This window comes from Rattus norvegicus, chromosome 1 (assembly GCF_036323735.1).
Source record: "Rattus norvegicus strain BN/NHsdMcwi chromosome 1, GRCr8, whole genome shotgun sequence".
Classification (NCBI taxonomy): Eukaryota; Metazoa; Chordata; class Mammalia; order Rodentia; family Muridae; genus Rattus; species Rattus norvegicus.
In genome coordinates, this window is record NC_086019.1 from 181,862,009 (window position 1) to 182,006,187 (window position 144,179).

At 41.3% G+C, this 144,179-nt stretch overlaps 2 protein-coding genes across 4 annotated transcripts; both read right to left on the reverse strand.

The window, feature by feature from the left end:
• Positions 1–2,708: 2,708 nt before the first annotated feature.
• On the reverse strand, positions 2,709–12,224 carry Arl6ip1 (ADP-ribosylation factor like GTPase 6 interacting protein 1). The gene is made up of 6 exons (NM_198737.2): positions 12,134–12,224; positions 9,502–9,635; positions 8,936–9,055; positions 5,575–5,692; positions 5,024–5,108; positions 2,709–4,276 (listed from the first exon to the last, which is right to left on the reverse strand). Exons 1-6 carry the CDS (start codon positions 12,167–12,169, stop codon positions 4,158–4,160), a joined length of 612 nt encoding a protein of 203 aa, NP_942032.1. The 5' UTR covers positions 12,170–12,224; the 3' UTR covers positions 2,709–4,157.
• A 1,901-nt stretch (positions 12,225–14,125) lies between these two features.
• On the reverse strand, positions 14,126–115,886 carry Smg1 (SMG1, nonsense mediated mRNA decay associated PI3K related kinase). 3 transcript variants are annotated; one of them, XM_039101163.2, is made up of 64 exons: positions 115,468–115,607; positions 92,354–92,411; positions 87,595–87,758; positions 87,128–87,283; positions 85,980–86,116; positions 84,568–84,626; positions 83,544–83,757; positions 81,300–81,425; positions 80,818–80,890; positions 79,858–79,955; positions 77,855–78,028; positions 75,601–75,825; positions 74,703–74,804; positions 73,312–73,581; positions 70,459–70,589; positions 70,188–70,349; positions 69,511–69,629; positions 68,832–68,919; positions 68,645–68,746; positions 67,358–67,498; positions 66,563–66,762; positions 65,722–65,918; positions 65,387–65,551; positions 64,600–64,754; positions 63,559–63,701; positions 63,213–63,414; positions 61,328–61,437; positions 59,723–59,870; positions 59,323–59,482; positions 57,939–58,059; positions 53,848–54,096; positions 52,418–52,702; positions 50,799–50,943; positions 50,549–50,687; positions 49,115–49,345; positions 48,789–48,966; positions 48,144–48,305; positions 47,373–47,590; positions 46,857–47,011; positions 44,335–44,557; positions 41,645–41,891; positions 41,043–41,272; positions 39,409–39,657; positions 38,480–38,618; positions 38,284–38,393; positions 37,941–38,159; positions 37,359–37,549; positions 36,327–36,499; positions 35,915–36,194; positions 34,613–34,885; positions 34,212–34,446; positions 32,511–32,737; positions 29,841–29,991; positions 29,556–29,745; positions 28,905–29,374; positions 26,810–26,944; positions 24,981–25,133; positions 24,573–24,752; positions 23,708–23,935; positions 22,506–22,717; positions 22,246–22,352; positions 19,799–19,978; positions 19,611–19,717; positions 14,126–18,406 (listed from the first exon to the last, which is right to left on the reverse strand). In XM_039101163.2, exons 2-64 carry the CDS (start codon positions 92,365–92,367, stop codon positions 18,329–18,331), a joined length of 10,905 nt encoding a protein of 3,634 aa, XP_038957091.1. In that variant the 5' UTR covers positions 92,368–92,411; positions 115,468–115,607; the 3' UTR covers positions 14,126–18,328. The 3 variants fall into 3 exon arrangements, 2 of the variants coding, with proteins under 2 accessions (XP_038957091.1, NP_001414224.1); NM_001427295.1 differs by lacking the exon at positions 92,354–92,411 and having other exon boundaries at positions 115,468–115,886; XR_005499398.2 differs by lacking the exons at positions 14,126–18,406; positions 19,611–19,717; positions 19,799–19,978; ... (20 more) ...; positions 46,857–47,011; positions 92,354–92,411 and having other exon boundaries at positions 41,754–41,891; positions 115,468–115,604.
• Positions 115,887–144,179: the final 28,293 nt, after the last annotated feature.

Genomic DNA, 144,179 nt, shown 5'->3' on the forward strand with positions numbered 1-144,179 from the left:
ACAAATCAGTTTCTCCACCTCTAAAATGGGGATGATACAACACTCAGAGTAGCTTTGGGGATGGGAGACCACGCGAATGTGCCAATGGTCACCAGTATTTGGCACAAGACCAAGTTCTCAGCACAAAGATTTATTTCCCCCAGAGGAACAAAGGACCAGAAATAAAATACAAAGACAAGAGGTAGAGGGTGAGGGAGAAGAAGGGAACCAAGAAAAGGGAGGGAGTGGATATAGGTCCTGAAGAACAAAAGACTGCCTCTGCAAAGAGAGGAGCAGATGTAGCCCTCAGGCAAATGACAGTTTATAACGGTAAAAGGGGAAACTTCATGCTAGGATGAGGTGATTAATTTTGATTGGACAGGTTAATTGGGGCAGCTGCAAGGGGGCTTTTGATTGCTGGACTTCAATCCTTTGAAAGCTGGACCTTGGTAGTCAGCCTCAGAAGGAAGTGACCAGGTTGTCTTCTAGTCACTCGCCTCGAGGACTAACTGAAGGTTAGTCAACCAACAGGCAGAAAATAAACCTCTTGCTTGAAGGGGGGGGGGGGGGGGAGTGACCAAATAAGGGACCTTGGTGGCTCGCTTTAGGGATGTAACCTAATGGTTTTTAGCAAAGCAGAAGGAATGGAGAAGAGAAAGGCCTGTCAGAGTCATCTTTGTGGTGTTCAGGCCAGCTAGAGTCCTCTCCACCTCCTCTCACCTCAGGGGAGTCTTCAGCCCAGTCGTAACACACCCCACACATTGACCACTGACTTTCCCAAGGTTTATAAGGATTTTGAGCACAGGTCTGACTGTATTTCAGACTGACCTCGAACTCACCATCCTGTCTCAGTCTTCTAATTCTCCTTACATAGTAGCGTCATGTTCCCTTACCTTGTTCTGCTTCCTGAGTACGTGCAGCATATTTCCCCTTAACATCTATTAATTTGGGGGCTGGGGGTGTATTTTTTTGTTTTTTTTTTTATAGATTTATTCATTTATATGAGTACACTGTAACTCCCTTCAGACACACCAGAAGAGGGCATCGGATCCCACTACAGAAGGTTGTGAGCCAGAAAGTTGTTACTAGGATTTGAACTGAGTGTTTTTGTTTTCATTTTTTTCTCCAAGAGCCCTGGCTCTATGTAGCCCTGGCTATCCTGGATCTGAAGACCAAGCTAGACTTGAATTCAGAGATTCGCCTGCCTTTGACTTCAAAGAGTGTGAGTGCCAGGATTAAAGGCATGCACCACCACCCCAAAAAGTTTTATGCATATATTTTATATTTGAGTGTATGTTTCCTGCAGGCTAGAAGAGGGTATCAGATCCCATCATAGATGGTTGTGAGCTGCCATGTAGTTTGAGGAATTGACCTCTGGAAGAGCTGCTCCATCTCTCCAGTCCCAACATCTCTCATTTCCAAGGGCTATCCATAGGAGGGACATAGAATGTTCACCATCTTGGACCAGATACCAGGAGTCAAGGAGCAAAATGAGTAGCCAGAGAGATAGACAGCTAATCAACATAGGGCCTCAGTCACACTGGGTAGCAATGGGATGTGCTCTGGGGATGTAGGTTACCTGGAAAGTTGCTATAGCTTCTCTTAAAGGACTTCCATAAGCTTAGCTCTTAACAAATGGTGAGAACTGATATTTGTCTCCATTTCACAGATAAACGTGGACCCAATAGGAAGGCTTCAGGAACTCAGATCACAGAAGCAGTGAGGAGGGTGGTAGTTAACTGAGATGCAAGTTAGGTTTTGTGGGGATTTGGCTACCTGATCCCAGTGTCCTCTTATGTGGCCTTGGTGTGCCACAGCATCTAGATGGCCCCACGCTCAGAGGACGGGTGTGTGTGTGGGGTGGGGGAGGCATTTGTGTAGAAATTGGTAAAGAATGTGAGGTGGCTGGGCTAGAGAGAAGTGAAATAAAGAACCCTGTAGAAACTGACATTTGTGACTTGTTAGAGGCAAATTAGAACCTGGTGAAAGATGAGCTGCTGGCATTTGAAAATCTACACCTTACAAACTTTTAAAAACTAGGTTGTGTGAAGTGACACAGGACGGTTTGAGGTGAAGGCAGCAGGGCCAGCAGTCCAAGGCCAGCCCAGGCTTTCCATAAGCCTGTCTAAAAACACCAAAGGCCCCAGACCTCCTGGGCACAGGGAAAGTCAGGATCCGTTCTTTCCTTCTTGGCCCAGCTCTTTAATGTCTCCATGTGAGCCCTCCAGTTAGGAGAGCACTCAGATGCAGCTGACCTGAGCAATTACCAGTTACCACCATTGGTGTTTCCTTTTGTGATTTTGAACTTTTGAAGTCTTCCCATGTAGTCAAGGTTGGCCTCATGAGACTCCAAGCAAGCAATTTCAAAGCCACAGGATATGTGATGGTCTTTGCTTGAACCTCCAGAAAGGGATCCATGAAAGAGTAAGTAGAGCCTGTTCCCAATGAGACCCCAAGTTATAACACCCAACTTCAGGCCAAATTTTAAAAGGCAGACAAATGTCACCTACTGATGATTATCAACCGCCTGCTTTGGAAGCAGAAGTGCTTGCTTTTTTGAGCCTCTACTGTTCCCTGCTGGTCCCTCCCTCCTGTCCTAGGGTCCCTCCTCTTCACTGTTTTCCCTTTCCATCGGACATGGTGTACCTTAGAGAGCTGTAATAACAACTGGGAGTTCACTAGTCAGATTCATAAACTCAAAAGTTAACAAAGGAAGTGAGACAAATAGGTTCCAACTGTTTTTTTTTTTTTAATTTTTCCCCTTTTACCACAAAACAAAGTAGAAGAAATGATTAAAACTGCCAAAGTAGTTAACTAGTAGAACATGTATTAGTCTCACACACACATATACATGTACACAGGAAGGAAGGCAGGCTTATTTACAAGAAAACGTGTAAAATCAAAGTGGGTGTCAGGAAACATTGAAAAACAAACACATACATGCTACAAGAGGCACCACTGAGTACAGTGCTAGGGAGGGGAGTGAACAGAGGCAGACAGACAGGTTCAGTCTTCACAGCATCAGTGCAATGGATCCACAAACCATGTTACAGCTAGTTCATGGGTTAAGGAGCTGTTCCCAAATGTGTCCTATTTGGCCCTCAGAGGTTGAGTTCTGCAGATTCCGACTGCTCTAAAAGCCTACCTACTGAGAGGGCACATGATCACAGTAAGCTTAAGGAGTTGCAAAAGCTATGCAGACCAAAGTCACCGATCAGCAGTCTGCTCTCAGCTGCAGCCCTGCATTTTTCTGAGAAATATCAAGGGGAAAGTCAAACACCAGTAAACACTGTCTCTGAAGTGCAAAGCTGGAGTGACTGAAATACAGCCAATACTACGAAAACAAATCAGATTTTCCAGGCTTTTAAAGCCTTGTTTTTCTGGTCTTAAATATTAATAGATAATCTAGTTTTCTACTCAGTGAACAAAGGATACTTTTATCCTTGGCTGGCTTAAAGTCACGAACATTTTAAGTCAGCTTAAATCCAGAACAAAAACACTGCTAAAATTCCCAAATACAATCTTCTAGAAGCTTGTTGCTCAAAAGCCATTATGGACTAGGACTAACCTTAAGCAGTGCAAGGGGAATGTGAGGTCAGTCAAAGCCTGTCAGATTCCTCGAGGGAACAAAGGGGCAATTTGCTCCCTGAAACTGTTGAGTTTCGTACGAGAGAGGAGCTTCCACACACTTGGGTGAGGAATTAATTTTATCTTGTTCCATGGGTATTCTCCCACGGTGGAAAATCAGGAATGAATCTTAAGTGGTCTCTTCATCAGAAGTGGTAAACCTGACCTCTGTACTCAAAGACAGTCTGTTAAGCAGACTGTGGAAGCAGACAGTAGAACCAGCTTCCTGTAGCCACAGACCACTACCTTGAATATAGCTAAAGCAAACATCGACAATTATGCAAAGTCACAGTTCACTGTACAGAACAGTAGAGTTCACCACTTTAGTATTTTAAAGGAAGTTGTCAAAAATAAAAACTCAATAAAACAAGTCGTACTGACGGGAATGTACCCAGCTACACCTGGCACTAGACACAGCACGGAGCCTGGCCTGTGAGAATCTCTATTAGCAAGGGCAGAATGAGGGAAGCAAAGAGCCACTGCAACATTTCAGTGTCCAGCCAGCACCGGACAACTGTCCCCAGGGCCAGGGCACACTCCACGCAGCCACACTATTCGTTTTTCTTTTCTTTTTGCTTGAGAAGCTTGTTTATCTCCCTTTTGGCCATTCCAATGTACTTCAAGATGATTCCATGTTGGTTTAGTCCAGGAAGCAACAGCACAAAAGTCACTAGAAATTAAAAAAAAAAAAAAAGTTGAGGAGACAGTATTTAACTCTCTGGAGATGACCACAGTTGAAAGCTGTGGAGAAAGTGGCAAGTCACCAGGACTCAGCCCAGCACTGCAGCCAGCCAGCGTGCCTCCCGACTGCACTCACGCTCACACGTGCACTTTCTATCGCATCCTCTTTGTTCACTTCCTATGAGGCTTCAGTGAACTCTGGGAAAACAAAGGCAGCCTTTTTTTCTGTTAAGATTTTTATTTTGTGTGTATACACAAGTGATCTGCCTACATGTATGTATGTGTGCTACGTGTGTGTCCAGAAGAGGCCATCAGACTCCCTGATACTAAAGTCATTAGGCTGCTGTGAGCTAGGAATTGAACCAAGCAAGGGTTTTAACCACGAAGCTCTACCTTAAGCCCTGACTTGAATTTTATGTAGCCCAGGCTGGTTTTGAACCTGACATGAAGCATATAGATAGGTATGACTTTGAACTTCTGCTCCTTCTGCATCTAGGTCCTAAGTGCTGGAATGACAGCTTTATCGAGTACTGGGTATCAAACCCAGGCCTTGGTGACACAAGGCAAACAGTCTTCGAACTGAGCTAGGTCCACAGCACAGGCTGGAGTCTTTCATTCCCACCTCACTATACTTCCACAGGCCCTGGGAATGCTCAATCTATTTAATGACTGCATACTACAGTCAGACTTCCCTGCTAAGGTAAGATGCAGGTGTGATGTTTCTTCAATGTCTTACCAATCAGGTAGGTGAGAAGCAGGTTGTGGACTTGCTGTCCCACCCAAGCAACCGCAGCAAGAGAAATGATCATGGTCATGAAGTACTGGCAACAAAAAGAGTAACAACTTGTCAGCAACCAGCGGCAGACTGAGCAGGGCAACTCTGCAGCATGACCACGCTACACTGTGCACAGGTGACCACAGCCCCAACCCTCTACAGAGGTCCACACAAAGACCATGCTGTATGCTGCACACACAGCTTCATGTGGGGGTGTAGACAGTTTTCTTTTAAAGGCTGGGAAAATAATACCATTTTTTATTAATTTTCTTTTATAGAATGTAATTTCACTTCTTAGAATTACTGTGTCTATATAGATTTATAACATAAACTATGCTACCTTCCCACTTAGCAACTTCCCACCAAAACCAAAGCTAAGATATGAAACTTGTAAGTCAGTATTACACAAAACGGTAGTAAGTATGGAACTTTACTCCTAACAATGCTGTCACTAGGCTAAAATCAGTGAACTCATGATTTTGCTTCACATTCAGTAAGTTAAAACAAAATACCATTTTAGGCTTTTCTTCCTTTAGCGTAAAGAGGCGTTTCCACCAGCCCACAGCTCTGCGTCGAGTTTTTACTAGATTACTGCAGATTTCATGAAATCTTTGCTGTTGTTCAGTGGTCCTAGAAAAGGGATTCCTCTTTTGTTATAAGTAAATGGCTATAGTACAATTTATTTACTTACTTAATTTTCCAAAGGCAGAATCTTATTTTTTTTTTAAAGATTTATTTATTATATATAAACACACTGTATCTGTCTTCAGTCACACCAGAAGAGGGCATCAGATCTCATTACAAATGGTTGTTAAGCCACCATGTGGGTGCTGGGATTTGAACTCAGGACCTCTAGAAGAGCAGTCAGTGCTCTTAATTGCTGAGCCATCTCTACAGCCCCAGAATCTTACTATTTGGCTGCCTCTGAACTCATTAGCCTTCTGTCTTGCACTGTAAAGGCCTAGGACTACATGCGCTAACAGTTAAGACTCTTGACCCTCCTGTCTCTAACTCCCCAGGGCTGAGCACACAGGAAGGTGCCTCCACATTTGAAAACTATTGTTACTTTATAAGTGTTTTGCCTACATCTATACACCACATGTATGCTGTACCTGGTGCATGCAGAAGCCAAAAGAGAGCATTAATGTCCTTAGAACTGGAGTTAAACAGTTGTTGAGTACTGGGAAGAAAATTCAGGTCTCCTAAAGAAGAGCAAGTGCTTTTAACCTCTGAGACCTTTCTAGTCCCCATAGTGACTACATTTTAAGTCATTATTCACAGAACAGAATTATGTTTTACATAAAGTATGCCCATGTTCATATCCTCTTTCTTTTTTACTTATTTTAGGTGTAAGTGTACATATGTGTGTACGTGCATGACATGGAATACATGTGGAGGTCAGAGGACAGCCTGTGGGAGTTGGTTCTCTCCTTCCACCATGTGGGCAGCAGGTTCCAAACTCAGAGAATCAGGCTTGGTGGCTTGCACCTTTACTATCCGATCCACCTCACCAGTCCCTGTGGACATACTTCTACTAGTTTGAATCTTGCATTGTGCCCACCAGGGCTCCGAGCAGCTGCATCTGAGTATCTGGAGGGAATAACTTCTACACCAGGTCAGCAGGATGGTTCAGAAAATAAAGATGCTTACTGCCAAGCCTGGGGACCTGAGGGCAATTTCTAGAACCCCATGGAAGAGAGAAACAAACTATAAAGAAATTGCCCTATGACTTCTACATGTGGTACATGTGCAAGTGGTAGGTGGACATGGATGAAGGAACACACACAATCTTACTTTAAGAAGTAAGTACCCAGTCCAAATTCATTATGAGCTCAGTCCCAGGGAGAGAAAAACACAAGCAAGCACTAAACAAAACGGCAGTTAAAAAAAAAAAAAGACAGGCCGCTCTAAAAAAAGCCTATTTTTCTCATTTGTAGTCTATCTCTCTGTGATTTTTATGGCACAGGTCCATGCTGAGAACCATGCTGCCCTCTCTCCTCCAGTGTGAGCTAGTAAAGTGGGAGGATTTCTCAGATCATCCAAGCTGTCCATGGCCATGGTGAGCAGTGGCTGGTGTCCCTTCTTCCCCAGAGCTTTCCCACAGCATCATCCTAGATAAGAAAAACAGACACTTGCTCCACTGATGCTATAACACTGATTATTCTCTGAAGATTTCCCTCTCGGATTAGGAGTTAGTGGACTGCTTGCTGTCTGGCTAATGTCAAGGTCATAAACGTCCCCAAATATAACAGCATGAACTCCTCATGGTAAGGGAAGAGCAGCTTGAATAACAAATCTAACAACGATCCATTATTCTTTAAGGAAACATGCTTACTTAAACCAGAGTTTAATCTGTCTCCCCCAAATTATATCGATTTGTTCTTAAAGATATGGAAGGCACACATTAAAAGCTCCCATTTCTACAGGTTACATAAGTTGCTGTTATTTGGATAAAAAAATTAAGAGTACAAGCAGAACACTAATCAACTGAATATGTCAGCTGATAATAAGAAGTCTACTGTGTTCATTATGTGTGTTTTTTCACTCCTCCAGCTGAGAGAAAAAATTAAGGGTACCATATGTTCTGGGCAAGCACTCTAGATACTGGGCTACACCTGCAGGGCCTGGCTCCATGTCTGGATCAAAACTGAGAAAGCCAACATTCCACAGGAAGCTCAAAGAGTTATTAATGTAATCCTTAACTACTTAACTATAATTTGAGGACATCATAAGCAACCATTTGAGAATGGCAAAACTAAAATCAACAGCTTATGTGTATCCAACAGCACCTACTCTCATCTTCTCAGAATACACGTGGTCAACCACCCCTGCACTGCCTTAATGCACCCCCTCAACTCAACCTTAAACATAACATCCCTCTTGGTTTGTTCTGGGGGGTGTAGCACTGCATGTGTCTGTGACAGAGTATGTCTCTGTAGCCAAGCCAAGCCCAGAGTTTGTTATGTGTTTGTAGCCCACTCTGGCCTTAATTTCAGTGTCTGTCATCCAGAGTACTGGGATTAGAGGTGTGTACCAGTCCTCACAGCTCAAAAGATCAAGCTTAAGAGTCTAATAACCTCTACAAGTAGGATTTTATCAGAGTTTCTTCTCTGTGTAGCCCATACCGTACCAGGCTGGCCTTAAACTCAGACCTCTCTGCCTCTGTCTCCCAAGTGCTGGGATTAAAAGTGCTGGGTGCACCAGTGAAGGCAAGAACAAACACCTGGGGTGTCCTTCCACCTTCTCTTAAGTTGCCATAATGACCTAATACTGTTGTGTTTGGGGAAAGTTGGTGACCATACAATGTAACACATTTAACAAGAGAATGGGCCACTGACCTTGCTTGACATGAAACTGTCCTCAAGTATACACACAAGCAAAGACTCACACACATCAAAGAGACACTTTTAAACAAGTTGAGTTCAAGGTCCACTGAGGGGGTTAGTAGGCAAAGGTATACGCTGCAAAACCTTCTGACTTGAGTTCCATCCCAAGACCCACACATGGTAAAAAACAAATTCTGGAAAGTTGCCCTCTGATCCCCACATGCATGTTATGGTGCATGTACCCCTACCCCTCAAACAAACATTATGTAGTTAAAAAAAAAAAAAAAAGAGTTCTGGAATTCTTAGTTAAATATCACCTTTAAAAAATATCCTTACTTAAGGTATAGAAATAAAACTAAATAGACAATCAAAAGCAAATTTTTGACCAAAGTGAACTAGATAGTGCACTAAAAGTTCTTGATATACATTTGAAATTAGGTATGAAATTCTTCACTTAAGAGCAATGACTCTAACTCCTAGAAGATATCTGATGGCTAGACAATCGTCTTCTTTAAGCACAGCACACTAATCATGCAGAGCCACCTACCATTTATTAGAGCCAAAAATCCTTGGTGCTAGAATGGGAACAAGGTAGTCAGCCAGGCACAAAAACATGACAAAACAGGAAACACCGGACAGCACAGATGGATCGAGATAATAGATAATCCTATTAAAAACAAAGAAAATTAACCAAGGTTAGAGAACCACAGTGGTCATTATTCCTAGTCAAAGAGGTTCACTCTTCACCCTCAGCTTCTCAGAGATGGTGCTGTTTCCTTTCTAATTTCCTCACAAAGGGTTTTCTCGAGGTACCACGGCATGATGTTGTCACAGTTAAAAAAGTGCTTAATGTAAACAACGATAGTCAAAAACTCTGGAGACCTCAATATTTAGTAGAAAATAATATAAAGCAAGAGTGTTGAAATAAGAGTTTGAGTGTCTGGAATTTATTCAACAGTATTAACTTACAATTTTACATAAGGACTACAAATTCTAGAAAGTGGGCAAGCTGCTTGAAATAAAGGCATTCCTCTTGGATTATGTAGTACAAAAGCTTCTCTAAGCATAGGCTATGAACCCTCGGAGCATTTAGCAATAGAATCTCTCACTTACAGGAACAGCAGGGAGACCACACCCATAATGGCAGGTGGAAACCAGGCTCTTTCCCACCGAAGGACTTTGTCAGCCATCAGCATCACTTCTCCCCAGCCTTGCAGCTGCTCTTCAAGACTTGCAGTCTCCACGGCCTACGCATGACCAACAGTGTTACAGTGTCACTTCCCCAATCTCAACACTTTGGTGGCTCAAGTGAGTAAAATCTTTCTAAGTCATCAAATACACATAAAATGCCTTTAACAAAACTGTTATCTTAAACAAGGTGAGTCATGAAAAACTGCACTTTTGGTACACAAACATGAAAATCCGTGGGCAGGAGAAAGCATAGGCTTTAATGGTCACTTTAGCACTGGGACACATGTCCATGATGTATCATCATACTGCCAAGGTTTCACAATGTATTTCAATATTCATGAAGGTGAGCTTAATATGGTTAACCAATATCCCCAATGTACCCACAGAGCCATGAGGCAGTGCTCAGAATATTACTAAATTGAATATTCTGTTTGCTCATTTCAGGTGGTTGGCATTGATCTGTTGATTGGTCAATTTATTGATTTAAGCCCTTCTAAATCCATCAGGAGAACTTTTCCCTTAATACTAAATACATAATAGTATTTATACTATTAATAGTATAATAGAATAACTCTGGTATTGGCAGTCACTGTGGAATTAAAGAAAACTATTCTAACCAAATTATGTGACCTCAGCACTTAAAAGTTCTCCATAATGGCTTCTTCTTGTTAATGATGGAATTTCAATTAAATCTCAAAGTTTCTCTGCATATGCGACAACCAGTCAAAAGCGTACCTTCACCATGGGCTATTGTGGCCTAGACCTATCAGGGACTTTAGTAAAGGAAGGAAATTAGAACCCAGCAGTTGCTCAGTCTGTGCAGAACCCTGGATTCAACATCCAGGAACCACAAACACACAAAGCTCAACCGATACATCAACTTTTCACAAAGTAGTATGCAAATGATAGTACGGTTGAGGCTAATTTTAGTAAAGATGAAATATGTGACTAAGAACTTCTGACGTCACCCCACACTAGAAATTCTTAACCTTTTACATGTTAAACTTCAATTAATGCTCCTCAAACTGGAAAAGGTATTCTTACAACCTCTACTTTAAGATGAGGAGACTGAGACACAAAGAGGCTAATATATTTAAATCCAGGAAACATAAGACTAATGGCCTTGCTCTCCTTAAAATGATACTGCATTGATGGAAATAGAGGCCCTCTCCTGTGGGAGTTTCCCTGTACAGCAATTAATCCTCTTACTGGATTGTTTGTTGGTGTATGTGTATTGTGTAGGGTAAGATTTAGGATGCAGGGCAGGCATCTCTATTGGATTGTTTGCTTATGTACTGTGTGTGTGTGTGTGTGTGTGTGTGTGTGTGTGTGTGTGTCTGTGTAGAGGGAATTCAAGGATACAGGGCATTCACATTTAAACACGAATACAAACTGAAAATCTTGTACAATCAAAACTGTCCCAAAGTCACTTGTCGGCACTTAGGCTCTCAGAAAAAGTGAAAAAGCTGATTAAAATCTGATTGCTATTTTCATTTCTGATATGGTCTGCCTTTTCTGGGGAATGACATTACAGGGCGGGGGGAGGGGAATGATCTTTCGTTCTTGCCTACGTGCAGTTTAAAATTTAAAACAGGGCCTGGTGATGCTCAACTGTAATCCCAGCGCTTGAGAGGTGGAGACAGGAGGATGACAAATACAAGGCTAACCTCGATAGGTCAGGATACACGAAAACCTAGCCTTAAAAAAACAAAAACAAAAACTTGTAATGAAGCAAACATGCCCTCCTTTAATACCATCTCCTGCAGCTCCTTCAAATCTGTGCTAATCGGGGTTGGGGATTTAGCTCAGTGGTAGAGCGCTTGCCTAGCAAGCGCAAGGCCCTGGGTTCGGTCCCCAGCTCCGAAAAAAAAGAAAAAAAAATCTGTGCTAATCATTTTAAAGTTGCAACCAGTCCGGTGAGTCCCTCGTCAGTTCCCAGACAAGTGCCAGGATCTCCCACTGTCCTTTCCGCATAACCCGTTTTCAGCTTCCTGCGGTGAACTCCAACCAAGCAACTCCAACAAATTCTGTGTCAGCGATAAACTAATTCTCTGTAGCAGCCCTTTGACCCTCCATCCTTGCGCCAAGTTTTAGGGAAAAAAGAATCATGATTAAAAATAATCTACGAGGGGCTGGGGATTTAGCTCAGTGGTAGAGCGCTTGCCTAGCAAGCACAAGGCCCTGGGTTCGGTCCCCAGCTCCGAAAAAAAGAAAAAATAATAATAATCTACGAAACATGAAATTAAGATCAGAGGGCAAAACAGGTAGGTCTCTCCGGCCTGAGCCGGGAACGCTAGACAAGGCCCCTTGCGGCCGAGTGCCCCAACCTGCTACCCAGGTTCCTTCTTGCCACAGACCCCTTCTCACATTTCCACACTCACGGTCCAAGCCTTGTAGTGCACGCTCCCCGGGGGACGTTGGGGATCGGCAGCAAGGACCACCACCGTGGAGATGGGCAGGGAGTCCCAGGATCAGGCCTGGCTGCCCCTGTAGTTCACCAAGACCAGGAGGTCCATCCGGGAGCTCTGGAGACAAACTGACCACTGCGACTCACCAGCAGGTTGCTGCTGCGGTTATCCCCCTCGGCCATCGTTCCAGACGCACGGTTATCAACGAGCGCGAACACACCAAACCCAACACCAGCACGGTAACCCGAGCGCGGGGGGGAACGCCCCGCAGGCCGCTTATATAGGCTCGCTGCCTTTCCCGACAGCCCTCGCGAAACTCGCTCCTCATTGGATAGACCGCACTCCGGCTTCTGGGAAGCCAGGCCAACCGGCAGCTAGCGCATGACTTGAAATCCAGGTCAAAGGAGAGTGAAGCTGCGCGGAGCTGAAAGACTCTGGCCAATCAGAGTGCAGGGGTGTGGCCCGCGGGAGGCGGAGCGGAAGGAAGCGGTTCAACCGCCGTCGCTAGTCTCTCACCCAAATCTTCCTGAACGTTTGTGGCCTCTCTACTCCCTACCTGTCTTCTGCTGTATCTCAAAGGCGCCGAGGGGCCTGTCTGCTCAGCTGAGTAGAGGATGCGCAGTGGCATCCTATGCGGAGGCTAGATGGGCAAGGGACGCTTTTAGGTTCCCGTGGCACCTGCTGACTGGAAGACAAGCGTCCCCATGTGAGCACCTGTGCCTAATGCTGCTGCCTTTTCGCCAACAGTGTTAACAGGCGTTTTGAGAACACGAAAGATGCACGAACTCTTAAAGGGCGTCATTTGCAGCCAGACTTTGGGGGAATCATTTGCGGGGCGCTTCACTTGATTGATTTGAGTACTTCAGGTAGCTAGGGGAGCGCTTCATTCGGAGGGATGGATGGGTAGAGGAACAATTCAGATGATGGAACGCTTCGAACTGATTAATGGGTGTTATGGGGAAGCCATGCTAAATACGGACTTCAACTATCTTAGATTTATATTCTTTAAAAAATAAAATAAATAAGCAAATTACCAGGTTCTTTAAAGTCCCTGGAAGTTTAAAAGAAACCTGAGAGACCACATAGTGAGCCCAAATAAGCCTGGTCCTTTCTGGCCCACGGTGGTTCTATCAAAGGGGCAATTTGTCAGACGTTTTGACCAGCAAAGCAGCTCAGAGTGTGTGTGTGTTATGGGGGGTGGGGGTGGGGGTGGGGGGTTATGACTCGGCTGATAAATCATATCGAAAATTGTAAGGCCTGGAGTTCCCTCCTTCGCCTCCTCAGTACTGAGAACAAAAGGACCAAAACAGCTGAACCAAGCTAACCTGGTACCAGGAAGTCACTTTCTAAGAGGACAGAAGAGTAAAAAGAGGGTTTTTAAAATCTGTCACTTCTACCTTGGTAACTTGGCTACTGCTTCAGAAAGCTTCAAGTTTAATCGGTGTTCCCAAAGTAAAATTTAAGATTAAATTTAGGACAGCCCCAGGTCCAAATCCAGCTCTCACTGACCTTGCAAATTGGCCCAAGGGTTATAAACATCTTTTTTTTTTTTTTAACACAAAGAGGAGTGACCTTTGAAATGTGTCAGATGATGAAGCCCGTTACACTAATCTTCCTCAGAACTTTGGCATAGCAAATGAACTCTTCCCAAATATTCTTTTCATTTCTTTCACTCAGAATAAGGGTCAAAGTTTTGTTTTAAATATTGCTAAAACTGAGCTTCATACATTCTTTTGCTATTCGAGACAGGGTTTCTCTGTGTAGTCCTGACAGTCCTGGTACTTGTTTTACAGACCAGGTTGGCCTAGAAACCAGAGATTCACCCATCCTTACCTTTGAATGGCTGTTCAAAAAGGATTTTTTTTTTTTTGAGATCTTTAAGATTTATTTTATGTATGTGAACACGTTGTCACTGTCTTCAGACACACCGGATCCCTTTACAGATGTTTGTGAGCCACCATGTGGTTACTGTAAATTGAGCTCAGGACCTCTCTCTGGAACTGCTCTTAACCTCTGAGCCATCTCTCCAGTTCTTTTGAGAGCTTTTTAATTTGGAGAGATAATAGGGGGGGAAAGTCACAAAATTGTATTCCAAAACAAACTTTCTGGGATCCACTTCAATAAATTCAGAGCCTAGATACTGTTATCTTGAACCTTTATTTTTTGAAAAACAGGTATTTCATACAATCTTTACCATGTTAATGTAAAGTAGGCAGGTGTTTTGTTTTTCAAAAGATGCATTATGGACATTTTCAGGAAGCTGGTGTTATTTACTCAACTTTTAATCTTAAATACAAGCACAAAATTATATCCATCAGAAGGCATTACAACTTAAAAAAAAGCCACTGTTTGTACAATGTTACTAAGACAAGGAAGATTCAGTTCAACTCAACTTGTTCTTAAATAAGGGTTTAAAAAAAGAACACGATGTCATTGCCACCTGACATTCCAGGTGGAAACTTAAGGGACTTGTAAATTGGAAAAAATAACACAGAAATCTGAAACAGGAGCTAAAACACACTGTCAGAAAAAGGGAAAACCACCACTGCTAATCAGCCTGTTTTAGAAAAATAAAATGTTTCAGGACTATATCCAATTCTTTACCATCTTCAAATATCCAGCTGATTTGAGGTTTTAACATTAGCACTAGAACTTCCCAGTGAGCCCCAATTCTCAAGTTTTCTCTACATGGCTGCCTTTTCAAACCCAAGCTGTTTGCTTTTTGTAAATAAACAGTGATGTTATCTAGGCCCAAAAGCAGGCGAAGTACAGTAACTGCCTCCTCTTAAATCTTTGCAAAGCACTGTGATGCTCACCAGTACTTGTTAGGAGGAATCTATCCTATCCAGGTAACTGAAGATGGAGTCTTCAGTGACTAGTGCATTAATTTTTGCCTCCTTGATTGGGGGGTAGGGGGTGGGGCAGGGTTCTAAATTACTAGCATTTTTATAAAAACAATGTTGGTCTTTGTCCGCATCTTGACACATGAAACAAAGATGCTTCAGGGTGCTAGTTCTAAGAGCTAGGATGTATGTAGCTCAGGGTTAGAAAGCTTGCCTAGCATGTGCAAGGTTCCATCCCTGCACTGCAGGAAATCCAGCTAATATTAGCAGCACAGCACTGACATCTGCTGTGTATGAATAGGAGTAGCAGGCTAGTTGTAGGTGTGTTCATTACTAAGAAAAGATTGGGGGAAAAGAAGAACCAGCTCCTTTGATTTTAGTACTGCACAAGTAAGCCCCCGAGTAACTACAAAAAGGTGGAGGGAAATAGGCCAGGAAGACTCTGATTTAAAGTACTGCCTATAATACCCCAGATTAAAAAGGACCTAAGACTGCACATCAACTCTAATATTTGGCTGCATTGCCCTGCTTGGCATTTATTAAATGGCTCTTTCCTTAAATTTCACACATCAGAACAACCACAATTAAAACGAAAAAACAATGCAGGTAACATCAAACACTGGATGATATTAAGAAATCTAATGAAGCTTAGATATAACAGAGGCAAGTGTTAAGGGCAAAGTGAAGGGAGTTTTTCCTTTGTGTTACAAATTCTTACCCTGAACCTGGGATTTGAGCTCTGAATCAGTGATCTAATAAAGTAGATCAAGATCTATCAGTTTCAAGTAGAAATCTCACACCTCAAAAGAACTCACTACCAGTGTCAAATCATCTAGCAAACTGCATGATCAGCTCATGACCATAAACAGAAACAAGACACTTTGGTAAAGAAACAGCTTCGTAGGTACTAGGCTTCAGCTTGGCAGAGATATCAACTGACTCCAGCTAGCTAATTAAAGACAACTAATCACAATACATTTTAATCCTCAAGGGTACTCTGAAATAGAAGAGGTTGTTCTGTACCCGCTGAATCTTAAAAGGGTGGAGGGAAGGAAGACAGAAGTAGAGAGTAGAGGGGTAAGGAGTAAAGAGAGGAAGAGTTGGAGAAAAAAATATCCCTGGTTTTCCATAGGTATTTTATCATGAAAGGATGACTTCAAAACTACAGCACTCTACATGATTTCATAAAAATCCCCAGTGGCCCTGGTTTTTTCACTTGAGGCTCCTTACAGAAGTTAAACCTGGAAAGGCTATTTGATCAGAAAGCCCAACCATACAAATGAGGACTTTATCCAGAGTGCAGCCATCAACAAGCTTTGAAGTCCTAGTTGCTCTTATCTTGCCCTATATATAACCACGTACTATTCTCCTCTCAAAGACCAGTTTAAAAATAAGGATGGATAGTTCATCAGAGGCACTTTCTTCTGGTTGTTTTTTAAGCTGTCTTATTTTTGCTTGGATTAAGACACCTAGTACTTCTGATGCCTGAGACTCTTGAGGAATAAAATTCACCTATTACCAAAGCAAAAGCCATTTCTGACCACTACCACCACCTACAGGGACAAAAGTCTGAGCTGGTTTTCTCCTTACAACAAAAGTTCCTCCTGGCATGAAGAATGTTTGAAAATGACACATCTTGAGAGAGCAAAAGTGCAGTTACTCTCAATGCCTCAAGGGAAGAAAATAGCATGCAAAATACAGTATGGTATCAATATTCCAGGCTAGGCTGTTTTGTGAAAATAAGGCCCAAAATCCACAAATAAAATCAAATGCAATGTGCTAGATTCTTTAACTTGTCAGTGGACACGTGGAGACTGAAAAACAGCACCTTCCAATAGTCGTAATTAAGAAAATGCTGACACTGGCATCCAACCTGTGAGGATTACAATTCAACTCTAGCAGTCAGAGAAGAGCCTTTCAGGCTTATAGAGGCTGGCAAATTAAGTGGCCACCACTAGTTGCTAAAATGCAGGGAAAAGACTCAAAATACTGTGTGCTATTCTGTGTTGATACGTGATTTTTAGCTCTATTCTAGTCTGCACTTCTATCAAGGATCAGCAGTGAGTACTGAAAATGCTAACCTGAAGGATGCCTTGATCGTGACTCACTACACACTAGTCACTCAACAGCAAGCTATAAACGTTGCAATAGGTAAACAGAACCCATTACAGGTCACAAGCTGAACTTAAAAGGTGCTGCTGGTAGGCATTACTGCATATTCCCAAAGGCCAGGTAAACTAAAGCATTTTTAATTTACACTTTAAAACAAAAGAAAATTACACTTTGTAAATTAAAAGTATCAAAGAGAAAACTGAATTAAAAAACATTTCACTCTACCTCCACCAGAACATCACTTTATTGTGAACCTGTCATCAACAACTCAAACTCCAATAGGTTCTCTATCCTGGTTGTTTAAAAGGTAAAAGATTACATCAGATCAGCTACTTTCTATGAAAGAAACTACAGCAATCACAGAAGAGGGAAAATTTGAATGACCTCCAAAAAATGCACATTGTAAGCAGAGGGGAGTGCACATGAAATCAGTGTCTGTTAGACTCATTACGTTTGGATGCACAGTGACAATTCAGGAAACTGTACATGATAGAGTCACAGATATGACTGAAATAACCAGAGTTACATCTTGTATGTGATGATCACAGACCTTTAAACAATCCTTGAATTTTCCATGTTCTCATTGGATTTGGAGAAGCTCCTGTTTCTGTCTCCAAATATGGTAACAATGTGGAGACAAAAGTTTATGAAGTGTAAGGATTGAAATAAAAGTGAGTCTGACAGCCAGCTAATCTACCAGGGCGGGTCAACGGGGAGCAGGGGAGCAGGGGAACAGGTAAGCGATGGGAAGGAGTGGGATCCATAGGTGCTTTTCTCTTCATTTCAGAAGTCAAGTTCTTCCAATGTAGTGTGTGTCTATTACACTGCTCTCCCATTTTTTTCAGTCCATTTCTGAAATTCATACAGCATAGCCTTTTGGTACTTAACTGGTCAACCCGACCAGTACTGTTGCCGAGCAACAAATGTTTCTCGAGAATCTGAATGCAACAACTCTTCCGTGGCTGTGAGTTCTTCGCGGCCCCAATTTTCTCTGTTTCTGATCGGGGTTTGTTTTCCTGGATTGTACACACAGGGTCAGGTGGAATGGAGTTCCAAGTCACTCTGTGCTCCGCAGCAGCCCGATTTCTTTCTCAGCTAACCTCCTGGCACGTTTGCAGCTGTTCTGTGGCAGAAAGACAATCTCCGTGTGCAGGCAGTGAGCTTGCTTTCTTCACCTTTGACCCTGGCCATGGTGTTGGGCGTATCCCTGAGTGCAGCTGTCCTGCAGGATTCACTTCCTAGTACACCGAGATTTCCTAGGTTTCCTCAGAGTAAGCCCCCAGTTGCATCACCACCGACTGTGATGTGGCTTTGGATGCCTGAGGCTGAGTTGATTCTGGTGGATGTCTGACCTCGCTTAACCAGACTCATCTACTGTCTTGCCATTCACACCCAGGCTGTCCAACCTTCATACAGCTGAGCCAAGTTATCTAGATTAGTTGCTTCCTTAATGACATAGTCAACCTGTGAAGATAGGTAGGACAGAATTGAAAATCACTGAGAACCCAAAAGGTCACATTTCACATGCCAATTGCAAGTTTCTAGTCAAACGAATCACCCAAAGCAAGAGAGGTTATACCCTCGTAGCAAGAGGTGGCACACGCTCTTCATGATCACACATGATGCAACAAGCTGAGTGGTCTTAGGAAAGTCAGAACCCTCAGGACTTTAGGAATGTGAAGAAGCCCACCCACCCCCCACCACCATTTACTTTCAGGGTGGGTTATACCATGAAATGCTCTGCTTAGAACAAAATAAATGATGCCAATGTGGGTAAGTAGTGGTTAGTCTAGGTACAAAGTATGGCATCCCTACAACTTTCCTGTGACTTTAAACATTTTTCAAAATAAACAACTAACAGCTGAATAGCTCGGTGGTAAAGTATACCTACCTAGCACCTGCAAGGATCAATGTTCAATCTCTAGCACCCCGGGGCGGGGCGGGGCGGGGCGGGGCTGGGCTGGGCGGGGAGTGAGATACAGATACAATAACAGGAGAAAACATTGGACAAAAACACACAGGTATTTATTTATGGGACTAAAGAGTCTACACCTCCAAAAATTATCATCCTCCCTTCATCTGATACTTTCAGAATCTTTAAGGTGAGAGTTAACTTGAGTGTGGTGGATGATTAGAGCAATAATACAACTTAAATTTTTTTTTTCTTTTTTTCGGAGCTGGGGACCGAACCCAGGGCCTTGTGCTTGCTAGGCAAGTGCTCTACCACTGAGCTAAATCCCAAACCCATACAACTTAAATTTCTATGCAAGAGACTGTCCAAAAGGAAAGGACTAGATAGTGAAGAGTCAAGTAGTGAGCATTTGACAACTTTAGAGCAGTGTTACCAATAACCTTCTGAGTACTGAATGAAAGATTAAGGGGCTAATTTCTCTTTTTATCATCAACATTCAATGTGTGCGCATGTGTATGCATGCACGCACATATGGAAGTAAGAGGACATCTTGAATGAGTTAGCAACCTTTATTCTATCATGTGAAACTGGAGCTGAACTTAGGCTGTCAGGCTTTGAGGCATATGCCTTTACCCAATGAACCATTCTGCCAGGCCAAGAGCCTATTATTTCTTGATAAAGTAAGGAAATGAGTAAATAAGATCCTTGAGCCTACCAGCAGCATTAATACATAGCTTAAGCTTAAAAAGTAGTCACCTGCTCAGCAACTGACATCCTCCTGTTTGGATCAACATCTCGGCCTTCTAGCTTGGCTTTCACTCTCTTCCACACACTCACTGCATAGGAGTTTCTCTCTTGCACAGCTATGAAGCAATGACACATGTAAGTCAAACCAACTCATGTGTATTATAGAATTATAAGGCATCTATACTCTAACTGATTACCTTTCCCAGTTTTAGGGTCTCTGATAGCCTTTTTGGGACTACAGGCGATGCTCTTGCCAGTTCCTGGGATGGTGCTTGGTGGAGTATCTGCTGATGTAGCCAGATTTTTCTGAATCAGCTTTTTAGCATTCTGAGACATGACATCAGGCTGAGTCTTCTGGCCAGTGTTACTCCTAACCGCTAAAGAGAAAAAAATTGGTGGCTCAATTTGCATACAAACAGAAATTGGGGGTTAATGGGGGTGGAGTGGGGGAGGCAGCACACACACAAGGCATGGCTGATAGAAAGTATTCCACAGTGCTCGACCTTGAAAATGAACTTGATTTTATAATGTTTAGAATCCTTATCCCACTGTGATGGCTCATGCCTTTCCTCCTGGAACTCAGAAGGCAGAAGGACCTCTTGAGTTTGAGGCCAACACACCCATGCACAACTAAGGTGAAAATCATCCAAGGTTGACCTCTGGAACACACACCCCCCAACCCACACATAATATGCACACAAGCATGCATGCAAGCACGCAAGCAAGCACGCACACACGCACAAACCCACTACAAAAAAAAATAATCCTTAAAAATTGGGAGACTCAGTTCAGAAGTTTAGAGTACTTCCTGCTCTTACAGGGTTCTGGTTAAACTATCAATATTCACATGGTGGCTTACAACCATTGGTAAATGGAAATCTAGGATATCAGACCAAGACCTTCTTCTGATCTCTGGGGACACAACGCAAGAAAAACAATCATACATTTAATTTAAGAATCTTAAGCAGGGGATGGGGGGTTTCCTCACCACCTGGCTAAACCATTCCTCCCAGCCAATCTCAGTTCCTCAGCAATTCCCTGAAAACTGTAGAATGGCTCACCAGGCATATCATAGCCACCACACATAACTGGGTCTCAGATCAGTGAATCACTCAACCTATCAGTCAAGCTTCTTCTTGAAATAAATGTTTAAATTAAACACTGAGATTCACAACTGGACAATATCAGAGAGTGAGAAACTTAGAACATTCAACCCTAAATGTATCATCCCCCTCCCCTCCGCAGAAGAGGTGGTGGAAAGACCATAAAAGTCAGAGGGGGTAGATGATTCTCCAAAGTAAACAGCACTTCCCAGATACGACAGGGCAATAGAACTCATATATTTCTTTGTTTTATTTGGTTTTAGATTTTGTGTGTGTTCTTTTGTTTTTGACTCTTTTTAAGAGAAAAAATATGAAGTTGGTATAGGGAGGGGGGAAATCGTCAAGGAGTTGGGGAATAAGGGAAGAAAATGGTCAAAGTACACTGAAGGAAAAACAACAATGACAAGAACACAGGAAGGAAAAGAAAAACTGGTGGCCACATCTTGCATCCAGTTCCCCAGAAGAAGAGGCAGGAAAATCTAGGCTTTGCAGTGAAACGCTATCCTTTAAAAATAAGTATCAGCGGGGTTGGGGATTTAGCTCAGCGGTAGAGCGCTTGCCTAGCGAGCGAAAGGCCCTGGGTTCGGTCCCCAGCTCCGGAAAAAAAAAAAAAAAAAAAAATAAGTATCAGCATAGAACAACATACTTTTTGGGCATTTATAAACTTTACATCAAGCAATTATTAACTGGAAAAAAGAAATAATCCTAATATCTATGTGCTAATGTATTTTTTTTTAAATCCCTACAAATATACATAGTAGTTTTCATGTCTTAATTTGGACAGAAGGCTCCAAAAAGCTATTTGCCATATTATTCTATTCTAAAGGTCTCAACAAGAATAAAATTTTAAATCATAATTAAAAGTAAGAAGCTGGGCATGTGGTGCATATCTTCAATCCCAGCACTTGGGAGGCTGAGGCAGATCAAGGCTAGCTGGTGTACATAGTGAGTGCCAGAACAGCCACAGCTATGTAGAGATAGCATCTAAAAGTAAACGAACGAATGAATAAATAAAATTTAAAAAAGGAATAAAGGGAGGGAGAGAAAGAGGAAGGGAAGGAAAAAGGAAGGAAAAGAGAAATCATTTAGGCCCCACTTGCAAGCCTCCTGATTTGGCCTCCCAAATATTGGGATTATAGACATGTACTACCACACTTGACCTTAGTTATTCTTTGTGAGGGAAATCAATCTACTCATTCTTAAATTAAAAAAATAAAAACAAAAACAAAAAAAAAAAAAAACCAGTATTAAGTCTCAATAGATTTGCTGACTTCTCTTTCTCGGTTTGGTTTATTTGTAAAGGTTTTATGCCATTTTTACCCCCACACCCCTTGCGTGTATAGCACACAGGGAAAGGACAGTGTAGGCATCAAATCTCTAGGAGATAAAGTTATGGGAAACTTTTGATAATACCAAAATCTACTGAGGCAGTATGTGGCAGTGTTAAACTCTTTTAACTATAAACACAATAAACCTCACCCATAGCTAAACACCTAACTATATGTAAAACATCAACACATCAGGATCAGGATCTTTCATACCTGCAGCAAAGGACGGCTGGTAAGTAGCAGATGATGTTGGACTTGAACATTCGTTTGCTGCGTCGGTGACTAAGGGTGATGCAAAACTCACTAAATTATTATAGATACTGAAATACAAAATTTATGAAATATTTATTTATGGAATGCTTTGCCATATGACTTTATAAACATGAGCAAAACTAGAAATGAAAATGGCAAGAGATGAGTGTCTCATGCTTTGCTTCTACCTCAGTAGAGCCCCAGCCAGGGTGCACCCTTACCTCTGGCTTTGTGTCTTCAGCTCTTTCAAGGTGGGAGTGATTTCCTGCAGCATTTCAACATGTTCTTGACTTCGAACCTGACCCATGGCCTGGACCAGTGTGAACAAAACCGTCTGAATGTTGTCTTGCCATGATTTGTACTCGGCCAGGAACTGCCTGACACTGCTCTCATAGGGGATATCTTCAGCATCTGCTAGAGCGGCCTCTTCGTCCTGCCGCCAAAGCATAGACCATTAGGCACCAGGCAGACAGCTACCCCTTCATGAAGAGGTAGCAAGTGATCTAAATGTCACTGTGTTTAATCTGCTTACTATAGGTCAGTTTTCTTTTATTATAGAATCTTTGTTTCTAACACCAAATAAAAAGAAATACCAAAATGATTGTTGTAATTGGTCTTTGCAAGTTTGTGAGTTCTTTATCCCTCCAGTTTCACCCCTTATCACTAGGTAAAGGAAAGAGAAGGCTAGAGGGAGGAGAGAGATAGAGATCCCTGAATCTTATTTCTCCCTTGTTTCTTCTTTGAGCATGACTATTAACAACCATCAACCTCTTAGGGCCCTAGCATTTATATACCCTCTGAAAAGTTCTCAGAATTCCAAATGTCACACAATCACAGAAACTATCTGCAGCTAGCAAAACCATGCTCCTGTTAGAGTGCTAGGCACTTCATAGTCAGCTGCTCTGTGAAACAGCCCCATATCCCCAAACCTGGCATTAAAGTGAAAAAACATATTCTTCTATATGTTTTTTAAGAAACCAAAATTCCAGATTTCTCACTACAGACTGTCCATTTTGTAATGACAAAGTAATTTAATTTAGCCTTTTCTGTGAATGCATTTCCTTATTAACCAGGCTGAATAGGGTTCTGGAGGGAAGAGACCCTATGTTGTAGTTCATTCACTGTGGGTAGTTCATTCACCTTGGAGGTATGCTCTGTATGTTTGGAAATACAGGTGGAAAAGAAAAGACTGAAAACCAAAATACCTGCTCCATGATACTCAACCAATTTAAGCCTCGGATTTCATCAGTACAAAAATCAAGAATGCCTGCTTTAAAACATAGTTGATGAAAATAATACATTTTGATGCAGTTACAAGCAAGTTGCAAAATGTAAACAGAGAAGCTATTTTTGTTTAAAGTGTCACATCTGTCCACAAAGCTATTACCTTGAGACAGGAAACTATGCCAGTGGGATTCATTACCTTAGCCATGGCTTTCAGGAGATGTTTTACATCTCCAAGCTGCCGGTTGTGACCCGTGAGCACAGTCTTTACGCTGTCAACCAGGCTCTGGATGGTCTCACAAACAGTCTCGATCTGCTGCTCCTTCTCTGTCTGAACAGCCCTTTGGGTGGACATATCCTGGGTCAACTGTTTATGTGCTGATAAAAGCCACTCAGAACTGCCAATAGGATGTTCAAGAGTCGTGTCCTAAATAGAACAAGCATTAATCCACTTGGATTAAGTCCTATCATAACCATCAGTAAGAGATACAAACTCTCAGTTGTTGGCTCTTGATTTGATGATACATAGAAGACAATACTTAACAACTTCAAGTCTGTATGAAGAATTCTAATTATTCTGCATATCATATAGGATATAAATGCCTGAAATACATAATGCTTGAAAATCAGTAATACAGTTGGAATGACAACTATCTATAACCAGGGCTCTATCTTACCCTAACTTACTCTTTGAAATGAAGACGACAAAACGTCCTAAAACAGCCTAAACAAATCTTTTCAACAACACTCAAAAACACTGAGCACACTAACTTGGTACTTTCAGGCTTAGCTCACCTTAGCAGCCATACCCTGTTCTACTCTCCTGGCACACTGCACACAATACTATACACATTTTGCCCCCTTCAAAACTTTCACTTAAGCCCCAGTATCTTTTTCATTCAACATATTATTGACCAGTCAAGTTCCATGGATGCTAAAAGCAAGAATAATCACTGCATCCCTGTAACAACTTGTTACATATATTCAGTCTCCAAAAACCATAACTTTAATTTAGGTTACTGGCCTTATCATTTCAAACACTAGGTTTCTCCCACAGGACTCACCACTCTCTGTAATAAACGAAGCTCTAACTCAGAAACTGAACTGTTGAACTGTGATGCAAATGAACACATCTGCTGACACCGTTTGATGAGTTCAAATAAGGCAGCATCCAGGCTTAAGGCTTCGGCAGTTCTTGTTCGTAGACTTTCAAAATGAATGATATTGCTGCAGAGAAAAGTGACCTGCGAAGAGAAAGCCCACATTGGGGTAGAAAAAGTGATGATGTGAAAAACAGCACTACTGACACCTTTCTAGAATCTGAATTAGAATTGGTCCTAAGAACTTACAAAGACTGAGTGGTACATATTTTAATGTCAGTATTTACAAGATCTGGTACAACTACAAGTACCTGAAGACAAAGTTCAAATATCATAATTTTGAAACAGAAGCCTAAGAGGAGCATGTAGTACCTGGTTTGCTCTCTGGCTCTCTTTGAGAACAAGATTTCTTCTTTCAGCTATTGTTGCTTCAAAATCTTGTAGTACTGGTGCCAGGGCAGGATTGGCACCACCTGCCCACTTCAGCCGCTGCTCAATGCTTGCTTCAAGAGCTGCTAGTTTCTCCTGTAAAATCCAGCAGAAACCCTGAGCCTTTACCACTCTCTCCACTCTCTATTTGTTAAACATTTTATGGACAGATTCCGGAGTAGTATGGATGGGCATGCTTAACTTAGAAAGCATGTCAAATAGCTTGGTTTCAGAGCTCGTTTTGATTTTGAGTACTTAAGGGACAAAGATGCCTGGGTAAGAAAAGACTGACTTTTGATTTACTTAAAATCTGTAACACTTTCATGTTCTTTGGGTTTTGCTTAATTTTTTTGCAGTGTCAGTGATTCTTTTTTTAAAGCAGTTCTTTTTTTTTTTAAATATAAAGTATTTTTTTAAAAGATTTATTTATTTTCTGTATTTGAGTACACTGTTGCTCTATTCAGACACACCAGAAGAGGAGGTGAGATCCCATTACAGATGGTTGTAAGTCACCATGTGGTTGCTGGGAATTAAAACTCAGGACCTCTGGAAGAGCAATCAGTGCTCTTAACCACTGAGCCTTAGAGCAGTTTTTTAAAAATTAAATACAGGGGCTGTTGGCTAGGTCCAGGCTAGCCTGGCCTACAGGTTAAGAACCTGTCGTCACTATGCCAAAAAAAGAGAATAAATAATAAATAAAAATTGAAAAATAAAAACATTGTTGGAGATATACATAGCTGAGAGGTAGAACTCGTGCCTAGGAAGCATGGAATTATGTTCAATTCTCACCACAAGAAAAAGGAAAGGAAAGGAAAGGAGAGGAGGGGAGGGGAGAGGAGGGGAGGGGAGGGGAAGGGAGGGGAGGGGAGGGGAGGGGAGGGGAGAGGAGAGGAGAGGAGAGGAGAGGAGAGGAGAGGAGAGGAGAGGAGAGGAGAGGAAGACATGCTCAGGTGGCAGACTACTGGCCAACTTGAAAGAACTAAGATCAAAAAGTTTCACTTCAAATTTGTAAATCTTTTTTTAAAAAATACTGTTAGGGGCTGGAGAGATGGCTCAGCGGTTAAGAGCACCTGACTACTCTTCCAGAGGTCCTGAGTTCAATTCCCAGCAACCACATGGTGGCTCACAACCATCTGTAAAGAGATCCGATGCCCTCTTCTGGTGTATCTGAAGACAGCTACAATGTACTTATATATAATAAATGAATAAATCTTTAAAAAAAAAATACTGTTAGTAGTGAATTTCATATATAATTAAATTACATAATCAGAAAAGAATGTCACCCAATAGATCTGAGTTATGAAGGATACACACAAATATACAGCTTCAAGACCAATTTCTGTTTTTAAAAAATTAACTAAATATTTAGCTTTCACCAGAGAGCTGAAAGCATATAGTCAACAATCCTTTAGAAACATTTTCTGCTGTACTGGACATATTAAATCCTTTATCTACAGGACAGAAGTAAAAAGTAACCAAGTTTCACAATAAGCCAGGTAAAATAGTTACTATAGTAGTCCTTGGCCTTGGAAAGTACAAAACAAACAAAACACACGTCTGTTTCTTAAGAGAGAAAGGCATAGTGTTGTAAAGGAGGGGAGGTGGAGAGATAGAAAACTGTGAAAAGGACTTAATTTTCAGTAAAAACATAAAACTGAAAGTGAAAAGGGATTGTGTTACATTCACTTGGCTTAGAAGCTGAAGATAGGCACAGATATGTTGAGTTATACTTCTATAACAGAATGTGCTAGTAGGAAGACAGTCAGACACACCTGAACAGTCCCGATTGAAGTCTCAATCTGACTGAGAGCATGCAGTTTCTTCTTCATGCTGGTCAGGATTGCAGACCGAGGTGGGGTGACTGACATGGCTTGTGGTCTGTTGATAAGGAGGTCTTCATGTTGCCACTATTCAAAGAGAAAAAGAAATGTAGCACCAGTAGCAGTAGAACAAGACTTCAGATATTTTAAATAAGGAAAAAAGCTGCATGAATGGCTGAAGAAGACATGAAATTGAGTTGCAATAAAGGGATGATTGATTGGGGAGAATAAAAGAAATGTCAGGTCTAACTGAAAACTTCCCTGACATGGAAGAAGGCTGGTAAACTTCACAGATCACTAATATATGGCATTCAAATAGGAATTCTTTAGCCATCTGATAAGTACATTTGATTTGCCTGCTCCCCAAAACAACTGACCTTTCCAGGTCTGGTGGAAAACAACTTGTAATCCCAGTACTTCTGAGATGGAAAAAGGAGGATAATGGGTTCCAGGTCAGTTTGAGCTTCATTTCAAACAACAACAACAAACAACCCTTATCTTGGTCAATCTCGAGATAAGAAAATGCAGTGAACTTAGTCTGGTTGGGGTCTGGTGGGAATGTCTAGCAAGGAGCCTAGACAGAGACTGAAAGAAGTAATAGCACAGTAGAACTCTCCATATACTATTTAAATTTTTTTCTTTTAATGATCTGAGGATCACAGGGGTTACAACTTCTACAGGAGCTAGGGGTATAGTTTTGTGATGTGCCTGACATAATATGTAAGGCCTTAGATTTGATTTCTAGCACCAGTTAAATGATAATCCAATAGTTATATATTATGCTTAAAGCTTAAAGGTGTGCCCAGATTTAAAAATAGCTTTTATAACAAGTTTCCCTCAATATTAACTGTCACTTTTAAACTCATGGTGTTTGTTTTTCATTAATTACTATTACTATTATTGTAGACAAGGTCTCATGTAGTACAAGGCTGACCTCAAACCTGCCATATAGCCAAGGATGACCTTGAATTTCTGACCCTACAGCCTAAACAAGTGTACAACCCAGTTCACTTTATGCAGTGTTGGGTGTCCTGGGCCTTGTATATGCATTACCAACTATAAGTGCACTATATCCCCAGCCAACAGTGATAATTTCTAAGGAGAAAAAAGTCCAAACTGTGTGGCATCTCAAAGACTAAACATTTTCATGTTTAGTTACTGCAACATTACTCCAATCCATAGACAATGTGCAAGAAGCAGGACTATTAATTCACAACTAATGTATTAGGGCTGAATATACCACTTTTCCTAACTTATGTGGTAAGAAAGTAGCTAGTGATGAGGAAACTGCCAATAGAAGGAAGCATGGGTCCTTCTGATCACTGACGAAAGTAAAACAAAATAACCACTCTTTATGCCAAAACAGATTCAAGAAAACTAACATTCTTTTGACAATGTCAAAGTCTCTATTTATAAAAGAACAAATAAGAAAGCTACCCCTGAGATACAACATTGTTCCCATCTTCACAGCCTAACCCTCACAAGTCCTCTTCTGTAAGGGATAAAACCCTCAACCTACAGGCAGGATATCAGAACTAGGTTTGGTTGGAATACAAACCTATCTTATCCCAAAGCCTGTGCTTACATAACAAAACAGGCTTCTTCTGTAAGCACTTTTCAAAATAAAGGCAGATTTATGTAAGCTATGCACTATATTTTTTGAGCATCAGTGAAACCTATTTAGAGATAAATATAATTATAAACTCAACATGCGGTGGACCTGACTACATCATGAGTAAATATAACCGTTATAAACTACATTCACAAATAGTACTCATTGTTCACTAATACATAAATATATAAAATGCTTATCATGCAGTCCTGCTGAAAAGAAAGTCAAAGGGTATTAAACATGAAACCAACTATATTCCATTAAAAAAAAAGAAAAAGAAAAACCAATTAAAAAAAAAAGTAATTGCAAAGAAAACACAAAACCCTTGGAAGTATTCGCTTTGGTTTGGCACAACTGAGACAGTTTACATATTTTCTTTATACTGTCATACATGAACTATGTAAGGAAAGCCAAACTACACAGCAAACTGCTAACCTGGAACATGGCAATGTGCAGTTGCACCCGCTGTAAGCTTGTCTTACAGGAAGAAATGCTGGTTTCCAGCCTGCGCACCAGGTCATGCTTCTTCCAGGCTGTATCATAGGAGCTGGCTAACACGGTAGCTCTGTTCATCACCAACTGTGAGAATCTCCCAACCTGGATGTTGTGCTCCACAGCTTTCTTACACAGATCGTCCACAGAGACTTTGCTTTCAGCTCCGAAATCCTTTGCCTCTACCTGAGCAATGATGTCTACGCCCAGGGCACTGATAAAGCTACACAATGTGAGTCCGAGGGCTTGGTTTGGGAGTCCTATCAAGAGCTGTCTTACAAAGTCAGCTGTAAAGGCCTTGATAGGCTTGGCCATTTGGTCTTCACTAAAGCAAGAATTTCTAAAAAGGGTTTTCACATTGACAATCTGAACAGGTCCATTTACAGTATTCTGATCTTCAAGTGAACTTGATCCTAAGAAAAGAAAAAAGAGAAGAAAGTCATCTTAAAACGGATCCTTAACAAATAAGATCATATAAAATATTGCTTATCTGAAAAATAGAGAATTCACAAGTGCACAGTTAAATTAAGCCTATTCCAAATGATCCCTTCTAGAGTATTATGAACACAACCTAAGCCAGAATGCTAATATTACCTGACAATGTTTTAGAAAAGGTACCACAGAGCCTGAAGAACTCCTTAATTGTCTGCAGTCTTTTTAAAAAGAAAATCTCTTCTAGCACCTGCCGGTGATTGTCATCATCAAAAAAATTGGCCTGGGTGCTCCTGGCTTCCCGGATAATGTCAATCTTCCTCCAAGCAACGGGAATCTCCATCTTGTTTAACTATGCAAATGGGAAAAAGGAATATTCACTTTCCTCTGTACACATTAAATGACTACTGCACTTGCACCTTTCATAAAACAAAAATTAATGTTTACCTTCTCAACTAATAAGCCAAAAGCAGTTTCAACTTGGGCAAACATGCCATCAAATGCTACCAAAAGCATCTGGCCAGCTGACATTTTTGGTGTTTCATCAACTGAACCATTTCTTGGTTGGATTAATTCACCATATTGAGCATGTAGCATTCTAGAGAAAAAGAAACTGGTGTTAAAACCCTCACCTAAAGGAGAGTTTGTTTGGGGAATACAAAAGTCCATGAGACGTAGAGACTTCTATGCAAAGTCTACAGAAACATGCTAGCAGTATGTTAAATTCTATGAGAGAATGGTATTAGTGCCAATTCTATTATGAAATCAATGATAGCAGCTCAGTTTGAGTAATGTGTAATAACTATGTGATTTCAATTTTACCCAAATGTGAAGGACATTTTAGAAATGGCTATATAATATATAAGAACGTTAAGAATAACCTAATTCCAAAATGTAGATCTATAAAACTGTCAGGTGCAATGGTGCTATGTAATTGGAACCAACTTTAGACAGTAATCAAGGTACCTGCCATTTGGAGTATATACAGTTTTGAATTATGTACACTTCAAAACGTAAAAATATTATGATTTAGAACATGTCAAATGACAACTTTCTTTTTTTGTCTTTTTTTTTTAAAGATTATTTTATTTATATCTGAGTACACTGTAGCTGTCTTCAGACACTTCAGAAGAGAACAGCCCATTGCAAATGGTTGTGAGTCACCATGTGGTTGCTGGGAATCGAACTCAGGACCTCTGGAAGAGCAGTCAGTGCTCTTAACTGCTGAGCCATCTCTCCAGACCAACAACTCTCATTAACAGCAAGGCATGATGTCATATGCCTTTGACCCCAACAATGCAATGGGAAGCCAAGACAAGGGAATACTGTGTATAGCCAATCAAAGTTTTCTATGTTCAATGAAAGGTTTATAATTAAAAAAAAAAAAAAAAAAGGCAGAGCAAAAGAGAAGACAGTTGATTTCAACTCCTGATGTGCATACATGAACACATGTAGCAGCACTCATACCTACATATCAAGTAAGGGGAGGTCTGAAACTCAGTAAAACATACACAGATTAAACTAACTTTAACTGTTCCTTGAAATGATGGTACTGCTATTATATAAGCCATTTTGAGCTGGTGCGTGTCTATACTATTAGTTACACTCTTACACACAACTACAGCTAAAAAGGGAAAAAAGGATTTCGAAATGTAGAACTCATTCAGGAAGGAACCATTGCTACCTTTTTGTTGAAGGAAAGAGAAAAATTTATATTCACATTCTGTTTCCTGAATTATTTAAGAAAAAAATGTACTTCAAAAGAACTAAGGGAAGGTTGTTAAAAGGGTACAACGGATAAAGCAATTACTATCAAATTATGCAAGCCTGATGACTCAGTTCAATGCACGACCCTAATAAAGATGGAGACAGGACTCCACAAAGTAGTTCTCTGATCGCTATATGTGCACACTGTCATGTGCTCCTCCCCCAAAACACCTAACAAAATAACAAGGAACAGAGCTTAAACCAGAACAAGCAGGCCAGATGACTTCACATGTGGAAACAAGTCCTTCACTACCCCCTTCTCTCTACTTGTGATTTTCCATTTGAGGAAATCCGGTGGCCAGTATTTGTACCCTCAGTTATATTTTCTATAGTAAACAAATACTAGAATGACAAAGAAAGTGATCCTCAGTCTCTAAGGGCTTGTCATGGCTACAATGTATGTCTACAGAGCTATGCAATCCCGAAAGTTTCCAAAGTCAAAATGCTTTTTGGGATTAAAGGAGAATAAAATGTTTAATCTCCCAAACCTAACTATAAACTAAATTAAAACTGTTTGCTTGAAGTGGGGTACACATTTAATTAGCCAAGTTAACTACCTCAGATACATTCATGGCTTAAAAACATACACCGAGAGCTGACAAGAAGGGTCAGTGGGTAAAGGTACTTGTCACAGAAGCCTTACAACCTAAGTTGTATTCCAAGAATCCATATAAAAGCAGGAGCACAAAAGACTCTATAAAGCTGTTCTCTGTCCACATATGCACTGTGGCAAGTGACCCCTCCCATCAAGTGCGCATGCTCCCCACCCCACCGACAACCCCCACAAAAAATAACCCCCCCATATACACATACTGAACCTCATGTACACACGGGCAGTCATGGCAACAAAAGAGTAGTTATATGTACAACAAAGAACTGCATAAGCAACTAACAGGCATAAACATTCAAAGAGGTGTGTATGTTACTAGTGAAATACAAGCACATTCCATGACTTCCCCACTGCCCATTTCATGACACTGCTATTGTGAGAAAGCACGCACTAAGGTCAGACTAAAGATGAGCTTGCACAAGACTGCAGACAATCTCTAGGAAAACTGTAATCAAGTAATGGACTTATGTTGTTGTGGTTTTTTATTTAACCATAAACATTCATCAGATCAGATTTGCCCTAAAAATTAAAAATAAATTTAATTAGGTTAGAGCTGAGAATCTCATTACCTGGTTACCTCCTAATTCCTACCACCTCTCTCTTTATGAGAGGATGGCTCAAACTCGCCATGTTCTTGCCTAAGTCTCCAAAGCCCTGGTATCTCAGGCATGTGTCACTATTGCTGATTGGCCATCTCTTCTTTTTTGCTGAAAGATAACATAGCTGGCTAACACATTTACCTGGCAACATCAATATAATGAGCATGAGTTTCTTCTTCAAGTCCCATGGCTGTGTTTCTTAAGTAGGCTTGAAGCGACTCCACCAGAGTCTGCAGAGGAACTCCATCAGTAGTCTGCTCGATGAGACTGTCTAGTTCATGTAGCATACTTTCTAAAGTGCACTCCCCCTTCATTAAACATCTAAGAGCTTCTGGGAATATGATTTGCCGGAAATTTGAATTTAATTCCTACAAAAAGAAAAAAAAAATATATATATATATATTAATGTTCTTGCTAATACATTCCATAATACAGTCCTAGAACTGAAACCCAAGTCAAACAGGGCATAGTGACACAAGCCTATAACCGTAGCTCTCAGGAAGCAGAGCCTGAGGGACTGCTTCAAGTTTAAGGGTTGCCATAAATTTAATAGTAGCCTGTACCACACAGCAAATTCCACACTAGCCAGGGCTACAAAAAGAAATGCTGTGTCCAAAAAGCCCAAAGTTTAAAAACAAAACTAGGCTGCATATGATGGCATATCTTTAATCCCAGCCCATGGAGGCAGAGGCCAGCATGGACCACTGGTGAGATCCAGGAACCAGCCAGAGCTCCATAATAAGACCTTATCTTTAAAAAAGAAAAGGGGGGAGGGGTGGTGGAGGGAGGGAAACCCCCCCCACACACACACACAAAATCACGATCAAACCCCCCCCCAAAAAAAAAAAAAAACCAACAACAAACCCCAACCTACATGAGGCCATACTCTGATGCTTAGATTTTTATTATTTTTATGTCTATGAGTATTTTGCTTCAACATGTCTATGTGCTACATGGAGTGGTGAGCCTGGCTATACCACTTTTGGCTCCCTGCAGATCGTACCTATGCGCACATAGCACGCACCAGTTAATTTTAAAATGTCTTAGCTACCTCAAAGGCTGGGCACTCCTAAACCTTCTCCCGCTAACTGAGCCCTAATGGGCCAGTGGCCACTTACCCTAATTCTTGCATGGCTTGTTGGCTTTATCTCCTGTCCCACTGCTTCATGGCAATCTTTCTTCTTCCCCTGTGCATCCTAGCCCACACAACTCTAAGGGTCCCACCCTACATCTTTGCCCAGCCATTAGCCACTGGCATCTTTATTGATTGAACAAAAACCAATTAGGGACAAGGACCTTTAGTGTTTAGGCACACTTAATCAAAACATTAAAATTAATCTCTAACAGGAAGAAGCCATGGAAAGTCGTCAGTCCAATTCTCTAGCCCCTGACCCTTACTTTAAATGACTGCTCAAGCAACAATGAACAGTCAAATTAATTACAAACTTCATACCAATACCTGCTTTATGCACACAAGTAGTCATAGCTACATTTAACATTTTAAATAACTGCATGAGTAACATTCAACACTCAAACTGCTCTGCATATTAAGAACCTAAGCAAGACTGTTTAAAATCTAACCTCAACATAGAAAACTTGGGGCCAAAAAGTGGAGGAACGTCCCCCACTGTCTGGTAATCTGTTTTGCTGCTGGATTGTTGTTTTAAAACTGGGTCTTACAGCTGAGGATGACCTTGAACTTTTTCCTGACTCTACTGCCAGGATTACGGCAGGTGACACTACTCTTGGTTATGTGTCTCTGGATCAAACTTAAGGCCTCATGCATGCTAAGCAACCACTCTACCAATTGAGCTAGATTCCCAACCACTTCAAAGTGTTCACCTGCAGAGATGTATACACTCCATTGGCTAAATGAACAGCCTCAGATGCTTCCACTGGGTTGGGAATATCCAAGTCCTGTGGTACCAGGTGGCACTGCTTCAGTAACTGCACCAAGCAGGTGACATTTCCACTCATACTACACAGCTCCTCTAGGAACCAGGCTCCATCTCTGGATGTCAGATCAACCAGCTGCTCTCCAGCACTTGAAGCTGCACCTTCCATCATAAGGTTGCGCCTATGTGGGCAATGAAAACAAATTTGAGTGCGCAGAGACAAGAGAAGACTTCAATTCTCAAGGAAAGTGAATAACACTGGTCAAAACTAATAGTGTTTTAAATCTGGAATTAAAATAAAACACATGAAGACAATAAGATGATCTAGCATGAAGCATACTAGCTCACCTTGTAAGAGTACAAAGGGCAGAAATAATGACACTTGCTAGACTCAGAGATCCTTCTTCTCCATTCTCATGAAGAAAAACTTTAATGCAACGCTCAATTTCTTTCAACTGATCCTCACAAACTGGCACAGTGACAGCTTCTTGCTTCAAGCGTTCCACTTGTCTAATAAGTCTGCTGTTTATGTCTGCTGCATACCGCTGAAGGGTCATTTCAGTGGCAGTAATGAACTGACAGACTGTTGGAGGGGGCTGAGGAGCATACTGCATCTCATATCTATAAAAATAAAGCAGGTGCTTGCTTATATTAATATATCCCTACATATAAATAACATTCACAGTGTACAATCAGAAAATTGCATTTTATTCTCAAAAAAATAAAAATCATTACCTGCATTTTAGAAAAGTCTCAAGAACATAAGCTATTTCATAAGATGCAATCAATGGCAGATAACTTCCTTAAACAATCCTACCATGTAAACATCTTCATCTACTAATTAGGAGAAACAGTGTCTTACAAGAGAAACCTTGAATGAGTTCACATTAACATCCTCTTTCTTCCTCTGAAGTACTACAGGAATGGAGTCTTCAGCATTGCAAATTCCATATATGTAACACTGAATCACACCCAAGTCCTGAGTAGTTTGAGTCAGTGCCTACTGGACAAGGCTGGCTTCAAACTTGCAATAAGCATCCTCTTACACACCAAGATATCTGGGAGTGATGGCACAATTCTGTAATCTCGGCTACTTGGTAAGGTGACATAGGACAGGCTTTCTCAAAAGCAAACAACAAAGTAACAAAAGGAACTTCATTCAACTTTCATCTATCAACCATTTTTCATAAAAAATAAAAGGCAAATGCAACTGCGCCAGCTCATTTTGTCAACTTGGCACAAACCTCAACATACTTAGGAAGAATTTTACCTAAGAAAATGCCTCCACCAGATTGCCTGCCTATAAGCAGGTGTGGAGGGTATTTTCTTAATGAATGATTAATGGGGGAGAGCACAGCCCATGGGCAGGTGGATGAGTTGTATGAAAATGCAGGCTGAGCAGGTTAGGAAGACTACTTACTGCATAGTTTCTGCATCAGTTCCTGCCTCCAGGTTTGCTGCCTGGAGTTTCTCCCCTCGCTTTCCTTCATGCTAGACTATACATGGTAAATTAACCACTTCTTCCCTAAATTGCTCTGTTTATGGTCTTTATCACAGCAACAGAAAAAAGTTCTAACTAAGACAGCAACTTACAACACAACCCTGCTTCCCTCAGTGTGAAATGAAGAGAATGAGATGCCTTCAACTCACTTCCTATAGAGTTCTTGGCAGCGTTCTACTGTGGTGTTGCAGATGAGCTCTTCCATCCAGGCCTTCCACTGTTCAATTCGATGTTTCTGGAATATTGCTTTCGGATACTGCAGAGCGACAGTTGCATAGTGATGCAGCTGTTCCAGACAGCCACGGAGCACAGAGCGCCTCTGCTGCAGCAGAGTACCAACTTCCCCCTCTAGCTGCTCACACTGGCTGATGAGGTGTGCTTGGCCAGCATTCTGTAGAAAAGCTGTTGCTGGAACATAGCTTGGGGGACCTTGTAGCAAAGACAGACACAATGAAACCATTTCAAGTCAGTAGTCATTGAAAGCAGACTCAATTTTAAGACTCAAAAATTAGACTCCCATCCTCTCAAACATACAATGACAGAATCCACATGCTCACATACCAAGGTCCATTTGTGTGCTTATCTCTTGAAGCAAACTTGCAAGCTGAGTTGCTTCTAAGTTATTGAATGCAGCCTGATAATGTGTTATCCATTGTTCAAACTCATTCAGCTTCACCTGGATTGCTTCCTGAACAGCTCTTTGCTGGGTCTGTAGTTGAGTATGCTCAGAATATCTAATCAGGAAACCAAAACCAAAGGTCATTTGTAGCTCTTTCTTCTATCTAGAAAAGGCTGGTCATTTTAAATATTTAGACTAGATAGCTCCTTTTGAATCTCAAGGGCACTGTTCAAATGTCCCCTTGTTCTAGTTTGTTCCAACCCTGCAATTCTTTCAACTATGCTCAAAACATTTCAAATAAACAGTAATGGTATGCTGAGTCTGAGATTTCTTGAAGAAAAATCTTTATAGACTAAAAGCCTCTAGCAATGGTAGGCGCACATATTCAACAACTGGTTACCTGCTGTGTCCTGTATGTTTTTAAAAGTTTTATTTACTTATTACTTTCATGTCTGTGTATGACTACATGAAGTTTATGTGAAGGAGCCCGGGGAAGGGAGGAGAGGACTAGAGCACCTGAAACTGAATTTATAGATGGGAGACAGCATGTGTGTGTTGGGAACTGAACGCAGATCCTTGGCACGATCAGCCAGTGTTGTTAACTGCTAAGCCATCTCTCTGGTTCCTGTATGCTTTATTTTTAAACTCAAGGAAGTAGGTAACTGCTACAGCATAAATGAATAAAAGACTCATCACACACAAGCAGAGAGAAAACCAAGCAGAGAAAAACCTAGGTTTTCTAAATCTAAGTGCTCTCACTCAGTATATATACAATTCTGTCCAATAAAGTCACAGAATTAACTACAATAAAATAAAAGTAAGAGACAAGTATCTGTACTTTGAAATCATGGCCATTAACAGAATTCATGCCAAGTTGCTGAAAATTCTAGTTCAAACTGAGAGTGTTTACACAAAATACAAAACTTCTCTGTAACAGTCATATCAAGAAACACAAATCAATTATTATTTTCAACCTGTGTTGCAGAGTGCGAGATGGATGATCCACTCCTTCAGCTCCTTCTAGAAACTCTATTTCCTCCAGCAGTTTGCCCTGCAGCTTTTCAACATCTGTCAGCTGCTCCTGCAGGCTTAGGTATTCATCTAAGCTGCTGTCCAGCTTGGGAAGCACAACTAGCATCTCATCCCGGTTCTTAAACCAGTTCACCTGGAAGAGGGTTGCGATCAGGAACGGTAGTAAATAAGGGTACATCTAGGTGGACTGCTTTACCTAAAATTCCAACTAAGAAATTGATTTGTACTACCTTTGACAATCAATATTTACATATACACTGCCATTAAGTGAACAGATTCACAGGCTACAGGAAGTAAGTCTGAGATCTCTGACTACTGAAAGGGAGGAAAAGCTATTCAGTTATTATATTAGCCACTTAAAATGTTCACTGGTATAACTCAAAGGAGTGTGAATGTGTCTGTGTGAGAGGGCAGTCTAACAGAGATGACAAGGATTCCTCATACCCAGAAAAGCCCTAACATACTCAACATCTGCTCTGTTAAAAAGCTGACACAGTGAGTAACATAACATCTTTGGGCTTCACCTTAATCTCAGCAACTCTGGAAGAAAAGAGGCTGCGGGTAATCTCACGCTCCATCTCTCGCTTACTCTGCTTGCTCTCGGCCTGTTGGCCACCTCCACCATAGACAGCACCTGCAAACCCAGCCTCACCGCCGGCTGTCCAGTCCACCAGTGGGTCATACACAAAAGCCTCCAAGAGTGTCAGCAGAGTCTCTCGGCCTCGTCGCATGATGTGGAGAACCTATTTTTACAAGTGATTTCAGTAAAGTCAACACAAGTTTCCATATGAAAATGTTTTATGACTTCCTCCCACGGATTTTGCTCCTTAAACAGTCACACTACATAATAGAAGAAGAAAGGCATACCTGCTCACAGGAAAGCCTAAAAACACCTTCTACTCCAGTTACACCCAGTGCTGTTTCAATGTTTTGTGTCATTCGAAAAGGCACTTTCTCAGGAACTCTAAGGCTTTTACCTTAAAAAGACAAATCATTTTATTTTTGCCCTTAACACCAAAATAGCCTGACCTTCAAATAAATGTAGAAGTCCATTTCATCTTACCTTTTTCAAAGCAAACATTATAATCTATGTGAACTACTTCTCCAGTTGTCATATCTATGAGGACGTTATCCAGATGTCTGTCTCCAAGGCCAATTATGTAGCCAACCATAGACATGACAGCGGTGGATCTTGCATAGGACTAAGGAGAAGGAAGCAGGTAAGCATCACGGGCCAATCTTCCTCCAACAGGCACTAGATGATCTCGGGTCAATACAACTCTATAATCCTACTCCCTTGTTCCAAAATAAACTAATAATCACACAAAACACTCCTTAAGACTGCTGCACATGGCTACCCAGGCTCTGTAATATAAGGAGCATTTAACATTGAGATTTAAGGAGTATCATGAATGCTTGGGGGCGGGGGGAAGTTATTGTTGCTAAAGACAATTTGTTCAATTTTTAATTATGTGTCTATGTGAACAGACAGGTGTACACTGGTGCAGTCCAGAGAAGGCCATTTAAAAAGGCATTGAATCCCTCAGAGCCAAACTAACAGGCAAATGTGAACTCCCAGATATGGGTGATGGAACCAAACTTGGGTCCTCTGAAAGAGTAGTACATACTCTTAGACTCTAAGGCCCCTCTCCAGGTTCAAGAATAATGTGGATAGTTTCTGTTTTGTTTTCCCCCTAGACAGGCTGGTCTGGAACTATGGAGACCAGGCTGGCCTTTAACAGATATCTGCCTGCCTCTGCCTCCTGAGTGTTGAGATCTATAAACTTCAGCTCTTTTCATATTTACTTTTTAATTTTACCCATCATTCCCCACTACCCTTCCCTAACAACCACTGCCACACCTGTCTAACTCTCAAGTATAGGAATTGACTGCAAGGTCTGGAAGGAGGGAGAGAGACGAGAAAGACTAACAAAGAGAAATCTGATCAAAGTCAGGTAATATTGGTGACACCTAACCCCACCTGCTGCATACCTGTGTGACTCTCCACCACTCATCGGGAGTGGTGCAAGATGACCAGAGTTCTTTGGCCAGAAGGTTTGGGGGTGTGGCCTCCATTAACTCCTCCAACACTGCCTTCATCACATGGAGGGGCCAATCCCTCCTTGACACATCCAGGCTAAGGCCAACTGTTTTCAAAGCAGGACCAATTTTACTATAGTAAAGTTCACTAGGACGCGGTACAATGCTGGGATTCTGAGGAGTCTGGTAGGAATCTTGGGCCTTAAAATTTTTTTTTAAAAGAAAAGATTAATTTTACTTAAGGAAAGACAAAAACTATAAAGTATTTTTTTTAAAACTGATTTTTTTTTCATAGCATTCTCTACTTGACTGGCTACATTTTATATTTAAAAAACAAAGCAAAATCAAAAGTAAAATTCTTCTGGACTATTTATCTTGCCTTTCTTGTGACTGAGTCTGTTTAAAGATTGGATTCTCCCTAAGGTTCCTTGAGGTCCAACTTAAAATCCAATCTATAATTTATAACGCAATTCACCTTTTTTTTTTCCGGAGCTGGGGACCGAACCCAGGGCCTTGCGCTTGCTAGGCAAGCACTCTACCACTGAGCTAAATCCCCAACCCTCGCAATTCACTTTTAAAGGCATAATCCACTAGTGCATATTTTCATTCTTCACTGATGATTTACTCAGTATGAAATAAACATAGCTATTAAGAAACATGCTCCACAAAGTCAGGACAGCTCCTTAAGCTCTTTAACTTATTCTTTGATAACTGGATTATAGATTCCTGCTTGCTTTTGAAACTTAGCTTCCCAGGCTGAAGGTACAGGAATGTCTGGCATTCTTGGGGCCATGGAATTAGATTCCCAAGCGCAACAAAAATACATTGAAAAATGAAGAGAAGCAGGATTCTTTTCAAGCTCCATCAGCTTTTTTACTAACTGCCTGTACAATGTCCTTGGCTAGACCTTGACCTCCTACTCAGTTCTGCTGCTTCACATATAAATTTCACAGGTAGTTGACTAAATTCAAATTTTAAAATTCACAGGTGGGGCTGGGGATTTAGCTCAGTGGTAGAGCGCTTACCTAGGAAGCGCAAGGCCCTGGGTTCGGTCCCCAGCTCCGAAAAAAAGAACCAAAAAAAAAAAAAAAAAAAAAAGATGGATCCATTTATTATAGGGGTTGGGGATTTAGCTCAGTGGTAGAGCGCTTGCCTAGGAAGCGCAAGGCCCTGGGTTCGGTCCCCAGCTCCGAAAAAAAGAACAAAAAAAAAAAAAAAAAAAAAAAATTCACAGGAAGGTACAAAAAAGGTACAATAGTGACCAATAAGTCAATGTTCTTATTTAAATATTGAAAACAAGCTAGGTTTCAAAGCATTTTATTTATAAATTTAACTCAAAACTCTTAAGAGCATTTAAGATGTGAAATATCAAACTTCTGAGCAATTAGCAACTACATATGTTTTAAAACTACTTTTCAAGAAAGTGTTCCTCACCACCACTTAGTAAGGGCATCAACTCTTGCCTACTCTAACCCATTATTTGCATATACATATGTCACACATCACACAGTCACTAAGATTGCCCTGATACACACTTGTTCATACATAGTCCAGTAAGAACACAGTGGGCTTGAATTTTATCAAACCTTTTGTGCTTGTAAGGCAGCCTCCCGCTGTTGCCATCGTTTGTAAAGCCCGAACAATGGTGTGGCTCCATCCACCCACTGGATCAGCCCCGATCTCGTCCCCAGTGGTGTTACAGAATAGTGCCGTGCATGGAATCGGGGTGTTTCCTGCCGATTAATTGTAGCAAACATAGTATTCACAATAGATAAAAACTGCATGATTCTCTCATCCAGATGCAAATCTTCTAGACCTATGAATTCAAAATCAAAATTAGCATGATAAGTGACAAATGTATGTGGGAGTACACTACTTCTTACATTTTCAGTTAGCATGAACACAGTAGGCAGACTGCAGAACAACAGCAAGTTGAATTTGATGGTATTTAGAACTAGTTTTTAACACTGAGTTGTACTCAGTTGATCTGGTTATATAAGTTCATAAGCAAGATGCAGAGTGAAACATTGTGACATGCAGCCAACCAATCATTCAAAATCACATAGGACACAATACAGAATTTCATCTACAGCAGTCCTATCCTAATATGCATGCACACTCACATGGACACACATACCATTAACAGTCACACGCTTGTCTTAAAAATACAACTTAGTTTTAGCTCTACCTTTGAAAAGGTAAGGATAGCTCTTTCCATCTGATCCAAGAAAGAGGAGTTTCTTGGGCTTGGTTTTAGTTGGTAAGATAGTGATAGTTCCACCCACACTGTGAATTGTCACAGTGTCTCTGGCAGAGACTTCTCCAGGGAGTGCAATTTCAGTGTTAGTCATGGCAGCCAACCAAGGACTGATCTCATCAAGTCGCAAGATGTAGCTTGCTCGTTTCTGCGCTCTCTGTTGCAAACTCAGCATTATCTATATTCACAGGGCAAAAAACCAAAACAAAACAAAACAAAACAAAAAAAAAAACAAGTCTGCATTCTGGTATATATAACACATTTTCTTCTCACTATTCTTGGCATAAAGGTAAACCCAATCACCCCCACTATACACCTGCTGCTCCAGTTCCTATGTTTGATTTGATGCTAGGGATGCAGACCACCCTTAAAGTAGGGAGTGCTGTGCTAATGTTGTATGTGATTACTTTGCTAAGACAACACCCCCTTTGGACCAAATAAAATAAGAGAATCAAGAGGACTCATGGGAGACCACAGAGGTCTATGAAGCCGTGGGCTATGCATCAGCAAATCAATTTTGCCATAGGACAACAGCAGATACAGCCTTGGGACACCAGCTGCAAAGTTACTGATACAAAAGTATAAGAAAAAACAGCTCTATCATGAATTTATAAGAGGTTGTACAGAACTAAAGAGCACAACAGACAACACACTGTACCAGAAAGTATTTTAACAGAAGTAACAGTTTAAAGCTGACCAACTGAAATATGAAAAAAACATGAGACCACAATGCTTTATACCACAGGGAGCAAAGAATGTATCACCCACAGATCTATCCCAGGGGAACAAAGAGTCAAGCACAGCTCTATCCCTGTTTATAGCTAATGTATATCTAATTAAAAAACTAATATATAAACAATTTTCAGTAAGATGTTTATAAATTAAAAAACCTGGAAAATCTCCCCTTAATCAAGGTAACAAACTAGCGTGTTCACATAAAGAGACTACATTAAGTCAAACATGGAGCAGGGATGGAAAAATCCAGAGATTCAGGAATGTTAAGAGTGCTCAACTAAAATACAAGGCCCCTTAGGTTTGACAGCCAATGCTATCAACATGCAACAGCAGACTACAACTTTAAATAAAAAGATTAGCATTTTATGTGAATGGATGTTTTGCTGCCTGTATGTCTCTATGAAAATGTCAGGCCCCCTGGAACTGGAATTGTATAGACAGTTGTGAGCTGTCACGTGGGTGATAGGAATTAAGTCCACGTCCTTTGGGAGAGCATCTCTTAACCACCTAAACTTTAATCTTAAAAACTTTTCTCAATGACACATCTCCAGGTTTTTAGCTAATAAAAGCAAGTAGGAAACTGGCCATGAACCACAAAAACCTGGTCATAAGCTGACTGGGCATAAGAAACACCATAGTGAGCTCGATATGTTGGCATATATCTTCAATCCCAGCACTTGGGAGGCAGAGGTGGGTGATTCTGTATGAGTTTGAGGCTTACTTGGACTACAGAGGGAGTTTCAGGACAGCTAGGCCTACACAGAGAAACCTTGTCTCAGAAAACCAAACTAAACCAAAAGGAAGCACCATAGTTTGTATTAGTTTTCTTGTCTAGTATTTCAGGATTTTATTTTCTTTTCTTCTTTCTCTTTTTCCCTCCCAGACAGAGTTCTCTGTTGTCATCCCTAGATATTCTAGAACTCATTTTGTAGACCAGGCTGGCCTTGAACTCAAAGATCTGTCTGCGTCCTATTCCCAAGTGCTGGGATTAAGGGTATGAGCAACTGCCATGCCCAATGAGTAAGCAGTTTTCATTTACTGAAGCTGTATGCATTTTGTCCCTACGTCTGTTTAGATTAATGTTTTCTTGTTTCCATGGTAGTAAAGCCCAACAAAGAAACCAGCTAAAACCCTAAGTGTCAGAAAAAGGAGAAAAACAAGAAAAAATATGATACAAAGTTCCTCTGACTGATGGTGGTGCCAGTGCTATGAAAGAAAAGGACCACAAAGACCAACAGAATTAAGGAGAACAAGACAAAGATTCTCAAATATCTGACTCCACAAATCATCCCAATCAACAAATTACTATACTGATGACAAAACAGGTCAGTATGGATCCATCTTATTACTTCAGAGAGCATTTTCATTACTGTAAATCAAAAAACCTGAGTATTACTCCAAAAGTTCTAGATTTTTGGAGCATTTCAAATTTGCGATGCTAAGCCTGAAAACTATTAGAAATAATTACTTGTCCCCTTAACAACTATAGGCAAAAAACTTCAACTTCCTTATCTCCTATGAGAATGCAAAACAGCAGCTAAGGCTAATGCCTTACAGGATATGCCTAGTATATACAGGCACAGTGTTTGCCATCCTCCCTGCCTTCCAGTCCCCACTCTCCACTTTCTTGACCAGTAAATAAAACAAGATAACTTCAGCAGGCTTATAAAACTTTCATCTTAAGTTCCAAGGTCAGCATGCTGTTTTAAGTTTGTGTTTCATGGGGAACATTCCACAGTAACTGCACTTTTTTTTTTTTTTTTCTTTTCTTTTCTTTTTTTCGGAGCTGGGGACCGAACCCAGGGTCTTGCGCTCGCTAGGCAAGCGCTCTACCACTGAGCTAAATCCCCAACCCCTATAACTGCACTTTTAAAACTGCTTTGTACCTCTTTAAATGGAATCCAGCTGCTTCCAGGCTTGGCAGGGTTGGATGGGGTCTTTAGTTTTTCAAGGGCATTGTCAATGGCATCACCATAGTTATCCTGAAACCACTTTTCATGAGGGGTCTCTGCAGGGGCAGCAGTGATGCTCCGCACGTGCTCCAAAGCAAACACGATGGGCTTCATCAGTGCTGTGTGCTTCTCTCGCATGATGGCAATTTTCTCTTCTCTGACCAAAGACATTTTCATTCAAAAATTTATTTATTAAAAGTTTTATATAAACATAATTTAAATGTATCAATTGTTGAGTAAACAGTATCAAAAAACAGAAGTAAAATACTGACAAATAACTTATTACCTATTGCTGTTTTGAAAAAAAAAAATCAGTAAGACTGCTTTGACTTTCAGTTGTGTTAGTGAAAATGATCTGAGCCCTAATCTTTTTTTTTTAAAGATTTATTTTATTTATTTATTATATATAAGTACACTGTAGCTGTCTTCAGACACACCAGAAGAGGGCATCGGATCTCTTTACAGATGGTTGTGAGCCACCATGTGGTTGCTGGGAATTGAACTCATGACCTCTGGAAGAGCAGTCGGGTGCTCTTAACCGCTGAGCCATCTCTCCAGCCCTGAGCCCTAATCTTAATCATAAGCAAAGACAATGTAAAATGAACCAGATATCCAGATGCAGAAAAATTACAACTACCAAACTCCTTATCCAAAGCATAAGGGAAAGGGATCTTTACAAGAGATCTAACTGTGATTCCTTGAATATGGTACCATACAGACCAAACTGATGACTGAAAATAGTGGCAAATGCTTGCAAGGTCTTACCCAGAATTTTTTTCCATTTCCTTTCCTTTCCTTTTCTTGGATATTTTCTTTATTTGCATTTCAAATGTCACCCACCCCCCTCTCGGTTTCCCCTCCAGAAACCCCCATCTCAGCCCCCCATCCCTGCCTCCATGACGGTGCCCCCCAACCTACCCACTCCCTCCTGCTGACCCCGACACTGGGGCATTGAGCCTTTAGCAGTAATAAGGGCCTTCCTCTCCTCCCATTGAGCTTAATACTCAGTAAGAAAACACAAATCAAAACTACAATGAGATACAACTTAGCATACATGAGACTGTGAACAAAAATCCAGAAAACTGCCGCTTGTTGGCTGAGAAATGGCTCTGTAGGTAAGAGTCTACCACACAAGCATGAGGCTTTGAATTAGAATCCTCAGAAGTCATGTAAAAGGCAGAAAAAGTGGTGAGAATGCCTGTAATCTCAACACATGACAAGAGATACTTGGTAGTGAAAGCGGAACCCCCAGTAGCTCATGGATCAATTAGCCTTATGCATACAGCAGAAAGCGGGTGGGACTGGGGGATTCTACCTTAAATAAGGTGGAAGATGAGGCCCAACACCCAAAATTGTCCTCTAACCTCTAGGCCTCTAACCTAAAGGCCATGGTGTGCATGTATACACACCATACATAATATATACAAGCATACAATTAAATGTTTGCAAAGATAGGACAAAATCAGAATCCTCGTGCATTGAAAATAGGAACATAAAATGGCACAATCTTTATGGGAAACATTCCTTGGCTTAAAGAGATAATCACATTTGTCAGCAAATTTACCAAGTAACGTACAAAATAATCCAAGGACTCAGTCAGTTACTGCACACCAAGGTTCAGAACAGCTTGTTCACACAGCTAAAAACAAACCCAAGTCTCTAAGAGATGAATCAAGAGTAAAATTCTGGTTTATGAGGCTGACACTGTGGCTCAGTTGAGTATTTGCTGATAACCAAAAGTTTTCAGGCTTATCCAAGACCCACATGGTAAAAGGAAACCCAACTGTGTACGTTTTCCAATGACATAGATATGCCCAGCATATATACATGATAAATTTTTCCTAATCTGGAAAATCTATACAATGCAGAACTGTTCATAATCATGAAAAGAAACAGATCCATGCTATATAGCAAGGCAAACCTTGAAAACCTAGGGTTAAATGAAAAAGTTACAAAAGAATATGATTCCACTGATATGAGACACCTAAAGCAGGACAGTTCATAAAGGAAGAGCAAGAACTAGAGATAATGAGAGGCAAACAGTTTATTACTAAGTACAGGGCCTATCTGAAATTGGACATGATTCTAGCAGTAGTTGTAATGAAGGCACTGTACTGCCAGAACTCAAAATGGTTAAGACTATGAACTTTGATGTGCTGATTAACACATTAACCAAAAAAAGTAGGGAGAGCACTGGAAAGATGGTTCAGTAGTTAAGAGCACCAGCTGCTCTTACATAGGATCCAGATTCCGTTCCCAGCACCCACATGGCAGCTCACAACCATTCTTAACTCCAGTTCCAGGGGATCCAATGCTCTCTCCTGACTTCCATAGGCATCGGGTATACATGTGGTACACATACATGCCAGCAGGCAAACACTCACACACATAAAACAAATAAATCTAAAATACAAAAGCAGCAGCTTCATCTTTCCAGCAGAGGAGTGAAGACATACTTGCGCAAGGTGTTGTTGTTCTGGACTCTCTTCACCTCATCCTCCAGCTGCTGAATTCGCCTCAGGACGTACATATGCTGCTGTAACAAAACTCCCAGCCAGAGCTCATCCCAGAGTACAGTGACCCTACGTAGCTCTGCCACAAGCATCTGGACCTGCAGACACAACACATCCACATGGCTCACAAGACAGCATCCAATTAATACAGAGGTAATGCTCATTTCTCAAAAATTCATCATCAGCGCCATCAATATAGATTAGTGAGACCAATTCCAATATTTGTAACGCTTTGGTTCTCTGATATGATTCTCCTAAGAGATATTAGCTTTAAGATTTGGGGGTAGGGGGGCTGGGGATTTAGCTCAGTGGTAGAGCGCTTACCTAGGAAGTGCAAGGCCCTGGGTTCGGTCCCCAGCTCCGAAAAAAAGAACCAAAAAAAAAAAAAAAAAAAAAGATTTGGGGGTAGGGGTTTGCAATGACTACTACTTTATAACAAACAAATCAATTTTTTTGTACCTGTAAAACCATCGTTGGATTTGCAGAGGATAGTTTATCTACAATTTTGCTGTAGCAATCCTGCATCATGGCCTGATCTTCATTTAAACCACTTTTAGGTTCATCTTTGTTGCTATCCTGAGAAGCAGGAGGACTTCCTCCTTCACATTCAGAAACCAGCAGTTCTTCTCCTTGAATATTTCCAAGTAAAGTTGGGATTGCAGAGGAATACTTATTTCCTACAGTGGGATACAACAGGAATACATGCGCACACTAGGTATGGAATAAAAGGGGACTCTACATCACAGAACTGTGCATGAGCTTAAGATTATGATGTTCTGATGTTTATAAATACTGTAAACTATAGGAGGAAAGCTGGGGGAAGATGGTAAGCAAACAAGAAGCCTCCCTAGAGTATATAGAGCATTCTCTAATGTTTACCTTAAATAGCTCCATGCTAAGCTCCTGAAGTATATAGTAAGGAGTAATAACATGCAAAACGCATAGACACATAGTAGCTACTTCAGTAAGTCAGAGCCATTACTAATAAAAAAAAAAAACAAAACTACATACCCTCAACTTTGGAACACATCACCTAAAAAGACACTTAAAAATTACTTGTAAAATAATTTAAAGCAGCAAAATTTTAGCTGGAAAAAGGAACACCTGTCTTTAACCCCAACACTCTGTGAGTGCAAAGCCAGTCTGTTCTATATAATGAATACCAGGCCACTGAGGGTGATACAGTCAGACTTTGTTGCAAATAAATAAATATATTTTAATGTTGCATACCTGAAGCCTGGGATTCACTGCTAAGTGATATGGTTCCTACTATTGCAGGATACAATATGAGGTGAGGGGAATCTTGGGCTACACGGCAAAGGAGGTTACAAATACTCTGGCGTACATACACTTCAGGGTGGTTTAAGCGTGAGAAAAGCTGTGGAATAATTCCTTCAGGAAAAGAAAGCAAAGTTAATAAGACCTATGAATTTTAGGAATGCAAAAGGATAAAACCTAATTATGTCAGCATCAGCACAGATCTTTAAAGGCACCAAAGTTCCCCCTGAGGTAGCAAAGGCCCATATGAAATCATTCTTGATTTGCATCTGTAATCACACTCAAGAGGAATGAAAGCACTGACTAATGTTTAACATCTGCCTTGAAGAAGGCAGATCTTACTGTGACAAAGGGTTACACTTATTTCACCACCCTCTCCAAAACTGATTTTTGATAATGAATAGTTTCTGCCTTCTAGCCTCTCAGCTCTCTACAAGGTAGGAAAGAGGAGAGGTTTTCATGAGACACCAAATAGTCAGGTAGTCCTATTAATCAGTATGGCTGTTCACTAACATTTTCAAATACAGAGAACAGAGAAACTATTTCTATCCCACTCAGAAACATTTACTCAACAGGGCATTTTATTTAGGCCATTACCTCTCCATGGAGCAGTAGGGGTTGTCTCCAAGCCATGTTCCAGATACTGCCGAAGCTCACCAGCATGCTTCACTAGCAATCTGAGCAGTCGCAGGGTAGCCATCACAATCACATCATCAGTGCTCTGCTCAGCTCTGTGACTTAAATGGAGCCTGGGGTCATCCTCATCTAACAGAACCTAAGTGAACAATTAAAGGGATAAGAAAAACATTTCTGCTACTCTTCCTCTATAGAAAAGAAATTCCACTGGGTTCGGTCCCCAGCTCCGAAAAAAAAGAAAAAAAGAAAAGAAATTCCAAATGAATTCCCTTAGAATCCCCACCTACCTGACCAGCATTCAGCTTAAGGAAAGTAAAATATGCACTGCAAGACAATTTGTACAGGCTGAAGATTCTGTCCACAACTTTCCTCCACACTTTAATAACACCTTCCGTTGCATTTTCATCCAGTTCAGAAAGCCAGGGACAGCTTGATATTAACTGCCGCCAGATAACATCGACCATGTCATCATCCTCATTATCTTCACTCTCTGTTATCTGTAGTGTTATATCTTCATCCTAAAGAAAATATAAACACAGAATAATACTTAACATGAAAAGGAAGGAAGATACATGATCTGACTATCACATGGAGACATTTTTCCCATATATGATACACTAAATAACTCCAAATACTAAAATCGTTGGTAAGCTTCTCTTTATGATATTGCTTATTAACACAGCCAGTAAGGCAAAGATTAAAGACTGTTGGATTTTCTGTTTTTAACTAAAGTACAATATAATATTCTGCCTGTAGAAAAAATATCTGTTCAAGGGATGTGAAACAGAACATGAGCAACAAACACTACTCTATTTACAATATTTTGAATGCACCTTAAAATATTTTTAACAGAGACTCATGGATACAATTTTTAGAATAGAATTCAATCAAGAGAATTTAACTTTAAAAAAAAAAAAACCCACAACCCCACACCTTTGGCTACTGCATCTACACATTCAACAGTTATAGAACTGTAAAACTGTAAAACTTATAGGACACTTTGAGGAGAAGGAAAACACTGTCCAATGTAATTTATTTAATTTTTTAAAGGTTTGTTTATTTCATGTATGTGGGTACACTGTCACTGTCATCAGACATGCCAGAAGAAGGCATCAGATCCCGTTATACAGATGGTTATAAGCCACCTTGAGTTGCTGGGAACTGAACTCATGACCTCTGAAAGAACAGCACTCAGTGCTCTTAACAGCTGAGCTACCTCTCCAGCCCCATTTGTTTAATCTTAAATGCATGTGCATAGACCAGGGATAGGGATGGGGGTGAGAATATCTCCCCATAGATGTTCCCAGGTAGTCTTGTAAAAAGCCTTACTTTTCCCCTCAAGAACCTAACTTCAGATAGAAAGAGTAATTAAGAGAAATTAGATTTACATAAAATGAACTTAATTTTCAACAGGACCCTAAGAAATCACACTATTTCTTAAAAAATTATGATTTTGGGGTTGGGATTTAGCTCAGTGGTAGAGCGCTTGCCTAGCAAGCCCAAGGTCTTGGGTTCAGTCCTCAGCTCCAGAAAAAAAAGAAATGATTTTAGGAAAAAGACAACTTTAGGTCATCTTAAAAGTCAGGATATTTTATTTGCAACACAAACAGCCTAAACCTCATTCACTATTTAATAAAGTAGCCAATTCCCTCAAAAACTGTGAGTTGCAACAGGAATCTTGGAACTACTCCCCCAGATCCACTGTATCCTGTTTTCCTTGCCTGAATTCCTGCTGGCCGACATACTGCTTGTCCAAGAATACCATATATTCTCTCTTTCTCTTCTTCAGTTATAGTATCTGGAAGCAGATTTTGAACTTCAGATTTTTCTCTAGGCAACAGACGAACACCTTCTCCCTGACTATAAAAATAAACAAGTCATCAAATATTTCAGCTAGCAAACTCTCCCAATGACATTTTATATCTCCATTTTGCAGAGGGTTATATCAACTGCACATTGAAACATACATACCTGGCATTGTCAACCACCTTTCTGCCCCACCTATAAGCCCAACTAGCCAATGCTGCCCAAGATTTGGCTACTTCAGGTGCCTGCACTGAAGACAGGTGATACAACTGTCCCAAAATGAAGTCAGGTTCTCCAACTCCAATATGCACTGCCACGATAGGGAAAATAACAAGAGTTCAGCATTACATTCACAAACGTCTAATGCTATCCTGTTGACCTGTTAAGACTCTATTATTTGTAAACAAGCAATAAGACCAACATTATCACAGTACATAATTTGTTATGGCCAAAATTTGGATACTTTTCTGCAATGTGACTATATTAAAAGACATCAGTCTCTCCCATCAGCTTACATAAACATCTGTGGACACATCTGTACCTTTAATGATACTAATCTCTAGCAACAGCTCAGGTGTCAGACATGCTATAGAATGTCTTACATCCTGCTTTTGAGGATTCTATTCCCTCATGAATAGAATCATTTTAAACATTTGGAAAAACAATGAAGAAGTGATAAGCATACCAAGGAGACCCACAGAATCAACAGATCTTTAGTTCTATCCTACATAGTGAAAACTGCCTGGTTTAGTGAATTCATATGCCTTGACATACACTGATTTTAAGACCTACTTCTTAGGAATATCAAGACCTGGTTAATACATACATTAGAATTAATTTTTAAAAACTAGTGCACAACAAAAACAAAATGTAATTTAAACCAAGCTTCAGCACAAAATAGAGGTGTGTTCTCCTGTGTCAGGTAAAAGATTAGTTATGTCCCAAACTGTTGCATACATGAGGCTCAGAGTCTATAACCAGTAAAATACACAAACACACAAGACAGTACCACCTCCCCCTAACTCAGCATTTAGGAAAGTCAAGAAGGAAAATTTTGAGTGTAAAACCAGCTAGGCTCCGTAGGAAGATACTGTCTCAAAAAAATATATAAAGCTGGTTTGTGTGGTGGCATAGTCCTTTAATCCCAGCAGTTGGGCAAGAGAGGCAGGGGGACCTCTGAGTTTGAGGCCAGTATGGCCTACATAACAAGTCCCAGGCCAGCTGGATCTACATAGGAAGGCTGTATCTCAAAAAAAAAAGAGAGAGAGAGAGAGAGAGAGAGAGAGAGAGAGAGAGAGAGAGAGAGAGAGAGAAACAACTCAAAACAAACAAAGCAGAAACTGGGGAGTATCGTGACAGTAGAGCACTGGCCAGGCATGCATACCCAAGGGCCTGGGTTCAATCTCTCACACCCTCTCCCTCTCAAAAACAAAATGTTTAGATGAATCATCCATCCACCTATTTCTTGACCAATTAACTTTGTTAGTATCAGACAGAATAAGAAACTTGAAGCTTTCTATGTTCCAACAACCAAATGTAATGTAACATAAGCTATTGCTACATGTCTGTTGTTCCTAACACTCCTTCATGAATCAAGGTAAAAATACCCCTCTAAGTCAGGAAAGCAACCTGCATCTGAAAGATTAGACACACAACAATAAGTTACTGCCAGGCAAAAAGTTTTTGTAGTTGAACTTTTTGTGGCAAATTATAGCTAGCAAAACATTGATTTTCACACTTATGAAGTTGGTATTTTTAAAGGTAACAAAACAATGAAATCATACCTGTAGACTCACTCTCAATCCGAGGGTGCTCTTCTCCCACTGTATTAGCAGACGGTAGCTCTATAAGAGCGAGTATATTCCTAGACAAAGTAGAAAGGCCTGAAAGGTTCTGCTGCTGCTGAGCTCGGTACACCTGCCTCAGCTGTCCCGAAATCTCTTTCCATTCTGCCTGGACCCATTTAGCCAGGGTCAGAATTGACTTAGCCACAGCATATTCAGCTTTCGCAGATTTGCAGAAAGATATAGCACAAGAACTCAACATTTCCATTGCGTGTGTTGACTGGCCTACAGGAAAAAAAACACACATATATAAAACCACTAATTTACCCTTAATAGTAAAATTATTTCAAGATGAAGTAATTACTTATTTTTCTGTTTTTTTGTTTTTTTTTTTTTAAATCTATTTATTTATTATGTATACATCATACAGCTTTCTGCCTGCATGTATGCAACTACAGGCCAGAAGAGGGCACCAGACCTGATTATAGGTGGTTGTGAGCCACCATGTGGTTGCTGGGAATTGAACTCAGGACCTGTGGAAGAGCAGTCAATGCTCTTAACCTCTGAGCCATCTCTCCAGCCCTATTTTTCTGTTTTTAAAACATAAATTCAAGGTGGTGGTGCATGCCTTTAATTTCAGGTCTTGGGAGGCAGAGGCAGGTAATCTCTGTAAAGTTCAAGGCTATACTGGTCTACAGAACAAGCTCTGGGACAGTCAAAGCTATACAGAGAAGCCTGTCTGGAAAACAAGTAACAAACAACTTCCTCCAGCTCTAGTTCTGGAGAATCCAGCACCTTCTGGCCTCTGTGGGTATCAGGCACATATGTATGTGGTACATATAGACACATGGAGGCACTCAACACTCAGGAAGCAGAAGCCAGCCTGATTGACACACTGAGTTTCAGGCCAGCTAGAAAAGTTAGACCTTGTCATAATAACAATAACAACAATAAAAAAAATTCAGGCACTAGGAAAATGGAACAGTGGGTTAAATGCTTGTTGTATAAGCATTGAGGACTACAGTTTGAATCCCCATAAATGCAAGGTGGGCATGACAGACTGCCTGTAACCCCAGCACTCTGAGATGGGGTATGGATTCAGGTGAAAAAGGCCTGCCCCTGTAATGTGAGACGGATGACAATCAAGGACATCCACTGTCACCCTCTGGCCCACTCACATACATTATACACATGAAGGGAACTTTTATGTAGGCATGGCTCTTACAAATACAAATAAGTAGGTGCACCACATTCCCCAAAAGAAAACAACTGAATCCAGGCATAATCAAGGACCATTGATTATGATTCTTACTGGAGGACACTTTTGGAAACTACTATTAAAGATCAATTATAAAACACCAGCATGCAATAAGCAACGATCTACAAAAGCTCAAAATAATTTTTTCTAAACATGCATATAGTTAACTAACCTGCTGTGTATAACAATTTGGTTTTTTCAATATCAAGCTCAGGCCCCCATTTTTCATCCACTTGACCTTGAGTAGACAGTTTTTTAAAATGCTGGACTAAGTCCTGGGCAGTGGTTGTCTTTCCCAGCTGAACCTCACTGCACTGTGCCAACAGTCTTGTTGCCAGTGACACATTCCCCCGTTTTCTAGCAAATTTTGCAGCTGTCAGACCTAGTTCCATGAGATGGCTTCTAATTGGTACTGTTTGTTCTGGAAAGAAAGAAGAAAATGTTTCATTAGTTCTCAATTCCAGATGGTGTTTCTGAAGCATATTCTTCATCTCTTAACCTCAAACCTCAACAGCCAGCACAGTACTTAGCATATAACAATGTTTAAGTGAAGAAACACAACCAAGCAGAGCAAACTGAAAATCATTCTCTACAAGAAATTAACTCGTAATAGCTGAATTGTCAGAAAAGAGCCTCCATCAGATACTGGAGACAGCTTGTCAGTTTAGAGCATTTGCTACTACTCTTGCAGGAGCACTTGTATTCCTAGCACCCACATGCCAGCTCCAGGAATACAGCACCATCTTCTGCCCATTCATATACATAAAATAAAACACATTTTAAAAAATGGTGAACATTAAAAAGGAAGGAAAGAGGGAAGGGGAGGGGGAAAGGGAAGGAAAGATAGAACCTTGGTCAAACAGCAGGAAAAGAATAAATAAAGGTCAAAGGAGTCAAAGACCCCCTTTCCCTTTCGCTGCCCCCTGGACAAGGAATCTATCCTGAGGCTATCAAAGCCATACCACTGCTATGATTCCTAACCTTATACCCTAGAACAGGTAGTCCTACCTGCCAGTGAACACCTACATTCCAAAGGCCTTGGAATGTGGGTTAAGTGAATTCCCTGTAACACATTGAAACTGCTTTTCTTGTTTCCTCTTTCTCAAAGAAAGGCCCACAGCCTGAGCAGGTGCATGGCAATTATATTAGAATTTACTTACAACTTTTACAAATAATTTGCTTTTTTCCCTATTACTGTCATTCCTAAGTACCTTGCTTATCAGCAGGAAGCTGGTCCCTTTGTCTCACTCTTAGCTTCCTCTAATCCACAAGCCAACTTTCAACTGAAGTGATCACACAGAAGTAAACCTGGAACTTTATTCTTCCTAAGAATCCACTGAGCCCTTTTCACTGCCCTCTAAAAGAGGAGTTTCCACGGCTGCCTTACATTACCTCCCACCTCAATCTCACCCAGCTCTACTCTCTCATGCAAACTGACTCACCTAGGAATTTGTTTATTCGGTCTCTAACATTCACATCCTGAGTAATGCACCCTACCTTCCTCTTTTCTACCCCCAAATAATTTCTGATGAAATGTTACTGCCTCCTAAAGCTTTCTATTAACTCCTAGGGTCAAACCAGAGATTCCTGTTATATGCTCTTTTAGCTGTCTACATATGTACTCATAGTGCTGTGACATTCATTCATTCACTGCTCAGTTTTCCTTGTTGAACTCAAGAATCTCCTTGGTTGTAATAATGAAGACAATGGGCTTACCTTGCTTGTCACGGGTACAAGCTACTTCTAGATTTTGTCTAATCAATAAAACTGATTGGGAATGGAGTTGTACATCAAAATGTTTGGTTACTGACTTTCCAATTTTAAGCAATGTTTTATATAGCAAGGAAAAGAGATTGTGGTATTTTCAACCCCATTTATGCCTCATCCTGGGCTAAGGCTTTTATATCTCACCTCAAAAATGAGATAATTCTCACATAAATTCTAAGAAAAGCAGCTCAGAAATGCTTCATGTTAAGGGCTCTCAATTTGCAAATGTTGAAGCAGTGTTCTAAACCCATTGAGAGGCTATCTTAGGCAGAAGCCAATAACTATCTAGTAATCCAAGGCCTATTTCGGAAGTGAATTTAATTAACATTTAACACTTCAGATTTATTCAGTAACTTTACTCACTATACAATCAAATAAAACTACAGAACTGAGGCAAAGTACTATTCTTAAGCAATAAAATCCCCATAACACAAGAGACATTTTCCTTAAAAAAAAAAAAAAAAGACATAAAATTTGTATACTCATTCTCTAATATTTCATTTGAAGCCTTTCAAAATCTTTAACATTTGTAACACATATTAAATGAAGAGCTTGTACATAGAACACATAAACAAGCCTTATTACTTCATTAAAAATGGGCAAAAGATGCTGGGCATGGTGGCATACACATTTAATCCAAGCACTAGATCTGAGTTCAAGGACAGCCTGGTCTACTTTTAATTCAAAGACAACCAGAGCTACATAGTAAAACCCTGTCAAAAATAAAGAAAAGGCTAGGCATGGTGGTCACACCTCAAATCCCAACATTCAGGAGGCAAAGACAGCCAAATACCTGTGAGGTCAAGATTACCGAGTACTTTGGGGAGAGGGGGGGACACACCGACCCCCAGAGACAGTCAGACAGACAGAAGGAGGCAGGCAGGCAGAGACAGACAGACAGAGAAACAGAGATAGATCGCCCCATACCCAATAAAAAAAGTAGGTAAAAATGTTAAGACATGAAAAGTAAAGCACGCAATAGTATCTGTGCAAAGAAAGTGATGAAGAAATGCAGTAACACCAGGGGAATACAAACTAAAACCATGAGCTAAAATTACACCCACTCCAGTGACTAAAAAAGAGCAAGAGAAATGGAGTGTTCATAAAATACTAAAAAACATAAAAAGGTACAACCACTATCTAAGAAATACTTTCTAATACCACTATCTAAGAATTACTTACAAAGTTGAACCTGACTCAACAGTCTCACTCCTACACTTTAACTCAAAAAAAGACACAGCCCTGAGATTTGGGATCAATCCCTGTGGGATTGAACATGAATACAGTGACAGTTTACCCTGTCAACTGGACAGGATTTAGAATTACCACAGAAACAGACCTCTGAATGCATCTGTTCAGGGTGTTTCCAGAGAGGCTTAACTTTGAGATGGGCAGACACTACCCCACCCCCCCCCAAAAAAAAAAAAAAAAAAAACCAATATAGGCACTAGTCTATGGGCTGGGGTCCCAAACTGAACAAAAAGGAGAAAGCAATTGACCATTAGCATTTATCTCTGCTTCCTAGTGGCAGATGTGACCAAGGACCTTGCATTTCTGTCTCCATGATTTCCCTATCGTGATGAACTGTACCTCGAACTCTGAGCCAATACAAACCCTTCTTTCCTTAAGTTTATTGTCAGAATTTTACTGAAGCAACAAGAAAAAAGTCATAGAAATGTTCATAGTAGCTTTGTTCTTTGCTACCCAACTAGAAAAACTGAGAACAAACTCATACCACATACCAGAGAATGGAAAAATAAACAAATGATGACACATCCATACAGTGGAATACTACTAGACAATAAAAAAGGCTCACTCTACTAACAACTAAACATGGGAAAACTTTAAAAATACCATGTAAGCTAGAGATGCCAAATAAAGTAGCACACAGCACAATTCCACTTATGTAAAGACACGGCAAAGATTCATCTAATTTACAGTGATAGAAAGCAAATCATCAACTGCCTAAGAGGGGCAATGGTAAGAAAAGGAACAGAGAGACACAGGACTTTCTGGGCATGCAGAGGAAGGTGAGAGAAAACGCAAACTGCGTACTTAAATGTGAAATTTACATCTCAGTAAAGCTCTTATTAAGAAAAAGAAAATCAGGGCTGGAGAGATGGCTCAGCGGTTAAGAGCACTGACTGTTCTTCCAGAGGTCCTGAGTTCAAATCCCAGCAACCACATGTGGCTCACAACCAGCTGTAATGAGGTCTAATGCCCTCTTCTGGTGTGCCTGAAGACAGCTACAGTGTACATATATATAATAAATAAATTAAAAAAAAAAAAAAAAGAAAAAGAAAAAGAAAATCAGGCCAAGAGGGAACATAATGCTTTTAATCCCTGTACTTGAAAGGCAAGTGGATCTCTGAGTCTGAAACCAGCTTGGTCAACACAGTAAGTTCAATAAGGGGTTGGTGGAAGAGTTAAGGGCAGGAGAGGGGAGGGGAAGGGAGGGGAGGGGAGGGAAGGAGATAGGATAGGATAGGATGTTACCTTTAATTTTCTCTAACAGTTGATTCTGGTACATGGTATATCTCAACGCCTGCATCCAAGGCCGCACATCATGCTGTTTACATGAGCGAAGAGCATCACTAAAGAGTGGGATAAGACAGTCCTGGCAGGAAGACAAAGACTTGTGTAAAACAATTTTTCCTAATAAGCTCTGGATAGACTACAACCTTTAGATCTATTCCAACCTTTCAGCATGTCTCTTGCAACCTGTGGTTCATCTATTTGAATACTTGGTCCCAGCTGGTAAAACTGTTTGGGAAGGATTAGGCAGTATGGCCTTGTTGAGGGAGTAGAGTAAATGGGGCCAGCTTTGAGGTTTCAACATTCAGTGTCTCTCTCTCTGCCTCCAGCATGGAAAACAAAATGTCCAGTCTCAGCAGCCATGCCTATAGTCTGCCATCAAGAACTCTAACCCTCTAAAGCTATAAGCACCAAATCAAATACATTCTTTTACAAGCTGCTTTGATCATGGTATAAAAAGCATTAAAAAAGAAACTAAGCTATACACAACCTAAAAATCTTAGTTTTATTAAATAAATCCAGGATATTAACTATAATTTGACAGTATATTTACTAATAAAGTACATTTGTAAAAACATGTATTTACTATAAACCAGAATTCCAGAAAAGCATTCAACTACTGATTTCTATAATTTTCAAAGATTGTAATTCTTTGCAAAGGTTCTCTCTTTAGTTGAAGCTTCCTCTACTTACAGTCAAATCCAAAATTTACCTGTAAGAAAAACCAAAAGGTCAAAACCTCAAGTTCTTCTGACTGCCCTATACTACCACAAATGAAAATCTGTCCAGAGGGGCAGGAGAGATGGCTCAGTGGTTAAGGGAACTGGTGCTCTCCCAGTAGCCCCAAGTTCAATTTCCCAGAACTCACATGGCAGCTTACAACCGTCAGTAATACAAGGATCAAACATCCTCATACAAACAAGACACTAATGTTCATACAATAAAAATAATTTTTAAAAAAAGAAAAGAAAATCTGTCTAAAAATGTATCTTAGACTTCTGAGTTCACCAGTTTACTCAATCATAAATTCTACTTTAAAAACTGAGAAAAATGAAGTTTTTGATCTACTACCGTAAAACTCACAGAAAATGCTTACAAAAAATACATCTCAGGGATGCAGAGGTGGCTCGGTGGATAACGGCACTTGTTGCTTTCAGAAGAGCAATGTTAAATTCCAAGCACCCCCATAGTGACTCATACCTATCTCTAACTGCACTGTCTTCTCCCAGTTTCTAAAGGTACCATACATGTAAGTGGTGCACAGACATGCGTGCAGGCAAAACATTCATACACATTTTTAAAAAATGCAAGGAAAAAGCCCAAAACAAACAAGTAATCTACATACCTCTGTTGAAAGTCTATTAGAAACTGTGTTCTCCAGTGCAGAGGAGCAGTAGAGCTGCAGGGTACTCAGTACTGGCAAGGACTGTGACACCGTTAGCGTAGACAATCTTAGTGGTCCAATAGCGATGCGTGAGGTTTGCTTCAAGTACTTTACCACATTTCTGAAACAATGTATTTACTGTCAATTAACACGATTCTTCAGCTTGTAGTCACTAATGTCAAGTCAGGAAGGCATTATGATTTGGCAACAAAATTCAGGGGTCATAAAGAAAAGGCAGCCTGCTGTATAGTAAGTAGACTACAAGCAAAGTAAGACATTTACTTTTAGAGGTTTCTACACATCTACAGTTTCAATCACAGCACCCCTTGCAGCCACCTGCCAATGTACACTACCGACTCACTCGGTTAAGGACTGCCATTTCTGATCTTGTTCCACATGGTTTAGAGCAGTTGCCAGGAACACGGAGCTTCTCAACAATTGGACTTCAATGGATTTCTGAAGCTCCCGTGGGTCTGGGCTTAGCATGTTAGGAAGCAGCTTTTTCATATCTAAAAAAGTTAGATAATAAAATTAATTTGATCTTAATGTACAAAAGTATTAATATATTCTAGTAATACTTAGCATTATTTAACATACAATTATACTTCCTGCCTCTAAGAATTACCTGCCCTTAAAAGTGCAGACACTAGAAAGCAGCTCCTCCTTTTTATATTCACACTTTGCTCAAAAGTAGATTAAAACGTGATTCTAAAAAGGATTGAACCATTTCACTGAATTTTCCTCCACTTTAGTTCATGAAATTTAAGCTCACTTTTTTAACTTATTTAGTGGTGTGTACTATGTGTGCATCTGGAGGCCAGCGGTCAACCTCCAGTATTCTTTTTCAAGGATCATCCATTTTTATTTTGAGACAGTCTCTCACTGGTCACCCTTAATCCACCTTCCTTTCACTGAGATTATAAACATATATGTGGCTTTTTGACACAGATCATGTGGACTGAACTCAGTGCTTCATGCTTGTGGGACAAGCATTTTAGTGACTGAGCTAGCGTCTCAATCCCAGGTCTATTTGTATACTTAACTAAGTAGTAACCAATTCATTTATATCAGAAAAACTAAAATAATTCTAGAACAGGTAAACTATAATTATTATAGACTTGAAATTAAGTTCAGAGATGAATACACTCAACAGGTCAACTCACTAATTTAGCACCTTCTATAAGAAACCAAAGCCACCAAGTACAGTGGAGCCTGTCTTTAACCCCAGCACTCAGGAGGCAGAGGTAGGAGGATCTCATGAATTCAGGCAAAGTTGACATACTGAGTTCCAAAGGAACACACACACACACACACACACACACACACACACACACACCAACCACAAACTTTCAGAGATGAAAATTAGTTTTAAAATAAATTTAGCTCTCATTCTTAAAATTGAATGCTTTTTCTAAAATGAAAACAAAAGGTTAATTACATAGAAACAAAACTGACATACTGCCTTAGAACAGTTAAGAGGAAAACTGCCTTTTCAGTCACACACGTGCCGAGAATGACCCTGGTTGGTTGTTGTAACCCTCCACAGAGGTACTTGAGAGTCTGACACAGTGCAGCCTACACTCCAAGGGGGAAGCCTCAAAACCACAGCAGACCTCTGAATGTCACAACAGCACTGTGCAGTGTGCTCATCAAAATGGAAACTGTAACCAAACACTGTTTTGTACTTTCTCAAGCTAAATGTCTACATCCATCTCAAAATATTAATATCACCTCTTTCCAATTTAGTTTTAACTGAGCCATTTTTCATTTGCTTATCAACTATTAATAGCACAACCCTAATTCTGTTTCTTTGCATAGTCTATGTCTCTAAATAAATACCCAGAAAGTTACCAATAATCTAGGGCTCCAAATAAACATAAAGACACTTGTATTTCCTAGGGAAATATAAGCTATCCACATTTTAAAGAAATTTATTATGAAAAAAATTAAAACCATTCTCAAATACCTATTTTTTCTTTTGACCCTCCAGCAAGCAGATTAATATTTTCTCCTGGCAATAATTCCAACTGCTCAGTGCATTCAACAAACTCTCCAGACTCGAAGCTGCTTAGTGACCTGTAATTAAAATACCCAATAGCTTGTGTTAGGCCTTACCAGTCCTGTGTAACCACTGGGGGCTGCATTTACAATCAAAACATTGTTTCATCTTTGAGGTGGCTCCTATCACCTCAGTAACACTACAGTTGCAATGACAGGAAAACAGGAAGGTCCTAGCTATGACACCCAGTTGAACTTGCTCACCCGTGTCTCCTTCATCTTTCTGTGTGCTGTAGTGTGTGATCCAGGTGCCTGTTAATACACTGGCAGCAGATTCTACAGTATGTCTTCAACACTTGCTCTCTCCAAGTCCCTGCATCCTGCCAGCTGGTCTGTCTCCTCACCGAGAGCCTACACTCTCTAAATCTATCATCTAAGTTTTGTACCTTAGCCCTGACTTGTTCACTGAGACCACCTTTGTATTTTATGAGACTTGTTTACCCTCCCTGAAACAATTTCAATTTTCTGTTTTCTTATCTGCAGCCATCTCCTACGGCCCTGGTGCTCCAATGCCAAAATGAGATGCCTCAGTCCTACTAGGCTCCACACTACTCTGATGTCCTGTTTTAGATACTCTCCAATAAGGAGTAAGGTCTATGTTCTCAATCTCTCTCTTCTATCTAAGGCAAGCTCTCCATTGGTTTGGAACTCACTTATATAACTAAAGATGAAAGTCCTGACTCTACCTCTCAAGTGCTGGGATTACTGCCTACACCACCCACCCGCAGCCCACCTTGACTCCCATGTTCTCCCTATCTGCCTCTCACTGGTCCTATCACTAGGTCTGAATGCAGCAATGGAAATGCTCATCAGCTGCCTTGCCCAACTTCTGCTCTAACCTACACCAGTAATCAGCTGTTTCTCAAGTGAGACAGTGGGAGCTAAGTACTGGCTGCTGATGAACTGTTCACGTCTAGTGACCAAAACAAGACCCTGCGTTTTCTGTGGCAGGATCCCCATGTGCCCACTGCTCTACAGTTCTTGACTTTCAGCTGCCCTCCTCTACCAAATAAAACAAAACTTACGATTTTGATTTCTTCTGCCCGTACTGCAATCTACCAAAGCTATCCTAAACGGTCCATGCCTTACTACTTTCCTTGAGACACAGAAAAGATACGTCTACTTTATTCTTTGTCAAGTTTTTTATTCCTCCTGTTTCTTCACTCTCCACTTTGAAGAGCTGGAAGCAGTGTTTTGTCCCACTACACTATATAGCCTGATGCTCTCACAGATTGTTATCTGGAAGGTGACAGCGAACCAACTCTGATGAGCTTTGCCCTACCAGCCATGTGACTAAAATGAAGTGATTTTCAAAATTAAGAAGGATAAAGAGGGGCTGGAGAGATGGCTCAGTGATTAAGAGCACTGACGGCTCTTCCATAGGTCCTGAGTTCAAATCCCAGCAACCACATGGTGGCTCACAACCATCTGTAATGGGGTCTGATGCCCTCTGAAGATACACTCATATATGTAAAATAAATAAGTAAATAATTTTAAAAAAAGGATAAAGAGGAATGAAGAAAAATAATTTATAGATGTTCACAAATGCTCATTAAAACAAAATGTCTTTGACTATTCAACAGTACTTCAGAAACAACTGTCCTGTGTGCGCCTCTCTAAAGCATTGCCGTTTTATGTATGATGAATCTATCTTTCCAGTAAGCAGATTTCTTCCTTGCCTGTTAGCTTCCTGTTATAAATGTAACCGATTTTAGTATTTCCCACCACAGAGGAAGGCTACTTATTGAAAGGACCGAGAACACAGACCCAGAACTGGCAGATGCAGCCCTTACTTGATGTAGTTGAAATCGGCTTTCAGATTGAGTGAGGTGCTGTTGGCATTCTTCTTCAGGTCGTGGACCGCGTTCTGCCACTCCTGCACAGCAGCCCAGTCAGCAATGGAGATGTAACACTCACATGCCTTATTTCCTAGGTAGTTGATAACTTCAGGGGAAGAGTCGATTGATTTGGACAGCACAGTTTTTCTGGATTCACCTGAAAGTTTTTTTTTTTTAAAAGACAAAATCGAGAACAACTTAAATATATCATAAAAATATGGTAGATTCCTGGAAACATACAGTAAGTTTCCCTGCACAAATGAATGGTAGCTTTGGTTTAATGTAAACACTGAATACTCACCATTTAGAGAGTGTTTGGGGCTGGCACTGTTACGTCCAGCATTGGCCAATGTGAGAACAGACTTGTCAAAGCTGGAGATGCAGCAATCAACACCTGTCATGGCACACAGGTGCTCCTGGTACTCCACAGAGGCCTTTTCAAACCTTAAATGCAAATATAGAAGTCTTACTTTTTTAAAAAAATTACTCAAATGTATCTCATTCCTAAAAGAATTAATGGTGAGAGAACGAATATTCAAAGAATTACACCTGAATAATGAGTCGGTTATTTGGAAGAGGAAATTACATCTGTGTCTCACACCAAGACAGTATAGAACAACTAATACTAACTACTATTAACTTTGATGTCCAACAATAAATTACATCAAATAATCTATCATATATTCACAAATACATAGTAATGTCCATTAAGAAAAATCAGATTGTGGAATACTTCCCACTGCAAATGTTTTTTAGAATATTGTGTAGAAAAGCCGAGCGGCTCCATGGGTATACTGCTGCTGTTTCTGTAGTAGAGGAAGACACTACCCACAGAAAAAAATGGAGCTTTAGGCACACCAAAACCTGCAGAAACCAGGCTATCTTTCCAAATTTAAGTTGTTTCTCTCTCCAAATTTCTAAGAACTACATGAAGTACATCCTTCACTCAAAACTGAACCAATCTGCACATGTAATCCACAAAGTTGTAAACAAACACTCCAGCAACATACAGTATCTAACAGAATCTACTATGGAAGGTTTTCAATCAAAAATCATGTTTAAAACTATTTATGAAACTGAAAGACCTTGCTTTCCAGTATGATTTCTCATAACCTCTGACTTAAATGAGACATTCTTGCATGGCTGCTAATCAAAATCAATCAAGTAAGCAATTAACAAATAAATAAACAAAAAATAAAAAATAAAATGAAAGATGCCCCCTACTGCAGTGATTATAGTAGGCTTCAATGCTCAGAATGGGCAAAGTCATTTTTACTATTACACAATACAAAGAATTCGGACATAAAAATACCATTAACTCATTTCTTTCCTTCTAACTTACCTCCCTTCAGCCTGTTGGGCCACTGAGTTAATCCAGAGAAGGTTTTTACCAACAGCTGAAGATGACCAGACAGCAATCCCCTGTATAGCTTCAGGACAGTGGAGCTCACACAGCGCTTCTACCACCATCATGATAGTCACTTCCAATTCATTCCCCTGCAAACAGCAGGCAAAAGATTAAACACAGACCTTTCAGTACCACTGAAATTCAATTCTCTACTGAACTTACATCTGGTAACAATCTATATATATATATATATATATATATATATATATATATATATATATATATATACATATACATATACATATACATATACATATATATATATTCAACAATTATTTTCATAATATTTAGCTTAGATAGCTTTGAGAATCACCACCAAACATCTATTCTGAACCTAACTAAAGAACTTTCAGGCTGGAGAGATGGCTCAGTGATTAAGAGCACCGACTGCTCTTCCAGAGGTCCTGAGTTTAATTCCCAGCAACCACATGGTGGCTCACAACCATTTTAATTAGATCTGTGCCCTCTTCTGATGTGTCTGAGGACAGTGACAGTGTAGGAATAAGACATTCATATTTTTAACATGTTCTATGTTACTTTTATGGTCAGTAATGGGGAAGTAACAGGAAGTAAAGTTTGTAATAGGGAAGTCATCAGTTTTGTAAGATATTGGATGACGCCTTGAAAAAAACTAAAGTTAACTTATCTACAGATTGAATTCCAGAGACCAAACTCAAATTCCTATAATCATTTAAAATGCATTCCAAATACACCACATTACCTGAGACAGACTATTTGTTTTCATTTCAGTAAGTAAGTCAAAGCCGTGCCTCACTGTCACTGCAGGCTGACCTGCCAACAATCCGACCCTCATGATGGAAAGACGGATCCGAGTGAGCCAGTCTTGGCAAGTCTGTCGATTGGTATAGAAAAAAGTCCTAATGACCTTTAAAAAAAGAAAGAAAAAAAGAAAGAACTCAGGACTAGTTCCAATCATGGTGAAGATGCCTTGAATACACAGAAATGGAACCCAGATGGACTGTGATCTCAGCCCTATACACCCTACCAGGCTTCATAATCAATCTATTACAAAGCCCCACTTTCCATGACACCAACCTTGGGAGGTGATGTTAATGCATTGGCACACCCCTCATAGGCGTTATACATTAGTTTCTCCAGGTTCTCCAGATACTGAAGCAGAAGAACAAGTCTAAGCTGATTGCTCCCATGGCCTTCATCATTATCTGCAGTGGTCCACTGACTAACATCCTGGTCAGGGTTTAGTGTGTGGGCTGCAAGACTTCTAATGATACCTGAAAACAAAAATAGCAACACTCTGAATCAGAGGAAACCCTTAGTAAATCAATTTACCAGATATCCTGTTTATATATTCATCAATTTAAAACAAAAAGCTAAGATTAAAAATCTCTCACTTACTGAGGAAAAAATTTGTACATATTACCCCCTAAACTTTTGAACAAAAGCAGACATGCATGCAACTAACAAACCTTATCTGATAATATCTAGAAATTCCTCAGTAAAGAAAAAACACTCTGGGGCTGGAGAGATGGCTCAGCGATTAAGAGCGCTGACTGCTCTTCCAGAGGTCCTGAGCTCAATTCCCAGCAACCACATGGTGGCTCACAACCACCTGTAATGGAATCCAACACCCTCTTCTGGTGTGTCTGAAGACAGCAACAGTGAACTCTTTTTCTTTTTTTTTTTTTTTTTTTCCGGAGCTGGAGACCGAACCCAGGTCTTGCCTAGCAAGCGCTCTACCACTGAGCTAAATCCCCAACCCCAACAGTGAACTCTTATACATAAAATAAATAAATCTTAAAAAAAAAAAAAAGAAAACTCTGACAGCTCTATCAATATAGAAAGCCATGGTTTCTAAAGTTAAAGACCTAGAAACTCATCTGCATCAAAGTCTGAAGAATGATAAACTGCTGGTTACCTTCAATTGTCTGGAACGTGTCCTGAGCTCTGCCCAGTGGGGTTCGCAACTTTGAAAGAACAGTGAACTGTGCAGCTTCCCAAATAGCCCACTGCCACAGGACAGCATCTGTCTTTAGAAGATTGCGGGGAATTGTGGATTGGTCACGCTTATCCAGCCTCTGGCAGCTATAGAACAATCTTTCTAACCAATTGTCCTTCCTGGGAAAAGTAGTTTCATATGTAACAGACAATGACAACTTCATTTTAATAATCAAAACAAGTGCAAGAGAAATAGGAATAAGGACCAATTTTTCACACCAAAGGAAGACTGCATAGTAAGAACAGTCTGGGATGCACAGCTCATGACAATGTGGCTGCCAGCTTACATTTCATTCACTATAACTGAACATCTAGACATTATCATCACCTTCTACCCTCCCTCCACAGGATTCATGGTAATCAGATCAGTCAACTGTCAACCACTAGTAAATGTCACAGCCCATTTTTTGTTGCTAAAAATACCATTTTCGGGGCTGGGGATTTAGCTCAGTGGTAGAGCGCTTACCTAGGAAGCGCAAGGCCCTGGGTTCGGTCCCCAGCTCCGAAAAAAAGAACCAAAAAAAAAAAAAAAAAAAAAAACCAAAAAAAACAAAAACCATTTTCAAAGCAGTACTATCTCTAAACCTGAAGAAAACCAAAGTGAGCTACCAAACAATACTGCCTTTCAATTTTGTACCTTGGATAATATTTTCTCAAATTTGGGTGTAATTATCATCAGAGTCTTTAAAAAATATCTTTTTCTAATGAGTCTTACCCTGTTCGGTGAGAGTTTCCATACAAAATGAAACTGATGACATCAGAAAAGTCCTGAGGGTGGAACGTGTTACTTGGTGCTTTACTCATGTGGCTTCTCAATGCTAAAGAAATCTCCTGAATCTCTGTGTGATTGTTATTGCTGTTAACAGAAAGTAGTTATTATTATCATGTAAGATGTTTTAGGAGAAAGGGTAGCAGAATCTATAAATGAGACACTGTACATCATTGAAAGCACAAACAAAACCAAGGCTTAAAAATGGAATAGAGGACACCAGGCATGGTGGCCCATGCCTCTAATTCCAGTATTAGGAGGCAGAAACATGTAAAATCTGGAGGTCAAGATCAGCCTTGTCTATGTAGTGGATTCTAGACATAGTTATGTTTATGTAGTGAGAACCTATCTTTAAAGACAAAATGCACAGGAGGGTTGGAGGTGTATAATGTCACAATTTTAGAATCTTAAAAGTTCTCAAATTGCTGGTACGGAGGGCTAAAGAGATGGCACACTGTTAAGAGTATTTGCTGCTCTTGTTCTTTCAGGGGACCTGAGTTCAGTTTCCAGTACCCACAAGGGGCTCACAACTGCCTTTAATCTGAGCTTCCAGGAATCTAACAACAGGGGACAGACACAGACAGATGCAAACAAACCCAGGCTTGCACACACATTAAGTAAAATCTTGTTTTATAAAGACTAGTACACATTTGTAATCCTAAAACTTGAGAGGCAGGAACATCTTGAGGTCAAGAATAGCCTGGTCTACAAAGCAAGGCCTACAATGTACTTGTACATATAAAATAAATCTTTTTTAAAAAAAAATTGTGAATCAAGTTCCAAGGGATTCAACACCTTTGTTCTGATGTCAGTGGACACACCAGACATGCATGTGGTGGTACAGCGAAGTACACACAGGCAAAATACTCAGACACAAAACAAAAAGAAATCATTAAAAAAAAAATCTAGGAAGCCTTGTCTTGGGCTGGGGAGGTGGGGGTGGGAAATCGAACCAAAAGGGGGTGGCGGGACAGTGGGGGAGGGAAGAAAATCTAAATTACTAAGAAATGCATTTTGGTACTACATGAATTATTCTTCATTAATTATAAGATGATAAAAATCATAAAAATAATTTTTTTCTACTTCTAGGTCTCCAAAATTATCCTCAGACATCTCTTTGATCACTAAGTACTATGTAACACCTAAAATTAATGCAGTGCATATAGTCATTTAACTTTTTCTCTGGTAGACAATTACAAGGTGGTAAAACATAGTGAGCCAAAATAGTTATACCTTAGTACAACATCTAAAGGAATTGACTTCAACAGCTTTCCAAAGGCCTGTCGAATACGAGTTCCACTATGGACAAGCTGAACACGGCAGACATCAACACACCTATGAAAATAATAGATAAAACAGGTGTAGTAGCATTCCCATGCACAGTATAGTCAGAGCCAAAGATGTGGTCTCACATCAGTACCTCTGTAGCAGATCATCTGGCAAGGAAGAGGACAGAGCATGGAGACTGCTACATGCTTGCAAGCAGATATTCACATCTTCAACAAGAGCTATTATTAAAAAGGAAAAGTTACTTTCAGTGACACCCCACACACAAAAGTGTATGTTATCTATTGAACCCACTCACCCACCCATCCATTCACTCACTCATCCACCCACTCACTCACCCACCCACTCACTCACTCACTCACCCACTCACTCACTCACTCACCCACCCACTCACTCACCCACTCACTCACTCACTCACCCACCCACCCACTCACTCATCTACTCACTCACCCACCCACTCACTCACTCATCAAACAGGCGCACCCAACTATTGACTACTACCTACTCTTGCCTGGAATTCTTTCTGACAGAAATAAATAGGAAATTAATACTCAACCAAAACAAGTAGACCATTCCACATATAAACCTTATTCTAAGAAAAAATGTTCAACTTCATGGAATAAGCTAACATATAAAATTGAAAATTTGACAATTCAATTATTTTTCAAATACTAAGAGTGAAATATAATCTACTATGAATGGCACTAAAATAGGGACTATACACCTTCACATCTGGAAGTGTTGACCTAACTACCTTCTGCTAACCAATATTCTTTAAAGGGTAAACAGAATTAAAACATTAAGTGTCTTACTGTTAGCTAAAAGGCCTTTGGAGAATTTATGAAAAGATGGAAGGGAGAATAAAGGTGCATATGTTTCAGACTTCTTCATTAATACAGCTACTTCCAAAGCCCATGTCATTAACAGTTTCCTGAAACATAAAATAAATTTGGTTTTACATTAAAACAAAAACCATTAGACACTCTCTTCTATCAGTTTCTTTTTATTTTTCAAATAACAAAAGGAATAGTGGTGGTGGTGGTAGTAGGAGTAGTAGTAGTAACAATTTTTTAAAAGGTGGATCTGGAGAGGCTGCTCAGTGGCTGAGTGGACATTTGCAGGACTGAAGTTCAGTTTCCAACACCCACATAAGCCAGCTCACAGCACTGTTATTCTAGCTCCAGGGGAATCCAACACCACAAGCCTCCAAGAGCACTGCACACACAGAGAGATACACAAAAACATACAAAATTAAAAGGAATCTAAATCTGGAAGTAAAAAGCAAAGTCTAAAGAATTTTGTTTCTGTATCATGATATTGTGTCTGGAAAACAGGCCAAAGTAGAGCTCTGCAGAATACAGAGACATCAAGTAACAGAATCAAACCAAATGCTTCACAGTGGAGCTGTAATCTACATTTCTTAGACTTAAATTAAAATGAATTAATAAATTTAGGAATTTAATGTTATTTTAAAAAATTACTTAGGTACCTTGTGTCCTGGTTAAGATTATCTTTCTTTAGTAATATTCCCAAAAGATTTAATATAATTGAGAAATGTTTCTTTGTGGCTGTAGTTACAGTACTAATCACCGCGCCATCAAATAAGGAAGGGGATGAAGAACTAAGACTACTGGAAATGAAGTGATCGTGTCTGAAAAACAAAGTACAGACCATCTTTTCAGCTGTCATCAAAAGTGAGCAAGGTCAAGAAACACAATATTCCTGCTTTTTTCCCTTCTGAAGACCTGTAAGCACAGTACCTGGTACAATGGGAATATAGGGTGTAGAGCACCGCATACTGAATGGCAGGGAAGTGAACAGCCAGGTCACTGTGCACTATCATCAGATTCTTACTCAGCAGTGCAAATACAGTTGGAGACAGTGCCCACATCTGCCAAGGTAAAAAACAAAGTATATTTATGGCTCCCCAAAGACACACAGACATGGATACCGACAGATACAGACAGACAGACAGACAGACAGACAGACACACACACACACACACACACACACACACGCATAAATATACAGTATACTTTTGGAATCAAGTGTGCTTAGACACTGAAAACCTAAATAGGTGAAGCCTGGAAATTATCTAGTACACAAAGCTGGAATCCTCAACAAATAGTTTCTCAAATTAGGCTTTGCAGCTAGGTGACATCTCTGTTTAACCCAGAAATTCCTCAACTATTGCATTGTCATGAGTCATCAGCCAAAACAAGGAATGCCATGACAAGGCTTCTTCCAATAAAGCTTTCTTTACAAGAGGAATACAGAGTGGTAATGTTCACACCATGCTGGGTAAGCAAGTGACTGAAGAATAGTCCGTGTAAGCAGGGACTATATGATAAGTGAAGTATACTTCAATCCAGCTACTTAAATACAAATAAGAAACAGGTGTACAACAGTTTGGGGCTGATGTCTGGTTTAAGCAAAACCCTTTGTACTTTTTGATTTAAAAAAAAAAACCCTTTATTTCCTTAATCTTCAGCATATTGCAAATGGAAAGGTAACTTGTTCAATGACAAAGCTAGCAATCCTGCCTCCCTGAGCCTTTTCCATTCCTCTCTTTTACTCTAGGACACAATGCTCCATCCTGCTCCATCCATTGCTATCTCTCTGACTGACAAATCAGAGAGCATAAACCTTCTCCAATCTGTATAATACAGGAATTCCTCAAAAATAAAACATAGGTGTAGAAGAAAAGGACATCAAATGTAAGGTAAAACAGCAGGGAGGAAGGGGCAACTGTGGGACAGTGCAGGCACTCTGAGCACACAAGCTGGAGAAAGCAAGCTCATGTATCAAGTGTTCTTCCTTCTCAGAAAACTGTATCATTTAATACAGAGCACTGCTCTCTACTAAAATTGTTTTCAACTCTATATGGTTCAATGAAAGGAAGAAATATAAACTAGGTGCCGTAATTCTAAAATCAAAATCAGATCGCATAATTCTAATACTTGAAGGAAAAGGTGAGCAGATTTAAGTTTTACACCAGTCAGAGCTTCACAGCTAATTCAAATAAAAAGAAATATCCTCTTACTCCTCTCCTTCTTGCTTTTTCTTTTTTCTTCTCCTCTGCTCTTGTGCCCTCTTTGTCCCTGTCCCTTCTCCCCTCCCCCTCCACATGCTCATTTCCGACCTTTCCACTCCTCTACTCTTCTTCTCTCATTAAACCTCTCCACATGAAAACAATTAAAATTAAAAATAATAAAAATATCAAAAGTGGTGCCACATCAAATTTCTTGTATCCATTTGGTTTTTTGTTTTGCTTTTTTTTTTTTTTAGACTTATTTATTATATATATAGTCTTCTGCCTGTATATAGTCCTGCAGGTTAGAAGAGGGCACTAGATCCCATGACAGATCGGAATGAGCTACCATGTGGTTGCTGGGAATTGAACTCAGGACCTCTAGAAGAGCAGCAAGTGCTCTTAACCTCTGAGCCATCTCTCCAGCCCCCATTTGGTTTTTTGTGCACGTACACAATTTATTCTGCTCACATTTCCCCTCCTCCATTACCTTCTTATGCCCTTGCACTCTTACTAATCCTTTTCTTCTCAAACTCTTAAACTGCGTGCATGTCCCTTTGGTTGGTTGTTTTGTTTTGAGACTCCACAAATTTATTAGTTTACAGGAACATAAGCACTTTATCAGAGGCTACATACACAAAGTCTCTCTCTCTCTCTCCCCTGCAACTATTAATTCTGTATATCTCCAGGAAGAGGTAAAGAATTTTTTATTTTTTTGACAGAGTCTCACACAGTATGGACTAGTATCTAGTTACAGGCTGACTAGAATCTGTAATCCTCCTATCTCTACCTTCTGGGTACACATACTACATACATCAGGCTTGAAATTTTTTTCCATTTGTTTTTATTACTTTGAAAGGGGTCGGGGGGATGAGTTAGTGTGTGCGCTAAACTTATATTCTAGACTGACAGGCTGTTGTGAGCAGCATGACAGGGTGCTGGGAACCAAGCGTGGGTACTGTGCAAGAACAGAACATTACTTGCTCTCACTGGCTGAGCCACCATCTTTCCAGGTCCTTTTGTTGAAGTTAGAAAAAATGATCCTTCTTCCAAAAAAAAAAAAAAAAAAAAAAAGAACTTGACACTCAAGCATAAGGACACCAGCACCCACATAAAGTAGGCAAACTTCTGTAATCCCAGCACCCACAAAACAAACAGAAGACTAGCTCAAGGGGGATCTTCAGGTTCAATGAGAAACCCTGTCTCAAAAAATAAGATGGAGAGCAATTAAAGAAGGTACTGAATGTTGAATTCTGTCCATATTCCAGTCCAGCACCCACACACAATTAAAATATATGAAGTTATGAATGACCATGGTGATACATGCCTATGATCTCAGCACCCAGGGTCAGCCTGGTCTACATAGAACTCTATTACAAGGAAGAGGTTAAAAAAATGAGATAGGGAAAGGTAGAGAGAAGTTAACCATGCATGGATAGACTTTATGGCCAGGAATGGTGGTGTATGCCAATAATCCCAGGACTCAGGATGCTAAAACAAGAACACCTTGAGTTCAAGGCCCACCTGGGCCATACAACTCTGCCTCGAAACCAGAAATAACACAAAATACATAAAGACTTACCCCAATTAATGAGTTTTTGGCATTTCCAATTGTAGTCAGGGCACTGAGATCAAATATGACTACAAAGTTGGCATTGTCAATGTTGAACACATGATTCTGAAAAGCCTCATGTTTAATCTCAGAACAGGCATCAGGAAGCTGGAGACTGTGTAGCAAATTGTTTAGTGCACAAGTCATTTCTCCCAAAATTAATTTATAGGCAGTCTCCAGAACGGGGATGTTCTTCAAGCTGAGCACTGCTTGATAAACAGCATGAGCTACAGCAACAACCTAGAGAAGAAAATTTCAGGGAACTGGTTAAAAATCACTATCTGTACGCAGCACCCTACGAAGATGACCCTGCAAGATTTAGACACGGTTCATAACACCCAAAAGGTTCACTTCAGAAGACCAACTGTAAGGAACCTGTGTATAGGTTACTTTTTTGCAAAGCTCTGTGAACTTATTATAAAGAATGCTCTTAAAAGCTGCTAATGTGAGAGAAGAGTCTTATTTGTTTTAAAGTCAATGCCAACACAAATACAAACAGCAGCTTAAGCTCCCCTACCTACCTAGGTCTATAGTCCATCTGGAGTGTCAGCTGATTAATAGCTAGTAACTTTATTTTTAATATATGCAATGCTTCTGAACTTGTGATAGAAATGTATCTGACTTTTCCCCTGTAGCTGGATTTAGCAACTTTGTGGGTTCTTTCTTCTACCCTTCTCCACAAACTATCTCCTAACACTAAATAAAAGAGGGAAAAAGGATAGAGGAAAGGAAAAAGATTCCTGAATAAAGTCAGGGGTTGGAAAAGAGGGCATCATTATCCTTCAGACTATTTTTTGCTGGTTAGGGGTGTCAGGATTTTTAGGGCAAGTTTGATCTTCAGTCAGGACATCTGATTTCTTCTTTGTTCACAACTACTTAACAAAACACAACAACAATGACCAACAACAACAAACCCCACCCTGCCTCTCAGGGCCCTGGCATTTATATACCCTCTGAAAAGTCTCCAGAATTCCAAATGTCACACAATGGCAGAAACTATCTGCAGCTGGCAAAACCATGCTGCTGCTAAAAAGCACATGGCAAATCACAGTCAGCTGCTGTGGACAATCTGAAGCAGCCACTGACCTGGGATTAAAACAACATTCTTATAATATTCCCGTGTTTTTTAAAAGAAACTAAAATTCCAAAATTGTCACTAGATTTGCCATTGTAATTATGGGTGTTCTGGAAAGGTCACTAGCTATCTCAGTCATGACGGTACTTAATGTGATGAGTATTAACCAAAAGTATTCATTGTAATCAGTTTATATTCAGCGTAAAGTATTAATTATTTCACAGTGACACAGTCTACTAAGCAACAAAAGTTCAATGTTACAAAGCATCTACTTGCTACTGCTTACCTCTTTTTCTTTGTGGTATCGTAGAAATAGTAGTTTAGATGATGGTATAAAAAGCTTTTCTACAAATGATGATGGGAGTTTTGTATTTATCTGCTCAACAATCTAAAATAACAAAATTTTAAAATAAGCTTAAGTTACAAAAGGGCATAGAAGAATCTTAAATGCACATTACAAGTGAAAAGTGTCAATCTTAAAAAGAATATATAGCTGGCGATTCTTTAAAAAATCAAAACTAGGGAGACAATAAAAGTATCTGGAGTTCTTTACTATTCTAAAAGTGGATAACGTGCCAAGGGAAGGCAATTGACAGCCTCCAATGAAGAAGACAGGCCATATGTTTCTAATTACAGGAGCTGAGACCTTAGTATAAAGACTCACTATTTCATCATATCTTTTTTTTTTTTTTTTTTTGGTTCTTTTTTTTTTCGGAGCTGGGGACCGAACCCAGGGCCTTGCGCTTCCTAGGTAAGCGCTCTACCACTGAGCTAAATCCCCAGCCCCTATTTCATCATATCTTAAAGAGAGCGATTATATGGCTAAGTAAAGAAAAAGAAATTAAAGAAAAAAAATCATGTTTTTTTTTCTAAGAAATCAAATATAAGCAGGTTTTTGAAAATAGATATATTCTCCCATAAGGTACAAATCAGCACTACTGAGTCTTGGGAAAATGTGGACATGCCATTAATACAAAGTTAGGTAAGTCAGACTAAAGTGAGCTACCAAACACTAAACACAAATTGATACTAGGGGAAAAAACATACTGGACTAGAAAAGTGAGAATTATCAATGGATTCTTTAAAATGCAAGAACACACGAAGCAAATCTCTTTAATTTTTTTCACATCAACTTTAAGACCTACATAAACAATTTAAAAACAACAAAAACAGTAATCACATACCAATGTGAGCAAATTCAAGACTGAGATGATATAATCGGTACCACAAGTCTGGCAATTCTCCAGTTGGTCTAATCCATATGTAATGACCATGTCACAATGTATAGTCATGCTAGGATCCAAGCTGCCGAGCAAAACACCAACACACTCATTAGCAGCTGTCAACACAGCCTCAGAAAAAAACACTTGGTTTGCAGCCGTCACGCATCTCATTACTCTGTATAGAACCTGCAAATGGGGAAAACAAGCACCTTTTTAAACACTCACAAGTTTCTCTACACCACTATTTTCTATTTAATGCAGTTTCAACTCAAAAATATCTTGTCTTGTCAATAGTCTTGTTTAAGGAATTTTTTTTTTACTGAGATAGGGACAAGAGTGACCCAGGCTGGCATCAGAGATGTGCAGCTCATAGTTGATCCTCTAATTCTTGTTAGCAAATATGGGCATTTTTAATACAATTTTTTTAAAAATGTTGACTAAAAAGTATTCTAAATTACTATCATGACAAGAAATAGAATGTCACCCTTGAGTTCACTTATCCTCTTCCCCTGTGATTATCAGAGGCTGTATAAAAAGCTTACTATCTTTATCCCTCTGACACACACAACTTAGCACACTTCAGGGATGTCCTGCTCGCACCTGCTTAAACACAAATCTTGGATTTGTAACAATCTTTTCAAAGCAAATACTAAAATTGCTTTAAGCTTTTATTAAAGTTTACATATCAATGACCATGATAGCCAAGTATTCTACAACTGAGCCCTGGAAGTTCTTTTTCAAAATAAGAACACCAGATATGCACAATCCTATTGAGGATCATAAAAACCAGGTAATTTCCAACATACATAAAAATCACTAAACTGTTAATAGTACTTGTGTGCTACATTTCTAATAATAAAATTTTTGAAAAATGGAAAAGTTCACATACAAGTATCACAAATCTATAACAATCAATCAATAATACCCAGTCTTTAAAACCTGTAAAGAAGTTTCCTTAATGATATTTACAAACGGCAAAATGAAGGCCTTCATAACATATTCAAAATATAACTATTCTGAGGTTTATGTTTCTTTCCTTTTGTTTTGCATTTGAATTAACTGCCTTAACTCCACTCTTGAAGCAACAAACTTCTACATGATTAAAAAGGGAAGAAAGAAATTTTGAAGGTTTCAATTATCAACATGCAGATTTAGTTAAATGTATAATTCTGATACTTAATGCCAAATACACACCCACCTTACTAAGAATTACACAATACCTTATTTACTTAACAATGTGTCCAAAGTCATGTTCCTAAAGAAGCCAGCACTGTGCCTGAGCAGCAACACATTTCAGTCATGTAGGCTGTCTTCCCTGGCTGCCACTAACACATCTCCCTCCTCATTCCACGGCAGTGCTCACGGCTCATTGCTCTCTGCTAGATGGCACTGCACACTGACCACTCAAGGGTTGTGACTGTAATCTGGTCACATCTCATTCCTGACTTCAGGTTGTATTTTTAAACAGTATCTCTTTACATCAAAGAATAACACAGACGTGAGACTCCTGAGTTCCATCCCTATGCTCAAAGAAAATGACTAGTTTGTTTTCACTGCAGTAGTAGGGATGACATTTCCACAAACAGCAAAAGCTCTACTGCAAACCACACATTCAACCCAAGAGCGTGACTTCTGACACTTCATAGTGTATGGTTCGTACTGAGTTGAAAATTAAAAGGATCCTCAATTTAATTGTTTTTGCTTTCCGAGACAGGGTTTCTCCACATAGTTCTGGATGTCCTATAAACCAAACTGGCCTCAAACTCAAAGAGATCTGCCTGCCTCTGTCTCCAGAGTGCTGGGCACCACTATCCCAAGCAAGGAGAATCAACTTTTAAAGAAAGAATAGTATTAATGTTTAAAGTCTTAAAACTAGGTATTAAAATATTAAGTTCAGGCTGAGGAAAAAGTTCAATGTTTTATGAAGTACAGGTGCGGATAGAGCCTGTGCAAGATACTAACTTCAATCCTCAGTACTGTAAGAAAAATAAGAACTCCTTAAGGAAATGTTAAGAGTGTATAAGAAATTAAGATGGCCCTTTTATGGTGAGGTGAGAGTTCAAGGACAGTGGCTGATAAGGAGGCTTCCCTACTTTCTGAGTACAGAGTAGCTAGGGACAAACACATTTAACATGTTAAGCAAATGAAAGGTCAATATAGTTCAATGTGTACAGGAGGCCCTCACTATACAACCTGGTCTTTAAAAGATACTTACATCTGTTACATATGCCTCGGTAATTGGTGGACCCCGAATTGGGCTAAAGCGCTCCCCAATGCTCCTCACCACAGTACTGAACACACGGAGAAGCGCTGCCAGCTTTGGTAATGACACTGATGGAGGAGGAACATCTTCATCCACTGACTCCCCAGAGGCCACATGGCTGAGGTCCTAGATGTGAATACATAACATTCTTATTGAAATAGTAGAGTACAAGATTTTTTATGGTTTTGTTGCTATATACTGGTAATCAGGAATCAAGCACAACCCCTTGCATATACTAGGTAAGCACTCGACAGTGAACTTTACTCCAGTCCCTATTTCTTTGTAATGTATTCCTAGATACCCCTAAAACTTTAATTCATGTTTGAGATAAGAGTCTTCTTACTATGTTGCCAAGACTCCTGAGCCCAATCGATCCTCTTAGTCTCAGCCTCTGGAGTAGCTGAGACTTACCCTGTAAGTCTCCCAATTCTGTACGACACATAACGTTGACAGATTTTTTTTTTCCCCTTTTCAAACAGTGTCTCACTAAGTAGCCCTGGCCTGGAAATCAATATGTAGATTAGGCTGAATTCGAACACACAGAGATTCACCCAATTCTGCCTCCCAGGTGCTGGAATTAAGGATGTGTTCAACCACACCAAGTCCTAGAAAGATAGTTACCAATTAAGAGATATTTTAGTCTAAAAACTCCAAACTCCATATGCCTAAAGTTCTCTAAATCATTCCTTATAAAACCAGATTAAATTATAGAAATGATCTGCACCAATGCAGGAGTTGGAAAAAAAAACCCAGTCTTTATGCATATATTACTGTATAAGTACAAATGGAACAAAGTTTTGCCACTCCTAGATTTGTTTTCTACTAAATTCTCATTCCATGTAATCTCTGACCAAAATATATTAATAGCATGTACTCCAAAAAGAATGGGATTAGAAATGTAAAGAACTACTCTATAAACTTATAATCTAGTTTAAAGTATAAAATATACCCAAAGAGAATGACTAAGATTTGGGTATATTTATAATCAACACATTTCTACAGAAAATCAAATGCCAAATACAAAAGGAGTCAGTCAGAGTGGCACACACCTTTAATCCCAGTATGTGGGAGGCACAGAGAGATCTCTACGAGTTTAAGACCATCCTGGTCTACATAAGCAGCTAAGGTTACACAAAGAGATGAAAAGAGGGGGTGGGGGGGAGAGGGAAGGAAGAGAGGGAGGGAGGGAGAAGGAAGAAAAGTGGGTATTTAAATCACCTAAGTGTCTAAACCTATAAAAACGAGTACCTTCTGAAAAACTAATAATCATCTGTATAGGTGAGTAGGGGGGTGAAATAAAGGGATGAGATAACCTACATCCTGTATGTCCCAAGGAATCAAAGTATAATATTCTATTTACTTTTCCTGAAAAAGCAAGCACTCCAGTGATGAAAGTGGTAGAATAAGCACCTCTAAGTACAAACAGCAAAGAGCTAAAGCAAACTCAGTATTCAGAGCCGTCAACACCAGACAGAACTTACGGTCCTCCCACAGGAGACAACAAACGCCACAGCAGTGAGGCCAGAGAAGAGCAAAGGCTGTAGGAAGTGCCCTGAAAGTTACCGCATTCACAGTGGAGTGAACCAGATTTTGCCCTGGACAGCATAATATGAGAGTCTGTGAATAGGCTGGGGCAGCATCTTTAGGGACAGTTATCATTTCTGAACAGCATCTATCTGCCTTTTGATAACAACAACCAACAAAAAAAGATTTGTCTTCAAGAAAAACATCTGCTATTAAGAATATTCAAGCTTTGTATAGTATCAACCTAGACACTTTTTCCTGTTAACTTGAAAATACCAAAAAATAAATAAAATTGAACCTCAATGATCTTACAAGTTCTGCTTAAATGTCAGTTTAGTTATTTTTAAAATGAATCTACTTCTGTTTAAAATCTCTGAATTTTCTTTATTAATACTTTAAGAATCACTTACACTTGGCTTTCTACAACTTACCTCAGCGTATGCCTCCATGTCTTCTAAAAATTGACCAAGAAGAGTGGTAGAAAATGCAAGGTCAGCTACCCAAAATGGCTCCAAACTCTGCAACCACCCTTGACATCATAGAAGAAATTTTAAGGAGATTTAAAAAAAAAAAAATGGTGGGGTACCAAAATTAAAAATGAAACCTGCTTTCAAGCTACTTACTCTTACAGCATGGCCTATATCATAATATTAGGACTGCCATTAAAAGCATGCTAGTAATTAATCAAGCCTCTTTTAATAGAACAGAAATTAACAACCTTCAGAAATCAGTATGTAAATCTTGCAGTTTCTTTGCTAATTAAATACCTACAATGTGTGTTGTGTGTCTCAAAGTGCCACCATGTACTATCAACCTAGCTTTCTACTATTCCAGAGTCAGAACTAGTTGTTAAAGGTGTGTGTTTGGCATCAAAGCTGGAGTGACACCATCTATTCTCACTGGCATATACTCTTTTCTGAAGTTACTACAGCAAATATGCAGACAGGAAGAGAAACTTTACCATGTGAAATAGGCAGGTGTGTACAAATTAGTTCAGCTATCATTTGTTCTCTATCACACACAACAAACTTCCAAATATTTGTGGCTCATTATTATTAAAATAACCAGAAAAGCAACAAGTAAAATAACCTATAACCAGAATCTTCTATTCCAAGTTTCAGGATATTCCAACCTCTTGACTTTCTCTTGCTAAACATGCTACAGATGACCCGATATAGTCTTTAAATTCTCACAGGTGCGAATCTGTAATTATTTTCCTAACTAGTATTTATTGTCTAAGTATGCTTTTAAAAGATCAAGAGCTATCAAGTGATACTCATTTATATGTATCTAATAGCTAATATGCCTTCTTAAAGCAACCCTTTTATCTAGATCAGATCAACTCTTCTTTGCACAGTATTTACAAGAACTGACACAAGCTAAAGACTTACCAGACACCTGCTGTGTAAGGGAGGGTTTCTGAGTATGATCTATGTGCCATCCAACTAATATATCAACTGTATCCTTGATGGAGATAAAAAACAAAACAAAACAAACAAGACAGGAGGCCAGTCATTTTAAGGTTTCATTGCTATTTCATCAGTGAGATCACATCATATTAAAAGACCCTGGAAAAAGTTGTTCAATTTACCTGGGAGCTACAGAGAAAAATAAAAGAACTGTAGTCACGACACTGAGGATATTAATTTTCCCTTCTATACCAAAAGTATTAATGTCAGAAAGAAAAATGCAGTTGTTAATGTTTTATAAAGTAACATCATCATCACTGTCATCATTATCACCTCTGTCGTGATAGGAAACCAATCGACTCCTTCCCCCAAAACATCATGTATTTGAAGAGTCAGGATCTTGTCTCTATCTGATATCCCACTTCTTTACACAACCCTAGTACCAAACAGTATGAGAAACTCACCCTAAAATTAGTGCTGAAAATATGAGGGTAGCATCGAGCCACCAAAAGAATGCACTTAACACATTTGCAAAGTAATTCTGGTGTATCCACATTTTCAAGAATGGATTGTAGGCTGGTCATCACAAGCTGAAAAACAAAGTTAAGATCATAAATATTTGACAAAGTTGAAAGAAAATTAAAAAAAAAATTGTTTCACAACTGATTATGATACCAATAAAACATAGAACTAGAGAGTATAAAATACCACCACTTTTATCTAAATATTTCAAGCTTAGTATTATAAAATAAAAATTTAAGTAAAAGTTCATTCACTATATTGGGATGAGAACCAACATTGCACTCTATTAATGACTATTAACACTAGTTCCTATCGTATCAACTAACTTTAGTGCTAAATGATTCCTCTATATATTATTCGTAAGTAACCCTATGGCTATGATTGAATTTAAAGTACAAAAGTTAAGATATAGCCAGATATGGTGTCATATGAACTCTTGAGAGTTTAAGGCTATTTTTGTCTACACAAAAAGCCCCATGCTAGCCAGGGATAAATAACTCAACCCACCAACACACCACTAAAAAAGTAAGATGTACTTAAGAAACTAATTTCTTTAAAGCATCTCGGTTACTATAGAACCCAGCATGTAGGTATGGTAAGGCTAGGAGCAGTGGCATAGGCCTTTAGCTCCAGTGCTTGGGAGGTTGAGGAAGAATAAATAGATCAGAAAAGCCTGACTACAAAGGAAGACCCTTTCTTAAAACAACAAATAACAAAAAGAAAAACATTGTCAGAGTAAATGTTAGGCCATTGATATGCTTTACGGCAAAATATATGCATTTTGTTTCTAATCAAAATAATCTGGAGCTCATCAATTAGCATGGCACCCCCTAGATGACATTCAGTCTTCTTTCCACTAAGACCTCCACAGTGCATTTTTAATATACATGAGGTCCGGGATATAATCTTCAGCAACACCTAACTCACCACTACCACCACCACCAAAAAAAAAAAAAAAAGTGATATGCCTGAGTTAGAGTATTTAAGGCAGGTAGAGGTGACATCCTTTAATCCTAATACACTGACTGGTCTACAGAGCAAGTTCTAGAGCAAGTTCTCTTAGTAAAGATAAACTCTGTCTCAAAAAGTACAAACAAAACAGAACAAAAAGAAAGCATTTATCCAAGTGATCTACATAGTGAACTGTGATCTGTGGATTTGGAATCTTTCAAACTACAGTTAGAAAATACTTATATAAAAGTTATGTATAAAATTAGATCAAAGTGCTACTATTCTGTTTAGTTATAAGTAATTAATAAAAACTTTCATAAGTTTATATAATCAAGGAAAAATGTATATGGGTTTTTCATTCATTCAGACACGCACAGGCGCGCACGCACATTTTTTAAATTACTCAAAATACAGCAGTTTGTGAGCTATAAAAAAGCAAACAAAGCCAGGCATAGCAGCACAAGTCTCTAGTCCCAGCACTCAAAAGACAGCAGCAGGAGGATCTCTTTAGTTTCGAGCTAAGCAGGGATACATAGTTAAAATTCTACCTCGAATGGATGGATGGATGGATGGACGGACGGACGGACAGACGGATAGCTATTCCAGGTACCAAATAAGTAATTAAGTAGTTTTTTTTTCAAACATTCCCTCAATAAAAAATGTTATATAAATATTGCTTAGCTCAAACTGTAAAGTCAAGGCATTAGATGACAGTATACACACTGCACAGTGAGACCTCATATCCAAAAAAAAAAAAAAAAAAAAAAAACCAAAAACCTATTTTGGGAATGGCCTTTTCTATATATCCAGATAATTTAGAGGGAAGCAGAACTAAACAGAAGCTGGTGTTCACTGATAAATTGATGTCTGCATTATTTAGATTAATAATTTTTGAAATTATCAAATCTAAACTTAGGGAATTTCAAAGGGGAAGAGAAAGGAAAAAAGATTTAGAAATTAATTGTGATGTTTAGCTTTAGTCTCAAAAGCTGATGGCCTCTCAGACTAAACTCTCACAGTGGAGTTCCTACTTTCAAATCTGCAAGTCACTCTAGTATTAAGCAACTTCAAAGGGAAGCTTCTAAAAAATAAAAACGTAAATGCTTAAAATTAAACTCCTTTAAACCTAACCTGATTCAACTCAAAGGCACCTCCTTTGCACAGGCCTGTCCTCATCAGAGGCAGCCAAGCCCATCCTGAATCTCACTCCACTCCTCCATGGGTCCCCGGCTCACCTGCATCACCGAAGAAAAGGCTTTCTTCTCGCCAACAGTCTCCAGTGCTCTGTAAGTGGCACACAGGTAGAGGAGCTTCACCTCATCTTTCGCAGATGAGCTAAATTTGCTAAAAATCCACTTGAAGATCTTCTCAGCCTCGTAGCTCAGAGAAGCACAGAGAAGACCAAGACAGCAAGCTCCCTCTTGCCTCAACTCCTGAAGCAACTTACTACTGTGTTTGTTTTAATGCAAATGGAACAAAAAAAAACATACAAAAGGCATCAATTTTCAAGGATGAAAGTATGGCGCATATTACAACAGAATGTCTCTCCTATGTATTCAAGAATTCCTAATAACTTTCCAAAGCTCAAACTGGAATTTTACCCATTCTACATCTCTATCCTCTGAATTCTACAATGCTCTAAAAATCCTTTATCAGACATTAGATTTCTTTACAAAATCATTTACTAAGAAATACTAAAAAGAACAGAAGTGCTAAACTCCATGCTTCAGGTTATAATTGATTCACAGAAAGAGGCATAAGGAAATTATTAGAAAATGCACTCCACTTCTCTATAATACCCAACAAGTAAAGACTCCAAAGTAGAAAATATTTAGTAGCTAAACCACAAACTTATAAAGATTACAGTTAAAATTAAGTACAGCATTAAGAAATTATGTAAAATAAAACAGTGATCTGCTAATTTGAGTGTTTTTAATACTGTAATTCTTTGGAATCACTGCATATCTATGCAAAGCCTAGAGATTATTTAAAGAATGAAGTTTCCCTTTCCCTTTGCTCTCTAAGCATTTTTAAAACTCTCTGGAACAATAGTTTTCATTCATGAAAGCATCATGTTTTTCCACATGCCAATGTTTAGGAAAGAAGATTCTCTTTCAAGTAGACTCCATTTGTAATCAATAGTAATTAACATATAAGTAACAAGTTTACAAGACTTAGTGATGCAGTCCAGGGTCTATCTTGTTTACTTGTTTTTACAATTTCCTTCAAAGTCACCTAAATGTGACCCTTCTTACTTACCTTTCATTTAGTACATCATGCACAGCAGCCAAGATATTATCCAACTGTTTAACTAGTACCTTTAAGAAATAAATATAGAAACTTCAGATTCAACTTAAAAAAAGCACTGTATACATTCTTTATCTTTCCATTCAGATTATGATTATACAGCATGTCACTTTACATGTTTCAAAACTCTCTGCAAGAGTAGCTTTCATTCATAAAAGCATCAGCTCATGCCTTTCCACAAGACAATATTTAGGAGAGAAGATTCTCTTTCAAGTAGAATCCTCAATCACATGAGGATGGCATGTTTCCCCTTCAGGCCATGAAAGAGACTGACTCACAGGAAATAAGAGTCATAATCAGTATCGAGATACATTCAAGCTCATTTTAACTGACAGCCTCTGGAGAGCATTCACATGGGATTACAAGGGGATTGAAAGGGGTAATAAAGGAATACAGTGACAAAGCAATGACAGAATCTAGGGCTGACAGCATGAGCTTCATTGCACATCTTTCTATTCGCTCTATAATCAAAACTTTCCATAATGTAATTTAAGGGAAAGAGCCTCACTGCACTAGTCTTTGTAAATTTTCTCCTGTATCAAGTTCTTAAGATCAGGAAAATTACTTAAGAATGGAGAAATATTTCATAACTGATTTTGAAATTTGTCTTAAGGGCTTTTCCATTTCTTTCCATTATTATTTCAAAGTGCATGTGTGTTCTCACAAAGAAGTGCTCTTGGAGGCCAAAGGTGTCTAATCACCTGGAGCTAGACTTAAGGCAATTGTGAGGTGCCCACCATGAATGCTGGGAATCAAACTCAAGATCTGTGCAAGAGACATCCTTAACCTGAGATGCCCAGCTTTTCCTTTTTTTATTTTTTTTAAGAATTATTTTATGTCTATGAGTACACTGTTGCTGTTTTCAGACTCACCAGAAGAGGGCATCAGATCCCATAACAGATGGTTGTGAGCCACCATGTGGGTGCTAGGAGTTGAACTCAGGAACTTTGGAAGAGCAAGTCAGTGCTCTTAACTGCTTTTTCATTTCTTAATCCCTGGTCACTAGACCACTCGCATATATAAAACACATACCCCATACTTCCACTTCATGTATGAAAAGTAGAGATACACTGCCCTGTCAGAAAAAACTCAGCAGGGCTATCCAGAATGCTTAAAAGAAAAAATTTAAATGCACTTTATAAAAAGACACCAAGGTGACTCCAACAATAGCCATCATAGATAAATGATACATTAGGGACCTTTCATTCCAAGGTGCCTTAACATAGGACAAGTGCAAAGTTAAGGAAGCCCTTCATTTTTTCCTAGAAGCAATCAATTCCTGCTGAAAATTCCCAACAAGGAACCTCGTTGTGTACTTTGGAAACCCTGACAATCCTCAGCAACTTCCAAGCACATATCCTTACCAGTTTATTTTCTGGCTGCTGAATAAACTCCTTCAGCTGCTTTACAGTAGCCAGTCTTCGGTCTCTGTCATCTTCCCGGGTGATCCTCCGAAGAAGATTCGACAGTCGAGACTCATCAGAGTACGACATCGATCGCTCTGTGAATATAAATATTTTTGTAGCCATTTAATATACTAAAAATATGAAGTGCACATCAGGCATTCTAAATTACATCAGAACCAGGGTATACTGGTCTCTCCTTTGTTCGGTTTTCTGGATCTACAGAAGAATGCTTGTTTACAGTTCCACAGACCCCCAAAAACTCTGGTCAAAGATAATATGAATGAAAAACCCACAGCAAACTGCACATCTCACTGAGGAAACCAGCTAAGAAAGAAAAGAAGAAAAGCTTAGAAACCATTTTCTAGTTCCATTTCAAGCGACAGTCAAGATCCAGGTGAAAAGGAGCATGGTGACAGTTAGCTGCAGTCCAAACACAACTATTCCGAGTTCACAGGTTTGGTGATTAAGGAAAAACAGGGAAGTCATCTCAAGAAAAACAAGAACCAAGAAAGGAAACAGGGGAGGGGAAAACAAAACAGGAATAGGCAATGACTCCAAGCCAGGGATAATGTCTCTATAAGCAAAAAAGACCATGCCCCTGCAGGAAACCTCTTGTTCACATTATCATTTCCCTATTTTGGGCAGAAGGGTGTTGGAAATCAAACCTGGGTAAGAGTAAAAAGTGCACCTAACCACTGAACCATCTCCATCTCCCTAGCCCACAAAAATCGGTTGCTTTTGTTTTTTTTTAAGATAAATGCATTTTTTTTCTTTTTTTCGGAGCTGGGGACCGAACCCAGGGCCTTGCGCTTGCTAGGCAGCGCTCTACCACTGAGCTAAATCCCCAGCCCCAATAAATGCATTTTTTAAAGGTGGTATATTTGTACCCACACAAAATATTCAACAAGGTACACATAAAACAAACTACACTGTGCAAAAAGCAATTGTATAAAACAAACCATACACACACACACCCTTTCTTACAAGCTAGCAGTTCACAGAAACATAGTGTAAATGGTTGCCATCTACATACTTTGCACAACTGCACTCATCTGCTCATCGTGGCCATCAGGGGTAATGTGTCAGCCCTGGTTTCCAACACTTACCCTGTGATTTCCTCATGTCTTTGGTGGCTAACGCACGACTGCCATGCTGAACACTGGTAAACTCAGGGCTGGTCACATTGTTAATCCTCAGCTCTTGCCCCAACGACTTCCGACCATAAGTATTTTCCCCAGATCCTCCATTGACACTGTAGCCACCTGAAAACAGCAATGTTTACATTATCTTAACAGGGCCCAGTTTCATTCCCTGAACTAACAGGATCTTACTCATTTACAACCTAATTCTCTCATCTCCCCTGTGCTACCTGACTCCAAACCATTTTGATTCCTTCACTGGAAGGTAAATAGAGAAATAAAAGTTAAATTCAGACAGATGCTTAAGCACATTTTAGATGAGTAAATGAGACAGTAGCCTGGAAGAACCTCAGATGTTACCTGGCAGGAGGGTTTAGAAAAGAGGAGCAGGTCTAAAACAGAAGCATGCCCCAACAGGAGAAAAATCTATGTACCCTTTTCGTCATTCTGTATGTCAGCATGGCCTCTGGTATCATCGTGCCTTTGCCGAGACACCACAGCTGAATTTGAAGGTTGCAGTCCATAAGAGGAAGAAACACCCCTATCTCTGGATGAGGAGTATTTTAAAGTATCTGGGTCGGCTGATGCACTATCAGTTCTGAAAAAGAAAAAGAAAGCTATTAATATTAGAGCTCTAAGCAAACGTTTTAATAGCCAAAGCTATATGGAATCTCTCCCTCTAACCTTTATGCTCAGCCATAACTATCTAAGCACCCCATTGTCTAATAAGTCTTTCAGCTGAAAAGGGATTGTCAACAATTGTAAACAACAAACTGTCTGCAGCTCATGCTCTCCTGTTGAAGAGCCACCTGGATTACACTGACCAACTCATGCTAATTTATTTACTTAATTTGCTTTTTTTCACAGAATGGAGATTGTGCAGGTGCCAGTGCACATATGTGCATATGTGTGGAGACTAACAGGTTGAGATCAAGCTCTGGTGTTACCCTTCAGAAGCTGTTCATTTTCTCCCTTGGGAGTCTCCTGCCACAAATCTGCCTACCTCTGACTCCCCTAAGCTGTGATTACAAACATACCTACCACATCCAGCTTTTTATGTAGATGCCAACTCAGGTCCTCGTGCATATGCAACAATTGTTTTATGGAGAAAGCTACCTCCTCAGCCCCAGGAGTTTCTTGTTTTGCATGCTTCCTGCCCCAGGAAAACTAAACAACTTGTAACTCTAACGCAAGGATTCCCTCCCGTAATGTGATTCTAAAAGGTTAAGTGGTCAGTCTTCCAGGTTACAAATAAAAAATAGTGTCAGGTCAAAGAGATTGCATGCTCCAAAATCTTTGTAAAGTTAGTTCCTATAGAATGTCTACTAAACTCTCAACACTCTTCAATTATCTAGCAGGAAAATATACACTGGTATTTCAAAAACAAGTAGGCTATAAGAACACTAAAAGAAAGATCGTGTTTATGCTCAGCTATATTTTAATGCCTTCACCAAAACGAATGCCAACTAAACTTATTTAAAAAGAAATAAAGTTAAATTTTTTATTACATTAAATTACTTGTTGTGAGTTGAAACCAGTGGTGGGTACATACATATGCCCACAAGAGCCATAGCAAACATATAAAAGTTAAAAATGACAACGTGTGGCTGTCAAGCCTCTCCTTCCAACATGTGGTCCCCAAAGTCTGGCCTGAGGTCATCAGGCTTGACAACAAGAGCACTTAGACACATCTTGCCAGCCCAGCAAACAAATATTAAAAGAAGGCAAGGTCTCAGAATTACAGACATGCTAACTCTGAAGGCTGGGATCAGTAATGTAATTACTGTCAGAAAATGCCGGACACTTTGGGAATTAACAAGTGGCGTAGTCCAAGACAAAACTAACATCTTTATCCACCTATTAGCTCCTGTTAGTTTATGTCTCAATTTCCTTCTCAGTGAAATAAAGAACCAAGGCAAGCTACAAGAATTTCATGAGTATCTTCTAGGTTTCACTCATAAACTGTCGAGAAGGAAGAAAACCAAATATTCTATTTTAGCATATGAAAAATACAAATAACTAGTTGCTTGTTTGACTATCCCAAGAAAAAGAAATACATTTAAAAATAATAGTAGTAGTAATAGCAGTAATTTCTCTATCTATTACAACTATCTTCTGGGCTGGTAATAAAACCTACAATCTTAACTAAAAGCAAGATTACACAGTTCAGCAGGCTAACCCAGGCAATTTAGTGACACCTTGCCTCATAAAAATCTCATGTAATTTTTTATTAGAATAAATTACTTATTCTGAGTGTGACTCTCAGTGGTGGATATATACATGTGCCCACAAGTACCACAGCAAACATATAAAAGTTAAAAATGACAACTGTGGCAGTCAACTCTCTCCTTCCAACATGTGGTCCCCAAGTCTGGGGTAGTTGTGCACACCTTTAATCAAGGCACTCAAGAGGCAGACAGAGACAATCAGATTTCTGGGTTCAAGGCCACCCTGGTGTATAAAGTGAGCTCCAGGAGTATACAGAAAAACACTGAAATCTATCACACACACACCCCAAAAAAAGGGAAAAATATGGAGCTGGAGAGACAGCTCAGTGGTAAAGAACATTGACTGCCCTTCCAGAGGTCCTGAGTTAAATTCCCAACAACCCATACTAGCTCACAACCATCTGTAATGAGATCCAATGTCTTCTTCTGGTGTATCTGAAGTGCACAGTGCACTTCATAAAATAAATAAAGTGCACATACATAAAATAAATAAAATCTTCAAAAAAAATAGCACATTGGCTGCTATTCCAGAGGACGAGGTTCAATTCCCAGCACACACAGCAGCTCCCAACTGTCTGTAAGTCCATTTCTAGAGTATCGGCACCCTCACATAGACAAACGTTCAGGTAAAGCATCAATGCACATAAAAATAAATCTTTAAAAAACCTGATGATTGGGGCTGGAAAGATGGTTCAGCATTAAGAGCACTGACTGCTCTTCCAGAGGTCCTGAATTCAATTCCCAGCACCCACATGGTGGCTCACAACCATCTGTAATGATATCTGATGCTCTCTTCTGGTGTGTTTGAAGACAGCTACAGTGTACTCATAAAATAAAATAAAATAAAATAAATAAATCGTAAAAAAAAAACATGATGATTGGTGAGTAGGAGGATAAAGGGTAGTTTAGAGCTCCTTGGCTACTATAAACAAGGAGGGGTTCTAGGATTAATATCCAGTTCCACAGAACAAACAAAACAAAACAAACTAAACAAACAAAAAAAAAAAAAAAAAAAAAAAAAAACCTGAACTCAACAGCAGGATTTTACATACATGCTTCTTTTTTACTTCATCCTGTTCTTATCCCCACAAGCTAGACACCTTGGTCTGTACTTACTGCAATTCCTGCTGATACAGAATGTAGAACAGGTCCAACTAAACTTGACCTCCTAACTAGAAAATCTAAGTCAGTGTCACAACACAGCAAGCTAAAACTAAGGGTAGACTGTCCTCTTCAAGAATGTCTGTGCCCATACAAACAAAGCTAATTCTTCAAATGCAGAGAAATAAAATCCACAAAACTGGGGTTGGGGTGGGGTAGATTGCAAATATTTTATTGCAGATGCTAATTCATTCAGTAAGAATTAATGCTCAGTGGAGCATGAAAACTTATTAAATAATTCAAAAATAATCCTTCCTATCTCTAAAAGCATCATATTAAATGTTTACCTACAATCAACTAATACATTATTACTTTCTCAAAAAATACTAGAAAAAAAGGAGAGCTTATGGGCTTCCTGGCAGAGTTGGGGGGGAAGGAAGAAGAGGGTATAAGAGTGAATTTTCACCTACTTCAATCTGAAAAACAAAATAATTTAGTAAATGCACAAATCAGATAAGCACATGACTAATTTTGATATACAAAACTTTCTATCAATATTTACACTGCTGGCATTCCCTATTTTCAGTATGCTCACGTTGCCCATACAATCCTAACTAGCGCTTTCTGTGAAAAAGCAGCAGCATGAGACTGCTGATTGTGCAAGTTAAAAACATCTGGGCTGGGTTGGGGATTTAGCTCAGTGGTAGAGTGCTTGCCTAGGAAGCGCAAGGCCCTGGGTTCGGTCCCCAGCTCCGAAAAAAAGAACCAAAAAAAAAAAAAAAAAAAAAAAAACATCTGGGCTAAGGCTCCAGCCCTAGCATTTTAACAGCACTGTCCCTTGTTTTCCAGGCCTTTGATTTCTCTTGTATAAAATGTGAATATCTAATATATAAGGCTGTTACAAAGCTCATATATAGAATTCTTAACAAATACATAGCTGGCAGGGCCCAGTAAGAATTATGGCCATAATTCAAAATAAACTCAAGTTTTCCAAGCTAAAAAGAGCATATGTTAGCAGTTCATGAGCATGTAAATGCAATAAAAAGTTCTCATACTACATGTAAAGCAGCTTATGCTCTTCAATGAAGAAACTAAGCACTCACTGTATTGCTACCAAAGGTTTCTAACTGACTAGGTGCATGTGACTTCACATTATGCTTACAGAACCAAGAGTAATTTCCCAATTCATTAGAAAAAAAGATTTTTAACTCCCAAAAGTTATGAACACTGAAATTTTTTCATCATAAAGTTAGCTTTATAAAAGTTTAACAGTAACGACAACTCACTAGGCCAGAGCCACTCTATGAGAACAGTCCCAAATACACTCCTGGTTAGGCTCTTCTAATGCAAACTTTTATCTCCAGCATTGAGCACATGTATTTTGACACAAAATGCACAACAAAATGGCTGAGCATTTTTATGAAACAGCAACTTTTATAATATCTAAACTGTTTATGTCTCAGAAACTGTTAGGCTGTTAGCACCGACAAGACAAGACCACCACAGTATAAAAAATAAATAGCTGTTAAGAACAGAAATAAGCACTTAAGATTTAGCAAAGCACAAAACAGAAAACATAGATTTCAACTCCAGGAATCAGGAAATCAGTGTTAAGCAAGCTAGTTAAAAGGGCTAAAAAAGCTATCTACCAGAATTAGTGTTTCAATTTAGTGGAAAAAGAAAATATATCTGTTAGATTAAGAATCCTCACAAGGATCCAAAAATATTTCCACAGTCCCTTTAATACTATAAAAATGTGAAGAGGAAAAAAGAAGAAATGCATAAATTTCCCCAAAATGATCCAACTGAAGTTACGCCTGATGTACATGCCACATGAGAGGTAGTAAGTTTCTAAAGCTCATACCTCAAAAATCGCATACTGTGTAATATGGAGCCTTTGTGGTGTTTTGCATCAAGTCAATCTGTAAGACAGCAGTTACAGTATTAGTGAAGACAGCGGGTTAAAACATTTGTTCAAACATGAAGCAAATCTCACTCATGGTTAGATGCTTTTTCATTAACTATGGCCACTGTAAGTTCAAATACTGAAGCAAAAATCCCGATGGAAAGCCACTCTGCCTTGGAGAACAAAGATTCTTTAAGTGGCGATCAAAAAAAAGTGAATCTATAAGAATTTAAATTTTAACCGTAACATATAGATCCCATGCGAATACAGTTACCAATCATTTTATTTACCTATATTCAAAATCCAGACAATGTATAAATCTAGGAAGCTATTCACTTCAAGTGACTCAGATCTTCAGTCCTCATACATCTGCACACAGATAGAAGACAGTATCTCCTGGATAGTCTTTGGTACAGCTCCTATAAGCATTACACAGAGCAACCCCATTCCCCCCAAAAGCCACTTCTAGAAAGTTTGAAGTCAGAAAATTCCCTATGAGGAAGCATTTCCATAAAGGACCCTAAAATGACTTGATGCAAACACCACATCTAGTGGTGCCACTGGAATAAGCATCATCACATTAAGCTGTTTTTAACCTGGGCTGAAGAGATTTCACACCCCTGGCTAGAGCTAATTTGTAATGGACATAAACCAGGAAATGAGAGCAATGAGGTAAGAATATATACTCTCTACAACAGTGATACACAAAGGACAGCTGAAGAAAATGCCAGCTCATTCTGCATAAAAATGATTATCTTTTAAAGCTTAAATCTAATACTATCCTCATAATGTCTCTGTCTTAGGGTTTCATTCTGCTTCTGTGATAATACACCATGACCAAAAGCAAACAGGGGGAAGAAAGGGGTTTATTACTTCAGTTTACAACTCTCAGCTTACACTCAATCACCGAGAGAAGTCTGAGTAAGAACCCAGGGCAGGAACCTGAAGGCAGAAATGAAGCAGAAACTATGGAGGAAACTGATTCCTCTGGCTTCCTTATAAAATTCAGGATCACCTTGCCTGGGGTTGGCACTGCCCACAGTGAGCTGAGTCCTTTAAAAAAAAAAAAAAAAAAAAGCCACACAGGCTTTGCCCTCAGGCTAATCTGATCTACCATTTTCTCAATCAAAGTTCCTCTTCCCAAAGAGCTCTAGCTAGTGTCAAGGTGACCAAACACTAACCAGGACAGTCTTACTCACCTGGATTCAAACATGTTTTCATGAAGGAAAAGAAAAGACAAAAAGTCTAGGACCTCATGAACACCGTTGTCACATTAAAAATATAGTCCTAAGAAGGAATCTAGGGCTGAAAGATTGATTATTTGGGAAGCTCAGACACTTTCCCTTTAATTTTTTCATTCTTTCTGTATGAACATTTAGTCTGCATGTATGTACATGAACCCCATTCATATCTGGTTCCTGCAGAAGCCAGAATAGGGTATTAGAGAAAAAGGTATTAGTTTCTCTAATTGGAGTTACACAGACAGTTATGAGCCACCATTAAGTGTAGGAATAAAACCTAGGTCCCCTGCAAGAATAACTTTCATCACTTAGCCAGCTTTTCAAACTCTCAGAGACTTACTTATACAAAACTCTTCTTGAAAAAACTTTGCATTCAGGGCTGGCATGGTGGCACACAGCACTCAGGAGGCAGAGGCAGGTGGATCTCTCTGAGTTTCGAGGCCAGCCTGATCTACAAAGCAAGTCCAGGACAGCCAATGTTCTTTTACACAGAGGAACTCTGTCTCCAAAAACAAAAACAAAAACAAAAACAAAAACAAAATAGCAGCAGCAGCAGCAACAGTAGTAAGTGTTCAAATTAAAAGAATGTCTTTTCATTTCAAAATTACAAATAAATTTGCATCAATCTTGCCATATTAAAAATGTAAGTAATACAAATTTCTTGGTAAATTTTCCTTAACTATCTAAGTACTAAGTGACTATAATACCAAAATTTTTAATTACTTATAAGTTCTTATTACCTATTTTTATTGTAACTCAGTATCTAGCAAATCTAAAATGATTGAAAACAAAAATATATTTAATAAATGTGAATGACAAAGATTTTTACCTTCCTTATATCTTCCTTAAAGAAGCTCTAGCTCATAACCATAGCCTCAAGTAGGTCAAGTCTCTAAAATCTTGGAATGTCATGCCTAGGAAGGCTCTTTTTGTTCACCTGGGGGAGTCTAAGCCATACCACAGAGTGAAATGGTATGACTTAGTAGCAACATTTGAATTACATAAATCAAACTCCAGAGGGCTGAAAACTAAGATAACTATGCAGGCAATTAGCTACAGAACTTCAATAAAAACTCCCACAAAAGCTAGAGCAAGCATCCCAGTTGGGTACTATTGAACATAGATAACAAAGAAGTCATACCATCTGTGATTCTCCAAGGAAAGAACAACTGCAAGCTCCATACCTGGAACTTTCCTGAACTCTGCCCTATGTGTTCATCACTAACATTAATATGAACACTTTCTGTGGTAATAAACTGTAAGTTTGATATATAAGGATTTGCAACTAGCATCAGAAGTAAAAACAGTATTAGGGACTATAATCCCTCTACCTGTATCTACATTTAAAAAAAAAAAAACCCACGGAATATACTCACCCAAAACTTACGAAACTCTTTTAAAAACTATATTCATGTTTAATATAACAATGTTGTTTCATTTCATGATTATAAATGAATTTGCATCAACCTTGCAATATTAAAAATGTACTTACTACAATTTCTTGGTAAAGTATAATTTTAATAGCACCAAATAAATGTGACTTCCAAGGCACTTCAAATAACATTAGTTGACAGCTAATCTGATTAAACAGAAGGTACAATCACTAAGGAAATTATTTTAGGTTATAACTTTTAAGTTCTTTTTTTTTTTTCCAGAGCTGGTAAAATGTGGTTCATGTGCATAACTGTCTTCAGAGAAAAGGGTAGTGAATATCTCTCTCACATTCCTTTCCTCTGCTATAATCTATAACAAGACCTTCAATGCTACACAGGTTTAAAGATTGCTTTCACATTTAAGTGCTAACACAATGAGCTCCTACTAAGAGCAACAAGCCTAATCAAAGGTTTACATCTGAGAAACCCCCACATGATCATGTTTGAAATGCTCTGTCTCCATTTGGTAGTCCTATTTGGGAGATTAGGAGTTCTCAACCTATGGGCGAAACTCTCTTGAAGATCAAAAGACTCTTTCACAGGGGTCACCTAAGACCACTGGAAAACAAAGATACTTACATTACAACTCACTAATAGTAGCAAAAGTACCCTTATGTAATAGCAATAAAAATAACTTATGATTGGGGTCACCACAACATGAGGAACTGTATTAAAGGGTTTCAGCACTAGGAAGGTTGAGAGCCAATGCTTTAGAACTTGACTATAAGAAGTGGGTCACTGGGGCTGGAGTAATGGCTCAGCAGCTAAGTGCACTGACACCTCTTCCAGAGATCCTGAGTTCAAACCCCAGCAACGACATGGTGGGTCACAACCATCTGTAATAAGAGCTGATGCCTTCTTCTGGTGTGTCTGAAGACAGCTACAGTGTACTCATATAAATAAATCTTAAAAAAAAAAAAAAAAAAAGTGGGTCACTGACAGTAGGTCCTTGGGAATGTATTATCCCTGACTCCTTCCTGTCACACTCTTCTACTTTGGCCACCATGCCTACCCTGCCACCATGCCTACCCTGCCACCATGCCTACCCTGCCACCATGCCTATCCTGCCGCGATGGACTGAGACATTCTGAAACCATGGGCCAAAATAAATCCTTCTTATCTTGAGCTGCTTTTGTCAAATATTTTTATCACAGCAGTGAGTAACTGAGGTTCCCTAACTGACCTAAAGTTCCCAGTTGTACTAGTGACTACAAACTTTCTCCCCAGAAATCCAAATTCACCTCCATTTGCACATGTAGCTTTTTCCATCTTCATTAGACAATAAGTAAAGCTCCTCCCTAGAGAAGTTCATCTAGACCCTAAGTTTCACCTGTCTCCCAAACACCTTTACTTTCTGTAGGCCAGACTCTTCCACTTCACCACTCTACCACACCGCCTGCAAGACCACATGAACAACACTTCTATACAAGTAACTGGACTCCTTTCCTTTTAAATATCTAGTCAGGCACACGCACGGAATCCTGGCTCTTAGGAGGTGGAGGTAGAGGTAGAGGATCAAGAATTGAAGGGCAGTCTCACTCACACAGCAATTTGAAGAGCAGACTGGGCCACATGAGACCCTGTTTTGCACATCCCATCTCAATCAGTAATTGTCCAGACTCTTCACAGCCAAGTTTCTCAAAACTCCACCTTAACCTCCACTTACTCCCCCCTTCCTCTCCTTTCCCCTTCCTTTTCCTCCCTCCCTCCTGTGTGTGTGTGTGTGTGTGTGTGTGTGTGTGTGTGTGTGTGTGTGTGTGTGTTTTATAGAGAGCAGGCTGGGAGGGGGGGTTTGCCTTGGTCATGGTGTCTCTTCACAGCAATACAACGTATTACCGTTACTAACGAAGTAGTAACTAAAACAGGGTGTAAAACTGGTGTGTAATTTCAGAAAAAAAAAATTCCCACTATTAGCTCCTTCTTCAAACTCACACACTCATTAGTTAATTGGTTAGTTGGTTAGTTAGTTAGTTATAGGATGGTCTCAGCTGCTCACTTGCTTGAGATGTTACTACTAACAACAGGAGGCACTATCTTACATCACACATTTTTCAAGACAGAAGAATAAATGCAGCTTTTGCTACGTGGAAAAAAGAAGGCAGAAGAAAGGATGTGAGTTTAGAAGATGATGGTGAACAGAAATCAATCAAGTTGTGTCTTTTAGCTTAAAGATCTAACTACACTAGATCTAACTACAAAGATCTAATTTCACTATGAAGCATATGGTTCAGGAGGCTGTGATAGGAGAACCAGAAAGAACACAAGATCCAGGCAGCCCATAGACACAGCAGACCTGATTCAAGACCAAGAAATAAAAGAGGGAGGAAAGGGGAAAGACAGAGACAAAGGGTCAAGCACATGAAAACATTCAATATCATCTATAATTAGGAAAATGCAAACCAAAACGAGAAAAATTTACTAACTACAATAATCAGAATTTAAAAACTGAAAACAAAAACAAAAATGAACAAGGTTTAATGAGGAGATAGAGAAATTGGAGCTTTTTATGCATTGCTGTGAGACTGTAAAATGCTTCAGCCACTTCAGAAAAGTTTGACCATCCTTCAAAAGGCAGAAAATTTTATGTAGTCCAGCAAATCTCTCTCAAGGAATATGCCCAAAATTAAAAATACATGTTACAATAAAAGCATATACAAAGTTCTACCACAACAATTACATTACTCAAGAGGTGAACATCTATATGTCTACTGGCAGGAGAGATGCAAGGCATCTCACAATAGAATATGATTCAGCAGTAAGAAGGAATCAAGTGCTCACACAAGCAACACCTTGAGTTAATGTGGAAAACATCAGACTAAGTGACTTTAACCAGATACAAAAGGACACACACTGCATAATTCTACTCATATGACTGAACAGATTCACATGGTAGGACTGTAGTTGTCACACACTGGATGAAAGTGAGAATGTGGAGTGACTGCTTAATGGATATAGGGTTATTCAAAACTAAATAGAAATGTACAATGATTGCCTAACATCGTGATGCCAACAACGGTACATTTTATGCATTTTACTGCCCCCTCAAAACCAACCACATTCTTATTTGTGACATTCTAAACCATGAAGAAGCACTGACTAGGTGCAGAAACTGATTACAAAAGGACATGAGGGCTTCTGGGAGAATGACTTTAGCCTAGTTATAGTAGTTACACTACTACATTTGTTTGTTAAAACCAAAAGAACTACACGGCATCACTTCCATCAAAGTCATTTTCATTTTTTTTCAGTATTTGCCCTTAGGATAGGGCAGAAGCTCAATGGAAAAATACTCTCTAAACATACATGAAGGTTCAACACCTCAAAAAAATAAAATAAACTCGTTTCTTATGGCAAGGTTATCAAAGAAAGCAAGATTTGTTTTTTTAATAATTCAGAAATGTAATGCCTTATACTGACTGTTATGTTTAGCCATTTTATAAGAAAACTTGGAGCCACGGCACTGGCTTGATGTCACTACACCTCCAGTGAAACAAGTTGCTGACCTGAAAAATAGTCAATAGGAAGAACTGAAGCTGAAAACTCTATCTGGCCAAAGCACCCAGAAAAACTTGGACCAGTAACAGACAGGTGCTGCCAAAACCAACAATAAATAGTTATAAACATTTAGCACAGCAGCAACCTTGTCATTGACAATGCCTGAGAAATTTTTATAGTCCACAGGGCACCTTATTTAAAATAAATAATTGTTATAATAGGTAATAATCTATTACCTATTCTGATAACTGAATAGTCTCACGAAGTTCTCATTAAGGAATCACTGAAGGGTAATGCTAAATTAAAAATTTAAGCAACACTAAAGCAGCACCAGACTAGATGGGCTAAACATTGAGTCACAGCCTGAACTATATATACAGTGAGTTTCTGTATTAAAAACAGCAAAAATAAATGCTATGCAAAAGATGCTAATTTTCATGTGAGACAAAAGAAGAAAAAAAGATGTGGTGCCACAAAATCATTTGCACATTAAGACAGATAAATGTGTAATTTGGACATGTCACTTTAGGATGAGATGGAGCATGTTCAGGATGACAGAGCTGGAGACTTGGACTTGTACACTTAACAAAATCTCTTGGACTAGAGAGATGGCTTATTTGTTAACAGTTTGTGCTGTTCTTTCAAAGGACCCAGGGTCAAGTCCCAGCACCCACATAGCAACTATCAACTATCCATAATTCCATTTGACCAAAGCACCCAGAAAAACTTGGACCGTACCATACAGGTGCCGCCAAAACCAACAATTAACAGTTATAAACTTCTAGCACAGCAACCTTCTTGTCAGAGGATCTGACACCTTCTGACCTCCTTGAGCACCAAGCATGCATATAATGCACACAGACATATGAGCAACGCTATACATATAAAATAGGTAATTGTATAAAACAAAAGGAGAAAAGTAGGGAGGAAAGGAGGAAGGAAAGGAGAAAGAGAATCTTATCAAATTAGTATGACCATGAGAGATGGTATACTGCAGGTGAGGGGCACCAACCTTGCTAAGCAACTACCTGATACAGCCTAACTTGTGACATGTTTAAACATTAAGACAAACAAGAAAAGGCATTTATTAAGCTTAGAATCTATATCAGTGGCTCTCTACAGAGGAAGACTGCCAGAAATATCTAAAGGCAGTTTTGAGTTTATGCATTAAAATATCCTTGAAAGGGGTTGGGGATTTAGCTTGTTACGGTAGAGCGCTTGCCTAGCAAGCGCAAGGCCCTGGGTTCAGTCCCCAGCTCCGAAAAAAAAAGAAAAGAAAAGAAAAGAAAAAAAAAAAAAACAACCTTGAAGAAGCATCTAGAACACCTTGATTTTCTTTCTAACTTTGCCAATAAAATCATACAAAGACAGTAAGTAAATTTTTAAATTGACTGATTCAACATCTCTAGGACACATCTCCTTAAATATTCTGGGGTAAGAAACAGGTTTCCAACCACTGTTTAAAAAGCAAGTACTGGGAGACTGGTAAGGAAGCCTGCTGTTGAGACTGAACTAGGGCTGGAGAAAAGGATCAGCAGCAGTTACGAGCACTGGTCACTCTGGCTTCAACTTCCCCTGCAAGGTAGTCTATACTATTTGGAACTCCAGTTCCAGAGGGAATCCAACATCATCTTCTGCCTTCTAAGAGCACTGACTGATACACACAGGCAAAACACCCAAATGCATAAAGTAATTTTTTAAAAAGTAAAAAAAAAAGAAAGAAAAAAGACTAACGAATGGACTTCAATCTCCCTCCCAGGACACCCTTGGTGAAGGAAGCAGCCCCCAGTGATCTTCATAAGCATGCTAGTGCACACAAACAATCTTCATAAGCATGCTAGTGCATATAATCTTCATAAGCATGCTAATGCTTACAAACAAAAACATTTTAATTAAAAAAAGATAAATCTCAGTAGGCATGTTATAAATCAACTATTAAGACACTAAATCACACAATTCCACCACATTAACTGTTAAGAGAGTTGTACAGAACTTACTAAACCCATGAATCAGAGAACCAGAAGGGGGGTGGTGGAGAGTCCAGCTGTGCTCAGCAGGCAGCAGAAATACTGACATACTTAACATTTAGCTTAAACTTAAGGAAGCTAGAAACATCTTTAAACTACCTAGTTATTTCAAACCTCCTACAAATCCACAAACTCCATTTTTTTGTTATATTTTATACTAAACACACTTAATCACATTTAGTTTAAAATAACTTTTATAATTTCCTTTTAAAAAACATATTTACTTTTATTTATATGAACACACTATAGCTATTGTCAGAGGGCACTGGATCCCATTACAGATGGTTGTGAGCCACCATGTGGTTGCCGGAAATTGAACTCAGGACTTCTAGAAGAGTGTAGTCAGTGCTCTTAATTGATGAGCCACCTTTCCAGCCCCTATAATTTCCTTTTACAATTAAGGGGGAAAAATAGCATTTAGGTATGGATCTTCTTAGAAAGGGCACTATTTGCTAATCTGAATATATTTATACAATTTTAAATCCTAGCAAAATCTGCCTAGTAGTGTACACACATCCTTCCGTTGATATACTACCTGACTCAATCTTATTTCTGTCTCAGAATACAACTTTCCTATGACTCTGGCTCCTCTTACTGCTTTATTAAAACTCTGTACATAACACACAGGCACTAGACTAGGGGAAAGAAAGATTCAAAGATGTTCTTAAAAGAATTAGTTTCTAACTGTATAATGAAAGTTAAGCACTACACACCACTATAAACCTATGCAGCAGCAATTTAATCCATGCCCCTGCCGTCCAAATGTATCCAAGATATAAAGTTTGGAATATTTTCCCTAGCTTGTACTTTCAACCATTAGCCAGTCGTTTGTTTTGTTGTTTTGAGACAGGGTCTCCTGATGTAACGTTTGACTGACCTGGAACTCCCTATGTAGAGCAGGCTGGCCTTGAAATCAGAGATCTGACCTCACCTCTGTATACTGAAACTAAAAACATGCCAACACAACCAACATTTGGTACAAGTTCTTAGAATGAATTGGTAAGACGTGAAGAGAAAAGCAAGTAGATTCACATCTATGCTGAAATCCCTTACTAAGCAACATAAAACTGGTTTCTGGTTCAAGGATACAGACTAGGAGCCACACCATCACACTACAGCGCAATCTAACACCCCACCGCATTTTATAACTAAGAAATGCCACGAATGCCACATACTTAGAAGAAATCTAAGCTCTGATGTCATATATCCTTTAAAAAAACAATGAAAATGTATCAAAATATACAACTACAAAACACAGGAGTGTATGTGAACCTACATGTGTGTGTCTACAACATTTAGAGTAAGAAATAATAACAGAATGTTGTTTAAAATTCCAGATTTGATGCTGGGGTGAGTGAGGATAGCTCAGCATAGCAGAAACAAGATCCTCGGTTCTATCCCCAACACTGCCTCCTCTCAAAAAAAAATTAATAATTGATTAATTAAGACATAGCAGCTCGCTCACATTCATGTGGCACTTTTATCGGTTTGAAACATTTCCCAAACATTATCTTTAACCTGGATCTGATCTTCAGATCATGTGCCAACTGAAACGGTTCCTGTCTTCCCCCAACCTAACTCTGCTGCTAGTTCATGACACCAGTCTTTCCTAAGAGATGTATGAAGAATCAACACAGAACATGCACAATAGGTTCCAAAACAAGATGATTCCATTTCTAATACCAATGCTAACACAGCCAAAGATCCTCTTTGCTACCTTGGATCCAATCTGAGGAATCAGGCATACTAAGTCAATGTGCTACCACTATCTCCATTTTTTACTGTTATTTTGAGACAGGGTCTTACTAAGTTGCCCAGACTGGCCTTAAACTTGCTTAGTAGGCCAGGCAGGACTTAAACCTTCCATCCTCCTACTTCAGCCTCCGGTGTAGCTGAAAAACAGGCCTCTGTCAAATGCAAGTGAACCATAGTAGGAGGTTAAAAAGGGAAGTTGCTGGTAAAAAGAGTACAAAGTCTCAAGTGGAGAAAAATGTTTCCAGAGCTCTCCTAATAAAATGACTTTGTCAGAAACAATGTGGTTTGTATTACAAAATACTCCAAAAAGTGCATTTCAAAAGCAGGTATGTGTGGTATACACCTGTAACACCAGCATGTAGGAAGCTGAGGCCGGATGACTTCAGATTTGAAGCCAGCCAAAGCTGCACAGTGAAAACCCTGCATCAATCAATTCTAAAAAAAAATAAATAAATAAATAAAAATAAAAAAGTCCATTTCAAAGAGCTCTCCCCCTCTCCATAAAAGCTAAAAGTAATTGGCTTGATTTAATCCATCAACATTATACACATTTATCTATATAGCACTTTGTAACCTAAATACATGCACAACTGTGTCTTTTAAAAGTAGAGCCTGTCGGGGGTAAGAGGGGGAAATAGAGCAAGTGTTCCCAGATGGTGGTGCACACCATCTTTAATCCCGGTACTATCGAGACAGACAAGGTAGATCTCTGTTTGAGGCCAGCATGGTCTACACTTTAAGTTCCAGGACAGCCAGTGCTACATAGTGAAACCCTATCTCAAAAAGAGTAGGAGAGTCAGGCTTGGGGGAGCTGGTGGATCTGTAAGTTCAAGGCTATCTGGTCTACGTATCAAGCTCCAGGCCAATCAGTTCTAGGTTGTGAGATCTTGTCTCAGAGAAACAAAGGACTGGGATGCAGCTCAGTGGTAGAACATGTGCCTACCATACACATAGCCCTGCATTCAATCCTCAGGGACAAAACACTAACACATATAACAAGAACAGTATAGTGCAACTTTTTGTGTGTGCTCAATTACTTTCAATGAAATAAGGTAACTTGCATTAAAATAACTAAGACAGCCACTTAAATATTGTCTTGATTTTTGTTCTGACAACATGTCTCAACAGATAAAAGCACACACTATGTGAACCTGATGACCTGAGTTTGATCCCTGGCAGGGAAGAAAATTGGTCTCTGACCTCCACCCATGTGCGATACAGCACATGAATGCACATAACAAATGAAAAGTATTTTTAAAAGAAAACTTGTTGCTGCAGCCAGTAAGATGACTACTACACATACCTTTTATTATTACTCCTAAGTTCATTTTATAACTTCAGTGTTTTTAAAATAGAACATGTTATATATTATAGTATTGCTAATACTCCAAACAATGACATTAAACATTTTTAGTAGACTATAACCTGTGGCTCCTTTTAAACCTGGCTTCTAAATAAGCAATCTGTCTCAAGTTCCATGGGCCTGCTGCCACTGAAAACCAACTCCATCTTTACTTTTCCTCAGGTACCCTAAGAACAGTAAAGATAAGACAGGAAGTGCATCTGGCCTTTTTACAACATATTCTAGATTGCTTTCTTTTCAACTAAATATTGATATAATCTAGTCAGAAAAGAGGCAAGGCCCTAGCTATTTGATGAATAATGTGAATATCAGTACTAGCTTACCAGAATTAATTTTACTTTTTAAAAGGATACAGACAGGGCTGGAGAGATGGCTCAGCAGTTAAGAGCACCCGACTACTCTTCCAGAGGTCCTGAGTTCAATTCCCAGCAACCACATGGTGGCTCACAACCATCTATAAAGAGATCCGATGCCCTCTTCTGGTGTGTCTGAAGACAGTTACAGTGTACTTATATATAATAAATGAATAAATCTTAAAAAAAAAAAAGGATACAGACATCAAAATGAATGCAGCAATATGTATAGGTATAGCAGGCATGGGGTAAGAGACCAATGTAGATAGGAATTTCAAATCATGAGAATATCCTTCCTTCCATTAAGGACCATTCCTTGCAGCTGTTTGATCAACTGTATAATGTACTGCCTCAAGCTAACTGGCCTGCTAAAGAACAAATCTCCTTCAAATGCTTTCTAAGGTAACAGGTTTATAAACTCAGGAGCTATGTTGGGGAAAAAAAAACTTGCCAACTCCAAGTCCTGCTCTACCAATCTATGACCTATGACCAAAGTATTCCTGAAAAACACTGCATATGCACTGGCAGTATACAGTGGAATTTTTTTTTTTGCTATCATTCTCTAATCGACACACATTGACATTGCAATAGGAACATAAGGCATCCAGAGATACTCTAACCCAGTTTTTTTTTTCAACCTTCCTAATGCTGTAGCCCTTTAATACAGTTCCTCAAGTTGAGATGACCCCCCCAACCATGAAATTACTTTCATCGCTACTACACAATTGTAATTTTGCTACTGTTATGAATTGAAATGTAAATATCTGATAGGTGGGATATCTAGTACTCGACCCCCTGTGAAAGGGTCGTTCAACTCCCAAAGGGGTCATAACTCACTCATAGACTGAGAAATGTTGCTGTAAAGTGTCTATGAAAATTCTGTGCTACTTTAAAGAAGGTATGTCAGCATCCAAGAATGCTGAGTGGAGTCTTGGAGTCAGGTCTCTCTACAGATAGCAAGGGACAATTATATTGACATTCAAATATAGAATGAAGCCAGGCATGGTGTTACATATCTTAATCCCAGCACTCGGGAGACAGAGGTAGATCTCTGTGAGCTCAAGGACAGTCAGGTCAGCATAGTGAGACCCAGTCTCAAAATAAAATTGTTTTTAAAGGGAGATGAGAGACTGCATACTATCTTTGATGCATCAGTAGAATGGAAGGGGATATAAATGCAAAACATGACATATAAGATTCCCATATGTTAGGCTTGATTGAGGAATATAAACAAAAATAGATTTGGGGTAATGGTTAAGTAAGTACTATGAAGAAAACTCAGAATACAATGTTAAAGTGTGCACTTCTCACTTCTCACCAGTGTAAGAACAGCTAGGCTGAACACTCTGGAAAAGACAAACTTCGCAACAGCTGCAGCTACCACTCTGCAGCAAGAAGAGCAAATGCAAACAACCTGTGGCAACAAGGAGCTGGGGATGAAGAGGTGCCTCAAGGAAAGACAGACAGACAGACAGACAGACAGACAGACACACACACACACACACACACACACACACACACACACCACCCAGGGGAGGTGGGGGGCTGGAGTTGTTTTCCCCAATCTGAGTAACTGATGTGATAAGAACATTTTTGGCTTTTACTGAGATCAGTGAAATCATACTTTAGAAAAATGGCAGATCACAGAGGCAGAAGGATTCCAGTTAAGTTAAAGAAGCTGAAAAGTAGATTAGAGTGATTAGAGGGCCAGGAATCTGTGGGTCTTAGAATAAGCTTAGCCAAATGAGGACCACCTATGTGGCCCAGAACCCATATACCCCAAAATGATAATGCTGTAGGTCTACCATCTGAAACTTCACAGCACTCTTCGGATACTTCAAGCAAGCAAGCAAGCCATGTTTACAGCAATAGTGTGACAGAAGTACACTGAAGATGGTAAGACCCAAAAACCTGATAAAGATCAAACTGATAATAAATCCTGACACACCATGAAAAGATGTCCTCTCTGCAAGAGATTTCAAGGAAGAGCCAGCAAAATGGCTCATTAGTTAAAGGCACTTAATACCACATCTGACAGTCTCTGACTTCCACAAATGAGATGAGGTACCTGTGTGCACATGCGCATGCACACACACGTACACAAAAAAATTAAAAATGTAAAAAAAAAGAAAAGTCATTGCATGCTCTCACCATATACTTCTGCTGGCAGCAGTGGCAGGGGCAAGGAATCCAACTGAAAAGTCTGCCTCCTGTTTGAGGGTGGTGGTTACCAGAGGTATACACATCCATCAAAAAATTAAAAAAAAAAATCACTAACTCAAAAATGAACCATACATACATAATAGAGTTCACTCAATAAACAGAAAAGGGAGCAGAACTAACGTTCTAAAGCCAAACAGTAAGCAAACACTCCAAAGGCAAAACAGAAAACAAAATATAATAAGCTGAGATATTTTGTATAAGATTTAAACTACAAATTTTCTAAACTCTGCTTTTAGGTCTTGATACAAGAGAAATTCTATCTTATTTTGTAGTTCCGAAAATACAATAAGCTTTGAGAAAATGAAGCCAACTTCAGGTAATCAAAATAATGATAGTATGAAAAGAAAGGAAACATACAGCTTCTGTGACTCCATCAAGGTCAGTCCAAGCAATGACAGGAACTCCTCAGATCTGTTTTTTGGTCACTAGGATAGGAGAGGCAGGAAATCCTAGCACTATGAGAATTCAGTGTTCCTAAAAGACACTACGGTCATATCTGTTTTATAGGTGTGACATATCATGCTTACTAGGGTAAATTAAGTGTGGGAAAGCAGAAATGCTCACCTAAGTGGTCACCCTTCACCAACACTAGCCCAAGTTTCTACATATTGGAAAGTTTTGTCTGAGATTCAATCATGCACTATAAACAGAACACAGAATAGATGACTTAGGTCCTTGGTGGTCTCTTGTCTAGGCTTTCCCAATTGTCCTTACAACTTACACACCCTTCAATAACCAACAGACTGAACCTTCTTAATTGAAGCCAATTTGCTGCTAATAAGACTTCCAACAGCTCCTCAAACCACTCCAATTACACTTCAACTATAACCAAAGTCAACAGTGTATTTCCAGTCCAGCTCCCCACCTTCATCGTTTGTTTGTTTGTTTGTTTATTTATTATATATAAGTACACTGTAGCTGTCTTCACATTTATTTATTTATTTATTTATTTATTTATTTATTTATTTATTTATTTATTATAAGTACACTGTAACTGTCTTCACACACACACCAGATTAGGGCATCGGATCCCATTACAGATGGTTGTGAACCACCATGTGGTGGGATTTGAACTCAGGACCTCTGGAAGAGCAGACAGTGCTCTTAACCACTGAGCCATCTCTCCAGCCCCTTCATCGTCTTTCTTACTCCTCACAAGCACTGCTGCCTGCTTCTAAATAAACAGAGTATTTATCAGGGACAGCTTATATTTTACAGCAGCCTTTCTGTCTGGTTCTGATTTTCTCCAAGCTTACCATAAAAACTATATGGAACAAATCCATCACCCCACTGTCTTCCACTCAGCTGTATAGCTTTTCCCTCCTCTAGAGCCATTAATATAGAAATAGTCACAGCCACACTATAACACACAAATCCATATGCCTTGTCATTTTTTAATTAAAGAACAGTTCAGTAGTTTCTACGATCAAATACACATAGCTAAGGCCTTAGAGCACAGTATGCTATCATTTTCAAAAGTCTTTATTTCTCACACTTGCAAGTCAAAAAAAAATCCCTAAAAAGTATCAATATTTACTGGTGAGGACATATCCATACAGTTAAAATTATTTTATTAATTTTATTATTTCTTAAAATTTAGAATAGGGCACTGGAGAGATGGCTCAGTAGTTAAGAGCACTGACTGCTCTTCCAGAGATCCTGAGTTCAATTCCCAGCAACCACATGGTGGCTCACAACCATCCGTAATGACATCTGATGCCCTCTTCTGGTGTGTCTTAAGACAGTTACAGTATACTTATATATAAAACAAATATATCTTTTTTAAAAAAAAGTTGAGGGCTAGAGAGATGGCTCAGTGGTTAAGAGCACCCGACTGCTCTTCCAGAGGTCATGAGTTCAATTCCCAGCAACCACATGGTGGCTCACAACCATCTGTAAAGAGATCTGATGCCCCCTTCTGGTGTATCTGAAGACAGCTACAGTGTACTTATATATATAATAAATAAAATAAATCTTTAAAAAAAAAAAAAAGTTGAAATAGGGATTGGTGGACGGCTCAGCTGTTAAGTGCACTAGCTGCTCTTCAGGGGACTCAGGTTCAATTTCTAGCACCCATAGCCACCTTTAATTCCAGTCCCATACAATCCAATGCCTTCTTCTGGCCTCTGGGGACATTGCATGCACACGTTTCACAGACATACAAAACAATCACATATTTTAAAAATGAAAATTTAAAAATTAATTTTAAAAGTGTAAGTACTAGTTTGAAGTTCAGGCTCACTGAGATTTTAAAAAGGAATGAAGGGCCAACAAGATGCTCATGAGCTAAGGCACTTGCTGTCAATAAGCGTGACGGCTGGCTAGTGTTCCATCCCCAGACCCCACATAAAGGTGGATGGGGAGGACTGACTTCACAGTGACGTCTATGACCTCCACAGTGTGTCACATGTCCGTCTCTCGGTCCCCCTGCCCCTTCTCTCACACAGAAAGATTTTCTTAAGGAATTAAGAAGGGAAAAAACGTTCAGCTTAAAGATACAATTGTCTGGGGTGGAGAGATGACTCGGTGGCTAAGAACACAGACTGCTCTTCCAGAGGTCCTGAGTTCAAATCCCAGCAACCACATGGTGGCTCACAACCATCTGTAATGAGATCTTATGCCCTCTTCTGGTGTGTCTGAAGACAGCTACAGCATACTTACATATAAAACAAACAAATAAGTCTTTAAAAAAGATATAATTGCCAAATATTTTTATAAAGGTTTTGATAATGAAAATATTAAGTTGTTAAAAAAAAAACACACTCATATACAACTAATTGAAAACTCTCAATGCACTCAGCAACCTGTAATACAGAACTGATAAAAATGATAATCAGGGGCTGGAGAAATGGCTCAGCAGCTAAGAGCACTGACACCTCTTCCAGAGGTCCTGAGTTCAATTCCCAGCAATCACATGGTGGGTCAAAACCATCTGTAATGGGATCTGATGCCTTCTTCTGGTGGGTCTGAAGACAGCTACAGTGTTCTCACATAAGTTAAAATAAATAAATCTTTTTTTAAAAATGATAATCAATGGAGTTTGGTGGGCTGCAGCTGTTGGAGGTTGAGGCAGAAGGATCACTTGAGCCCAGTAGACAATACAGACCAAACAAAAATTCATGCACACTTACTAAGTTCTATTTAAAATTCCACTCATAGCAATGAGATATATATGTGGCTCTTTGGTTTTATGCTTTATTTTTTTTATTCAGTATATTATATATCTATGGATGCCAGACTTACCAAACTCACAAAAAAGTAGAACAATTCTGGTCTCATAAACCTAATGTCAAGCCAATTGGGATGGCACACATATTTAACCGAGGCAGAGGCAGAAGCAGGCAGATCTACCCTGATCTATAGAGGGATTTCCAGGCCAGCCAGGCTATACAGCCTGCCCACCTGTATAATTCTAGCACTCCACAAGTTGACTGAGCAAGGAGCATTAAGATAAGCCTGGGCTAATGGTAGTGAGAACCCTGTCTCCAAATTAGAAACCTAACTTTTTATTTGTATATTTTGTTTTTTGAGACAGGGTTTCTTTGTGTAGCCCTGTCTTGGAACTGGCTCTGTAGACCAGGCTGCCCCGGAACTCATAGAAAGCGCTGGAATTAAAAGCATGAATTGTCACTACCCAGCTTAAAACCCAACTTTTCATACCAGACATAAATATCTTCCTCTAATTTCACAACACTTCTATCTTTTGATCTTACACATGGAGTTTTATACTCCTTAAAACTTTGATCTGGTAAAATGGCACTAAAAACGGTAACTGTTTTAATACTAGAAGGGAACTGTGACACATACCAGTAACTCCAGCTACTCAAGGTTGAGAGAGAGGAGTACCTGAAGCTTGAGATCAGTTTGAGCTACAGAGTAAGACTATGTCTCAAAAAAAAAAAAAAAAAAAAAAAATCTACAGATAAAACTTGAGCACCACAAGCTACCTAATATACAATACATATGAGCTAAACTCCTAAGACTTCCAAGTATAGGAGTAAGACCTATTGAATCCTTAAATCCATTTTTTTTTCTTCAATATGTATTGGTGTTAGGGGGGTGGGGTAGGGGAATAGATGCCCTGAAGCCAGATTTACACAGAACTGTGAGGTGCCCAAAGTGAGTACTGAGAACTGAGCCATCTCTCCAGACCACTCTTTTTTTTTCTTAATGAATTTAACTCCCACTCAAATTAGTCAATGTCAATTTAGAATATTAAAGTGTACAATAAGTAACTACACACTTAACTTTCAAACAAAGAGTTCTGGCTGAACATGTGGCACATTACCTATTAACTGTCAGCACTTAAGTGGTAAAGACAACAGTGGAGTCTCAAGATCAGCATGGGCTGTATGAGACCCTATGTCAAAATTTTTTTTCAACTTTTTTACATTTGCCTGAAAACAGGAGCATGTGTGCCTCAGTGCTTATATGGAAGTCACCTACAGGAATGTGGAGGTCGAGCTGAAAGATGGCTCAGAAGTTAAGAGCACTGACTGCTCTTCCAGAGGTCCTGAGTTCAAATCCCAGCAACCACATGGTGGTTCACAACCATCTGTAATGAGATCTGATGCCCCCTTCTGGTGTGACTGAAGACAGCTACAATCTACTTATATATGATAATAAATCTCTTTTTAAAAAAGGCATGTGGAAGTCACCTCTCCTACCATATAGTTTCATGTAGTTTCTGGAGATCAAACTCAGGTCACAGGCCTGGTGCTGATTGTTTTTTACTTATTAACCCATCTCTCCAGCTCCTCAAAAAAATTTTTGTTTGTTTCACATAAGGCTGTAGTCTTCCTTGGCTGGTCCTAAACTCAGAGATCCACCTGCCTCTGCTTCTAGAGTGTTGAGATTAAAGGTGTATACCACTACACGCAGCTCAAAAAACTTTTGAAGCATTCTGATCTGTATCTTTGGATACAACTAGGTATTTTCCATATAGGTAAAATCCAGAAAATCACACACTTTGGCTACTGGCAAAGATAGGTCTCTGCTCAGCACGAAATGGTTGGGAAGATCCCCAAAATCTTCCCAACCTTTTTGTCTGAGATAGCAACAGGTTGCAAGTAAATAGTAAAACTAACCTAACACCACTCATTTCTTTCTTTAAAAAAAAAAAGATTTATTTATTATATATAAGTACACTATAGCTATCTTCAGACACATCAGAAGAGGGACACTGTAGCTGTCTTCACACACACCAGAATAGGGCATCAGATCTCTTTACAGATGGTTGTGAGCTACCAATGTGGTTGCTGGGATTTGAACTCAGGACCTCTGGAAGAGCAGTCAGCGCTCTTAACCACTAAGCCATCTCTTCAGTCCACATCATTCATTTCTTTTTCTTTGCAAGACAGAGTCTAACTATACAGCCTGGCTTTGCCTCCCAAGTGTTGAGATTATAGGTGAGATTATAGCCCACAACCTTACCTAACCTCTTACCCACCCACTCTGTAGGAGAGAACAGTGAATAAAACTACAATCAGGCAGTGGTGGAGCATGCCCTTAATCACAGAACTTAGGAGGAAGAGGCAGACAGATCTCTTGAGTTAGAGGACAGTCTGGACTACACAATGAGTTCCAGGACAGCCTACACAGAGAAACCCTGGGAAGACACACAACTGACTGACTGACCACAAGCCCAGTGCTCTGTAAATATTCTTAAAAACTATTTCTAGTGGACTTGGTAAGTTGTTCTTACCGAAGTAGCCCATTTATTCAGTCACCAAAGACGTACCTATGCAAGAGGGATTACTTCTACTATGACAGGACAACTAGTAAACTAATATTTAAGAAACTGACAAGAATTGTTGCTCTTTTTCTGTTGTTTTGAGGCAGGGTCTTGTGTAGCTCAGGCTGGCCTGAAACTCACTATGTAGCTGAAGATAACCTTGAATTTCTGATCCGATGAGAAACATCACTGCTGGAATTACTGATATGTACTAACTACCACAACCTGGTTATGTGGCTGGGAATCAAACCCAGGGCTGTTTCATGTATTCCCAACCCAAGAATTAATTTCTCAGTTGTCTGATTCCTCCTCACCTGCCCTTCCATAAAAATCAGAGGAAAAAAAAAAATGGTACAGAAAGGGCAAATAATTGTTTTAGTAAAATAGGCCTGGCAGTAACACACAAACTTGCCAGCCGGCACCTGGGAAGTAAAAACAGGATCAGGAGCTCAAGGTCATCCTCAGCCAAACAATATCTTTTCTAAAAAGAGAGAGAGAGAGAGAGAGAGAGAGAGAGAGAGAGGAAGAAGAAGAGGAGGAGGAGGAGGAGGAGGAGGAGGAGGAGGACGAGGACGAGGAAGAAGAGGAAGAAGAGGAGGAGGAGGAAGAAGAGGAGGAGGAGGAAGAGGAGGAGGAGGAGGAAGAAGAGGAGGAGGAGGAAGAGGAGGAGGAGGAGGAAGAGGAAGAGGAGGAGGAAGAGGAGGAGGAGGAAGAAGAGGAGGAGGAGGAAGAGGAGGAGGAGGAGGAAGAAGAGGAGGAGGAGGAGGAGGAAGAGGAGGAGGAGGAAGAGGAGGAAGAGGAGGAAGAGGAGGAGGAAGAGGAGGAAGAGGAAGAGGAGGAGGAGGAAGAGGAGGAGGAGGAGGAAGAGGAGGAAGAAGAGGAAGAGGAGGAGGAGGAGGAGGAAGAGGAGGAAGAAGAAGAAAAAAAAGCAGAGGGCCTGAAGAGAGATCTCAGCAGCTTGCTGATCTTACAAGAGGGCTAGAGTTTGGTTCCCAGCACCCACATGATGACTCCTAACTGCCAGTAACTTCAAGAGTCCAGAGGATCTAACTCTCTCCTCACCTGGCTCCTACACACGCGGTGTACATACATAAACTACAGGCACATATCAATACACATAAAATTAGTAATTTTTTTTAAAATTCAAGGATCAGCAAGATGGCTTTTAAGCACTTGCTGCCAAGCCTGATGACCTGAGTTAAATTAACAGGGTAGAAAAAGAAAACAGACTCCTATATGTGGTCCTCTGATCTCTATTTACTCATCCACTTGTGGCTCACTGTGGCAGAGAAATGCCCACACAGATAAAGACTTTTAAAAATATTTGAATAGGGGCTGGGGATTTAGCTCAGTGGTAGAGCGCTTGCCTAGGAAGCACAAGGCCCTGGGTTCGGTCCCCAGCTCCGAAAAAAAGAACCAAAAAAAAAAAAAAATATTTGAATAAACTATAGTCTCTATGCACTTGAAAATACTTGGAAAAAAAAAGCACTTGGCCTGGGAGTGGGGAGGTATCTTCATTCTGTCATTAGCCACTCATCTTTCTGAGTAGAGAGAATGACCTCAACTTTTACTACAAAAATTATAACCGACAAACCTGAGTTTTTTCCAAACTATTTAGCATATCAATCATGACCACCTTACAAATAAACCAAGTTTTGCTAAGAGGTACACGTATATTCCTGTTTCCTCTAGAAAGCAAGTATCTCCAGCCTTGTAAACTGCTACTCCATAAAGCCAAGTGTGCACCTCAGAGTATCCTCTACCCAAGAATTCAATCAGAGCTCATACAAAGTCTTCATCCTTTCCCCATACACCCTCATTCAGCCAAGATATAAAAGCATCTGAAACATGGGCAACATTTATTAACAACCTATCTACATATTCCTTAACTATATGTATAAGCCATTCTGCTTCATATTTGTGTGTGTACAGGTCATAATGCTAAAAGATAGTAGAACCCATTGTTTGTTTTCTCCAGACAAGGGTTTTTTATCTTGACTGTCTTGGAATTCAGACCAGGCTGGCCTCAAATTCACTGAAAGCCTCCTGCCTCTGCCTCCCAAGTGCTGGGATTAAAAGTGTGTGCCACCACGGCCAGCTATAGAATCCATTTTTAAATAGGAGCTCTATCGAAAGTCAAATTCAAGTTCATTTATCACCTAATGTGTTGGCTGCTTAGAATCAAATCTCACACATCTCAGTAACAGTGAAAACAACAAAGCATGTCAGTGAAAAGAATGTCAACTTGTTTTAGTTTACGCACTGTACAAACTTTCATGCAGGGCAAATCAAAGTGATGATTTTGCAATTATTCTTTATAACTGCTTCAAATCTCAACTCTAGACTTAGGCATTCATTTTTGAAATAATTTAATCACAAACATCAGTTCTCAAGAAACACGATGTTTAGGAATGCACGTTAAACAAAATAAGTGTACCCCTACTAGCCAAAGAGCATTTGAATTTCTCTACCAACTCTTAAAAATGCCATACTAACTTCTCATAGCAATCCTCCACATCCAAACTCTTCTCAAATTAGGGGGATCTACTAGAAAGCAAGAACAACACCAAAAAGTGTGTGCTTTCCATTCACGTGGCCAATTTCCCAACAACGGAGTGTACTTCAAAGAACGCATCAACTTCTACTGAAATACAAGTTTTATACATTTAGGAATTTCTAGACACTGTGTTAAAACTAAGTAGTCTCTGAATACTTGAAGCCTTTACTCAGCAAAGAATGGGAACCTACATTAAGTATAACCAGTCCATTATCAGAAAGACGTAACTAGAAATAACTTTTCTTTCGTGCTAATGCTCTTAATATTTTAAATCCAACCAGATCCCAACTCTGCCATGCAAAAGGAAATTCTCTACTCCTGAGAATCCAAATTCACTCCAAGTGCCCAGGGAAATTGCTGTTCACCAGAAAAACTATATCTGCAGTTTGGGAACACTTAAAATGCCCCAGTGCCAGATTGGGTCGATTCCATTCACAGTCCCACAATTTCATCTTCTGATCGACTAACGTCCTACCTAAGTCAGAAGGCTTCGGTAGGAGTTCGGAGCTTTTAGAATACACCAAGTAACACGTGAGAGTCCAGAAGGGCACAGAGTTAAGGTGGTCTTTGGCGAGAGCACTGGACGAGGAGGAGCCGAGGAGTTAATGGGTAACAGAGAGGGTTCCTGGACCTCAAATCTCAACTCGGAGATAGACAGCAGCGGAACGTCCTCCTCCACCCAAGCTTAGAGCCACTGCTCCAGCCATCGGGCAGAGGCGGGCAACCCAACACAGAGGCCTCGGCCGCCAGTGGCTTTCCTGCCGAGCCAGGCCGGGAGGACACCCAGGAAGCCGCGCCCGGCTCCAGGGACCGCGGGCCTAGGCCGCGCCTCCCAGTCCCGCGGGCCTAGGCCTCGGCCAGCTCCAAGCGAAGCTCGACGCGGTCACCCACCTGGGTTGCCAGTCATTCCAGCTCCGCGGGTACTTGGTGCCGCCGCCGCCGCTGCTCAGCCGAGACCCCGGGGCTCTGCGGCTCATTACCTTCCCCGACACGACATGGCCAAGCGCCGCCGCCCGAAGAAGCGCGAATCGCCGCCTGAACCGGCCGCCGCCGACACTGCGATCTGGCCCGGGGCTGAGGAGGAAGCCGCGGAGGGGGCGGCGGAGGGCGGGGGAGGCGGACGGCCGTTCCGGGTTCCGCTGGAGCCCGCAACGCAGGAGCAGGAGGCGGGAGCGGCGCGGCGAGGGGGAGGCGGAGGCAGGCGAGGCGACGTCTCTTCCAGGGCAGCGCGCGGCCCGCGACGCTGGGGCCCAGGAGGACGAGGACAGCGAGGAGGCGGTGGCGGCGGCTCCTCACGCTCACACGGCCACGGCTTCCCCGCCTCCCGGCTCCGCCCGCCGCGCCGCCGCTGCCGCACGGCATGCTGGGAGCGAGGGGCGGTGCCGACACCCTAGGAGCCTGGGGAGGGGCGGGGCTAGGGTAAAAGGCGGGGCTATTGGTCACAGAATATGGACTAGGGGCGGGGCTTATGACAGGGGTAGGGTCACCTAGGGGGGCGGTGCCGGCGCGCCCCAAGCCTGGAGAAGAAGGGCGGGACTTGTTGGGGCGGGGTCTGTGGCTGCTGAACCTAGAGAGGGGAGGTGCGAAAGGCAGAAGGCGGGACCTGCTCGAGAGGCACCAGAGTGACAAGAGCCAAGGCTTCGCTTCAAGGCGAGGTCCGCGTAAAGCCAAAACGGGTGGGGGTATGTGGAGAAGGCGAGAACTACTTGAGGGCAGGGACACAAGCAGACTCGGCTTCCTGGGCTGCGGCTCTGTCTGCGGGTGGTGGAGAGTGCTGTAGTTCCGCCGCGGGGCATCATGGGAGAGGGGATCTCCACCCCCGGGCTACACACGCCGTCCCATACACTCCGAGGACCGGCAGTCAGGTGTGACCAGGCGCCCAATGGAGGACGGGAGGGGGGCGTGCCCTTGAGCGCTGATGCGCGCACACAGACGTGCCCTTGGTGCTCACGTGCATCCACCTGCCCGCTGTCCTCTCAGAGAAAAAGTCGGAATAGTAAATTCGAGGAAGGGGAAACGAAAGCGACACCTTTTCAACCCCCACCTGAAATGTCATGTAGTCCTGATACATTTTTTCCTAACGTGAAAACCAACCCCTGCTTCTTGCCACATGAACTGTGCGCTCTGTAATCCTCTGGTTCCTTCTAGTAGTAAGTGGCTCGTTACCCACACACTCCTGAAAGAATTTGATAAAGCATTGGGCACATTGTGAACACTATATACTCCTTTGCATGTCTACACGTGGAGTTCAGAAAACAACCTCAGGTGTTGCCTCCAGCTACCTTGTATTTTGAGGTAAGCTCTCTCACTGGCTGGCTGGAGAGCCGCAGGAATCTGCCTGTCCATTTCCTCAACCCTGGTTTTACAAACGGTGACACCATATCTGGCTTTTTTCAGGTGGCTTCTCTTGTTTGCAAGGCAAGCACTTTAAAGACTGAGCTATCTCCCTAGCTGCAGGCTCATCCTTAAAAATAGTCAAGATACGCACTAAGCAAGTATTTAAACCTTTTCCGCATAAAGTTTTTAAGCCATCAATCGTTTGGCATTGCAGGCAGAAGTATGTATATATTACTTAAGTAGTTCAAAATTGTTACCAAGGACATGGCTCAAAAAGTAGAATGCTCGAAGCAGTAGCAAGCTCGGAGCAGTAGCAAGCAGGAATCACTGGGTTCCATCCCCAGCGCCACATAAATGCAGCATGATGACCTGTCTGTAACCGCAGCATTTAGGAAATGGAAAACGGAAGTTGTTCAGGCTTACCTTTGGCTACTTAGTAAGTTCCAGGCCAACCTGGGCTACATGAGATCCTACCCACCCAACCCCACAAAAAGAAAATTATTACTAAAAGTACTTAACTCTGAGGCGATATCTCCCTATGAGTATATCCCTTACATTTTTCCACTGTCTGATCCTCGAGCATGCCTACAAACCCCTCACTAAAGGAGGATTCTGAGATCCCAAAAGATAATCAAATGAGATTTTTTTTTCTCTTCCTGTCACCCACATTGCCCACCATTGCAGAAGAAGGGGAAGTCTTCTGAAAAAATATGATCTTTGACTCAATACAGAAATTCCCATAAGGAATTGGCCAGCCCCAGGCCCGGTCACCAACCTACTATAAATAAATAAATAAATAAATAAATAAATAAATAAATAAATAAATAAATAAGCAGAGAAAGCAGTTCAGTGTTGCATCATTTTAGTCACCGACCATGTTTGAGGCCTCCCATTCAATCCCCAGCACTGTAAAATAATGATACTTAAGTAAGATTGATGCTGGAGAGATGGCTCAGCGGTTAAGAGCGCTGACTGCTCCTCCAGAGATCCTGAGTTCAATTCCCAGCAACCACATGGTGGCTCACAGCCATCTGTAATGGGATCCAATGCCCTCTTCTGGTGTGTCTGAAAACAGCTACAGTGGACTCACATACATTATATAAATAAATAAATCTTTAAAAAATGTTTCAATACTGACATTACTCTGGGCACCTTCAGAAAACTTCTCACTGAAGAGAAGATACAAAAAAGGGTTCCACCAAGTGCATGAATTAAAAAGCACAACTGGGCTCCAACCCACGACTCTCCTGCATCAGCCTCTTGAATGCTGGGTTTGCAGGCATGTGCCATCATGGTTTTATAAAGGTATTCTTGTTTTGTTACTTGTGTGTTTAATTACAGAAGCAATGATAAACACATAGTCTGGTATTTTTTTAATATTTATTTTATTTTTAATTATGGAAGTAAAGAATAACACATATAAGTACAGCTATCCTATTAGTCTAAATGAGGATATTGGATCTCCTGGAACTGGAGTTATAGGCAGTTTGGAGCCAGTTAGTGTGGGTGCTGGGAACCAAACTCAGGTCCTCTGTAAGAGCCGTGTATGTTCTTGAGCCTTTTATGGTAAAGTTCACCTTTAAGCCCAGGACTCAGAGGCAGAGGCAGGGAAATTTCTGTGAGTTTGAACCTATACAGAGAGTTCCAGGCCCGCCAGGACTACATAATGAGACATAATGAGTTTATATATTCTTCTTTTAAAGAGAGGAGTACAGATTCTTAACTGCCGAGCCTTCTCTCCAGTCTCAGTCCTTAGTACATTCTAATATATCATCTAGTCACAATTTGTTCTTTTAGTCAAAATTCAGCAAATTGAGAGAATACTCAATTTTGACAATAATTTGACAATAGGACAGTCATCAACACCCAGCCCTGAAGAAGCTTAGGGAGAGAACACTAAGGGCAGGACCTACCACAAGATCTGACTGAAGTCCTCCAGTTTGTTCATGTCCCCTCTTACATCCTGCTTAGACCAGCTCTCCGTCTGGCTGCAGGTGTCTTGTGCCCAACGCCATTCCTCAGTTCCAAGTACTGGGTTTTAGATTGTTTCCCTCACAGTGTTTTTGTTTGTTTGTTTGTTTGTTTGTTTGTTCGTTCGTTCGTTCGTTCGATTGTTTTTTGCCAGAGTTTTATATAGCCCATACGGACTAACGTTTTGTTTTTGTTACTAGGCATCAAACCCAATATCTCATGCATACTAGGCAAGGAGTCTACTGCATCCCTAGTTCTTTATTTCAGAATTCCTGCTTTTTATGCTCCAGATGAATTGGTCATGCCTCTTTCTCATTTCAACCCATTAAGAAGTGCCTTATGTGTCCAATTCATCTCTTTGCCTCCCTTAAGTAGTTGATGCAAATGATGAGCATGATATGTCAATTATTAGAACCCTGAATTGATTAACAGTGGAATAACCAGAACCTTACTTAGACTTCAAAGAAAAATTTCACAAGTCTCTTAACCTTTTCAAGTCACAAAATGCAATCAAAGCGATTCAAGGGATGGCTCCAAATTCATACTTGGACTTAAATAAGAAGAGGGGGTGTTGGCAAGCTCCTGACTCTTACTGTAAAATGGAGATGTTAGTTGTACCGGCTTCTTAGAGACTTTAAGCAGGTCCATAGAACTAGAATCAGAAATCCACTGAGGTAGCTCAGCAGGGAAAAGCACTTGCTGTCAAGACTGAAGAACTGAGTTTGATCCTGGGGTCTACTTGTTAAAAGTAGAATACCAACACCGGCAAGTTATCCTCTGACCTCCAAGTGTGCTGCAACATGTTCGTACAAACACACACTTGGGGGGAGGGGCACATACAGAGTAAATAAATAAATTTTTAAAAATCAAGTCTGTAGTTTTTCTGAAGCATATAGCTATTAGTTTGACAATTGGAAGGTGTATTTTAAAAAAAGATGACTAGCAGAAATTATATCCCATTGTTCAATTCTTATCTTTTTGGGGGGTGTGTGCGTGTGTGTGTGTGTGTGTGTGTGTGTGTGTGTGTGTAAACGTTTGTGGGTGCTTCACCTTAGAAATAATTAACTGTCACAAACAGTGCTAACAAAGGGCACTGTGTATGTGTGAGAGTGTCAGTCAGCAGAACTTTCCTAGAAAACACTTTAGCAGTTTCCATCCCAATGGTTAATATTCTTTCCCCAATAATGCTGCTGTGGGAACCTATGGTGCAGGAACTTGCTGAGCTGGTACTCGGTGTAAAAGCCTGGCCACCCGAGCTCCATCCCAGGACCTACATAATGGTGGGAGACCTGACTCCCATAAGTCATCCTCTGAAGAAATGTGTTTTTAAAAGAAAAAAGAATAGCCTCATCTCAGACTCACTGACCAGAATCCTTGAAAGCAGGCCCCATGCATCAGTAATTATACTTCCCCAGGGCAGCCTTTGTGTATACATTTTCAAGCAGGTGAAAGTATTCAAGTGTGCACACCCATGTGTGCTTATCAGAGGCCAGCATCACCCTCTACCTTACTGCCTGCTGCTTTGGTTAGGCTGGCTACTCAGCAACCTCTCAGAGCTCACCTGTTTCCATGCCCCTGTGCTGAGGTCACAGGCACGTCTAGCTTTTAATCTACAGGTTCGAACTCAGACCATGCTTTCAGAGCAAATGCTCTTACTCCTTGAGCTCCCTCCCTAAGGCATTCCCAGGGGTAGCCACCTTTGAGAACCCTTTAACAGTTCTCAGGACCTCTCAACCCCACCTCCCTCCAAGTACTGTGAATTATAAAGGCAATGATAGACCACTGGAGGATAGGGGAATGGAAATTGAGAGCCTGTTTTTTTTAAGGTTATTTTATTTTGTGTGTATATGGTTATGGTGGGGGTATGTGTACATGAGTCATGTGTCCTCAGAGGCCAGAGGTGTTGGATTCCCCTGGAGCTGGAATTATGGGCCCTTGTATGTCTCCCTACAGGGGTGAACTTCAGTCCTCTGCAGCAGCAGTATGAGCTCCTAACCTCTTGTCTTAGTTAACTTTCTACTGGTGATAAAATACTATGGTCAAAAGCAACTTGTGAAGAAAAGGGTTTATTTCACTTATTTTAATATATAATATTATATATAATATTTAATATACTTAACCATCACACTCCATCATCAAAGAAAGTCAAGGCAGAAACCTGGAGATGGGAATTGAGCAAAAGCCATGGAGGAGTGCTGCTTAATGGCTTGTTGTTGTTGTTGGCTCAGCCAAGTTTCATTTTTTAAAAGATTTATTTATTTTTATGTATGTAAGTACACTAATCACTGTCTTGAGACACACCAGAAGAGGACATCAGATCCTATTACAGATGGTTGTGAGCCACCATGTGGTTGCTGGGAATTGAACTCAGGACCTCAGGAAGAGCAGTCAGTGCTCTTTTTTTTTTTTTTTTTTTTGGTTCTTTTTTTTCCGGAGCTGGGGACCGAGCAGTCAGTGCTCTTAACTGCTGAGCCATCTCTCCATCCCCCTCAGCCAAGTTTCTTATATCATCCAGGACCATCTGCCTAGGAATGACACTACACACAATGACATGGTTCCTTCCACATCAGTGTTCAATCAAGAAAAAGCCCTACAGACTTGCCTACAAGTCAATATTATGAATGCCTTTTCTCAATTAATATTCCTTGTTTGGCTGGGTGGTGAACGCACCTGACTTCAATCCCAACACTCGGGAGACAAAGGCTTTCTCTGAGTTCCAGACCAGCCCGGTCTGACTTCCAGGACAGCCAAGGCTTTTCCACAGATAAAACCTGTCTCAAGGGGGAAAAAGTTTCTTCTTTTCAGATGTGTCTAGGTTTGGGTGAAGTTGACAAGACCCAGCCAGCCCTCCTCTGCGCACTCCTGTTCTTACTGCTACTTGAATATTTACAACTATTCATGTCAACTATGAATTACATAAGGTTTTCAAGGTTTCTTCCTCACTTCTTTAGGTGGTTTGGCATTCCTAGCTCCACTAGCATTTTCCTACCCCATTCCTGTATTAAGGATGGAATTTCTAATCCTCAAACATTGTCTGTCCAGCAGCTGGTCCTGTTTCTTTCTTTTCATATGGCACTGAGGATTGAACCCAAAGTCTCTCACATCCTAAACAAGTACTCTACCACACTACTGATCCAAATTCCCAGCCTCTGTCTCTCTCTGTCTCTTCTTTCTTTCTTACTTTTTATTTTTTGTTACTTGTTTGTTTGTACCAGGGTTTCTCAGGGTAACCCTGACTATCCCAGAACTCCCTCTGTAGACTAGGCTGGCCTCAAACTCAGATCAGCCTGCCTCTGCCTCCCAAATACTGTGACATCGTGTATGCTACTATACCCTGCTTTGTTTCTATTCTTTTTAATTTTGAGACAAGGCCAGAGAAATGGCTGGTGGTGAAGAGAGCTTTCTGCTCTTCCAGTGGATCCAAGTTCAGTTGTCTGCATCCATGTCAGGTTGCTCACAAGAGCCTATAACTTAAGCTCACGGGGAGCTGACATTTCTGGACTCCAGGTGCATGTGCATTCACCCCGGGAACAACCCCAACATAGATAGACACATGTACGCACCATTAAAAGATAAAAGTGAATCTTTACAAAAAAAGAGCATTTGAGGCTTTCATCACTAATTTCCCAAGCTGGTCTCGAACTCACATTGCACTTCAGACAGGCCTTGCTTAAAAATTGTGATCCTACTGCCTCTCCTTCCAAGGAGCTGTAATTTTAAAGGGACCTGTGCCACCATACCACATAGTCTGTACACCTATACCTGCTTCTCCCTTTGCCTGGAATGCCCTTCCTGTACTCAATGTGCACCAGTAACGGAAACAACAGTCAGGTGACTACAATGCTTGAGGCACAAATGTAACTAGGGAGAGACTTTCACTAGGACAAGCCCAGGAGTACAACCGTCTTCAGCTGGAGGCTCTAAACAGCTCCTTTTCCTTGCCGTAGCCCTGCCCTGTCTTAGAAGGCCCATGTGACCTTTTCAGGGAAGAGTTTTATACTGACTTCTGTGCCCGGAACAAAGAAAGCTAAGCAGTGCTGTCACACTCCCTACTGACTTCTTTGGTAGTCCTTGTCGCCATCTGCAAGTGTTAGGTTTCTTTGCCCACCACATATCATCTGCTTGTCCATTAGGATCCTGCTTTGTGAAAGCCAAGGCCATACATATCCCCATGTCCCAGCCTTACCCTATCTGTCTCTGGTACTCAGCAGAATATCTCACCCTCAGTAAACACTCAAAGAAATGGGGAGGAAATGATCTAAAACATGGAACAAGGTGCATGCACAAAACTCATCTGGGGGGCAGGCTTTGCAACTCAGCAGGCAGGCCAAGGCGCTAGCCCTGTAAGCCAGATGACAGCACTTGATTCCTGGAACCCACATAAACCACATAAAGGTGGATGGAAAGAACCAACTCCACCAAGTTTCCCTCTGACAAACATGGGCATCATGTCTCTTGCTCATTGTGTAGACACATGCGCATGTGCATACATACGCATATATACACACACAGACACATACCATATATGCACATTAACAATAATTATACTTAATAAATAAATATCTCTCCCTCTCCGTCCCCCTCCCCCTCCTTCTCTCTTTCTGTTCCTCCCTCCATTCTTCTCTTTCTCTCTCTTTGAAAAAGAGTCTCACAAAGCCCAAGCAGGCTTGGTCTCAAACTCACCATATAAGTACCACAGATAACCTTGAATTTCTGGCCCTCCAGCTACTCCCACCCCATCTCCACCCTGCAGTGTTGTGATTACAGCCATGCACTACCATCCAGGGCCTCCATGTGACTTCATCTGTTGTTTTGTTTTGTGAGGGTCTCTATTCCGCAGCTCTGGCTGTCCTGGGACATACTGTGTAGATCAGGCTGACCTCAAATGCACAGAGATCGCTGTGCCTTGAGGCCTCTTGAGTGCTGGGATTAATCAGTATGATTTCTTAATAGCAAATAGGACTGTGTATTTACGTAATAGTGAAGAGCTAAGGTTAGGTAGTCTATGTGTGCCTTGTTTTCTCATTGCCACTTGCTAGTCACAGAAGTAGAATACAAGGCAGTGCGTAAAGATGTTGGCCACAGAGCCTGATGACCTGAGTGCGATTCCTAGAACCTACATGGCAGAAGGAAAGAATCAGCTAACTCTTCCATACAAATAAACAGTCATTCGGTGAAGAATGTGTGTTGACTGAACAAAGAATGAACACTCTTAGGGCGGGGCAGTAAGCCACACAGACCAATTGAGTGAACTTTGGCCAAGGCGTTGAGTCTTGGCTCTAATAATAGTGAGTGACTCACACTAATATTTATTGAGCATTTACTATGCCTCCCCCTAAGCCAAATGAACACTATGGGAGTTGTCTAAACCACACTATGAGGTGGGTGCTGATGAGGAATTACTGACGAGGACTGCGGTGTCAGGAGAAGCCTAACTGCTTGCTCAAGGTCACCTAGCCAGAGCAGACAAGGCCAGGCAGAGAAGAACAGAGACAGGGACTGCAGATACATTTGGCCTGAACCTCACATGTGACAGAGGCCTCAGGTTTCGACCTTTTATATTGCCAAATGAATTTACACACTGAGCCCTAAAGACACAGAGCAAGAAGGGAGTCTGGATTTTAAAGTGTCCACACACCTGTAAGGGACATGTATTCACATCTAAATGAGATCACTGCCTAGGAAACAGATAAGTACATTGTGGTATAGTTGCCCCTTAAGCAATGAATAAACAAATACAACACAGGACCTGGGAATGTAACTCAGCAGTAGAGAACTTGCCTTTCATGTATGAGGCCCTGGGTTCCAGCCTTAACACACACACACACACACACACACACACACACACACACACACACAAGCATTTTTACAGATATAGAATATATATTACATAAATATATAGTTTGTGAGCTCTAGCAAAGATTCTGTACTGTTTGCTCTCTCGGTTTTCAGCTTTTTAAAATTACATTATTTATTATATCGTGTATGTGTCAGGAATATACCGGTGTGAAGGTTAGAGAACAAGTTTCTGGAGTTGGTTCTCATCTTCTGACATTTGGAACCTGGTGAATAGAATTCCTGTCCTCAGGCTACACTGCAAGCACCTTTACCTAATGGGCCATCTCATCGGCCAATTCTTCTTTTCTTTTTTTTTTTTTTTCCTTTTTTTTTTTTTTTTTTTTCGGAGCTGGGGACTGAACCCAGGGCCTTGCGCTTGCTAGACAAGCGCTCTACCACCGAGCTAAATCCCCAACCCCTTCTTTTCTTTCCTTTTCTTTTCTTTTCTTTCCTTCCTTCCTCTCATTCTTCCTTCCCTCCTTCCCTCCTTCCTTCCTTCCTTCCTTCCTTCCTTCCTTCCTTCTTTCCTTCCTTCCTTCCTGCCTTCCTTTCATTTGTTTTTAGAGATAGGGTTTAGCAGCCCTGGATGTCCTGGAATCAGGACACTCTGTAGACCAGGCTGGCCTAGAACTTGGAAATCTGCCTGCCTATGCCTCCCAAGTGCTGAGGTTAAAGGTGTGTCACCACGCCATGCCCATTTACTCTTTCTTAAATCTACCGTTTTGCTTGACCTGGGATGGAATCCAGGGACTCACACACACTGAGACTCTTAACACTAAGCTGAGCCCAGCCTCTTGTTTTATCTTTGTTTTTATTTTACCCATAAAAATTCCTTAAAATTGTAAGACATTTGGAACCTTATAAAGGAAGTTCCTAGATCTTTCCTTATCTTTTGAAAAGCCCTGAAGTCAGGACTTGAACACAAACCAAGCCCAACTCACTTACTCATCATGACTTTCCTGGAGGTCTTCCAAATGACTGACCAGGATATTCAGCTATCCTGTGAATAAAACAGAAAGAAGTCCTCCCTTTGCTTTTTCAAATCCTCTACTTGGCCCAGGATTAACCCAACTACACACCAAGAACTGAGAAAATTCATTCTCAAACAGGAGATTCGTGTCTAAGGATGATGACTTTAATTTTTGTTTTTAAGGGTGATTTTAAAACACAATATAGGGCTGGAGAGATGGCTCAGTGGTTAAGAGCACCGACTGTTCTTCCTGAGGTCCTGAGTTCAAATCCCAGCAACCACATGGTGGCTCACAACCATCTATAATGGGATCTGATGCCTTCTTCTGGTGTGTCTGAAGACAGCTACAGTGTACTCATATATAATAAATAAATAAAATATTTTAAAAAAACACAATATAAAAACAAATCCATTCCATAGAAGTGTGGAGAGAGAGAGAGAGAGAGAGAGAGAGAGAGAGAGAGGGCGGTGATAGAAAACAGCAGCTTTCTTGTTCTGTTCCAAGCTAGGAAGCCGTTGTCACAGGTCAGGCTGCCTCAGTAAGGGCTATTTTTATAGTGAGTTTTCAAGTTGGTACAGGAGGAATTTGGCTGGGAAACCTCATGACACATTTGAAACCTCCACCCAGGCTGCCTCAGCGTGCAACAGAGGCCAAGTTCCAGTGAATCAGGGCACAAGACGTGCTGTGGCTGGTCACCTTTGTGTTCTCCAAACAAATAACACAAGAGGACACTCACGTGACCTTGTGTGCAACTTCTAAAGTGGAGAATGTGAAATGTGGAGAGGTGGTTTCCTCTGGCTGCCCTTGGCTACTGAAAGATACTCCCCGCTTTCTTTTCCTTCTCTTCCCCCTCCTCCTCCTCCTATTCTCTCCTCACCTCTCCTCTCTTTTTGAGAGTTCTTCCTGCACAGCCCAAGCTGGCCTTGAATTTAGCCATATATCCTCTCAGCCCCCCAAGTGCTAGACTTTTGGGCAGGCACCACTGTATGTGGATAATATATAGACTCTAATGAAATTAGCTCCTGTCTTCCCATTGTTAAACTATCGTCAAGATATATGTGAGATGCAAGTTATGTAACTTAAGTCTGTGGCCGCTCCTCCTATTTACTGCTCACACAGCCGTCACCCAAGGTTTTTCAAAGGTATCCTGTGCATTCCTTTCTCTGGCTGGTATGTCTGTAAGGGAGCTCAGTTTCCTCCCCAGCTTTAATCCAAGGCTGTACATGCGTGCAAAGCATACTCAAGCAATCTTTGTTTCTGGCAAGGGTACGGGGAGAGGTCTGAGAACTTCTCTCCTTCCACATGTGGGTCCCAGGGCCTGTCCTGAGGTGCCTTGTCCTTACCAACTCTGCATTCTTAAGCAGCTCTCTGAGGGTGAGAATGTACAGCACCAGACAGAAGAGAAAGAAAGAGTGGAGCAGAGGGTAAGAAGTCAAAGGGTAGGATAATACCACAGGGTAGCATTTCCTTGGATTAACCACTTACAGTGAGATGCTGTGGCTTTATATCAATCTATTGTCTGCTGACTCCTCAAAGTCAGTGGCTCTGTTTGCTCCTACTTTCTGACTGAGTAGAGGCTTACAGAGGGTGAGACTCCCCCAGGTGATAGCTAGACTTAACTCACATAACTATCATTTCTTCTTCTTTTTTAAAACATTGAATCAGACGTAATGGCTTTAAGTCCAACACTCAGGAGCAGAGGCAAGCAGATCTCTGTGAATCCAAGGCCAGCCTGGTCTACAGACCCAAGACAACCAAGAATACAGATGAAAAGGCTGAATAAACAAATAAGCAAGTGAATCAGGAAATCTATTTATGGATGGAGACAGTGCCTCGGGCGGCTCAGGCTGACTTCAATTGGTTAGAGAGCTAAGGGTGACCTGGGCATTTGTGTTTTCCTGCTTTTGTTTTTTTCTTTGTATATGAGTACACTGTAGCTGTCTTCAGACACACCAGAGGAGGGCAACAGATCCCATTACCGATGGTTGTGACCCACTATGTGGCTGCTGGGAATCGAACTCAGGACCTCTGGAAGAGCAGTCAGTGCTCTTAACACTGAGCCATCTCTCCAGCCCCACGAGGGGAACCACCATGCTTGCTTTTATTCAGTGTAGGAGACCAAATCCCAATCCTGCTGCACATTAGGCAAGCGACTCTTCAAATTGACCTACATCCATCCACATTACTTATTTTAACCAACAATCAACCTATTGTTTGAGTAGCCCATATTTTTAAAAGAAATCAGATGTCAGAGCAGAGCTCTTCATCAATCAAGCTCACTAAGTCGGGGAGGAGTGAATTTATTTTCCTCGAGCTTCTTGCTGTACTTTGACCAGTTAGCCTCTCTAATGGACAACTATGTGTGCCATAACTAAAATGATTCCTTCGTCCCAGGCCAAGGAGCCAAACGAGAGCTTGTTCTGCATAGTCTTTAGTGCGAAATGATTTGAAGGTCATACTGTTGAGCATGGTGTTTGGACTCTGCCCAGCATGCTGCCTCTCGGGGATGCTTCCTGCAGGGTCCTGGAAGAGGTTTGCAGAAAATTGGGGTTTGCAGTGGCTTTTAGATGAGGGAGCAGCAGATGGCCGGGTATTACATCACCTCGGGGAAGAGAAGCAGGAATATGAAAATAATAGAATTGCTGAGAAAGAACGGTCCGGTCTCCGAATATAACAAGCACTGGGGAAACATTTGCTCCCAGCAAAGGCCAGTACAGGATGTGTACTAGTGACAGGCTGACCCTCTGCCACCTGCTTTGAAAACAGGCACTACCTTTTGTGGTATTTTATTAAAATAACAAGTGCCAACCAATTACGGATTGTTGTTGTTTTTATTTCTCACTGGAATTAAATAGTATCAAATTCTCACTTTTACATAGGAGGAAATTGCCCTCGGAAACTTGAGTAACTTGGTCCAGTCTAATGAGTGATAGAATTTCAAGTTATCTGGTACCCAAAAATCTCTTACCTAAAAACCCACTGCAGAGCATTTAAAGAAATAGTAATAATTCTTTTTCTAGTGGGAGGTAGACACTTGGCTGCGTGTTAAATATGTGCTCTACCACTGACTGTACCTCAGGCACCTACTGTAATTGTTGAACTAAGGAATCAGTGGCAAACTGGGAGAAGCACAGTGCTGAAGCCCTTGTGGCATGTGTGGACCATGAACTCCACCCTAACACTGCAAGAAGAGGGGAGAGGAAGAAGAGGAGGAAGAGGGAGAAGAAGGAAAGGAATGAAAAGCTAAGAGCGTAAGAGTGGCATAAGCTTTAAATCCCAGCACTCGGAGGGCAGAGGCAGGTGGATCTCTGTGAGTTCCACGCTGGCTACAGAGTGAGACTCTGACTCCAAAGGAGGACAAATAAATGGGGGATTATAATTGCTTTTGAGGGATCAAAGTTTGAGGAGGATCTATGCATAATAGATTGGAAAGATATTCTTGCTTAGACAGAGTATATCGGGGGCTGGAGAGATGGCTCAACGGTTAAAAATGGGCTTTGCTACGGCAAAGGATCCAGGTTCAGTTCCCAACTCTTACATGTTCTCTCATAACCATCCATGTCTTAGTCAGGGTTTCTATTCCTGCACAAAACACCATGACCAAGAAGCAAGTTGGAGAGGAAAGGGTTTATTCAGCTTACACTTCCACATTGCTGTTCATCACCAAAGGAAGTCAGGACCGGAACTCAAGCAGGTCAGGAAGCAGGAGCTGATACAGAGGCCATGGAGAGATGTTACTCCTGGCTTGCTTCCTCTGGCTTGCTCAAGCTTGCTTTCTTATAGAACCCAAGACTACCAGCCCAGGGCTGGTACCACCCACAAGGGGCCCTCCTGCCTTGATCACTAATTGAGAAAATGCCTTACAGCTGGGTCTCATAGAGGCATTTTCTCAAGGGTGGCTCCTTCTCTGTGATAACTCCAGCTTGTGTCAAGTTGACATACAAAACCAGCCAGTACAATCCATAACTCCAGTTCAGAGTATTTCACCCCTCCTCTTATCTCTGTGGGCACCAGGCAAGCATGTGGTATTCATACATAGATGCAGGCAAAACATTCATACAAGTAAAATAAACAATGTTTTAATTTTAAAAAAAATAGAGAGAGAAAAATCTGGAGCTGGTGAGATGCCTCCAAGGGTAGAGGGGCTTGCTGCCAAGCCTGATGACCTGAGTTCTATCCCATGGTCCCACATAGTGAAAGTAAAGAGTCAGCTTCTGCAGGATATCCTCTGGCTTTCATACAAGCCAAATAGCACATGTGCTACCCCTCCCAGTAAAAAAGGGAGAAAAGAAAGAGAGAGATTTGGGATGTGGGGCACTTAGTTATAGTATAATAACATTGCTGCGGACAAACAGATGCACAGCTGTGTCTCTCTAGTCTTAGTATGCGTTCTGTCAAAGGCAGCACCTATGTGAGCCTGAGCCGGTGCCTGTGCTGAGCCTGTGCTGAGCCTGTGCCTGAGCCTGAGCCTGAACCTGAGCCTGTGCTGACCTTTTGCCTGTGCTGACCCTGTACCTGTGCCGAGCTTGTGCTGAGCCTGAGCCTGTGCCTGTGCCTGAGCCTGTGCCTGAGCCTGTGCTGAGCCTGAGCCTGTGCTGAGCCTGTGCCTGAGCCTGTGCCTGTGCCTGAGCCTGTGTCTGAGCCTGAGCCTGTGCTGAGTCTGTGCTGAGCCTGAGCCTGTGCCTGTGCTGTGCCTCTGCCTGATTCTGTGCTGAGTCTGTGCCTGAGCCTGTGCCTGTGCCTGAACCTGAGCCTGAGCCTGAGCCTGTGCCTGAGCCTGTGCCTGAGCCTGTGCCTGAGCCTGAGCCTGAGCCTGAGCCTGAGCCTGAGCCTGTGCCTGTGCCTGAGCCTGAGCCTGTGCTGAGTCTGTGTTGAGCCTGAGCCTGAGCCTGTGCCTGTGCCTGTGCTGTGCCTGTGCCTGTGCTGTGCCTGTGCCTGTGCCGTGCCTGTGCCTGTGCCTGAGCCTGTGCCTGAGCCTGTGCCTGAGCCTGAGCCTGAGCCTGAGCCTGTGCCTGAGCCTGTGCCTGAGCCTGAGCCTGTGCTGAGTCTGTGCTGAGCCTGAGCCTGAGCCTGTGCCTGTGCCTGTGCCTGAGCCTGTGCCTGAGCCTGTGCCTGTCCCTGTGCCTGTGCTGAGTCTGTGTTGGCCTGAGCCTGAGCCTGTGCCTGTGCCTGTGCTGTGCCTGTGCCTGAGCCTGTGCTGAGCCTGAGCCTGTGCCTGTGCCTGTGCCTGAGCCTGTGCTGAGCCTGAGCCTGTGCTGAGCCTGAGCCTGTGCTGAGCCTGAGCCTGTGCCTGTGCCTGTGCCTGTGCCTGAGCCTGTGCTGAGCCTGAGCCTGTGCCTGTGCCTGAGCCTGTGCTGAGCCTGAGCCTGTGCTGAGTCTGAGCCTGTGCCTGAGCCTGTGCCTGTGCCTGAGCCTGTGCCTGTGCCTGTGCCTGAGCCTGTGCTGAGCCTAAGCCTGTGCCTGTGCCTGTGCCTGAGCCTGAGCCTGAGCCTGTGCCTGTGCCTGTGCCTGAGCCTGAGCCTGTGCTGAGCCTGTGCCTGAGCCTGAGCCTGTGCTGAGCCTGTGCCTGAGCCTGAGCCTGTGCTGAGCCTGAGCCTGTGCCTGAGCCTGTGCTGAGCCTGTGCCTGAGCCTGTGCCTGTGCTGAGCCTGTGCCTGTGCCTGAGCCTGTGCCTGTGCCTGAGCCTGTGCTGAGCCTGTGCCTGAGCCTGTGCTGAGCTTGAGCCTGTGCCTGAGCCTGTGCTGAGCCTGAGCCTGTGCCTGTGCCTGAGCCTGTGCCTGTGCTGAGCCTGTGCTGAGCCTGAGCCTGGCCTGTGCCTGTGCCTGTGCCTGAGCCTGAGCCTGTGCCTGAGCCTGAGCCTGAGCCTGTGCTGAGCCTGTGCCTGTGCCTATGCTGAGCCTGTGCCTGAGCCTGTGCCTGTGCTGAGCCTGTGCCTGAGCCTGTGCCTGTGCTGAGCCTGTGCCTGTGCCTGAGCCTGTGCTGAGCCTGAGCCTGTGCCTGTGCCTGAGCCTGTGCTGAGTCTGAGCCTGAGCCTGTGCCTGTGCCTGAGCCTGTGCTGAGCCTGTGCCTGTGCTGAGCCTGTGCCTGTGCCTGAGCCTGTGCTGAGCCTGTGCCTGTGCCTGAGTCTGTGCTGAGCCTGTGCCTGAGCCTGTGCTGAGCCTGTGCCTGTGCCTGTGCCTGTGCTGAGCCTGTGCCTGTTCCTGAGCCTGTGCCTGTGCCTGAGCCTGTGCCTGAGCCTGTGCCTGTGCCTGTGCCTGAGCCTGAGCCTGTGCTGAGTCTGTGTTGAGCCTGAGCCTGAGCCTGTGCCTGTGCTGTGCCTGTGCCTGTGCCTGTGCCTGTGCCTGTGCTGAGCCTGAGCCTGTGCTGAGCCTGTGCCTGTGCCTGTGCTGAGCCTGTGCCTGAGCCTGTGCTGAGTCTGTGTTGAGCCTGAGCCTGAGCCTGTGCCTGTGCCTGTGCTGTGCCTGTGCCTGTGCCTGAGCCTGTGCCTGAGCCTGTGCCTGAGCCTGAGCCTGTGCCTGAGCCTGTGCCTGAGCCTGAGCCTGTGCTGAGTCTGTGCTGAGCCTGAGCCTGAGCCTGTGCCTGTGCCTGTGCCTGTGCCTGAGCCTGTGCCTGTGCCTGTGCCTGTGCCTGTGCCTGAGCCTGTTGCCTGTGCCTGTGCCTGTGCCTGTGCTGAGCCTGAGCCTGTGCTGAGCCTGAGCCTGTGCCTGTGCCTGAGCCTGTGCTGAGCCTGAGCCTGTGCCTGTGCCTGAGCCTGTGCCTGAGCCTGAGCCTGTGCCTGTGCCTGTGCCTGTGCCGTGCCTGTGCCTGTGCCTGTGCCTGAGCCTGTGCCTGAGCCTGTGCCTGAGCCTGAGCCTGAGCCTGAGCCTGTGCCTGAGCCTGTGCCTGAGCCTGAGCCTGTGCTGAGTCTGTGCTGAGCCTGAGCCTGAGCCTGTGCCTGTGCCTGTGCCTGAGCCTGTGCCTGTGCCTGAGCCTGTGCTGAGCCTGAGCCTGTGCCTGTGCCTGTGCCTGTGCCTGAGCCTGAGCCTGAGCCTGTGCCTGAGCCTGAGCCTGTGCTGAGCCTGTGCCTGTGCCTGTGCTGAGCCTGTGCCTGTGCCTGTGCTGAGCCTGTACCTGAGCCTGTGCCTGTGCTGAGCCTGTGCCTGTGCTGTGCCTGAGCCTGTCCTGAGCCTGTGCCTGAGCCTGTGCCTGTGCCTGTGCTGAGCCTGTTCCTGTGCCTGAGCCTGTGCCTGTGCCTGATCCTGTGCTGAGCCTGTGCCTGAGCCTGTGCCTGTGCCTGAGCCTGTTCTGAGCCTGAGCCTGTGCCTGTGCCTGAGCCTGTGCCTGTGCCTGAGCCTGTGCTGAGCCTGAGCCTGTGCTGAGCCTGAGCCTGTGCCTGTGTCTGTGCTGAGCCTGTGCCTGAGCCTGAGCCTGTGCCTGTGGTGAGCCTGTGCCTGAGCCTGTGCTGAGCCTGAGCCTGTGCCTGAGCCTGTGCCTGTGCTGAGCCTGTGCCTGAGCCTGTGCTGAGCCTGAGCCTGTGCCTGAGCCTGTGCCTGTGCTGAGCCTGTGCCTGAGCCTGTGCCTGAGCCTGAGCCTGTGCTGAGCCTGTGCCTGAGCCTGAGCCTGTGCCTGAGCCTGTGCTGAGCCTGAGCCTGTGCCTGAGCCTGTGCTGAGCCTGTGCCTGAGCCTGTGCCTGTGCCTGAGCCTGTGCCTGTGCCTGAGCCTGTGCTGAGCCTGTGCCTGAGCCTGTGCTGAGCTTGAGCCTGTGCCTGTGCCTGAGCCTGTGCCTGTGCTGAGCCTGTGCTGAGCCTGAGCCTGTGCCTGAGCCTGAGCCTGTGCCTGAGCCTGAGCCTGAGCCTGAGCCTGTGCTGGGCCTGTGCCTGTGCCTGTGCTGAGCCTGTGCCTGAGCCTGTGCCTGTGCTGAGCCTGTGCCTGAGCCTGTGCCTGTGCTGAGCCTGTGCCTGTGCTGAGCCTGTGCCTGTGCCTGAGCCTGTGCTGAGTCTGGGCCTGAGCCTGTGCCTGTGCCTGAGCCTGTGCTGAGCCTGTGCCTGTGCTGAGCCTGTGCCTGTGCCTGAGCCTGTGCTGAGCCTGTGCCTGTGCCTGAGTCTGTGCTGAGCCTGTGCCTGAGCCTGTGCTGAGCCTGTGCTGAGCCTGTGCCTGTGCCTGTGCCTGTGCTGAGCCTGTGCCTGTTCCTGAGCCTGTGCCTGTGCCTGAGCCTGTGCCTGAGCCTGTGCCTGTGCCTGAGCCTGAGCCTGTGCTGAGTCTGTGTTGAGCCTGAGCCTGAGCCTGTGCCTGTGCTGTGCCTGTGCCTGTGCCTGTGCCTGTGCCTGAGCCTGTGCTGAGCCTGAGCCTGTGCTGAGCCTGAGCCTGAGCCTGAGCCTGAGCCTGTGCCTGTGCCTGAGCCTGAGCCTGTGCTGAGTCTGTGTTGAGCCTGAGCCTGAGCCTGTGCCTGTGCCTGTGCTGTGCCTGTGCCTGTGCCTGTGCCTGAGCCTGTGCCTGAGCCTGTGCCTGAGCCTGTGCCTGAGCCTGAGCCTGTGCTGAGTCTGTGCTGAGCCTGAGCCTGAGCCTGTGCCTGTGCCTGTGCCTGTGCCTGAGCCTGTGCCTGAGCCTGTGCCTGTGCCTGTGCCTGAGCCTGTGCCTGTGCCTGTGCCTGTGCTGAGCCTGAGCCTGTGCTGAGCCTGAGCCTGTGCTGAGCCTGAGCCTGTGCCTGTGCCTGTGCCTGAGCCTGAGCCTGTGCTGAGCCTGAGCCTGTGCCTGTGCCTGTGCCTGAGCCTGTGCTGAGCCTGAGCCTGTGCTGAGCCTGAGCCTGTGCCTGAGCCTGTGCCTGTGCCTGAGCTTATGCTGAGCCTGAGCCTGTGCCTGTGCCTGTGCCTGTGCCTGAGCCTGAGCCTGTGCTGAGCCTGTGCCTGAGCCTGAGCCTGAGCCTGTGCTGAGCCTGTGCCTGTGCCTGTGCCTGAGACTGTGCTGAGCCTGTGCCTGAGCCTGTGCCTGTGCCTGAGCCTGTGCTGAGCCTGAGCCTGTGCCTGTGCCTGAGCCTGTGCCTGTGCCTGAGCCTGTGCTGAGCCTGTGCCTGAGCCTGTGCTGAGCCTGAGCCTGTGCCTGAGCCTGTGCTGAGCCTGTGCCTGAGCCTGTGCCTGTGCCTGTGCCTGTGCTGAGCCTGTGCTGAGCCTGTGCCTGAGCCTGTGCCTGTGCCTGAGCCTGTGCCTGAGCCTGTGCCTGTCCCTGCCTGTACAGGCAGGGAAAAGGCTGAAAGGACAACAGTGTTGATTCCACGTGTCAACTTTACTAGGACACAGGAGGCCCAGATGAAATTGACAGTTGAATAGTAGGCTGGGAAATGATGACTACCCTCTCCAACCTAGATAGACCTATGTAGTTCATAGGGGAGGCGGCTCAGCCATTGAAGGCATACTGTCTTTACTGTGGGCCCAAGTCCAATTCCCAGCACCTATATTAATTGGCTCACAACCATCTCCCAGGGGATCTGGTGGCCCCCTATGATGTACATGGGTGCCTGCACTTACTCACGTGCACACACACACACACACACAAACACACACACACACACACGCACACACAATTAAAAATAAAATAGGTCTTTTTAAAATATCTAAGTACAATAAGTCTATAAGGAGCAACTCCACTTTCCTGCCTGCTTATGCTAGGACATTTGGGGTACTATGGTTTAATTCTAGAATGTTCCCCACACAGTATTTTGCCTGCATGTATGTCTGTGAAGCATGTGGTAAAAGTGTAACTTATATTTTCCTGTTGGTATTGTTATCTGGGAGGCTCACTGCCCCTATCTGCTAACCAAGGCCTAGTCCTGGAAGCTTCAAGCCTCCATACAATCTATCTTTTTTTTTTTTTTTTTTTTTTTGGGTTCTCTTTTTCGGAGTTGGGGACCGAACCCAGGGCCTCGCGCTTCCTAGGCAAGCGCTCTACCACTGAGCTAAATCCCCAAACCTGCCTCCATACAATCTAATCTAGGCCTAGAATGTTTTTCAGCCTCTCAGACTTGCTGCTCAATAAGTTCACCCCTTCCTAGCTCTTTCTGAGCTCTGGCTGGCTGGTCAACTCAGCTGTTCTGACTCAAACTCCTCCCCAGCTGACTGATTCAATCTGCCTTTTCTCTTGGCCTCTGAATGGCTCTGCTTGACCTCAAACTAGCTCTAGTAATATGTTCTAATCTTCTGGCTCCTCCTCATTCCCTTACTTGTTCTGTCTTTACCTGTGTCTAGCTTGTTCTCTCTTCAGTCTCTCTCTGTAAAACTCTCCCCCGGTAAAACTGCCTCCTCCTCCCTCTCTGTGCTGCTCTCCATAAACTCTACTGTATTCCTGTTCTATACTGTCTCCCTCCTGTGCTGTCTGTCTCTCTCCCTTAAGTAGCTTCCCTTGCCCCTCTCCTCTTGCGAGAGCTGGGCATATCCTAGCTATCAAATCTTTCTCTGATTTGTCACTTTTTCTGCCATTCAATTAAACAACACTTTCAAACATGGGTGCTTCCTTCTACAAACTAATTTTACCTTCTCTGGGATTACAGGTAAATACAAGGGCGGGACTGTATTACAGCCAGAGGGATTAAGGGTGTGTGCTAAAGGCTGAGCCATGCCCTAACTAGAAACAGGTTCAAATAAACTGTAACACACCGGCATGCCTGTGTTTTTAACCACTGAGGCGTCTTTCCAGTCCCTTCGTTTTGGCGAGGGGCAGGGAGTCATTCCCGTTGTTGTTGTTGTCGTTATTTTGTTTGGTTTGGTTTAGTTTTTTTGTTTGGTTTGGTTTTTTTGAGACAGGGTTTCTCTATGTGGCTAGCTGTCCTGTAGAACAGGCTGGCCTCAGAGCTGCCTGTCTTTATCTCCCAAGTGCTGAGATTAAAGCTTGTACCACCATCACCCAGCTAGGCCTCACTTCTGTAAGGTTCCAGAGCCTCCCAAAACAATGCCACAAGCTAGGGTGTTCAAAACATGAGTGTATTAAGTGGGGCAGGGGGTGGGGTGGCACCAGATGTATAAAGTGAGGACAAGACCACTTCAAGGTATGGTTGAGGTTTTTCTTGTAGGTATGAGAGACAGCACAGCCAGAGACATCTGGAAGAGCCCACAGCAGGGGAGAAAGTAGTAGACTAAACATAACCAGAAGACTGAACCGGGCCATGAGAGAGAGCCACAGAGAGCAGAGAGAGCAATCGGTAGAGAGGAAGCATATACTTTCAGAGTACTGAGGTTCCCCTGTGTACTTCATGGTACTGCTGAGGTGATATCAGAACATTAAGTGGGCCCGTGTGTCTGCTAAACATACGGAGAGGGTGGATATAAACATGTGTGTGCCCATATGCATGCAGTTACACACATGGCAGCAGGGTTACATGAAACTATTCCTCAGCAGTTAGGAAGCTAAGCCAGAAAGGTGAGTGTTCAAAGCTGTCTGGGCTGCAGAGAAAGACCCTTTCTCAAACAGACAAGCGAGGGTTGGGTATTTAGCTCAGTGGTAGAGCGCTTGCCTAGCAAACGCAAGGCCCTGGGTTCAGTTCCCAGCTCCGAAAAATAGAAAAAAGAAAAACAACAACAACAACAACAAAAAATAGACAAGCGAACAAAGGGGCTAGAGAGACAGCTCAGTGGTTAAGAGTAACTGCTGCTCACACAGAGGACTTGAGGTCAGTGACATACAACCACCTGTAACTCTAACTCCAGGTCTCTATAAGCACCTGTTCTCACAAGCACATAAACACACACACACATGCACACTCAAACACGCACACACATACACACACACACACACACACTCATATTACACATAGTTTAAAAACATAAATCCTTTTTTTAATGAAGCAAAAAAGAAAGAGTACAACATATTAGCAAAACTCTAAAAGAAGCTGTCCTAGCTTGTGTTTTACCACCGTGATATAGGCTGGGGTCATCTTGGAAGGGAGAACCTAAATTGAAGAATTGCCTCTATTTGATGGCCTTTAGAGAAGCCTACAGCCATTTTTTTTAAAATTGATCTGGGTGGGTTCAACCCCAGGCCATCCACTCCACCCTGTCCTGAGTCATATAATAAAGCAGGCTGGGCAATCCATGGAGAGCAAGCCAGTAAGCAGCATTCCCCCATGGTCTCTGCTTGAATTCCTACCCTGACTTCCTTCCACGGTGGACTATTAACCTATAAACTAAATAAACCCTCCTCTCCAAGTTGTGTTTGGTCATGGTGTTTTAGCAGAGCAATAGGAAGCAAAGGGGAACAGAAGCCAAGAGTTATATTGCACACCTGCTGTGTAACAGATGGTAAAGATAAAGACTGTTACAAAACAGAGGAGGGGCTGGGCTGCAGTGGCAGAGCGCTTGCCTACATGAGGCCATGTGTTTGCTCCCTAGCATCAAAAAGAAAGGAAGATAGTGTCGTAAGATGTAAGACATACATAGGCAAGATACACACACACACACACTCTAATGTATATGTATATGTATATGTATATGTATATGTATATGTATATGTATATGTATATGTATATGTATATGTATATGTATATGTATATGTATATAAAATAGATTAGTAGTCATTGGGGTAAAAACCCATGAGCACATACCACTGAATGAACAGCTGTTACCCACAGTGCCCAGAGCACCTGTGTTCACCCGTTGTGCAGTTTCTTGGAGTACATCTTGTCATCGAGGAGGTTCATAAATGTGTGGCCTGTGTGGTCCCATTTGATCTTTTAGAAAGACCTGAATTCTGGTATGATGTCTTGCTGCCTTCATCTTGAAAATCTTATCATTAAAATTGTAACATAAGGTCTACATTTTCCTGTTTGCAGCAAGACCCACTGACTACACATCAAAAGAAGGAAAGAGGGAAGGAAGAAGGGAGGAAGGAAGGGAGGGAGGGAGGGAAGAAGGAAGGAAGAACATCGACTGTTCCTAAGTATGGTGGAGGAGAAGGTTTATCTGAGGGAGAGCTTAGCCAGAGTCAGGAACATCTGGGAGATTTCAGAGTGGGTCATGTGAGGAGGTTGGGGAGAGGAAAAGGGAGCGACAAGAGACCAGGAGAGTAAAGGATAGACCAAAAGAAGAACCAGGAACCAAAATGGCTGGATTATATCTGGAAGGGCAGCTGGGGGAAGAACAGCCTAGCCCCTGGGCTGGAGAAGTTTAGGGTAGGGTGTGGGGTATGCCAGCCATACTCTATAATAGATAGGGACTAAGGGATGGATGCTGGGAGAACCCGGTAGCCAGGACAGCTTTGATATGTTAAAATAGGCACCTTAGTTAGCCATTTGGCCCCAGGTTTGAAACCTAACACAGAACCTAAAAGGACAGTTTTCAGCTTCATATGCAAACACACACACAACCACAACAGCAACCACAAGAAACAGAAAACAAACAAAACCCCACCTAGGATAGCTAAAACGATCTTGAATAACCAATGAGCTGCTGGAGGTATCGCCATCCCTGTGCTGGCTACATTTATGTCAGTTTAACACAAACGACAGTCATCTGAATGCAGGAGACCTCGATTGAGAGATGTCCCCATAAAGTCAGACTGCTGGCCAATCTGCTGGGCATTCTCTTCATTAGTGATTGATGGGAAAGGGCCCAGCTCACTGTGGGTGGTGCTACTCCCAGGCTGGCAGACCTGAGTTCTGTAAGAAAGCATCCCTCCATGGTTTCTGCATCAGCTCCTGTCCTGTTTGAGTTCCTGTCCTGACTTTTTTCAATAATGAAGAGTGACGTGAAAGTATAAATCAGATAAAGCATTTCTTCCCCAACTTGCTTTTTACTCATGGTGTTTCATCATAGCAATAAAATCCCTCTCTAGGACAATCTCCAATCTCAAATTGTGCTGCAGAGATATAAAAACAGCAAAACCAAAAGTCAGTAGAATAGAACTAAAGACCCAGACATAAGTTCACACACCTATGGACACTTGATTTTTTTTTTAATAAAGAAATCAGAAATGTAAACTGGAAAAAAAAAAAGAAAGACAGTGTCTTCAACAAATGGTGTTAATCAACCTGGATGGCTGCATGTAGAAAAATGCAAACAGATCCATACTTATCACCCTGCAGAAAACTACTGCAAATGGATCAAAGATTTTAACATAAGGCCAGTTACCCTGAACCTAATAGAAGAGAAAGTGAAAAATACTTTTAAACTCATTGGCTCAGGAAAAGCCTTTCTGAAAAGAAAACTAATAACACAGGTCCTAAGGTCAACAATAAGTGGGACCCCATGAAACTGATAAGTTTCTGCATAGCAAAGGATCTGTCATTGGGAGAGAACAGCGGCCTAGAGAATGGGAAAAGATTTTTACTAACTACACATTCAATAGAGGGCTAAAATCTGAAATATAGAAAGAACTAAAGAACAAACAACAACAACAACAACAAAATCTGGATGTCAAGAAAACAACCTATCTAAAATGAGGTTCACATCTAAATGGAGAATTCTCAATAGTGGAGACTCAAGTGGCTGAGAAATATTGGAAATATTCAATATCCTTCGTCATCACAGAAATGCAAATTAAAAGTACTCTGAGGTGTCTTATACCTGTGAGAGTGGCCAAGATCAATGAAATAAATGACAGCTCACACCAGCAAGGACATGCAATAAGGAGACCATTCCATTGCCCCGAGCATTGTACAAGAGCAAACTTGGACAGCCATTGTGGAAATCAGTGTAGGCAGTCCATCAGGAAGATGGGGATCAATCTACCTCAAAGTCCAGCTGTGTCACCCCTGGGCACACATCCAAAGGACACTCCATCCTACAAATACAGAGACACTTGTTCAACCATATCCATCGCTACTCTATTCATAATAGTCATAAATTGGAAATAGCCTAGACATCTGTTAACAAATGGATGGATAAAGAAAACTTGGTAATATACACAATGGACTAATACTCAAGTGTTTAAAAAAGTGAAATCCACATGTAAGTAGGTCTAGCTAGAAAAAAAAAACTCATCTTGAGTAAGGTAACTCAGACCCCAAAAGACAAATATGGTATATATTCGCTTATATGTAGATTTAGATTTAAATCTTTGATAGACAGGCTACAATTCATAGATCCACAGAGGTTAGGTATAGATTGAGGGACTGGTAGAAGGGGTTCTCTTTAGGAAAGGAAAATAGAATACACAGTTACAGGCAGACAGGGTTGGGGTCCTAGAATGAGAGAATCAAAACGGGGAACTGAAGGGAAAAAGGGATAAGAGAGGACAGCTAAAACTCTGGGCCGTTTGAGAGGTTATATGGGAACCTTATACTGTGGCAGCTTCGTAAAATGAATACACATGAAAGAACTCTAGATAGAATCACCAAGTAACAAGCCCCAGTTTGACACCTCTCGTCGCCAAGTGAAACACCCTGTTTTAAAATGGGTTCCATCTAACTGAACTGTTGGCCAAAGGGAGTCCTTGGACGTGCCCAGACAGCTCTCCTTGAGCTGATGGTAAGGCCCTGTGCTGACAGCAACTCTTACATTTTCACTGAATTCAGAGAAATCAAGCTGGAGCCTTCCTTGAGCTTTAGCCCTACTGACTGATACTCATGGTACTGAAGGGAACTCTGCGTGCTACCAAAGGAGAAAGATAAACACCACCCCAGCTCCAAACCCTTCCATCTACAGTGATGACCTCCCTATGAGAAATGCTGGCACAATAGAGAATCCCAATCTTCTTAGAAACAGATTGCTCTTGTTCAGGTACCGTGTCTTATTCTGTCTTCTGACCAAGTCCTGCCAATAGGCAAAAGGTTTTAGGTTTGGAATTCAAAGGGGGATACTGAGGCAGGTTGCTCTTTTGGAGTAAGAGATTTATTAGACAAGTTATTAACAACACAGATAAATAGGCAGACAGCAACGCTTCAGGGGTTCCGAGGAGCATTAAACACAAGGGGACAAACATTTTAGAGGCCAGAGAGAGAGAGAGAGAGAGAGAGAGAGAGAGAGAGAGAGAGAAGATTGGAAACTTGGTAGATTTTTGCCCACAGTTGGTCATTGTTAGGGGTAACCAGTAAGTGTTCGAAGAATATTAGGTTACCCATATATATTTTTCCTGGACAGCAACTACTAGGGAATCTCTGGGGTGGGTAAGGAAGACTCTAGAGAAATCAAATTACTGTAATTACTGGAACTGTCATAGTTCACAATGGAGAAGCTTTACAAAATGGTGGGTGCCTGGCTAACAATAGGAGTGTCCCAAATGGGAGACCAGGAGAACAAGGTCTGTGTTTATTGACACTGCTTCTCTGAGACCATCTGGAGGTGGTTACTTCTCTGCATAGGACATGACTCTGTCTTTATCCAATAGCCTTCTCCATTAAATATTAGGCCCCTTTTCACCGGTCTTTGGCCCTAAGAATACTAAAGGTGTGGAATAGAGGGTGGCACATGTCTTTATTCCCAGCATTTGGGAGGCAAAAGCAGGCAGATATCAGAGTTCAAGGCCAGCCTGGTCTACAGAGTGAGTTCCAGGACAGCCAGGGCTACAGAGAAACCCTGTCTTGAAAAACAAAAACAAAACAAACAAACTAAAGGTTCTTCCTGTACTCTAGGCAAGCTTCAGTCTCCTCTCTGAGCCTCCCACACCCCTAGCCACACCTCTGAGATAGGGCCTTTATAATGTTCTCTTTCTGTTTCCTTCCTTGAGCATGCCACCTGCTTCAGTATGGAGAGACAGACAACTCCCACAAGTTGTCCTCTGCCCCCCTGAAAGACCCCCGAAGTGGGGAGAGTCTCACTCAAGTCTCAGGATGACTCGACCCCCCCAAGGACTCATGAGAGACCATCCTTGCTGTAATCACATGAGGTTTATTGATAGGAACCAGTGCACTGGGGTCGAGACTCGTATCCCATGCAGGGGTAGAGGAGTTTGACCCCGAGTAGCTGGGAGAAGGGGTATTTAAAGGAAGAAACCACAACCTAAGGGGGTAGGGATGGCATCATTGGGAAATGTCGAGAATACCAGTGAAAAATCACAAGGAGAAGCTTCCTGTTTCTCAAGATTGTTCTTTAAGATTTTTAATCTAACTTTATGGTCAGCTAGGTCCTGGGAGAAAGTTGCTGAACCAGCTGGTGTAATTACTCATTCTGTGGTCAGCTAGTTCCTGGAACATGCAGTTCCAGGGCCCAACCAGTTTCTTTCTTCTGCTCTAAACTTTTGTCAAGTGGGGCAACCTTAAAACTTCTACCTTTCATCCCAAGTGATCCGCATAGACACTGTGGCATTTGCATGTGTGCACACACACAAGTAAGTGTAATTTTATATATATGTATATGTATATGCATATGCATATGCATATGCATATGTATATGTATATGTATATGTATATGTATATGTATATGTATATGTATATGTATATGTATATGTATATGTATATGTATATGTATATGTATATGTATATGTATATGTATATGTATATGTATATGTATATGTATATGGTGAGTGTGCTGTAGTTGTCTTCAGACACACCAGACACCAGAAGAGGGCACTGAATCCCATTACAGATGTTTGTGAGCCACCATGTGGGTGCTGGGAATTGAACTCAGGACCTCTGGAAGAGCAGTCAGTGCTCTTAATCACTGAGCCATCTCTCCAGCCCAGTAAGTGTAATTTTTTTAAAAAAGTTAAACACCTCAATTTATTGTTAGAAAGTGAGAAATACAAGATGCCCAGTGTTGTAAATTGAGCACACTGCAGCCAGAGAGCTTGTCTTAGAGAGACTCAGTTTATGTCATCACCTGCTGTTGCCATGTTGCCATGTGTGGTGCATAGCGAGAGACATGTGTCCCCTTTAAAAGGTCCCAAACCACTTGTCACTTGTTTTCTCTCTCTCTCTCTCTCTCTCTCTCTCTCTCTCTCTCTCTCTCTCTCTCTTGTGTTCCCACTCTGACATCACCTTTTGCCCTCCCCCTTCTCCCAATAAACCTCTTGGGTTATATCTTTTGCTGGCATGATCTCTTAGTGGAACACCTTGGCCCCCAAACCACCACTAGAATCTTTATCCTAACCCCCAGTGTTTGTGGTGGCTATCTGACATGGGGATAATATTAGGTCACTGAATCCCTCACTCTGTGGGTCTGCACTAACTCTGGGATGTAAATGTCAAAAGTATTTCAATATTGAATGGGCACCTTGGATGGTCAGATCACAGTTAAAAATAAATGTATCTGGTGCCACACATCTTGAGCGCAAAGCAAAAATAGCTCATTCTCACCATCCAGTCTCAGGCCAATGACTCGGATGATTTGAATCCATCTGAATCTAGTCAGAGCCAGCTCAATGGAAGATGCTAATTTCAGAAGACATCAGGGCTACATAACATGTGTCGTGTGTGTGTGTGTGTGTGTGTGTGTGTGTGTGTGTGTGTGATGATTCTGAACATAAACATACCAGGACCTGTTCTGTAAGGGAACAGTGTACCCATAAAACAACAAATTTCAATGCTCAGTGAAAGACTATGACAAAGTCAAGTGTGGGATGTGCTTCTCAAGGGGAAGCTAGAATTCAG

Bases quoted from the DNA above. Each gene is read 5' to 3' on its own strand.
- Arl6ip1 (NM_198737.2), bottom strand. From the start codon at position 12,169: ATGGCCGAGGGGGATAACCGCAGCAGCAACCTGCTG. The intron at 9,636-12,133 runs GTGAGTCGCAGT...GGTCATGCGTAG, and splicing joins ACCGCAGCAGCAACCTGCTG to GCCGTGGAGACTGCAAGTCT. The intron at 4,277-5,023 runs GTAAGACATTGA...TTTAATTTCTAG, and splicing joins GCTTCTCACCTACCTGATTG to TGACTTTTGTGCTGTTGCTT.
- Smg1 (NM_001427295.1), bottom strand. From the start codon at position 115,553: ATGAGCCGCAGAGCCCCGGGGTCTCGGCTGAGCAGCGGCGGCGGCGGC. The intron at 36,195-36,326 runs GTATGTGAGCAT...CTTTGCTACAAG, and splicing joins AAGCACACAAATGGACCTTG to GTCCCCCAAGCTATGTTCCA. The intron at 22,718-23,707 runs GTAATGAATCCC...CTTTGGCGGCAG, and splicing joins TCCTGAAAGCCATGGCTAAG to GACGAAGAGGCCGCTCTAGC.